The sequence below is a fragment of the Lynx rufus genome, unplaced genomic scaffold (genome assembly GCF_022079265.1).
Source record: "Lynx rufus isolate CCGP_SWC_20201006 ecotype Redwood Valley unplaced genomic scaffold, mLynRuf1.p SCAF_1, whole genome shotgun sequence".
Taxonomy (NCBI): Eukaryota; Metazoa; Chordata; class Mammalia; order Carnivora; family Felidae; genus Lynx; species Lynx rufus.
In genome coordinates, this window is record NW_025814823.1 from 101,578,261 (window position 1) to 101,722,439 (window position 144,179).

Consider the following 144,179-nt stretch of genomic DNA (forward strand, 5'->3'; position numbering starts at 1 on the left):
TTACAGTTGCTCTGATTCGGCTTGGTATAAATTACTAATTTAGGATCCCTCTTCCCTGTGTTCCTCCTTCCCTCTGTCACTCCTTTGCCAGCTGCGATGCACAGGAGTCGTTTTACTAAGAAATTCCTCAGGATGATAGTACGTGCCAGGGTCTCCTTATTTACCTCTCCTGCTACATCCTGAACAGCAGTATAAATACACAGACTTTGGAGTCAGACACACCTGTATTCAAATCCTAGCTCTGCCATTTACTAGCTGAGTGATATGAACACTTTGCTGTAATTCTCTTCGAGTCTTACCTTTCTCATCTATGAAAAGAAGAAAATGGGGTGTCTGGGCGGCTCAGTTGCTTGAGCCCCTGACTCTTGATTTCAGCTCAGGTCATGATCCCAGGGTTGTAGGATTGAACCCTGAGTCGGACTCTGTGCTTAGAGTGGAGCCTGGTTAAGATTCTCTCTCCCTGTCTCTTTCTCTCCCTCTGCCCCTCTCCCCTGCTCTCTCTCTCTCTCTCTTTAAAATAAAATTTAAGGGGCGCCTGGGTGGCTCAGTCGGTTAAGCGGCCGACTTCGGCTCAGGTCATGATCTCGCGGTCCGTGAGTTCCAGCCCCGCGTCGGGCTCTGTGCTGACAGCTCAGAGCCTGGAGCCTGTTTCGGATTCTGTGTCTCCCTCTCTCTGACCCTCCCCCGTTCATGCTCTGTCTCTCTCTGTCTCAAAAATAAATAAACGTTAAAAAAAAATTTCTTAAAATAAAATTTAAAAAAAAAGAAAAGAAGAAAACGATACTTCTCTATGACGATTAAGAGATGTTTTCTAGAAAGTGCCTAACACTTTATTTAGGCACTCAGTAGTTGTTAATTTCACTCTATCCCAGTTCCTATTACATAAGGCTTACAGGCAATAGTGATAAAATGATTCTAAGAGTGATGTTTGTAAGTATGGGGTTCTTAACAACTGGGTTAGGATTTACCTTTTTTAAAAAAAAAAAAACTCAAACTCAACAAAACAAATGAATCACCAAACAAAAAGCAGAATCAGACCTGTAAATATAGAGAGAACAAACTGATGGTTGTGAGAGGAAAGGGGGGGTGGAGGGATGGGCAAACAGGTGAGGGGGGAGTGGGAGGAACAGGTGTCCAGTTAGGGAATGAGCAGGTCACAGGAATAAAAGGCACAGCATAGGGAACAGAGTCAATAGCATTGTAACAGTATTGTCTGGTGCCAGATGGTAGCTGCACTTGTGACTAGCACAGCTACTGTATAGAGAAGCTGAATTACAACACAGTGAACGAATGTGCCATTGTGTGCCACCTATACTCAAACATTTTTGAAAAACAAATAAAATCCTCAAACCCTTCTATTTGATGTGGTGCCTCCCAGAATAACGGCCCCTGAAGATACTCACACCTTAATCCCCAGAACCTGTGACTATATTATCTGACATAGCAAATGAGGCTTTGCGTTGAGATTAAGTTAAGAATTGTGAGACAGGGAGATGATCCTGGATTATCCCCAGTGGACTCAATGCAATCATAGGAACTCTTACGAAGGAAAGAGGAAGACAGGAGAGTGAGCGGCAGAGGAGGTGTGGTGAGAGAAGCAGAATTCAGTGAGGTGATGCTGGTCTGAAAAATGAAAAGGGGCCTTGGGTTGCTCAGTTGGGTGGGTGTTTGACTTCTGCTCAGGCCACGTTCTCGTGGTTTGGGAGTTAGAGCCCTGCGTCGGGCTCTGTGCTGACAGCTCGGAGCTGGAGCCTGCTTTGGATTCTGTCTGTCTGTCTCTTTCTCTCTCTCTCTCTCTCTCTCTGCCCCTCCCCTGCTTGTGCTCTGTCTGTGTCTGTGTCTCTGTCTCTCTCAAAAATAAATACAACGTTGAGAAAATTAAAAAAAAAAAAAAAAAAAAAGAAAATACCTGTCAGTTCATGATGATTTCTTTGTGTGTGTTTATTTGAATTTCCAATTCAAATTCAGGATACAAGGCCGTTTAGTTGGTCTTCTTTAAAAAAAAAAAGTTTATTTATTTATTTTGAGAGAGAGAGAGAGAGAGAGAGAGAGAAATAGAGTGGGGGAGGGACAGAGAGAGAGGGAGAGAGAGAGAGAATCCCAAGCAGGCTCCATGCTGTCAGCACAGAGCCTAACGTGGGGCTTGCACTCACTATTAGATTATGACCTGAGCCAACGTCAGATGTCCAAATGACTGAATTGCTGTACAAGTGCTCTGTAGTTGGTCTTTTTTTTTTTCCCCCATCTGTATCAATATCAGGGATGGCAGAATTAAAACACGCCATAATTACTCATTTTGCTTTGTCCTATATCACAGTCTCAGAAAAACTACATCAATACTACTACCAACAATATCATTACTGAAAAGCCAAATCAAAACAAAACGAAACAAAAACCACATCTTTTTTTTTTTTTTTTTTTTTTTTTGGTAATTTTTTGTCCTTAGGATATATGTCATGAGGGATATATAGTCAAATTACTATATTTTAAAATCACTTGGAAATACAATCTTTTAAAACATCATTTAACTTGTGCAGGAGAGAATCATCCTCTTTTCCCTCTACTTACCAATCATCATGTCAATATCTGCCAGATAATTATTTCTGTTGCTGTGGACAATGTTGTAGTCTACTGAGTTTAATACTAACAACAACGATGATGATGATGATGAACATTTACTGTAGCAATCACGTACAATTGGGTTTTCTTTACCTGGATGTGAATGCTGAAGCCAGCTTCTATTTTCTCTTTTGCAACCTTGATCGTGACTCAGTAGCCTGTTCAACACTACTGATAGACTTCCAGTACGATATTAATGCCTTGTTTAGAGGCGCAGAGGATGAAAATGAGGACCACAGCCCAAACACTGCACACATAGATTCTCTTTAATATTTATTTTTTTAAAATTTTTTTTAATGTTTATTTATTTTTGAGACAGAGAGAGACAGAGCATGAATGGGGGGAGGGTCAGAGAGAGAGAGGGAGACACAGAATCTGAAACAGGCTCCAGGCTCTGCGTTGTCAGCACAGAGCCTGATGTGGGGCTCAAACTCACAGACCGCAATATCACGACCTGAGCCGAAGTCGGACGCTCAACCGACTGAGCCACCCAGGCGCCCCTCTCTTTAATATTTTAAGACCAGAACGAAGCTGATAAGGCAGCTTGCAAAAACAAAGACTACCCCATCACTAAGTACTGACATAACTGTAGTAACTTTAGAATGCGCAATGTGTATTTGCTCCATTGTAAAGAGACCCAGCTGATTTGTCTTTGCTGGTATGAGTCAACAAGAGTTAAAGAACACAGGTAATATATGGAAAGGAAACGAGACACAGGGTGAGACTGGCTTTGACGGTCATGACAGTGATTGACAAAAATACACTCGTAGGAGTGAGAGTAACAGTTCTAGAAAGCAGCAAGTATTGGCATTTGGTTGAGGTTTCTTCTCAGTTACATCAGGTCACCCAAGCTGGCAGAACACAAAGCATTAAGTCACAGTCCAAAGGGTTAGGTCTGCGCTTGGCAGGGTTCCAACCAGAAGCTGAGGTAGGGCTCCGGGTGACTGAAGCAGACAGCTGCACTGAAATACAAAGCTTTAGCAGGGTGTGGCCGGCTTTGTCAATTAGGAGAATATGAGCCTAAGGCCATGGATCCTCACGACAACAGTAAGGCAGAGATTATATTAGGGTGAAGCCAAGGGAGCGAAGCAGGACTGAACCACAGCTCGGAATTCAAGTGTTCATGTGGACACAGAACCGGGCCTCACGAGAAAGGATACAAGTAGGAGACAGCACTGAGCGGAACCAAAAGCCAGGGTCACAGCCTAGTGATCAAGATTCTTCAGTTGCAAACAGTAGAAATGGACTGTGGGGAATGCAGACAAAACAGAGTTGTATGAAAGTTGTATCTATGATTGGGGCCGGGGTGGGGGGGTGGGTCTTACAGAATTGTCAGGAAGCTGGAAGTCCTATTTTGGGCAGAATCCAAAATACTCCGAAGGCTAGGATGTAGAATGTAGGAGCTACGTGGTCAAGGTGCTGCTCTTGGAATGAAGTGTCATTCCAAATATTTTTAGATTCCATGTACCTCCGCTCAAGATTCAAATCTAGGGAGAGAGCATCCATTTGGCATTCTTTAGACAACGTGTTCCCCATTAAGCCTCCCTCACCTAATACCACAGAGCCCCTGGTCAGAGACTACAATGACAGGGAGAAAATTCACCAAAAGTAAATTTGGGGGCTATTTAAGAGAGGGTAAACAGGTGCTGGACAGCCACTATACCATAAATGTCCAAAGATACATGGTAAAATCAAGAGAAATGGGGCCTGAGGCAAATTTAAATAATGTTTTGACTGTAGACACAAAACCCATTGTGTATGTCTTAGACTTTTGAAGCTATGGAACTGCTTGGAGACCTGACATATTCTACTTTTTATTACCGTTCATGTTGGATTAGAAAATACAGTTTCCGGGGCGCCTGGGTGGCGCAGTCGGTTGGGCGTCCGACTTCAGCCAGGTCACGATCTCGCGGTCCGGGAGTTCGAGCCCCGCGTCGGGCTCTGGGCTGATGGCTCAGAGCCTGGAGCCTGTTTCCGATTCTGTGTCTCCCTCTCTCTCTGCCCCTCCCCCGTTCATGCTCTGTCTCTCTCTGTCCAAAAATAAATAAAAACGTTGAAAAAAAAATTAAAAAAAAAAAAGAAAATACAGTTTCCTAAGGGTCACGTGACAGCTAACAATACATATATACTTACTACTTACTCTACGCCAGACACTGTGGCAAGCGCATGACAGATACGTCATCGCATTTAATCTTCCGGTATCAGCGTGATGAAGGAAATACCGACTCACTTTACAGTTGAGCCAACTGAGGTTCAGAAGCCTTAAGTGGTTCAAGGAAGGGAAATGGGAGGAAACTGCAAAGCGGTATAGTCCTACTTATAGGAGGAGGAGAATGAGAACCAAACGGAAGTGAGGCTCTAAGTAGGGTATCCTCCCACATCGATTTTAACTTCTGTTGACCCTGCGACCATGTTCAGTCAGATACGGCAACAATAGCACAATAGGAACAGTGGGAGGATGAAGACATGTCAGGAATTTAGCAATACTGGTTGGTGAAGAGGGGGCTGAATTTAAGACCAAGCATGACAGAGACTAAAGAAACAATTAGACACAGATGCTGACCCAAACGAGGTAGTCCTCTGTTTCCTGTCCAAAGGGCGCATGAAGGTCAGACATGACTTAGACAAGCTTTAGTACCAATGTGGTCTTGTCCAGAAGAAGATTATAGTAAACCAGTAAGCCTAGTCAGTGTGTGGTATTTGGAGAAGTTCATTGGTCTGAGAGTAATCCATCCTAGCAGGACCCTGGCCAGAGACGTAGGGTGTAGTCAGAGCTGGGATTAGAGAACAATTTTCCATGTTGGATGGGGTTCTGGGAAAGTCTATAGTTTCAATTAGAAAGGGACACTAAAGGAGGCGATCAGTGCTATGGACTGGGAAAATACTGCAGGGGAAAACAGAGAGGGAAGGGGCATAGTTACCCAGAGTAGCACTCTGCTTCTTCAGCCAGAGGACTGCATGATTCTCATGGGTGAGGGCTGATGAGACACTCAGTCTTGGTCAGATTTGGCTCATGCAGTGGGATCTTGGAAAATATAGTTGTGGGGAGAAAAAGAATACCAAGGGATGGAAAATGGAGCAGGGGCCAATCATTACAACCATCTCTAAACCTTAGATTCACATATTACCCAGAGTTCAAGCTGTTCTTAAAACCAATACAAAAAAAAAAAAAAAAATCACAGCTTTAGCTAACTCTTCCATTTATCACAAAACATTCTTCAGATAGCCACAGTTGCTCACAAGCTGCCAAAATTCAGCCCTACTAATGGAAAAACACAAAAATTAAATTGCCTAGCTAGAGATTTAGCCATTCTTTTTGGCAAGACTCTTTTATACTTTTCATGGTGTTTATAGCGTTTCTCTACACACAGTTTTCTTTATTGAAGCTCTTTTTCTCAAGAATGTATTCTTTCCCTCTTTGAAGGTTTAAAATTGTTTGTCTACCAGTTGTCTTCCTTAACAAATGTCCTAACCTTCAATTTCTCTTTTATTTATAGATGGCATACTCTCTACGTAGAAAGTATTCCTTTGAGGATTGGTATGCCCTGAATTGTGTCCTCCTCCCCGAAATTCATATGTTGCTGCCCTACCCTCTAATATGATGATATTTAGAGAAGAGGTTTTTTGGAAATACCTAGGTTTAATTGAGGTCATGAAGGTGGGGGCCTCATGATGGGATTAGTGTCCTTTTAAGAAGAGCTAGAGAGAGCGTGAGAGAGAGATCCTGTGCATTGAAGAAAGTCTGTAAGAACATACAGTGAGAAGGCGGCCAGCCATCTGACAGCCAGGAAGAGAGCTTTCAGCAGAATCTGACCATGTTAGCACCCTGATATCACTCTTCTGGCCCCCAGAACTGTGAGCAAATAAATTTCCGTTGTTGAAGCCCCCCAATCTATGATATTTTGTTTTGTGAGCCTGAGCTAAAACAAGGAGTCTTAACAATGTGATTTTTATTACACATTACTTAAGATTATTATTATAAAACACAACAAAACCTTTCAGAGAAGTTTTGTGATTCTGTACCTGGTTGTTGTCTGTGACTGGCTTTCTCCCAGCATCTTTCCTTGCCCTCCCCTTGACTGCAGGCTTGACTGGGAAAAGGTTAGTTTCCTGGTCTTAGTAGAATACGTTGCTGTGCTCCAGGGCTCTGACTGTTATGACAACGTCTCATTTTGCATCCCTCTTGTTTCTACTTGAGCATTTACTTTTTCTTGATTACATCTTTCTTCCAGGTAGTTTACCTTAACGATAAAAATGAAAAGGAAAGACATAGTTTGGCAATTTCTCAAGTCCTAGCCTCTGTCAGTCAGCAAATCACCATTTTAGGTTTACCATTACAGTTAAATAAAATATTTGCCAGAAGACAATGAAGGCTTCTTGTTTTCATTTTGAAAAGTTTTCGTAAATATCTTAATCTCATGATTTTATATTTAAATATATTTACTTATTACATCATCTTGGGCAAGCTAATTAACCTCTCTGCGACCATCATTCCTCACTCCTAACAGGAAAAAATAATAGCAGCTGCTATATTACTTGACAGGGTTGTTGTCAGAATCAGACAGAATGATTACAAGGAATTTGTACAAATGTCTCCTGTTACATTGTTAGCTGGGAAATATCTGCCTGTATTTAACTCAGCCACATTGGCCACACAGTTGATACACTGCACCAGACTAGAGGGCTAGGTTCATCTTTGGTGCGCTTTTGTATTTGGGGGTTATTTCTTGATGAATTTCTGCAAAACAAGTTTGGCTGAGGAGGGCAGTTTAATAGTATGAACAAGGTGTGTAGGATGGAAATGATTATGGTACAAATCTCTACGCTAATGCTCTCATAATCCTCAATGGTGTGCTAGGAACTTGGAATTATCAAGTTTCTCTTTCGACAAAATGCTTTCTTTCCAGGTCCTACAAACGCGTTGCCTGAGAGAATGTAGGTATATTTTGCGGAGAGTAAAGCTGGCCACTTCCACTTTTTGTAAGCAGTAAGACTTCAAGTGGAAGCAAGAAGGAAATGGAATTGTTTTCCTGCTTAAAACTCTCATTGAAGACCTTATTTCGACACTCTCCACGGGTGTGTGTGTGTCAGCGGGGCTACTAGGTATGCACAGGTGTGAGAAGGGGAGAAAGAGAAGAATCAGAACATGGAAGGGAGACACTGGAATATTCACACTGTCTCAGACGTGAAATTAAAGGCCCCCAGAAAATTTCATTTTCTTTTTCTCCTTTCCTCAAACATCCACTTGATAAATCCCCCTTTTTTCCCCCTAAGAAATTCCTAAGAAATATATGGGTAAAACTTCTGTTGGCTCTTTTCTCCTGTTTTTCACAGTAATCTTTATGGTTGTTACATGTCTAAACAGTGGAACAAATATTTACTTGTATCAACAGAGGTACACATTCAAAAGGATAAAGTTCTGGGGAAAAAATGTGACACTGCTTTGGAAACACGTAAAATATTAATAGAACATAAGTATCTGAAGAGTGGCAATGCTAGGGAACATAAAAATTAATTGTCGTTGATGTATCATACAGCAGATGAAAAACTGTGATGTCTGTTTATGTTGAGACATTATGCTGCAAAACAAAGTTTTGGTAGAGATACCTGTGGTTTTTTTCTGTCATTAACATAAGCTATTTTCACACTAGCAAAATTTTGTTACAATAGAATGATATGGCCGTCTCATCGGCTTCCTACCTAGGTTACTTGCCAATTTTAATCTATAGCAACTTCTAAGCCTAACTGCAACAAAAAAGTCTTTACTGAAGGGTTAAAAAATGTAAATCTGCATTCCTATTCACATCTAGACATGTGATTTGATCATATATTCATATACCTGTATTTCCTTTTTATTTTTTTATTTAAAAAAAATTTTTTTTTCAACGTTTTTTATTTATTTTTGGGACAGAGAGAGACAGAGCATGAACAGGGGAGGGGCAGAGAGAGAGGGAGACACAGAATCGGAAACAGGCTCCAGGCTCCGAGCCATCAGCCCAGAGCCCGACACGGGGCTCGAACTCACGGACCGCGAGATCGTGACCTGGCTGAAGTCGGACGCTTAACCGACTGCGCCACCCAGGCACCCCCTGTATTTCCTTTTTAAAAAAATATTTATTTTTGGGAGAGTGCAAGTGGGGGAGGGGTAGGGAGAGGGGGACAGAGGATCCAAAGCCAGCCCTGAGCCGAGGCCAGCAAGCCAGATGTGGGGTTTGGACTCACAAACCACGAGATCATGACACTGAGCTGAAATCGGAGCTGAAGTTAGATGCTCAACCCACTGATCCACCCAGGTGCCCCCATATACATGTGTTTCTTTTCTTTCTTTCCTTTTCTTTCTTTTTTTTTTTTTTTTTAGCGTTTATTATTGAGAGACAGAGCATGAGCATGGGAGGGGCACAGATAGGAGGAGACACAGAATCTGAAGCAGGCTCCAGGCTCTGAGCTGTCAGCACAGAGCCTGATATGGGGCTCAAACCCACGGACTGTAGCTGAAGTCCACACCCAACGGACTGAGCCACCCAGGCGCCCCCATATACATGTGTTTCTTAAGCATTTCTTAGAACTTTGAGGGGTGGGTAGGAGGTATTCTTGATCTAAACTGAGCTTTTTGAGGCAGAGTAGAAAACGGTTTGTTAGTTGCCGATTACAATGTTTGGAGTTCCCTGTATTGCAGACGTTTTTTTTTTCCCCCTTTATTGGAGATAGGGTTAGGTTAACTTTTGTTTCCTGTCTGGTATTGGACCCTGGCAAAGATCAGAAACCTTGGGATATTCAATCTGATGAGGCAAATTATTCTCAAGTCTGATCATGCAAAAATCTTAGTTGCTTCTGAGTCTCTAATAAAATGATGGTGGTCTGGTAAACACAGAAGCAGGGCTCTTATCAGTACCAAGTGATAGCCAGTTCTTCACCTCCAGTTTAGGAAAGAGTGTGAGGAGAGTGGTAATAAATCAATAAAAATCGATTGTAACAGAAAACAAAAACAGCCTCTTTCCGTAGAATTACGCCTGTGAAGTTTACACATTAACCTTATCATCAGGTAGGGAGGGTATCATCAGGTAAGGTAGGGAGGGAGAATATTTTCATTATTTTAAAGCGCATTGGTTTCACTGGAGACTTTTAAGTTTTTCCTGAGAGTGTGAGACAGAGACTCAAGCGTCATGACACAGAGTGCATCAAAACATAAAACTGTTTGATACATGAATTTTTAAACAGCGCCCAGGCTATGAGTTTTCTTCATGCACACCTTAATGCTTGTCTTTTGAAAGAACTTGAAACGTAAGTAGTATTAGGTAATCGCTAACAATTAAAAAGCTGTATTTTCAGAGTCCTCTGCAAATGCCTTCACGGCGAATCCATTTCCGTAGCGGTCTTTCAAAGTGGCATTATCTTCATCCCACTTAACCAGCTGTGAGAGAGAGAGAGAGAGAGAGAGAGAGAGAGAGAGAGAATGGCATCCTCTGCGTTTTCCGTGTGGGCACATTGGACTGGGAAGTGGAGTTAGAAAACACCGGTTCCAGTCTGTGTTCGACAACTCGACGACCTGAGGGATGTTTGGCCTCCCGAAACTTCAGAAGGTTCCCTTGAGACACTGAGATGGTAAGGATCACGTTATACACGACCTGAGCCCACCAACGGAGTTCTCTACAGGCAGCAGCTGGGATGCAGACGTGAGCCACAATTCCCATCTCCAAGCAGCCGCATCCCTGCCACAGCACTGGGGTTATAACAAAGTGTATGTTGGGGGGGGGATGTCAACCCAGTGAGGTCACTCCTTTAGGCCAGGGCCCCCAAATTCTGCACCTGGAGGGCTGTGCCCTGCAAAGCCTCACCAACCCGACTTGGCACAATGGCGCCCTTAGGCTCTTTGCTCACCCAAGCCGCGGAATTTTTAGCAGCTCTCCTTAATCACGGGAGCCTTTTTCTCCCAGTTCTCCCCAGAGACCTCGTCAAGCCTCTCCTCCTCTGGCCTCGCCCAGGGAAACGTACCCGTATCCACTATTACTCCACATTCCCCCTCACGCACCGCTCGTGCGGAGGTGGGGGAATGGAGGAGTGGCTTGGCTTTTATACGCCTTGCCAGCCAATGAACGTGCCGCCGTTCTTCCGGTCGGCGAGCCGGCCAATCCGAACAGGCCGGTGTAATCTTCGGCTCTACTCGGCTCTTTTCGCTGATGCGGGAGCTTGGGGGCCACCGCCGCTAGAGAGACGCTTTCCTTTTTTTATTTTTTTTCCATGTGTTCACTTCCGGGTCCGGCGCCGATCCGGATGCCCGAGGCAGAAGGATGTTTGACCTCCGGATAACCGAGGCGCCGCTGTGCATTCATTCCCGGCTGCATCGGTGGCGACAGCAGCGACCCGGGCGGCGACTCTCCGGCCAGAGGCGGCGGTAGGAGGCACCGGCAGTAGTGCGGGGACCGAGTCCGAGCCGAGCTGCGTTCCCTCCCTCGCTCGTTCCTTCCCCCCCTACCTCGCTCGCTCCCTCCCTGCGTGGCTCGCTTTCCTCCTCCGGTCGCCGGCGGGTGTGATGTGCCGCCGCCGCTGCCCCCGCCGCCGCTGACTGACGGAGCAGGGGGCGCCGCCCGCGCCCGGGACCGACCCCGCGAGCTCGCGGCCGCGCCTCTGAGGTAAAGCCCCCTCCGCGGTGGCGCGCGGCCGGCCGGCCCCGGCCCGGCGGCAGCCTCGGCGCGGCCGCGGCTCCCTCCTTCCCGGGTGGGGCTGGGTGGGCTGGGGTCCCGGGCCGGGAGGGCTGGGGGTGCGGCGGGGGCGGCGCCGCGGGCGGGGGCCGCGGAGCAGGGGTGGGCGAGGATCTCGGCGGGCGGAGGGTGGGCGGGAGGGGCCGCGGCCGGGGGTGAGGGCGCGGAGGGCTGGGCGCGCGGGGAGGGGGCCGCGGGCGGCGGGCCGGGCGGGTGCAGAAGTTGCCGAGCGGTGCGGCGCGAGTGGGGACGCGGGGGAGGTGGGCGAGCCGGGAGGAGGCGGGGGCTTCCTCGGGGAGGGGTTTTGAGGTCGCGAGCGCAGCCCCAGCGCTCCCGATTGTGTCCAAGACAATTACCTTCGGAGTGGGGGGTTCGGGAGGGCGGCCGGGCGGGAGGCATCGGGCTGCTGGAAGGTGTCAGGGGCCAGCATTCATTCCAGGGGTAAACTTCCCGTTGGCGTGTTTGTTGGGGGCTGGGGGGGGGGTCCGGGGTTTACCTATTTCATAGAGCTTTCGACTTAGCTCAAAACTTAACCGAGGCATATGTGGGGGGTAACAAAATTTCTCTGCTGGCTGCTGTTACCGTGCTGGTTTGTTTGTTTATCCCACATGCAGGGGAAGTGACACACGGAAGCGTCCACAGCTCCCACATTTCTTTTCTGGGCGGGGGGGTGGTGGTGGTGATGGAGATGTGTGTGTGCTCGTGGGGTGAGGGCAGTTAGGCCTGTGTTAGGATCCTTCCACTTCCCCCAGGGAAGGAGGAAAAGTTAATGGGTGGGAGAGAGCCAGGGAGAGTCTGCGTGGGAGATGGCTACTGTTGCTACACTGTGCGAATTAGTTGTAACTGTTGTAATGAGGACCCAGGCTGGCCAGCAAGTGACCCCTTTTTAACCTTTTGTTTTAGAACGTCGACTTTAATTGGAAAAGTAGAAACCCACTGATTTTTAGTAAGTGAAGAAAATAAGTCAGTATTTATTTCCTGTGCAGTTGCTTCTTGTGAATGACATTTGCCCCCAGAGAGGAGAAGATGTTGAGCTCCATCTAAGGAATACTTAGGATACTTTTTAAAATGGAAAATATCTACTTTTTAAAGCCTTGTATGTATTTGTGAGGAATATTTGCTTTCCCTGTAAATAGAGAGTGGAAGAAAACGCACATTGTAAGAATAAGGCAGGATTAGAAAGATTATGAGGCCCGTTTAAGAAAACGTTTTCCACCAAAAATCAGTTACAGTTTGTGACATTCTTAATAACTTTTTTGGGGGGGGTGGGGTGGAGAGATGTGCTTAGTGTATTTCATAACTATTCCCAAACTTTGATCCAACCGTGTTCTGTATTTTGTATATATTAGCTTTTATAGTTGGACATAAAGTGAAAATTGTATTTATGGGCATTGAAAGAAAGATACCAAATAAACTGCATTGGCATAGATTCTCTGAAGTGTACAGACTCATTTGCTTACAGGGAGCTTGCATTTCTGGAAATGCATCAGGTATTAGTTTTTATTGGAATGGGGACAGAAAGGTTAATTTTAATGTTGATATATATATGAGACATTTGAGGGGAGGGGATCTTAGAAAATGATCGTCTTCAGGGATGATTTATTGTGCTCTTTGCCCTCCTCTGCTATTCATCAATGCAAAAATTAATGTATTATGTAATTATTGACATTTTCATTGTTAGATTTCCAAGCGGTAACCATTAACAAAATCTTCAACACAGGCTGTTCATTTATTCCTTCAACTAAAATGCCTGGGATTAAAATCAAGGAATAGTGAGTTCAACCTGGACCTTAACCATGTACAAAGGACCTTTACTCTGTGGTTAGAATGGAAGAGTGGGTAGACTATGAAGATGAGTCAGACCCTGGAGCTGTCTTAAAGGGAGACTCGGACATGCAGAGATAATTGCAACACAGGACACCTGTGGGATTTATTAGAGGTGCATGGAAGCATGGTGTGTGTGTGTGTGTGTGTGTATGAGAGATGAAGAGATACTAATTTTTGAGTGAGGAATTATGAATGACTTTAGAGCTGCTAACACTCCATTTGGGCATTAAAATATGTTAAGGGACAAAACGGGGGCTTCGTGTATGTGTGTGTGGTTGGGTATTATAGGGCCTGTTGGTCTGGACATGAGGCTCCTGTGCCATGAGGTCTGTGTGGGAGAGGAAGCTGTGAAAATAGGTGGATATCAGGCCATGGAAGTCCAGAATGCCTTATATTTAAAAATGAGTCAGTTTGAGATATAAAGGTCCAAATGTACAGATTTTATGCTTAGAGGAAGTAGGTCGGCAAATAAGGATGGTAAGTTGAAGGAAACAAACTATAACAGAATAATCAAGTTGTTACCATTCCTGCTGATGGGAGGAAAGCAGAAAAGTATGTAATCTAAAACACTTCATACCTGGCTTTGTCCTGTTTCTTTACTTGAACTTGAATATGGGTGTGTCTGGTAATCTGGTAATTGGTTTTATATGAAATGAATCGAGGCTGTGAAAAATGTGCCTTTGGAAGAAATGGGAAGCTCTCTGTTTATTTCTCTATCCCCTCTGTAATCCCCTGCATACTGGCAATAGACTATTATTCTAGTGTAGTTTATAGATTCAGAGATTTTCAGAATGGAACAAGTGGTTGTTTAAATTTCAGAGGGTTTCCCAAAAGGATGTATCAGACTATAGAGGGAATGCTGAAGTATTAAATTTTTTAAGTGTTTATTTTTGAGAGAGAGAGAGCGAGAAAGAGGGAGAGAGAGCGCAAGAGTGAGTGTGGGAGGGCAGAGAGAGAGGGAGAGACAGAATCCAAAGCAGGCTCCAGGCTCTGAGCTGTCGGCCCAAAGCCCAACGCTGGACTCGAACCCGTGAACCATGAGATCATGACCTGAGCTGAAGTCGGGCGCCTGACTGATTGAGCCACCCAGGTACCCCTTGGGAATGCTGAAATATCAAACAACATAGCAAAACACAGGTCATTGGAGAGTTAGATTATTGTTAATACATTCGTAGTGAGATTCATTATGAGTAAACTGAAATGTAAGGAATCTGTGTACAAAGAGAATTGACCATAACAGTGGAATGATAAAATGGGAAATGTCCACAGTTCTGGGTAATATGTATAAGGTTTTTAGTTATCTTAAATATTAAATGGCCCTAAAATAATTTAACCCCTAAATTTATCCCTATCAAAGAAGTGCTTCAAAAAATATTACCCTCACGGTAACAGTATTTAAGTCTTTGTATACTCACAAGGAAAATTGTTTGATGGGTTTTACTAACTATTACCCTCTAGGTTTCCAAAAAGGATTAACATTATAACTGAATCTGTATTGTCTTGAACGTTCCAGTGACAACACTAATACCTGTTAAAATTTATTAAGTGCCTACTTTGTAGAGGGAGTGTATAGATCATACTTTTAAGACAACTCTATTTGTTAGATGGTGTATAACCCTTGTTTTTGACATTAGGAAATGGTCATCCAGAGTTTAGGCAACCTTTTGAAGATCTAACAGAGTGCATATTTAAACCATTTTCTTTTTCTGACTTCAGAGTCTTAAACTCACCGATCTGTTGTTTTTATAATTTTCCATCCTCTTTGTGTTTTCTCGAGTGGTTGGTGCTTAGTGGTATTGATTGGTGTTGTTAGTGTATTTCTGGGTGTCAGTTCTTCAAAATGTAACTTCTTTTTTGGAAATGGCAGTTTTTGAGGTGTCTGTAGTTCTCTAATTATAGAGATTCTATAGGAACAGACAGAATGGTTCTGCCGACAAAAGCTACTTCAGAGTATACTTTAGTGACAGTCTCTAGGACAGAACTGTATTTGGGATTATTAATGTGTAGAATCAAGTGTGTATTATCCATTAATGTGAAGTGAGTTTGGAAAGGCTCTGTATTACTCAGAAAATAAGGAATGAGAGAGAGATGTGAGGACAGATAAGTTTTGCAGACACTTTGGAGCCTGCTATTAGGCATGTTTTTTCTAGCTCCTTGCTCAAAGCTGGGATTTAGAAACCATAAATGTTTGGGTTTCCTCCTATAAGGGGAGCCCAAGAAGGTGTGTGGTGATTTGTCCTTAAACTATAGTAAGTGACTGGTTATATTCTCTCCTGCCAGTCCCTGCCCATCTTTTTTTTAATGAGAAAAGAATTCTTGACAATGATCTTGAAGTGGGTATGTATTTGGTAGAAAAGACACACACTTTGGTCATTTCCTTTACTAATGATAGATGTATCATACAGTTATAACTTAATTTCGTGGAAATCCATAGCTAAGTCATGTCCACATATGCCTAAATCACATCCACATTTGTTTTTACAGCTTTCACTGGAATTAAGTAAAATCTCAGAATAGCCTTTTTCTTTTTTTTTTTTTTTTTAAATTTTTTTTCAACGTTTTAATTTATTTTTGGGACAGAGAGAGACAGAGCATGAACGGGGGAGGGGCAGAGAGAGAGGGAGACACAGAATCTGAAACAGGCTCCAGGCTCCGAGTCATCAGCCCAGAGCCTGATGCGGGGCTCGAACTCACGGACCGCGAGATCGTGACCTGGCTGAAGTCGGATGCTTAACCGACTGCGCCACCCAGGTGCCCCAGAATAGCCTTTTTCTTAAGATACAGATGAGTTGTTAGAAGGTTGATTGGTGGCTAGAATAGGCAGAGACTCTTGGGAACAGCCTACTATTGCAGGAGACTCTCTTAACCCTACCTGTTCAAACCCACTCAGAAGAATTCATTCATTTACTGCTTGATGCCCATGCTACATCGAATGGCAGTAGACTAGGCTCTAGTGTTTTTTGTTAATATTAAAAACATTTTTCTTAATGTTTATTTTTGAAAGAGAGAGGGGCAGGGTGTGAGTGGGGGAGGGGTGGAGAGAGGGAGACATAGAATTTGAAACAGGTTCCAGGCTCTGAGCTGTCAGCACAGAGCTGGATGCGGGGCTCGAACTCATGAACTGTGAGATCCTGACCTGAGCTGAAGTTGGCCGCTTAACCAACTGAGCCACCCAGGTGCCCCTTTTTAAATATGTTTTTAATGTTTTATTATTTTGACAGAGAGAGGGTGTGAGTGGAAGAAGGGGAGGACCAGAGAGAGAGAGTGAGAGAGAGAGAGAAAATGAATCCCAAGCAGGCTCCATGCTGTCAGTGCAGAGGCCTGATGCAGGGCTTGATCCCATGAACCATGAGATCATGTCCTGAGCCAGACCAAGAGCCGAATGCTCTACCAACTGAGCCACCCAGGTGCCCCTCTTTAGTTTGCTTATGAACTTTGCTTCCTTTCCTTTTTTTAAAAAAAAAATTTAATGTTTATTTTTTGAGAGAGACAGACAGACAGACAGAGTGCATGCGTTGGAGGGGCAGAGAATGAAGGAGACACAAAATTCAAAGCAGGCTCCAGGCTCCTTGCTGTCAGCACAGAGTCCAACACAGGGCTTGAACCCACGAACCATGAGATCCTGACCTGAGTCAAAGTTGGATGCTTAACTGACTAAGCCACCCAGGCACCCCTGTTTTTGAACTTTTAATCCCACTAGTTATTTTATACTTACCAAGAATTATTTGTGTTTGCACCCAACAAGTTGTTGATGGCAGTTTTACTTGATGTCTTAATTACGTAGTTTGATGAAACATTGTTCAGTGAACTTTGGAGGCAAAAGTTATAGGAGAATGTAGGTGTGGGTAAGAACTTTTTAAACAATTAGGGGAAAAAACCCTAAAAATCTCGAAAAAATTCTATAACAAGATTGCTTTTAAGCTTTGTGAGATGTCTTTCTATGTTTACAAAACAGAAACTGGAAATCACATTTATAGTAGGTGTGGTTTTCTCAAGAAAGACAAAATAGAACTGCAGTCTGTACATCCATCCATACTTGAAGGAAAGGCCTTGGCCTTCTATTAAAAGATTGTCTTGGGAATGTACATTTTTATATTTTATTTGCCATAAAATGTTTAAGATGTAGATTTTTTATGATCCCCTTTTTAACTTAGGAGCTCTTGGTTAATATATTAAGGAGGGTATCTGCTTCTATTATATCATCTAGCTTATGCTCTCTCTTAGAGATTGATTTAATAGCATCCTCTTTTTTTTTTTTTTTTTAATTTTTTTTTTTTTTCAACGTTTATTTATTTTTGGGACAGAGAGATACAGAGCATGAACGGGGGAGGGGCAGAGAGAGAGGGAGACACAGCATCGGAAACAGGCTCCAGGCTCTGAGCCATCAGCCCAGAGCCCGACGCGGGGCTCGAACTCACGGACCGCGAGATCGTGACCTGGCTGAAGTCGGACGCTTAACCGACTGCGCCACCCAGGCGCCCCTAGCATCCTCTTATAAAAAAGAAAGAAATTCTCGTATTCCTTGCTGTATTCATTCAGACCTCAGGGTAAATTGTTTAATTATGTAGTCAGGTGATCAAGCTGCAGTTCTCTCATATTTCCCTATATGGTCCCTGATCTGATTTCGTATTCTTCCTTTCTGTTTTTATGTAGAGAGGAGCCTTCTTAGAATCCCAACATCTGCTCAGCCTGTGTAGGGACTGCTGGAGTGAATTGGTAGAGGAAGTTGTCCCTTGGAAGAGGAAATGCCATACCCTTGAGGTGTAGCAGGAGCCCTTGAGCTTGTTACAAAGCATGCTGGCTGGCCTAGCAGCTTAGAATAGCTGTCCTCCTGTCTTGTCTAGCTCAGCTCAAGTAAAAAGGAAAACTTTTAGGTATAAGAAAGGAGGTCCAGGTTGGGGAGGAAAAGACAAATGGGGTAGACTGTTTATCTTGGTGTTGCCTCATTATACTGCCTGAATTGCAGTAGGTAGTTTCTGATATGGAACATTGAAATACTGAGGTAGGAGTTTTTCAGAGCTTTGGTCTGCCTCTCAGTGATTTTTTTGGCTCTGCTCTTCTCTTTGTGTTGGATTCATCCTCAGGGTGGTAGCAAGATCACATCTAGACATGCATTGGCCAGGAAATGTTTTGCACAAGCTCACCAGCATACTTTTCCTTTCATGTTTTATTGACCAGAATTAGGTCATGTGTACTTCCTCGCCAGTCATGACAAAGGGAATGGGGTTATCATGGCTGGCTTCTGCTAATCAGGATATATCCCCTGCCATAGGGAATGGGGTCACATTTTCCTGAGTTACATGGTGAGGGGCGGATGTTTATATATTTTTTAATTTTCTTTTAATGTTTATTTTTGAGAGAGAGAGAGAGAGAGAGAGAGCGCACGAGCGGGCCGGGGAGGGGCAGAGAGAAAGAGACACAGAATCTGAAGCAGGCTCCAGGCTCTGAGCTGTCAGCACAGAGCTCAACGTGGGGCTCAAACTAACAAACTGTGAGATCATGATCTGAGCTGAAGTTGGACGCTTAACCGCCTAAGCCACCCAGGTGCTCCAAAGGGTGGATATTTTTAAAAGTTGTGGGAAAGAAGAACATGGAAGCAAATGGATCTGTTAAAGAGGCAATCAATAGTGACCACTGCATCTACTTGTTTTGAGAATGAAAATAAATAATGCATATAAATGCACTTTGAACTTTAAAGGGTTGTACAAATGTAACGGATGAAAGATTAGAGAGCTGCTTCTATGTTGCTATCTTAAATATGCTCAGGTATGAATATTTTAGGAGCTAAAACACTGTTAGTTTTCATATTGACTAACTTTGAGTCAATAAAATCAGTTATCTAAGTTGTAACATTGTACCTTTTTTCCCTGGAACTCATAAAATTATTATAACTTTAAATTAAAATTTGTACCTGTGAACTTATTTAGAAATTTTTTTTCTGAGTCGCTGCCCTCTCTCCTCTCCAAAAATTGCACATTGCCCAGGCTTTTGATCTCATCGCATTTCTTTAGTCACACCTAGAGGACAGTAGGTACCTTGGGGAAATGGGAGTTTATCAGTAAGAGGAAGGGTTCGACTTGAATCATGGAATCATAGTAAGATAGGAGGAAAGGATAGTTTTTACCCATCTTGAGAAACGCAAAAAAAAAAAAAAAAAAAAAAATTGGTGGGGGCATGGGGAGGATGGGGAGGCAGGGGCAAATCACAGAATTTTGGAATTGAAATGTAATGAATCCTGGGACGGTTTGAGTGAAATGCTCAAGTCACATGCCTGGTGGGTGGACTCTTCTATGCTGCTTGCTGGTGAGGTGTTCTTTCTGACCCAAGAGGTGGGACGCCATGAAAACATTTGTCTGCTTTGCAGTTTTGTTTGGGACCATGGGCTAGTTCTGGAAAGCAGTCAGCCAGCTGCTGTTAGTACAGATATATGTTTCCAGGCTTTGGAAAATTTTAGCTAGAGGATTTTTTTTTAAATAAAGCAAACAGAGATTTTTAAATCTTCCCTGAAGCACAGCAACACAGACACACACACACAGGCACACACAGACACACACACACACACACACACACACACAGAAACACACACACACACACACACACAAGGTAACCTCCAAACTGGCCTGCTTAAATAAAAATGCAGAAGTAGAATAACTTATATATTTTTAAGTTCAAGAAAGTTGTTATCTTAAAGGTTTCTGTTTCTGTAATATATATAGAGTGTGTGTATGTGTGTATTGTACATGTATATTGAGATATGTGTATGTATATATGAAGGATTTTGACCGTTGTAATTCTGGTCATTGTAATTGTTGCAGTTATGAATATACAGAGTAAATCCATCCATTCTCTGCAAGGATATTTATGTTAATGGCAGTTATTTATGAATAGTTACATTTAGGGTGATTTTAATTTTTATACTCTTTATGTGTCTCTGTATTGTTTGGATTTTCTGCTATATATATTTTTGGATATTTCTGCTATATATTATAGCAGATGGCATTATTTTTGCCATCAGGAAAAATAGTAATTTTTTTTTTTGAGGAGGAGGTAAAAAATAGAATCCTGGGGTAGGATGTTTTCCACCAACTTAGATTTTAACATATGATTTTGCTTTTATTGTATATTATCTTGAATGAAGTGTGCCTGGAATGTACTGATACTTTGCTTTTAGAATTGTACTTATTCAAATTTTTTACCTTAAAATTATAAGTTGAATTTGGCCACGTAATACCTTTTGTGATGCAAGTGAATAGTATAAAAGCAGACTTCTGAATATTTTGTAATTATTAATTGTGTTACCTATTTTTTTAGCTTGTTTAAATTTCAGGTGGTATACTTGGCATTGATTTAGAGTATGTTGTATTAGAGTCAGAGTTGAAGTCACAGTTTCCTTTAGTAAAAAGGGAAGTGAAAATGTTTTTTTCCCCATATAGCCAGTCTATGTCATGTTTGTTTTCTATTTTTGTGAAATACTTATAGTCTAGCAATGAATATTTTCAAATGGTAGGCAAATATAGCAGGTAATGTCATAGGCTGAGAAGAGAGAAAATTCCTGGTATTCCACTAGTTTTATGGTGTGCAAATACATGCCTACAAGAGCTTTTAGCAAAATCCTCATTTGAAGAGCAGACGTTAATTAGTATTGTTTTGGAGGTGGAAGTAGTACATGTCAGTTGTTGGCGACATTTTTAAATACTGGTGTTTGTAGATGCAGATTTTTATAAGATTTTTTAATACGATTTTAATATTATTTTATGTGCTTTTATTCTAGAGATATGAAAACAATATGAATCGAAAATATACATCTTACAGATGTGGAATCTTGTAATAGCAATATTCATTTAAAAATGGTAGATTATTTACTGGGTTCTTCTTTCACGTGAGTGTCAGGGCATATTGTGGCTCATATTCCATTATACATTGGGGTTCTGAAAATATTTGTACTTAATGAAATATCAAAATGTAATCAGCTCTTCGAAATCATTCCTTTGATTTTGATTTATTTTCTGATAATCTGTTAAGGTTGGTAACTGACATGTGTACTGTATGTATGTATATTGTATGCTATGCTATTTATACACATTCCAGTTACCAGCTACTAATGGACTGACTGAAAACTAAAATCCTGATTGTTGGGAATGACAATATGAGATAAGTCGAAGTGAATTTTACTATATGCACTTGTTTAAAATTTTCCAATTGAAAATCAGTAATTTTTTTTTTTCTGTGACCGAGGAAATGAGGAGAAAAATGGATAGTTTTAAAGATAATGCTTGCAGCCTTTGCTGTAGGGAGTATTACCACTGAGTTAAAAATAAGAGAGGTGAGCCTGGGTGGCTCAAGTTGGTTAAGCATCCGATTTCTGCTCAGGTCATGATCTCACAGCTCCTGAGCCCCGTTTTGGGCTCTGGGCTGACAGCTCAGAGCCTGGACCCTGCTTCGGATTCTGTGTCTCCCTTGCTCTCTGCCCTTCCCCCACCTATGCTGTCTCTCTCTCTCTCAAAAATAAACATTATAAAAATTTTTTTTAAAAATAAGAGAAAGCATTTGTGGAAGAGGCAGTGTATACCAGTGGCTCTCAGCCCTGACTTCACATTAACATTTTCTGGGAACCTTAAAATGGTAGATACTGGGCTTTTCTCCCTGCTAATTGATATCTGAATCTGGGGAGTGGGGCCAGGACATAGTTACATTTTAGGTTACTACAGGTGATTCCAGTGTGCTGCAGGGTTTGAAAATGACTGCTTTCTCCTTGTCTTTATACATATCTCTTAGCTCTTAAATTTCAAGTTCCCTTTTTAATTGGGATAGGGGTGTGAAAGTGAGACAAGAAATGCACAGACAACATTTGCAAGAGGACCAGGTTAATAGCAACTTCTCTTTATAGTTTCATACCCAGAATCCTTAGGGATGCCATTGTATTCATTGCTTATTAGCAATTGTTGCTAAGTCCAGCAGCAAAATTAGAGGATTTTTAAAGTTTGGAAAATTTGTTAAAGGGAGATTTATCAAGAATAATTTAAGGCATCATCTCAGATGCCCCTGAAAATGTTAAGAAACCTAAGTGAGAAAAACAGTCTAATTTTTAAAGTTATGTAAAGTATAAGAAGGCAAGAACTGTTGCTCATCAAAGATGTGTTAGTTTTAGCATATATTTATAATATCATTGAGTTGTATTTTTCCTGGGGCATCAGGATGGAAGAGGTCTTAATAGTTTAGTGTAGCTGCACTTCTGCTTTACTCTCTTTCATACCCTTGTTGATGAGGAATATGTGTGTTCCCCCAAGTGGAAACAGTTTACTTCAGTAACAGTATATTGTGTATGTAGTATGTTGTCTGTATTGTATATAGTCCGTAACTGTGTACATATAAATGCACTATGATGATAGGGTTTTCTGGTTATTGTATCTTGTCATTTATGACATATCAGGGTCCTTTTTTGTGACTCATTTGCTGCAGCTTCCTAGGTGACAGACCCCTTTACCAGTTATAGCCTTTTGTGGCAAAATGAGAACAAGCCGTTTTATAATGAATTCATTATGTTAAATTCCATTCAAAGAACATGGCTTTCGTGGTGGCAAAATTGGATTTAGCAGTTCCTCTGTAAATTTAAGGGTTAGATATTTTGTAAACTGCCCTAGTAGGAGAATTTGTGATAAAGAAATTTAAGAGTGGGGGTGCCTGGGTGGCTCAGTCGCTTAAGCATGTGACTTCAGCTCAGGTCATAATCTCATAGTTTGTGAGTTTGAGCCCTGCATCGGGCTTTCTGCTGTCAACATGGAGCCCACTTCAGATCCTCTGTTATCATCTCTCTCTGCTCCTCCCCACCTTTTCTCTTTCAAAAAAAAAAAAAAAAAAAATTAGGAGTGGATAGAGTATATAGGACATGTTCTGTGTGAACCTGAAGAAGACTTGTAGAATTATTTTGTGTTCACCAAAATTCCACAAGAAAACCAGCACATGACAGTGAGGTTACCAGTAACATTTTGTATATACAGTTAGTAATTGAGTAATGGCTACCATTCTAGGGGACCGTAATTTCGTATCAACTATTCTAACATCCAGAGTGCTTTGAAAACCAAAAATATTTTCTTGTATGTTTGGCACAAATTGTGTTTTTTTCCGTGAAACTTGTTTTGAACTGTTGTGTCTCTTTTTCATGAATTTGTAGGTTTCAGTGCAGAAATAGTTAAGTGTCTGATTATAATGTTCTGTCCTGTATCATCCCGGCCTTTGCACAGAATATATGGTGCATACACATGTATCACCCTTCAGACGCCCCTAGAATTCAGAATTCCCAATCACGTTTGACTGCAAGAACTTTGGAAAAGGGCCTGTGGAACTGTATTAATTTGTTTCCACTTCTTGCTTCTTGATAGAACCTACTCAGTATTTCATTCCTCTGAAATGGACTTTCAGTAAGTTGCTAGTAAATTTCTCTCGCTCTTCTCCTCTTATAAATCTATACATACCAAGAGGCACTTTATTTTAATTCATGTTTGTTTAACGTTGTTGGAAGCTTTTCTGTTTTTTTGGCACTGAGTTATTAACCCTGGTCCTGTGGGCCCCAGTGTGGTCCCAGAAGCATTGTGTAATTAGGATGCTTGGGATGGAAAATGTTTCTGGTAACTGGCATAGCTGAGTATTCATCACACACTCTTTTTAGTCCTTGGGGTTATGTAATTTTACCTCTGCCTGGTAACTTCATGCCAAAGCACCTGCAGGCAGCCCTCTTTTTACATATCTTGGCTTCCTTTTTCATAACAGAAAGAAGCAGGGGTGTGGTTGTAATGCCTCTGTTTTAGTTTCCTTAAACTTCCTTAATTTGTTTTTAAGACCTCACTGCAAAAATCTATATACTTAACTCGGGCTTTTTGCCCCCCAGCATCTTTACTAGTTTTTTTCTTTTCTCTCCTTTTCTTTATTATTTCACCCTCCCTGCACCCTTGAAAAGAATACTTCTCAACAAGAGAAGTTCATGATTATGGTATTGTGAATTAGGGAAAGTTCCCTTCTGGTGGGAAGGTGACAGCTGTGCATATCTGGTAGTTCCCTGGAGAGGACCTTACTGTGGGGGAGTGATGACTGCACTGCTGGACGGTATTCTGTGGACATGGTCTTTGCCTGCTTTCCCTCCCTAAACATCGAGGGGTGATTGGGTAGTGACCACTCTGGTGCATGCGCTTTTAGCTGTGTTTCTGAGTTCACCAAGATAGTAGGCATTTTAAGGTGTAGATCCTAATGGGAGATACAGAACTTACAGAACTTATGTACCCTTGCTGTGTGCTCTGAAAGCACTATAATTCTCATGTTCATATCATACTTTATGTTATTATTTGTTTAAGCTGTGTGATGTGGCAGGGATTGTGATTGTCTTGGGTGCCATTTGACTTCCAGTTTTGGCACATGATAGGCCTCTTGTGATTGCTCTTTTGTTGAATGAATGGATTGGTCATTTTATCTTTTTTATTAGGGAGATTTAACATGGAAGAACCTTGATTAAATGCCTCCAGAGGCACCGTGCTCACTCCAAACCACTTTAGTCTGAATCATCAGAGTTGTATGAGGGATACATTGGTTCTCCTTTAAGTAAAGCAACAAACACAAGCATCTGACTTTGTTACTCAGGCTTAAAAGTAGAGAAATACTTTATAGAAAGGTTTTCTTTTTTTTTTTTTTAAATGGTGGAAGTTGACATTAAATGCATTTATGGGCTACTTGGAAAACTTAAAGGAAGTATTCAATTTTTTGAGCATTTCACTTAATTCTGATTTTTTCCTAAGGTATTTTTTATATTAGATACAGTTTTTTCTTTCTCTTTTTAAAAATGTTTATTTATTGGGGCTCCTCGGTGGCTCAGTCCGTTGAATGTCCAACTTCGGCTCAGGTCATGGTCTCATGGTTCATGGGTTCGAGCCCTGCGTCGGGCTCTGTGGTGACAGCTCAGAGCCGGGAGCCTGCTTCAGATTCTGTGTCTCCGTCTCTCTCTCTGCCCCTCCCTCTCTTGCACTCTGTCTCTCTCTCTCAAAAATAAATAAACATTAAAAAAATTGATAAATAAAATGTTGATTTATTATTGAGAGAGAGAGCCAGTGTGCGTGTTGGGGGGAGGGGTAGCAAGACCAGGAAACAGACTTTCAAGCAGGTTCCTCGCTGTCATTGCAGAGCCTAACGTGGGGCTCCCTCTTACAAGCCTTGAGCTCATTATCTGAGCCCAAATCTAGAGTCGGCCCTTTAACCAACTGAACCACCCAGGCACCCCTGTTTCTCCTGTTCTTAAATTTTTGCACGCTAAATTCACTGCCCCTATAATTGATGCACAAAACAATTCCATTAGCCCAAAATATTCCCTCTTGCTGCCCCACTTGTAGTCAACTCCTTTCCCCACTCCCAGCCGCTAGCAATCCCTGGTCTCTTCTTGGTGTCTTTAACTTTGACTTTGTCAGAATGGCCTGTGGTACGTAGCCTTTTGAAGCTAGCTTCTTCCACTTCGTATGGTGTATTTGAGATTCATCCGTGGTGAAGCCTGTGTCATTTTTTTTTGCTGTTGGTCAGTATTCCCTCATGTGGATGTACCTCAGCATGTTTATCCATTCACTGTGCGAAGCGTTAAGTTTCCTGATTTTGGAAGTTAGGAATAAAGCTGCCCCAAACACCCGTGTGCAGTTTTTTGTTTTTGTTTTTTTTTTTCGTTTTGGTGAATTTAAGTTTTCATTTCATTTGGTAAATTTCTAGGGTTGGAATTGTTGGGTCATAAGTGAAGTGTGTGTGTTTGTGTAACTGTATTAGAAACTGCCACAATTTTCCTAAGCAGCTGTATACCATTTTGCATTCCCACCAGAATATAGACGAGTTCTAGTAATAAGCAATTCCTAAAATAAAAAATTGCCATATTGAATTATTTTTTAGTAATTAGCTTGTGAATTCGGTTGCATACCAGAAGATCATGACAATAACATAGTTTTGAACGTGATATTTTTATTGCTGTAAACCTATCAGATAGATAGTGATTGGGGTGGGGGAGTTCAGTTTCTAGGGAATGCAGGCTTCATTATGTTTTGGAACTTTTCTTTCTTGCTCAGGTAAGAGAGCCCCGATCTCCGTAAGAAACACTAGACCTTAACCCTGGTGTTCCTATTGGGGCCTAAGTGTCTTTAAATTCTGTGTCTCTCTCTTCAGGCTTTTTCCCTTAATTTTGAGAAGGATTCTCTTGGTTGGGTCTGGGCTGAAACAAATCCTTAGTCTGGAGAAGTGGTAGTTTAAGATTTTCTATCACTTGTTGCATGTTTCATTCTAGAATTGTGTAAAAGTTGACTTGGTTGTTCATGATTTACTGTCAGTTACAACGTTAAGTTCTTGCTATGATGAAAATTGACACTATTAGCTTCCGAAATAAAATTCTCAAACGTTGATTCCCTTGAATGAACCTTTTAATTTTGTGACCTTTGCCTACATGAGGCTGTTACTTGTAATTATATTTTTCTAAATTAGGAAATTGGTGCTATAGTCAGGAAGAAAAATATAATTTCATTATGAGAACTACATATGAAACAGCTACTGACTTTTCTGAAGTACTTTCTCATTTATCTGCCATTATTAGTCACTGGCCTGTTAGACCAATTAGAAGATTGAATTTATACTAAAATGTTTTCTTTTAGTATTTTTTCAAGCGGTAACCTTTTCAAGTACACTCCTCAGTGTTTTCTAAACATACTCAGATCTTGCTGAGTCAGGGTTCTCATTTTGCACATCATCTAGTGTGCTGTTATGCATAGACTGTGAATTTATTGAGGTGTATAAAGTTGTCTTCTTGGTTCTCTGTCATGTTTTGACTAGTCACTTCAATTTTTCTTTTTATGTTTGATTTCTAATAATAAACTGATCAGGATTATTTTAAAATTAAGGTAAAATATAGTTTAGGGGCTCTTTTTGTTTAATGAGCAGAGTACACATTTTGTGACCTCCTTTAAGTAATTTTTTTTCCTCTGGTTCATAGCTCTGTTTTGGAGAGTTGAAATCACAGTATAAATGGCCTTTGATTTGTGAGGTGTTACTCTCCTTATAGTACCTCTTAGAGCTATAAATTGCCTGCCTGTCCATACCTTTTTCTTTCCTTCTCTCCTTGAAAAAGACGTGATCTTAGAAATTAACATTCGTGACCTTGCAAGAGGTAGTTTCTCTGTTCGTTCATTCATTCATTCATTCATTCACTCACTCATTTCTGCAGTAGGCCTTTAACAAATGTCTGCTCTGTATTATGTGTTATATTAGACAATGGGGAGACTGAGTTGCATAAAATCTCCTTCCGTTGAGGACATCAGATTAAAAAATGGGTTGTCTCAAAGTTGAATAGTAAAAACATTGCATCTTGTCTTTCCTTTAAATTGGTTGTAAGATGTAGAGGTTTCATCAGTTCTCTTCTTCCATCAGGAAGCTCAAAGGTTGTCTTTCTTTTTGTGAAGTTAGCAGCAATTGGTACTTTCGTACTTCCATTAGTTCATTAGGAGTTGCATAATGATGGTATTTGAATTCTGTCATTTCTTACTCTTTAGATGGGAATGTATTTAAAGAGAATATTCTCCTCATCAGTTAGGGCTGATCCTCATGATTAACAGATTCTATATTTTCAGTTTTCTGTCCTTGCTAACATTTATTTGTAACCCTCAAATCCACATTCTTGGTGCTTTTCCAGGCATTCACGGATATTCACATGCGCAGAGTGGCAAAAAATTCAAAGTACCTGATGTGCATGTTCCCACCTAAAATCGAACAAGGTGATGTTCTACCTTCTTTTGCTTTCTGGTGCATTTTTGAGGCCTTTTGATTTTGCTGCTTAAAATGGCCCCCAGTGTAGTACCGAAGTACTCTCTGGTGTTCCTGAACTCCAAAAGGTTGTCATATGCTTTATGGAGAAAAGTATGTTACATGGGCTTCATGGAGGTATGAGTTTTAGTGCTGTTGGCTCTGAGTTCAATGTTAATGACTTAATAACATGTATTAAATAAGACATCTTTAAAGAGAAACTTCTGTGAAACAGGTTGTATATTAATCATTGGATGAGAATGTTGTGACCACCGTCTTGCAGGAACTGATCTTCCCTAGGAGCAGTGGTCCAGTGTTCCCCATTGCAGGGTTTGCTGCGACTGTATAGAACATAACTCCTGGGACCAACTGTTTGTAGTTTTGCTCAGGTACAGGAGAATATCCTTTTTAATCGGAATAAAAAATATAGTTAAGGGAGGCACGGAAGTAGGTAGTCTTGAAGAGGCATGGTGAGACTTTCTCTGGGACGGGTTCACTGCTGTATCCTGAGACCCTTGCACTGTGCCTGGTACAGAGTAAATATTCAGTAAGTATTTGTTGAATGAGAGTAAGTGCTCCAAAGCAGAACAAGACTTTCCTTGATGGCTTGGAGTTGTTTTGTTTTTTTTTTTAACATTTATTTATTTTTGAGACAGAGAGAGACAGAGCATGAACGGGGGAGGGGCAGAGAGAGAGGGAGACACAGAATCCGAAGCAGGCTCCAGGCTCTGAGCCATCAGACCAGAGCCCGACGCGGGGCTCGAACCCACGGACCGCGAGATCGTGACCTGAGCTGAAGTCGGACGCTTAACCGACTGAGCCACCCAGGTGCCCCGATGGCTTGGAGTTTAATACCATTCCTGTGTTTGGGGTTTTCAGCCATGTTTACGTTTATAGGCGATGAGATGACCTCCTCATCGACATTGATATGGTGAATATTCCATTAATACAAATTTGATAAGACCTCTACTTCCCATCATGCTTAAAGGATCAGGAGATGAGGGTGATGTATGCTTCTCTGGCTGTGTATATAATAAATGTTTGGGGTGCTGGACGTGCTCAAATGAAACATTCCCTCCTGTTCCAACTATTGAGAATCTAGCTGTGATAAGGGGTATTACCAGTGAGAGTATAAATTCACCTGTGAAATTGCAAAGAGGAGGAATAAAAGATACTTTGAGGACCCATGAAATAGTCATATCCTAGTTACTAGAAAGTGGTCAGACCTGGATAGTTAGAAAATTAACTTAATTAGGGGCGCCTAGGTGGCTTAGTCAGTTAAACGTCCAACTTCGGCTCAGGTCGTGATCGCACAGTTTGTGAATTCCAGCCCCGCGTTGGGCTCTGTGCTGACAACTCAGAGCCTGGAGCCTGCTTTGGATTCTGTGTCTCCCTCTGTCTCAATCCCTCCGACTCACCCCTGTCTGTGTGTGTGTCTCTCTCTCTAAAGAATGAATAAACATTAAAAAAAAATAAAAAAAATGAACTTAATTAGATATTCAGTAATATTTATGTACATTAAGAAAATTGAGACTTCAATAAATTTTTCTCTTTAAAAATTGACTCAGTTAGGGGCCCCTGGGTGGCTCAGTCGATTAAGCGACCGACTTCAGCTCGGGTCATGATCTCACGGTTTGTGCGTCGGGCTCTGTGCTGACAGCTCAGAGCCTGGAGCCTGCTTCGGATTCTGTGTCTCCCTCTCTCTCTGCCCCTCCCCCATTTATGCTCTGTCTTTCTCTGTCTCAGAAATAAACATTTAAAAAAAAATTGACTCAGTTATAACTGGTTATAATATAGTATGTTTTGATACTCCTAGACTATATCTTTCAAACTTAGGAATACTTTTTGACCACAACTCATAGAAATATATTTGTCACTACCTATAAAAATATATTTTACATTGTGACCCAGTGATACATATGCATTGATATAAAGAACGAAAACAAAATCTCATTGAACTAAACTATTCTTTATGACATATGTGTACTCCATTTTCTTTTCTAATTAATACTATTTCATTTAAACAAGTGCTGCTTGAGACTTATTATATTAGTTTAACAACCTGCTAATTTAGGGTCATGATCTGCAGTTTGGAGAACACTGCTCTAATGGAACTGATGGCTGTTTTTAAAGACTAGAATATCCTGGATCTTGATAGGCATATACAAGGGGCATCACTGAAATCAGGTTTAAAAAATGTTAAGTGTTGTAGATGAAAGTTACTAAATATCTGTGAGACAAAATAAGTTTCTGTAGTATGTAATTAGAGAAATTAATCTCCATTTTTGACATTACAGTTAATGATTTAGCTTTTAAAAATAAGTGTTTAGTCTTTTCTTAGACAACCACAGTTGAGCTCATGCCAGAAACCAGTAACTGGGACATTTGCTGCTAATAGAAGCATGTGATATAACAGCGAGCCATCATATCACAGATATCTTTCTTCATTTAAATTTCGGACAAGCCTGGAGACATGTATTGTAATGTAATTTTTAGAGACTGAATAAAGCATTTGAAACACTGAATGGGTTATTTCATATACTAAACGTGGACTTTTTCATTTCAGATAACAAAGCAGTGAGAAATCGATGCTCTGACAAGCAACACGTGAAAAAAAGTTAATTTTATTTTTGTTATTTATTTATTCAATTTTTAAAAATGTTTGTTTATTTTTGAGAGACAGGGAGACAGTGCACAGGCAGGGGAGAAGCAGAGAGAGGTAGGGAGACACAGAATCCGAAGCAGGCTCCAGGCTCTGAGCTGTCAGCACAGAGCCCGACGTGGGCTTGAACCACAAACCTTGAGATCATGACCTGAGCCAAAGTCAGATGCTTAACCGACTGAGCCACCCAGGCACCCCAAAAAGTTAATCTTAAAATTTCTGTCACGTCTAATTTTGTGTTTGCAAAAGACATTGATTAACATGTTCAGCATGAAAAGATAACCGTAGGAAATGTTCATGCTTGATATTACAGATTCACGAAACAGTCTGTATGTACTGCAGCAATATTTGGGAAAGTAGGTGGAGTATTAATCAGCATTTAAAAAGATTTAGAGTTGCTCATTAATATTTGAAAGCCTTAGCTGGCTCTGGGAGGTTTTTTATGAGGTAGAAGATACTATACTGATAAGTTCTCAGACTACCCTGTTTCATCTAGTTGCAATCTAAGAGAAGGTCAGTTGGCTCCATAACATATTAAATTATTGGGCCATGAAGATGAGAGAATCTGATTTTCTGTTTTCTGTTTTGAAGATTCATCAGCAATCATCAAATGAGAAGTATGCCAGTGGCCTACATTTCTGTTCATCTAATCAGATTATGTCTAATGTTTTTTGTATTTAGCAGCTCTTTTTTATCTTTATTAGTGGATGTTACTACATCAAAATTGTAATTGCTTATGAAAAGCAAGGCATTTGATGAAGCTTATTTATCTCCTCTTGAGGATAATTTAAAGATACATCACTTTAATAAATTCTGTCTTTTAAATATAGGTATTGAAGTCAGTATGCGCAGAATAATGATAGAGTCAAACATAATTTGGAAATATTTTGTTAGTATTTGTGCACATTCATGTAGTTTTAAGCACATTAACTAAATCCGGGTCTGTTCATTTTGGTTTTAGAAGGTTTAGGGTTTCAGTTAAAGGGGTGGTATCTCTTATAAAAGTTAAAACATCCTTAAGCCATATAGATCATTATTTAATTCGTGTTAAAAGGAAGCGTATGCCAGCCATATTTGTATGAAACTTTCTTCTCTCAGTAGTTTTGTTATCTCTGGATGCCTCATTTTGAAGTTTTCACGCTGTGTTTTTCCATTCTCTTCCTTGTAGTTTTTGAACTTAAAACTTCTGAGAGAAATGTTCTCTTATTGCTATCGACTGCATCTATAGGTATAATACTCTACCAGGATTATGTGTGGGCTTTTAGCAACTGGGGTAGCTTTAATGGACACTCTGAATCTTGTATCTGCTTATTTTTGTTCTTGCGTGACAATTAGACATCAGAAATCAAAAAAATAAATTTGTTAAGTATGGGTAGTGAACTGCATGGTATCCGTTTTGTATTTAGTATTACATAGTTCTGTTTCTTTTGCTTTAAATTTCTTTCTTTATTATTATTTTTTTAAATTTCAGAGAGAGCATGAGCAGGGGAGAGGGGCTGGGGGGGGAGAGAAAGAGAGAGAGAGAGAGAGAGAGAGAGAGAGAGAGAGAGAGAATCTTAAGCAGTTTCCACATTCAGTACAGAACCTGATGCAGGGCTCTATCCCACGACCCCGGAATCTTGACCTGAGCTGCAGTCAAGAGTTGGACGCTCAACTGACTGAGCCACCCAGGCATCTCACATAGTTCTGTTTCTAACGTGACTTAACTTTTCGCTTGATTTCCTCACTTGAAATTTTTCTCACTTGTTTTGTGGTGTGTTTATTGAAAACTGCCCTCAATTCGATAACAAGGTTGGCTTTTTAATAAAGTACAGGTGTTATCTGGTTTTTAGGATAGATTGTTCCTAAAAATGTACCTATAAAGTAATTTAGTGAGAAAATAACAATACACTTTTCAGTGGTTCTTAACTTTTTTAGGATCATATAATGTTCTGACGATCTGTTGCAAATTGTGGACTCTGTCTTCAAATGCTCAGGAGGTCCCTGGAGTCCAGGTTAGGAATTCTACAACTGTTTCCAGTATTGGTGGACTCTGTTGTCATTCAAAGTAAACCAAACCAAAACAAAACAAAAACTATGATTTGTAGAAGCACTTAATACTTTACTTTTCAATGATTTGAAATATTCTTACCAAGTTTTGACAATATTTTTTAGTTATTTTAGGATGAGTTATGTATTTATTCACGGTAGAATTAACATTTTTATTAAGTTAATCACTATATTTGCTAAAAGCAAAGATGTATTAGTCTCTTGCCTCATATTCTACTATTTGAATTTTTCAATACCACTTTTTTTTCTTGAGGAAAAATCAAAAACCTGTCAATCGAGGTGCCTCGGTGGCTCAGTCGGTTAAGCATCTGACTCTTGATTTTGGCTGAAGTCATGATCTTACGGTTCATGGGATCGAGCCCTGAGTTAGGCTTTGCACTGGCAAGTGCGGAGCCTGCTGGGGATTCTCTCTCTCTCTCTCTCTCTCTCTCTCTCTTTCCCTGTGCCCTTCCCTTGCTCACTTGTGCTCTCTCTCAAAATAAATGAATAAACATTAAAAAAAAAAACAACAACCTGTCAATAAGTTATAAAAGGGGAAAAGAAGATTCCTTTGTACAGGGTTGTTTAATCAGGGTCATAGACTGAGCCACCCAGGCTCCCTCACCTGTTGTCTTCTGTGGCTTGTTGAATGGTGAGTTTTGTGGGGCTTGTTGAATGGTGAGTTCCCTCCTCTACCCCAGGTTGGTTCAGGTTATGATCTGGCAACATTGAGGTGCTGTAGATACTGAGAATATAGGCTGGCAAAAGGGAGCAGTCCCATGCTGCAGATCCAGATAGAAAGGTAGCGGCTATACACTAGGAGGTAAAGTGGATAATAACATGAACTCAGGAATTCTACTTTTTGTTCATCATGTTCTAGCTATACCACGCACATACAGACTTGTTGATGCTGGTTATGGTGGTACGATTTCTTTACATGTTTGTTTCCTTCTTGATAAAAGTAGGGGTTCGTTGTAATCCTACTTACAGTTTTGAGAATTGATGGGCTCATCTATTTAAAGTACTTAGCATAGTAAGTGCTCAGCAAATAGCAACGATAGAAATTTTATATAAAAATATTGGCTTCTGGGTTTTCTGGAAAAATTGGAACATCTAGCTTCCTGAATGGCAGCAGTTGTTTACAGCTGAGTAATAGCTGCCCCTTTGGAATGGGGATTCGCTTTCCAGTTTGCTCTAGTCCCCAGTATTTCTTCTTGTCTTATTCTCTGCTTGATTCACCCATGTATATTATCTGCCTTACTCATTTGGACATTTGGATTTGTGACTCATGGTCTACTGGTGTTATAGCTGAAAAAATATCTTCACTTTTCAGAACCGATTTGTCTCTGGTGCTAGGATGAGTCAGTATGGAAAGCAGAAACGCAGACAGTATTAACAGAGTACTTCAGGCGAGGGAGTGCCCTCTCATCCAGGGGATCCTTGGGAGCTCTGGTAGCGCACTGACTGGCATACGAGAATGAGGTTCACTGAGGTGTTTCAGATGAACGAAGAGCCTGATGTTAGGGAGTCTGCTGATATGTACCTGGGAGTGCTCTAAATTGGAATCGTGCAACTGAAACCTGGAAATGTTTAGAGACAGGAAGAACTCATTTATTAATCTGCACTATCTCTTGACTGTCCTACATGCCCAGTGTGTGTTAGGTTCAGAGATCACAAAGTTACATATAAGAGTACTTGTCATCAAATTCAACAGGCAGTTAAAATATTGCACATAATGTAAGAGTATCCTTAGAAGTCTCCTGGTGTAATTCAATTTTATAGTTAATAAGAGAAGCATAGATGAAGCCTTGCCCAAGCCTTCACAACTAGTCGGTGTTCCAAGACTTCTTTTTTTCTAATCCTCCGTAGGCAGGTAGCATCAAAGAGGTCTAGAAGGATATAGCAAGGATTCCCAAGACCTGGGAGAACTGGCATATTGGAGTAGGGTACAAAGATTGGGACTTAGGTATGAAGGAAGGTTATTTGACCTTACATAGAAAATTGGAGCTCAAGATTCTTTTTGGGGACTCAAAGAAGTAAGTGGCTATGTTGGAGAAACCCATGTGGCAATGAACTGTAGATAGCTTCTGGGAACTGTAGGTATACTGTGTAGGACCTGAGGGTATCCTCCATCTGGGAGCCAGCAAAAAGCACGGGCCCTTACTTATCCATGGCAAGGATGTGAATTCTGCCCGTAATCTGTAGGGGTTTGGAAGAGAAATCTTTCCTACGTCAGCCTCCAGATACAAACGCAGCCTAGCTGATACCTTGAATGAAGCCTGTGAAACCCTGAGCAAATGACTCGGTTGAGCTGTGCCCAGACTTGTGATCCACAGAAACTGTGAACTAATAAGTGTGTATTGCTGTAAGCCATTGAGTTTTTGGTAATTTGTTATAGTGCAGTAGAAAACTAGTGGTTGTGATCACGTCCAAGTGTACCGTATTCTCCAGTAGAGTGCTAAAATAAACACATTGCTTTGCCGTCTCATTTGAAATACACAGTCCTCACTCCACTGTGCTTTAGAAGCGTGACAGTCCCAGCAGTTTGTGGTTTGTGCTGCGTTGTGCAGCAGTGGGAAAGGGTAAGAGTGCCACATATGGTCTCTCATAACTACTCAGCTCTTGTAGCATGAAGCAGCCGTGGAGATATGTAAACAAATAAACATGGATTCATCCGTAACACAATTTATTTGTGAACAATACAGTTTGGATGTCATGTAATTTTCATGTGTCACAAAATATGATCATTCTTTTAATTTTTTCCCCCAGCCATGGAAAAATGTAAAGACCATTCTGAGTCTGCAGGCTGTTCAAAACAAGCAGCAGGCTACATTTAGTCCGCAGGCTGGAATTTGTGGCTCTAGCGAATAGCCACACTTGTAGGCAATTCTAACTAATTCTAATAGACAGTTGCTATAATAGGGGAGAGTACTAGCACTGTTTGAGATCCTTAGTAAGAGAATATTCTAACAAAAAATCTAATTTGTTAAAAATATTTTAAAGACTAAGAAATCTATTATTACAGGTTATGAAGTTTCTTGAATGTGGTGACCTGGATGGAGTAAAACAGGAAACAGCTTCATTTCTCACTAACCAGTATTATCATATATCTACTTCGATTATTCCCCCTTTGCCACTCATAGATGGCGTCTCAGTGAGTTTCTATTGCTTCCTTGTCACATGTTTATAAGAATAAGTTCACGTTTAGCAGTGGACTTATTTTCAGGTATTAAAAGTACCTGTTGCAATTTTGAAGTTCAATTTTAAGCTGATTGATTGCTTATTTCTACCACTGTCTCCCCACGTCCCTCTTTCAGGTTTGGCCCTTGGCTCCAGAACTTTGGGGAAGGGATTTGGGTTTGTCTCGTGACTCTTTGTTCCCCCCATTCATTATGCTGGTTTGCTCCTCCCTGGTCCATGTCTGGTAGAGGGGTACGAAGGAGAAAGGGCAATAATAGCCCTTTAATGTATGAAACACTTTCAAATGCAGGCAGGTTTGGTTCTTTAGAGGTTTCACAAGGACTTCTGTAAAACAAACAGCAGACCTAGAAATAGTGCATTTTGTGAGGCTATGCATGTATTATAAAAAAGGCATTACAAAAAAAGCATACACACCAAACTGAAGGTGATTAATGGTTATTACTTCTGGGTAGGTAAGGGAGATGAAGGACAAGGGGTATGGGTATCCCAAGGGATATTTTTACTTTATTATTTGAATTCCTGTTATACATTGAATGTGTTTTGGGTGTTTGATTAAATATAAACAAAAAGCTACATATTTAAAATAACATGAAAAATTGTAAGAGGAAAATTACTTCTAGAAGTAATAGAAGTATAGAAGGGCCCTTTAAAACTTCTAAAATAAAATACTGATATGTTCCTTAGCTTTAAAAAATTTTTTTAAGATAACTTTTATGATAATGTTATAGTAGGGAGAAAACATACTTTCAGCTAAAGCATTAATTGTTTTGGATGTAGGTTATTTCTCAAAGTCACGTTTAAAAAATAAATGAAAGCCATACTTTGAAGTGTTCCTGACATATAATATGATGCAGAGGTTTTAAGTATAGTTTGATGAGTTTAGACAAATGTATTCACCTTTGTAATCGTCTCAGTTACGGTGTACATTTCCTTTCCCCAAAAAGTTCCCTCATGTTACTTTTCAACCAGACTTCCTAACACCCTAGGCAACACTGATGTGATTTCTCTCACCACAACTCATTTTTGCCGATTCTAGAACTTCATATAACTAGAATCATCACTCGAATATCTGAGAGATTTTTCTAAATAAATTAAAAATTTAAAATATATACAGAGCTTGGGGCGCCTGGGTGGCTCAGGCAGTTGAGCATCCGACTTCGGCTCAGGCCATGATCTTGTGGTCTGTGAGTTCGAGCCCCGCGTCTGGCTCTGTGCTGACAGCTCAGAGCTTGGAGCCTGCTTAGGAGTCTGTGTCTCCCTCTCTCTCTGCCCCTCCCCCACTCATGCTCTGTCTCTCTCTCTCTCTCTCTCTCTCTCTGTCAAAAATAAACAAACATTAAAAAAAATATATATGTATATATGTGTGTATGTGCATATATATATATATATATATATACACAGAGCTGTTGATATTTTCTGTTTCATCTTGTAACCATATGTTGGGTTTTTCAAGAAATTTGTCCATTTTATTTGACTTACCAAATTAATTGGCATAAAGTCGCTCATAATTATCCTTTATCCTTTTAAAATCTATAAGTTCTTCAGTGATATTCCTTCTTTCATTCTTGTTTTTTGTTTTTTGTGGATTTTCTCTTTTTATTTTTGGTCCTTTTTTCTAGGAGGAAATTTTCTAGGTCACTTTTATTGACCATTTTCAGAGAATGAATTTTTTGGCTTTATTTACTTTCTCTATTATTTATTTTCTATTTTATTGATTTTCCTCCCTGGATAATTTCTTTGGATCTCCTTTCAGGTTCATCGACACTTGGTTCTGCTTTATGCAATTTACTCTTAAGTGCATCCATTGAAGTTAGTTTTTCATTTCAGATATGAGTCTTTGAGTTTGCATTTTTTTGTTTGATATTTTGTCATTTATCTGCTGAGAATTCCTGTGTTCATTCATTGAAACTATATTTACGTACACATCCGTGGGATATTAACAATAGCTCTATTAAAGTACTTCTTCAAGTATTTCTATTTTGCTCTTCTCTAGCTTTTTAAGAAGAAAACCTAGATCACTGCCTAAAAACTTCTTTTCTAATGTAGGCATTTAAAGCTTCTAATTTTGTTCTAAGCATTGATCTACTTGCAGCTTATAAAATTTAATGTTTCATTATTACATTTAGTTTTTTTCTGATTTCTCATGTGACTTGTTTTTCACCTTATGAATTATTTAAGTGTATTTAATTTTCAAATATTTGTGGATTTTCTAGATATATAATTTCTGACTCCTTATTTACTTCTGTTTTTTTTTAATGTTTATTTATTTATTTTGAGAGAGAGAGAGAGAGAGAACACAAGTGGGAGAGGGGCAGGGAGAGAGAGAGAGAGAGAGAGAGAGAGAGAGAGAATGAGAATGAGAATGAGAATGAGAATGAAAATGAATATCCCAAACAGGCTCTGCTCTGTCAGAGCCTGCACTGTCAGCGCAGAGCCTGACCTGGGGCTTGATCCCACGAACTGTGAGATCACGACCTGAGCCAAAACCAAGAGTTGGATGTTCAACTGCCTGAGCCACCCAGGTGCCCTAATTCTGTTTTGATGAGAGAATATGCTCTATAATATTTTAGTTATATGACACTTAAATTATGGTACTGCATATGATCTTTCTTGGTGAATGTTTAAAGGAAATAGTATTCTGCAGTTTTTGGATGTTGTATTTTGTAAATAGTACAGGGTCATTGATGGTAATATTTTGATCTACTCTATCAGTATACATCCTAATATTTTTGTCTTCTGCTTCATCATTTACTGAAACTACATTGTTAACATTTTCAACTATCATTGTCTTTTCCCTTTAGTTTTTTTAGTTTTTGTTTTGTTAATTTTAGTTTTTAGTTTAATTTGCTCATACATATTTATGACTTTTATGTCATTCTATTTAATATTTTTGTATTATGAAATGGACTTCTACGTCTTTGGAGATATTCTTTTGTTTTGATATTTACATTGTATGATAATATTATATAGCCTCTCAAGCTTTCTTATCCTTGCTGTTTGCATAGTATATCTTTCTTCTTTTACTTTCAGTTTCTTTGTGTCTTTGTATTTAAAGTTGTTTTTAGAGATGCATATAGTTGGCTGTTGCTTTTTTATATTGTCTGACTATTTTTGACTTTTGAGAAAATGGTCCATTTTCATTTTATGTATATTTTTAAGTCTAGTGTCTTGCTGTTAATTTCTCCTCTGTCTTGTTTCTCTGTTGTTTTAATGAAATGTTGTTTACTATTTTTATATTTTGTCTTAGCTTTTTGGCTATTCCTATTGTAATTTATTTTTATATGTGGTCTAAGTGTTAGAATACATATCTACTTAATATTGAACCACATTATTCCTCACCAATATTGTAATTTATTTTTATATGTGGTCTAAGTGTTAAAATACATATATATATATGTTATATGTATATGTGTTTTTTATACATATATATATATGTAGCTACTTAATATTGAACCACATTATTCTTCACCAATATAACAATCTGAAAATAATGTGATTTCATATACCATCCCCCTATGTGTGTTTCCATATATTTTACTTCCATTTTTGTTATAAATGACCCTGAGAAATTATTTATGCTTCAAACAGTATTTTTTAAGGAAATGAATATCATGCATTTCTGATTTCTAGTGCTCTTGATACCTTTTGAAATTTCCACATTTCCTCAATTTGTAGGTTAATGTTTTTCATGGAACTTCGGACAATTTCAACCATTATTTATTAAAATGTTTTTTTTTTTCTGCCCCATTCTCTCTCTTTTTTTTTTTTTAAATGTAATAGAACTTTAATGGCTATTTAGTAGTTTTGAAGACCTCTTTTCTAATTTCAGTATCAGTCATCTTGGAGTCTCATTCTTTTGACAGCTTGGTTTCCTGACTGTGCAGGAAATCTGTTTATTTGCATCTCTGGTAATTTTTAACTGTGTGCTAGACATTTGATTTCAACTTTGTTAAGAGTCTGGGTCTTTTGTCTCTTTAAGTTTGTTGAGTTTCTGGAATGGAGTTAATTTAATTGGATTATTCTTAATCCTATCTAGGCTTGGTTTTAGGCTTTAGTTGGGCCAGTCTAGGGTAGTTTTGATTCTAAGGTATGGACCTTACTCTTAAGACCTGGCCTTTGTGGTGGGTCAGCTCAGTTCCTGGGACATTACTGAGATTTCTCCATCATGACTACATAGGAACTTAAAGCTCTCCCAGCACTGTGCAGCCTTTAGTATGTCCATTATTCATTTAACCCCATAGTAGCCATGATCTACTAGATATTCCAGAATATTGCCACCCATATGTGTAGTCTAGTTTTTTGCCCTACCACTACCTACCCCCCAGCACTGTACCACTGCCTCACCTTGTTTACCATGTCCTGCAAATTTCACTTGCTTCAGCAGTGACTCTGATCTGTGATCGCTTTGTACTATCTGTGTTTCACCTGTTCGTGCTGTAGTCACAAAATTATTTCTGGCTTCAGAGCTTGGGTAAAGGTGGGACTGACGTTATGCATTTCCTTTTTCTCAGATATCACAGACCACAGTGCCTATTATCCAGTGCCTGAAAAAGATGTTTCCTAAGTTTTATCCACTTTTACAGTTATAGTTTCAGTATCAGTTATTCTATTATATTTGGAAACAGAATAAACGGTATGTGTAGAACTTATTTGGTTTTACATATACCAAACAGAGGCTTACAGTTTTATCTGCAAACTGTCAGTATGGCAAATATAATAAAATGTATAAACACATTGGGTGTTAGAACTAGTTGCATATTTGAGGGATTGTTGGAAATTGATCAGAAAATACTGTTTGTTTCAACTTCTGTTATGATTGCATTGTGTACTCAGTTTCAGAAATAGGAATAAGACATGATATTGATATTCCTCCTGGTTTTCTTATGTTTTGACGTCAAAGCTTCTTTAGTTGCAGAGTAGGAATCCACTCAAATTGGTCAAACAAAAGTAGGAGGATTGCTTACGCTTGCAGAATTGAGGCATGTTAGATGGGTGAAATTCCTAGGGGAGATGAATGGGGAAGCCTCCTCCAAAAACTTTTTTTTTTTTGACCTTTACTGTTTTCATGTATATGTTAGAAAATTAGAAAACATACCACCCTTCTCTACTTCATGAGGTTGATTCCTGCCAGTATTTCTTAATCTTGTGAAATTACATTTATATTTTAAAGTCTAGTTCAAATGTTCCATAAGAATTAATTGTTTCCTGAGGGTGAGCAATTGCTCCTGCAGTGAGTGGACTTGTGACTCTTGATCTCAGGGTTGTGAGTTCGAGCACCACTTTGGGTGTATAGATTACTTAAAAATAAAATCTTAAAATAAAATTGTTTCCTGTGATGGGTGGCAAGAATATTCTTTGTACTACCACTTCTGAAGTACATTTCTGTATATACGTAATGGGTAAGAAATATTTGAAATAATGAAGATCAAATGAGGATGTATATTCAGAAAGACCTTGAGAATTATTGTGTATGGACATGTGGAAGGACATTTTAAGTAAAGTCTTTCACTAATTTGCAAAATCTATTCTCTTTTTCTGCTTTTAAATGGAAAATCTTATATTGCCTTGCTGGTAAGAATTGAAATGATTTTAAGTTGGGAGGTCTTAAGTTAGTGAATGTATTATATTAGCTTATGAAATAGTACATTTTTATTACATTTTTAATTTTTAATACTTTTTCTTTGGTTTTGTGATCTCTTTGGTATTAAAGTATAGGACAGATAGTAATGGCCACTTTAAGTCTCCTGTGGTTTGATTTAAGTGGGAATCCATAAATTGCAATAATCCATTGCCTAAACTTAATGTTATTAATTTCCCCAGAACACATTCTTTTAATTCTCTAAGTTGACCAATTTTCCTTTCTTAATATTTTAGCTCTCTATGAATATCAGCTTACATCGTTGAAAGGATAATTTGGAAGACATGTTTTGCTGAAAGGACAACTGAGAAAAATTTTACGAATGGGATGAACACGCGCCAGTTAACAGACTACCTACTGCAATTTGAATGTTAACAATTACCCACCTGGTACAGTTAACCTAGTGATGTACCTATTCTCACAATACCCTATTTCAGTGTGCTTGTCTTGATTAAAGAATTCAAAGTGGAGTACCGCAAACTTGATATGGATAATAAAAAGAAAGACAAGGACAAATCAGATGATAGAATGGCACGACCTAGTGGTCGGTCGGGACACAATACTCGAGGAACTGGGTCTTCATCTTCTGGAGTTTTAATGGTTGGACCTAACTTTAGAGTTGGAAAAAAAATTGGATGTGGCAATTTTGGAGAATTACGATTAGGTAAGACTATTTTGTTTATTCCATTATGTTTGAAGCGTTTTTTTAAAAGCTAAAAGTACTTTCTAATGAAAATGGTTTAGTTACTATTTAGTTGTTTACCTATGGTAATTTTAAAGAACATAAATATTGGAAATTTCTTATGTACTTGTATTTTTGTTTGTAAGGAATTCCCTACTATAAGAATGTGTATTTACTTGAGATCACCCATCTGGAATATGAGTAAAAAGAAAGTAAATTTCAAGCCCCGACAAGCTGATAAAAAACACCCCATAAGGTGCCATTTGCTGTGTATTTTTAAGAATGATGTTTAGGCTACTTTTTCAGATTTGAAAACATTTAGTTAACTGATCACTTCAGGAGGATATGTATGGCTTAAAGTCAAGGTAATATACTGAAACTGCCAAAAAAACCCAAAACAGTGAAATTTACATACATCCAGAGTGGCACGCAGAAATCTATATTCTTAATAAGGCACACAAGGTGCTGATTCAGTTTATTTTTTCTAATCAGGCAGGTTTGGTAAACATTGGTCTAATTAAATCTCCTAACTCTACATTAAAGGCAATTGAAACTCGGTGAGGGAAAGTTATCTGCCAGATGTTACACAGCAATTTAATGACATAGTTGGGACTAAAATCTAGGTTTTTAACTCCTGCAACAGTAGAGATGTGGCTTTCTTGAGTGAAGAGAAATAAGAAGAGGGTAGTATGGTTATATGGGCGTCAATATTGAGGTACCCTGAGGCTGTGGTCAGTGGACCCCTGAGAATGCAAACTTGAGAAGGAAAAAGGAAAAACTTGGCTTCACAATTTTCCTTAGATGCAATTCCACTTAGAAGAAATAAATCCAATTGTATGTTTATCTATTCGATTAGTTCTCTTCATCTTGTAAAACACCTGAATTTGTAGGTCACCCTTCATTTTAATACTACTTTGTGTTGTTAAGGCACATTAAATCTTTGAATGAAGCAAGCCAGTAAAAGCCAATGACATACTTTGTAAATAGCTGTGATTGACGTGTTTGGCAGACTCTTGCATTTTAGTAGGGACTCAAATGTTTGGAAGGGTGAATGTTTCACAGTTTACTTTTTAGGAGATTGAGCTAGATATTTTAAAATTCTTGACTGTTTCTGATTTTGGAATTAGAAAATCTAGGTTATTTACTTACTAACTCTGAGCTCCATTTATCCGTCTATTCAAAGCGTGTTGCCTGTCCATCATGTATGAAGCATGACTAGGCACTGATAATACTGGAAAAATATAAAAATTGTTCTTGCTATTATGGAAAACATAAGTCACTTAACCACTTGAGGCCTCAAATTCCTCAACTTGAAAATGGAATTCTTCCTGCTTGGGATTCTCTCCTCCTCTCTCTGCCCACCCCCCCAAACATAAATAAATAAACTTAAACAAAAAGGGGCACCTGTGTGGCTTAGTCACTTAAGCATGCCACTCTTGATTTCTGCTTACGTCATGATCTCATGGTTTGTAAGATCGAGCTTGCATCCGACTTTATGCTGACAGCAAGGAGCCTGCTTGGGATTCTCTCTCTCTCCCTCTGTCTGTGCCCCTCCCCCGCTCGAGCATGCACATACATGTACTCTCTCTCTCTCAAAAATAAAGAAACTTAAAAAAATGGAATTATTGCTCCTTCTTAGTTGATTGTGAAGATAAAATTCAGACAATCATGTAAAAGGACCATCAGTATACCTGCATATTTTAGGAAAGCAGTGACCTGCATGCTTAAAAGATATTAAAATACTTGTTCTGTTTTAAAATAAAAAATATGGCCTATTGTAGTCTATTTATATATATATATATATATAGTATATATATATATATACTTCATATATATGAAGTAGTTTTACAGGTGCACATTATTTTATATGTATGTGTGTACCCTATCTCTCTTTGTGGATCTGTTATTACTGTAGTGCTTTGGCCATTTTTATTTAAAAGTGATTACATATAATTTAATTCAAAATAAATACGTATATGTTTACGAACACATCTGTGTGTATGTACGCATGTCTGTGTGTGTATAAACACACAGAACAATTCTAGCTGGCCCTTTTAACTGGGGTAATATGAGAAACTGTGTGTACCTTATATTGAAACTATATATGCTGCATATAGTGAAAAAGCAGTAAAATACCCCTTTGTGGTGTGTGAATAATTGGAAACAGGAATAGGATGATTTATTAGTCTGTCCATCCATCCATCCATTTGTCATCTACTTATCTATCTGAATCTCTGTATCTGTCTAGGGTTATTTGTTGTATATTTGTATAAATTGATTTATTTAAATGTGTTCTCTATACTCTATTTTTGTGTTTTATGCATATTTATAAAATAGATAATACCTACACTTAGCTAATTTATTAATTTTATTCCTTCTTACTGACAGGATACTAAATAAAGTGGCATTTTACTCCCTTTTTAAAGGCCCCAAATAATTTCTTTCTATAAAAACAGTTGTTGAAACATGGTTTGTATACCTGGATAAACATGCTGATGTTGAAACCTGGTTTGGATTCTTAAAGTGCTTGCTTTAAAACTACATTAAAGACACATCTTGTGTATTTGATTCCTGGCACTAAAATTTTTGTGATTAGTGTTGGGTGAGAAAGAATATAAGGTATACGTGTTATAGATAAGGAATTTTCAACACAGATGCTGTTGGCACTTTGGGCTAGGCAGTTCTTTTTACAGAGAGGACTGTCCCAGATATTCATGTTGTTTACAACTTCTGACTTCTTCAGCACTAAATAAAAGTTGTAACTCCATGCACAACCCCAAATGCCTTCCCCCAGCCATTTTTAAATTTTTTTTTTTTAAACGTTTACTTATTTTTGAGATAGAGAGAGACAGAGCATGAACGGGGGAGGGTCAGAGAGAGGGAGACACAGAATCTGAAACAGGCTCCAGGCTCTGAGCTGTCAGCACGGGGCTCGAACTCACGGACCGTGAGATCATGACCTGAGCCGAAGTCGGCCGCTTAACCGACTGAGCCACCCAGGCGCCCCACCCCCCCCCCAGCCATTTTTAAATGCCCCAGGAGGAGACAGTATTAAGCACTGTTGAAACTACTCATACAAGTAATGATTTAAAAAAAAAAAGTGGCATAAAACTTTGACCTTGAGATTTAAAAAAAAATAGGTAAACATTGCAAATCATCTAAAATCAAATTTAAGTAATTGAGAGTACATTTTTATTTGTAAGTGAAATGTTCAATGTGTTTTTGTTTTATTTTATCTTTATATGTATGGTGGTAAGGCTTGCATTCTGTGCGTTTTTGATCTGTTTCTAGCTTAGACAATCATCAAAAACCCCTAGACAGTTTTTTTTTTAAATTTTTTTAAGGCTTTTCTTTTTTTTTTTTTTTTGAGAGAGAGAGAGAGCGAGCGAGCAGGGGAGGGGCAGAGAGAGAGGGAGACACAGAATCCAAAGCAGGCTCCAGGCTCTGAGCTGTCAGCAAAGAGCCCGAAGTGGGGCTCAAACCCACGAACCGCGAGACCATGACCTGAGCCGAAGTTGGATGCTCAACTGACTGAGCCACCCAGGCGCCCCTGGAAATGTTTTAATGAGAACAAACATAGCTAGCTAAAATATAGTGTTTTATTGTATTTATTTGTTTTTTTGTGTATTATATTTTGACCTCTTAAAAAAAAATCTTTCTGACTGGAGAGAGACTACTCCCACTGGGGCTAGCCAATTCTTAGAGACAGCAAAGGATTCAGCTGGGAGCATGCCTTTGATCTGCAGAGTAACCAATCTGGAGCCATACCTCCTTTGCCTGGCCTGTATATTCCAGCAGGCTGGCTTCTACTTCATTAATCATCCCATGATGAGGTACAAGACAACAAGAGACCCCTCCTATAGCCCAAAGACCACCAGAATTACTCAAACTACTTAATCCTAAACTGTTTGCCCTGCCTTGCCTTGGCTTTCTGTAGAAACTCCAGTAAAGGCTTTGGCCTGAGCTTCTCCTCCCTTGTTTCTGTCTTCCACCACTTGACCAAAATAGGATCCTTCTCCTCTAGGACCTGTGAGCATAATAAACTTTGTTTTCCTGAGCCTCTGCTATGTCCCCTCATGAGGTTGCAACTGACTGACTGACTGTCACCTAAAAGAACACAAAAAAGGGTGCTATAAATTGCTGGATGAGATACCATGTGTGCGTGAAATAAGTGGCTCTAGTTTTTGACATCATTAGGTATATGACAGGAGTTTCAATAACTTTTCTTATTTTTGTCTTCTTTTTTATGTATAGTTCACAGTTCTTGTTGGTTTTTATTTAAGAGTTGTTTTGAAAATTTTGCAGGCCCTACATTCTATATCAAATATGCAGATTTGAGTGCATTCATCATTTTTTTATGCTTACTGATTTTTTTACTGTTACTAACTGTAGTGTATTATAAAACTTAATTGAAAAAAGTACTAATCAGTAACAGACGGTGATACTCTAAGAGATCCTAGAATATAGGGTGTTAAGCAAAATAGGTTTTTTTGCTTTTGGTTTTTGGTTTTTGTTTCACGTAACACCAGAGGGAGAGCGCTTGGGGCTTTTTTTTTTTTTTTTCTTTTAATGGTAGCACTAGGGTTTATTAAGCTGCACCTTAGTACAGGCATTGGGGCTTGCCCATGGTGCTCTTGACGTATAAAGCTGGACAATCTGCCAATTCTTCTTGAGCAATGACACCAGGAAATTGACAGTTAAGTGGATGTTGTGTACAAGCTCATCATCTGTCATGTTCATGTGGCTAACGGCCACTGCCAGACAAAGCAACTTCATCTGGAATTTGATCATAGACTTCACCTCATCCACTTCGGCCACCATGTTCTCACTGTGGGTCAGCAAGGAAGGAAACTTGCCAGCCTTATTCAGGCCAGGGCCCAGGCTTTGTGGGGTCTGCTTGATCAGAGATTTGGAAGCCAAAACGGCATCATGGCGGTCAGGGCGCCTCTGCGCCCTCAGTGTATGGATTAAGTCTCTGTGTGCAAGGTGATTGCTCCTGTCTTTGTCATCTGCCAGCCAGCCAGCTAGCAAGAGGAAGAAGAAGGATCAGAATGTCAAAAACACTCCTTTTTGGAAGTGAGGAGTGACAGACCTATGTCCCCTCATACCCAGAACTTAATCACATGGTCACACCAGGCTGAAAGAGAGGCTGGAAATGTAATCTCTAGCTGGACAGCCATTTTAAAATGGACTGGTTCTATTATTATAGAATGGAGGGCATGGATATTGGTGGGTAACTAATAGTTCCTGCTGTAAACAGATACGTAGTTTTTGTAGAACAGGGTTTTCTATGATAATTACCACCCAAATACTCAAAATTGGTAAAACCATCTTTTCAAGTTCAGTAGAGCAGAAAGCTCTCCTGGAAATGACCTTTGAAATTGGATTAAAACATCAGTTAATTGGAACCACTTTGCTTGGTGCCTTGTCATAACTGGATTCCCCTTATACATACATTCTCTCCCTGTCACACATGTAATACACACACATACCTACAAGCAGGTCATTTGTTCATGCCCGAAACAACAAACACTGATTAAAAGCCAAGTGTGTGAGCCTATGCCTATGTTAGGTTATGGGGATGTAACAAAAATGTATTGTTTAACCATTGTTCATGTCTAAAAATATAATCCTCGAAGTTCAACAAAATCTGTAATGTTCAAAAAAAGGATCATGCTTTAAGGATTAAGTGCTTTGTACCATGACCTAAAAGACATTTGAATGTAAATGCCAATAAAAGCAGTACTTTTAGATGAATTGGTATATTTTGGTTCTGTGGAATCTATATATAACTTCTTGTCCTGTGAATAATTTTCCCTGTGTACCTGTGACTAAACATCATATAGTTAGGAAAAGATAATAATGTCTTGAGGAAATACAAATTCTGTCTTTGAACTCAAAACGGAATTATTCCTTTGTGAGACACAGTTCCTCAAGATAAAGTTCCTCACCATATCATTAAATTATTCACTCTTTGCCTACTAGTGGATGCCTGAAATTTCATGTATAGTATATTCTTGAAAGTATACATGAAGGCACATCTAAATGTTGAACTAATTGACTAAAAATGTGATAGGTTTCTGGTATGATTGGTTTCATATTTACGGGATCGGCAATTTATATTCATGAGCTATTTAATACATAGATTATATTTAAATAATACATACAAATATATATAATATAATAAATATATTTATAATTTATAATACATTTATATATATGCAATATATACAAATATATTTGTATTTGTAATATATTTATATTGCTAAACGTTCACCACATTTGGCACGCCTGTTGAGTTCCATCTCTGTGCCAACTGTCATGGGTTATGAGACCTATCTATTAAGTGTTAGTACGAATGCTTGTTTTTTTTTAATCTCTCTTTTTTCCTCATTCATTTTTATAAAATAGGGACGAGATTCAAAAAAGGAATACGGTATTTGGATGAACAGACACTACTGTATAATGGCGGCGACCTATCAGAGACTGAAATTTTGCCTAGAAGTTTTACTGCCATTCATTAGCTGCTATAGAAAAGAAAGTTATGGTAGAAAATCCCATGTGTCAAAGTTGCTCATTCTGTGTTCAGCCAGTGTGACCAGGGCCAGTTACTGTCACAGTTAAAAAAAAAAAAACAAAAACACTTATCGTTTTTCTGTTTTTCTCATTATAAAAATAATGAATGCCTATTGAAAAAATACTGGAAATTCAGAAATCACATGCTATTTTTGTTCTTTTTCCTGTGCTTGTGAAGAAACACTTTAATTTAGGTATTAGATTGTCTTTGTATACTTATTGCTTCTAAATTTTCCTGTACTACTTCACTTGGGCTACAGATGCTGACTGACCCAATGGAATTTTCTAGATTATTTTCCGTTGGCAATGCCAAAGATTACTGTAGTTCATTTGAATTCTTTACATGTTATAGATACTGAGTCTTTATTTTGGTTTGTCAGTTACCTGTTCTTTGTATATGGTAAATGTTTTTCAATATACAGATAGAGACGTTTAATATATTTTATGGTTTCCAGTCTGTATAAAATCTTCTTTTTACCTTTTCCCACCTTTTAAAATGCCCATAAAGACTTTCATATATTGGGTAGTAAGCATTTTTTCTTGTTTTATGGTTTATATCTAAGTTTTTAAATGTTCAGCATTTAATATGGGTATAAGGTAGGGTGCTAATAAACCCATTTCCCCCTCAAAGTCATTAGCTAGTTTGTCAGAGCCAATTATTAAATAATATGTTTCTTACTTTATTTCATTTTTAATATATTCCAGAGTTTCCTGTGTGTATAATATATTTACTAGATGACATATGAGCTCTAATGAGATTACATACCATAATAATGAAGGATTTAAAATGAGGCAGTGATTGGGAAAGGAATTTTGTATTCCTGTTTTCATATAGGAGTTCTGGTTTTTAAATGTATTTTCAGCATGTGTTTGACTATTGATTTACTTTCTGAGTTGTGTGCAATATTGCATCAAAATAAGAATCTTCTTATTTTTGTAAGTGGGCTACCTTATTTAAGTATCACTTTCTACTCTGAATCCAGGTGAAATGCTAAATATGTCCTTGGGTGGATCAATTTAAGATTTCCTTGTCATTGCTTCGATCTCTGGAGCAAAAACCTTTGCTTCATTTAAATGTATTAGTGCTTTTTTTTTCACCCAGAGTAGAGTTTTACATAATGTACCTTTAAAAATCAATTATTGATACAATCTGACCTTTCTTCTTTCTTTTTCAAGGGAAAAATTTATATACAAATGAATATGTGGCAATTAAACTGGTAAGTTTATGTTTCTTTTTTTTTCCCTTAATTATTTTCCTGTTTTTCTTTGATGATTAGTTTACATTTTAATTACTTTTTTTGGTTTCATATCATTTATAACTTGAGTGTTTATTGGGAAAATGATATGCATAACTTTTTTTTTTTGTGTGTGATTAAGCTCTTAGCATCCACATGCCTCTCAAGTATATGACAATGTGTAAATGTCTGTATTTTCCATGCCGTGAAAACTCAATCCCTTTACTTTGATATCATAGAATTTAATTTTTGAGTTTTGGCACAATTTGTAATTTAAAGAAACTGGCCCATTGGCGTTTTTAATTAGAGAAAAACTAGAAAGCAAAATTTCTCTTAATGATTCAAGTATTTGGACAAATGTGTCCTTAGTATTCTGGATTACCCTCTTTCCTGGGGTGCCTGGGTGCTACAGTCGGTTAAGCATCCAACTTGGGCTCAGGTCGTGAGTTCGAGCCCTGCATTGGGCTCTCTGCTGAGAGAGAGGTCCCTCTCTGCTGAAGCAGGTCCCTTGTCCCCCTCTCCTGCTGCCTTTCCCCCCCCTCAAAAATAAACATAAAAAAAAAATTTGACAGTGTCCTTCCAGGTAGCTTCCAGTATCTTTTTTTCCGTTGATATTTTGAATATGGTAAAAGTGGCTATTAGTTGACCTTCAGGGTTCAGAAATTACTGATGTGTGAGGAAGCTAGTAGGGAAAGCAAACTCCCATGGAACCACTCTCAAGTCCTCAGTGTGGCATCTCTGACAGCTGTAAGGCAGCTCTGTTCTGCAAGACTGGAGATCTGGGAACTTTTAGAAGACACAACTTTGTTCAGGCACCACTTTTCTCTCCGTCTTGCCAGCCAGGTTTCCCTGAGGCTAAGCCTGGCTTGGTTTTTCCAGTCTGCCTGCCATTGTCAATCTTGCCTCTGCCAAAATAACCACTGTTACTGGGGTAATGTGAGATTAATAAATCAGGAGAGAGAATTAGAAGAAGAGGCTATAGAGAGAAACAGAAAAACTTTGGGGATGAGGTAGAAAACCGTACTACTCAATGTGAAGTGTCTCAGGGAGTGTAGACCAAGTTTCACGGTAACGAGTGCTGTGTATTTTCACTGGGAAGTAAAGATGCACAGTAGGTTGTTAGAGCCCCAGGAGAGACTGGCTGGCTGACTGACATGTAGTTTGGGGCTGGCCTTGACCTAGATGAGTTCACCTTGGTTTAAGGTCTGGCCCTTGGTTTTATGATGGCAAATCTGGTTGGGTCTCTCTTCACATTGTCCCTGTTAATTAAAGGTAGATGCACAGTAATCATTCAGTTCACACAGTAATCATTCAATTCCCCAGTAATCATTCAGTTCACACAATCAGTCAGGCTTTCAGAGATGTAAATACTTGGAAGCGTTAACTTCTAATTTCAAACGAGGTATCTTGCCATTAATGTCCACAATGCCCAACTCAGTATAAACGATATTTTTGCTTTCTGTAGGCTGATCTACGGAGAAAGCAGCTTAAAATTACAGGGTTCCCTTCCGAGCATGAAATCAGAACAAGGGGAGTTAGTCTGTATGAATCAGAATAGGGAGGCCCAGGATGCAGGGGCTGGACAGTGTTTGAAAGGGCATTGCTGACTTTCATTTCTTTGGAATTCTTCCTTTTTCCATGTTCTAGGCCACCGGTCTAGGACCTAGACAATGTGTGGTGTTGAGAGTGGGGGTGGCCCGCAAGGATAGGAATGTAGCAACGCCCAGATAACTGCTGCAGCAGCCTGTGGTGAGCCGCTCCGCTCCCTGGGGCCTGTGAACGATGCTCCCTGATGCCCTGAGACACGGAAACCATTGTGTCAAAACAGGAGCCACTGCTCTAGACTGTCCTTTCCTGGTCTGTTTCAGTCACTAATTGGTGACCCGCGGGTCCTGTTCTGTTCAGATTTGGGGCTTGTTGACGCTGTTGGCACCATTGGGGCCTTAGTAAACAATCAGTCTGTCATCTTCCAGCCTTCTTATGTATACATGCGTGTGTACAACTCTCTTTAGTTTATCTTCGTGCTGTGTCACTCTCCCCTCGTTTCTTTCCTCCTTCCTTTTTTTGTGGACAGTCATTCTCTGGTGTGATGTGCCCCCTTTTAAAGCACAGTGGTCAGCACTACATATAATAATAGTGTTTTTTTGTAAAACTGGCAATTTTGGGGGCTCTTTTTTTCGTATTTTGAGGTTGAAGTATGCTACACAGCGTCGTCTTCGCCTCCAGTTGATCCAAAAATCTATTTGGTAGAACAGAAAACGTTTCACACGAACGACTGGACCATAGTTTGGTACTTACTTCGTTAAATATTTATGTATATTAAATATGTATAAAATATCCTTCTGTGTTTTATTTGTATATATTGTATCTTTAAAACAGATCCCAGTTTTCTTCAGAAGCTGCTTTAAAAGTAATCACTTGAAAATGTTAAGTTTGGATGCTTTCAATGCTATCTGATTTCTCTAGTTTGGTAGAAATAGGGGCATTTTGATAACGGTGGTGTTGAGAGAGCATATTTCACTGATGACTTCAGCTCTGCTATCTCTTAGAAAGATTTTTACGTTCATTTAATGTTATGCTAGTTCAGATGGGTAGTTTGTTTCAGGGTAAGTTGTTAATTTGACCTCACCTGGCACCCTTATATGTTGTCATTTGCACTTCTATAATAACCTGTTGCTAATGAATCATGAAAATGTCAACGTGTGATGAGGTGACTTTTGTTATATGGTGGTATAATAAAATTTTACTGCTGGTAAAGTACTGGAATCAAGCTGAACTGACTCACCTAAATTAGATCTGAGTTTCTGTTTTTACCAGGGGAGTTTGAGTGATTGAATAAGTTATGGTGTTTAATTTCATTGGTGATTGCATACGTGGGCATCTTTCTTTACATCTTATAGTTACATACTTCTGTATAGTTAACTGAAGAATTTATAGTTATGATAGCACTCACTTTGTGGAGGGCACTGTTTTCAGTCATGTATATAAATGTGTATACATATATATATAAAATAGGAATAAATATATGCATATATGTATAATGAAAAAAGATAAAGTTTTATTCCTCTTTTATAGAGGAGGAAACTGAAAAGTACAATAAGGTTGGTAATTGGCCAAAGTCTACTCAGCTAGTAACTAGTGGATTCAGGATTCTGACTTTGGACGCTTTAGTTTTAGTGTCTGTGCTTTTTCGTGTCTGTCCTGCCTCTCAACAGCTAAGCTGTTGGTTTTCTCTTATGACAATCTTTAGGACTATAATTTTTCCCCTGGGATTTTAATCATTCCTGGTCTGAAGTGTTTGTCATGGGTCATAGTTTTCGTGACGCTATGTTTTGAGATAGCCTTGTTTTTAGTTATTCTGTTTGGGATCCATATTCCTCCTGAATCTGTGGTTTGTTGTGTTTCATTCAGTTCTTGCAGATTCACAGCAATTGTTTCTTCACTTAACTGCCTCTGCTCCCTTGTCTCTCTTCTTTCGTCCTGAGACTCTTATCAAATGTCTGTTAGACCTTTTCATTGTATTGTCCAGATCTCTCATGGTTTGTGTGTGTGTGTGTGTGTGTGTGTGTGTGTGTGTGTGTATGTGTATTTTCCATTTTTCTTCTTTCATATTGCATTCCATATGATTTACATAGATGCATTCTACATCATGTTTTAGTTCTGTAGATGTTTTTCCGTGTATCTTCGAGTTTCCTACTTCTCTCTTCTGTTGTATTAATCTGCTGGCAGACTGAGTTTATTATTTCGGTTATGGAAGCTTTAAAAATATTTTTGAGATTCTGTTGATTTTCTTCAAATCTTGTTACTTTGTTATACTTTACTATTGGGTCTGGTACAGATTTCCTGTTACTCTGCTTTGTAGTGTCCTGCAGATGTTTTCATACCTTTATTATTTATTTCTTATGTCTAAAATTTCTGTTGCTTCTGCTTACATTGTTTCTCTGTGTGTAAAGTCTCAAAAACATTATGTTGAGTGAAAAAAACCAGACACATAGAAAACATAATGTCATTTATATCAAATCCAACAACAGACAAAACTCATCCAAAGGTGACAGAAGTCCAAAAGTGATTACGTCTGAGGGAGGGATGATGGGAATGTTCTAGAGGTTTTTTGAGGTGGTGGTTGCAGGAGTATGTATAGTTAACTAAGCTCTCGGACCTAATGCTCACAAATGGTGTGTTTTATTATAAGCTATACTGTAGCTAAAAAAAATTTAAAAATATATTATCGCTCCTGTGGAAAGTTTGATATTTTCACCCTTGTTCTTTCTTACTTGTCTATAGTTCCCTTTAACCCTAGAAGCATTACGTGAGAAATACACAGTTCAGAGGTGAATTCCCGGGAACAGGAGAAAGAGTAAGGGCTACCATTTCCCTAGTCGTGAATGTTCAGAGTCTATTTTCCTTTAGGGTCAAAGAGTCAAACATAGATTTCCTTACTGCCTCATCTAATAGCCGCTTAACCTTATGTACATGTATGGCATCAATTGATTTTAATTGAATGCAAAGTTCATTTTTATTTGGTTCTAACTTTAGAAAAAGCTGCCTAGTAGAATGTTCAAGTATGTAAGAGTTGGTACCAAGATTTGGAACGTTTCGAATAGGGACTTAGTGATCTTTTAGTAACTTAAATATTTTTTTGTTATTTTTGTTGATTTTTTAATTAGGAGCCCATGAAATCCAGAGCACCACAGCTACATTTGGAATACAGATTCTACAAGCAGCTAGGATCTGGAGGTAAAGTCTTACATTAATTTTTAAATTTGTAATAAAATGAGTTGTCATGATTAATAACTCTTTGGTTTCAAAGAATAGTATTTTAAATTTGGTGAAAATGAATCACTTCTTAAGGCTATGCTTACGAGACACTTCCTTACTAGACTGTTAATGTTCTCTTGTTATTTTACTTACGACATTTTTGGAGCTGACTGTGTTGGTGCTAATATGAATAGAGAACATTGTGAAAAAAATTTAATTTGAGAATACAAGCTGCGTATAGCTAATATCCTTAGCCTTTTTGGTGACATCACACTTATTAAAATGGCTTAGCACATAGTGGTAGGCTGAAAAATGGTCCCAGAGAAGAGATCCATATCATAATCCTTGGAACCTGTAAGTTCACCTCTGCAGGAATGATGAAGTTAAGGATCTTGCGATGGGTAGATTATTCTGGATTATCTCCATGGCCCTGAACACAGTCATAAATGTCCTTGTGAACCAGAGGCAGAGGGACATTTTACATACATAGAAGAGGAAAAGGCTAAGTGGCTACAGAGGCAGAGATTAGAGTGATAGAGCCAGAAGCAGGGAATGCTGGCAGCCACGAAAACCTGGAACAGCCTTCTAGGATTCTCCCTTGAACCTCCAGCGGGGATGCGCCCCTGCTAACGCCTGGATTCAACCTGGCGAGACTGATTTCGGATTTCTGGCCTCCAGATCTGTGACCAAATAAATTTCTCTTTTAAGCCACAAGCATGCAATAATTATATTGGCTGTAGGAAATTAATACAGGTGTATTTTTATAGAAAGTCTAAAATTAGTGAGAATGGATTATTTTTTGCTGTTGGAAAAAAGTAATGAGAAATTTTCCTATAGTATGTTGCATTTCCTTTATGGAGAAGCTTCTCACAGCTATACTTTCTCTGTTCACATCTATTCTGCTAACTATAATGATTCTTGTATGTGTGGTTTCTTACCAGGTAGGGATATTTTGTTGCCCTGGATTTAGTAGAATGTGGTTTTTTCTCCCCATGTGTCTTTTTGTACGCACGTGTTTACATTTTAGTTGATAGAGTTGAGCACTTCTTAACACATTATTCATGTTGCACATTCTTTTTTTCTAAGAGCATACTTTTCAAATGAGTAGTCATTATGGGGACGATGAGTTGACATTTTGTATTAATGTTTTTATCACTATTGGCTTCTTGTAATGCATTTTTAAGTCTGATACAAATAGTCCTCCAGGAGTTATCAAAATTTTCACTGATGACTGCGGGATTTAAAGAAGAGGAAGATAAAACTAATTCGAAGTGAAGCTGTACATATTAGTTAGGACTAGCAAGTGTGATAGAAAGCCCTAAGAAGCGAAGTGGGGGGGGGGGGAAGGCTTTATTGGCTCCTATCTCGGAAATTCAGGGAAGGGACCAATACATTAAGGCCTTATTGTGTCCAGGACTTGAAATACTTTGATCAGGGACATTCGTGAGTTTGTGTCTGTGCTCTGCCTTTTTGTGTGTGTGGAAGCTTCATTTTCTGCTTGGCTCTTTTTATGAGATAGCAGAGGTGACTACCATTAGCCTAACTTAGCAATTATAATAGCATTCCTTTCCTAAGAATTCTAGCAGAAGATTTAGGACTGAATCTGTCTTATTTTGTGTCCTGTGCCTTTCTTCATTCTAATCACTATGAATTTGATTTCCCAGACTGAGATCTTATGCTCATTTCAGGAGCTACCTGAAACTCAGGGACTGAGAATGGGGTGAGGTGGTTGCCGAATGCAAAGCTGAGGTGTTAATCAGAAGGAAGATTGGATGCTGGGCCAATAAAGACAATAGATCTATCATTACTTAAGTAGTAAAACTATCATTTGGAAAAATAGGATTGAACACTTTAATTAGGTAAGAATGAATAAGTCACTTTAGAGTGCAGGGAGTCATTGAATTGAATACCAAAGGCACCCTTTTATTATTATATTCTTTGCCTTTTTTACCTTTAGAAATTATGTCAGAGTAGTAATAAAAATGAAACCTATGTCTCTACCACTTGAATGCCAAAGGACTGCAGTGTTCCACAGTGAGCAGGGGCTACCATGTTCCGGACAGTCTGTATATATCAGGGTGTCCCCTGTGCTCCATGGCGTAGCATTTACATAGGTTGAAATCTGAGTGGTATTGCATGAAGCTGACAAATAGGAATATTCTTGAGCGATTTATGTGAATCATGTGAGTTTTGGTTCCTAGGTAGTATTTTATCAGCCACGAATTTTAAAAACATCTTTGAGTGCACATGTGAGCTCTGTAGAAAAACTAAAGTTTAATTGTTTGGGGAGAGACCCATGATTTTAAAATAGTTTGATTTTGGAATTGATACTTGATTATCTTTTCAGACTCCTCTTAATCAAAAATGAGCCATTCAAAGTAATTTAACTCCCTCATGGTATTTTATTTGAGTAGTAGCTTGCTTGTTAGTGTTCTCTTTAAAAATAGGTTATTAACTCAATATCCAGACTGTTTAAAGAACTCCTAAAACTTGACCACAAGAATACAAACAATCCAGTTCAAAAGTGGGCAAAGGGCTTGAGTAGACATTTCTCCAAAGATACACAGATGGCCAATAAACAGCTGAAAAGATGCTCAGTGTCACTAGTCATTAGGGAAACGTAAATCAAAACTACAAAGATAGACCACTCCACACCCATAGAACGGCTCTTATCAAACAAATGAGAAACAAACAAAGACCGGTAAACAAGTGTTGGTGTGAATGTGGAAACATGAAATCTTCATGCGTTGCCGGTGGGAATGTAAAATGGTACAGCTGCAGACGATATGGAAAATAGTATGACTGGTCCTCAAAAAAAATTAAGGATGGAATTCCCATCTGATGCAGCAATTCTCCTTCTTGTTATATATGCCAGAGATGGCATGCTAACAGAGATTTGTACCCCTACATTCATAGCATTATTCGCGATAGCCAAAGGGCGGAAACAGCCTAAGTGTCCATCACTGGATGAATGAAATGTGGTGTGTTTGGACACATGCTACGAGATAGATGAGCCTTGAGGACATTAGGCTAAACAAAGTAAGCTCGTCACAAAAGGACAAATACCGTATGACTTCGCGTATTTGAAGTACCTAGAGAGTCAGGTTCATAGAGACAGACAGCGGAATGGTGGTTGCCAGGGACTGAGGGATGGGGGAATGGGAAAATATTATTTAATGGGTATGGAGTTTCAGTATGAGGTGATGAGAAAGTTCTGGAGATGGACAGTGATGGTGGTTCCACATTACTTGTGAATATTTACCTCACGGCCCTGAACCGTATACTTAAAAAATGGCTAAAAAGAACAAATTTTATATTATGTATGCCTTACCACAGTAAAAGCAGAAGTCAAAAGGTGGATTTACTCAGAATCACTTAGTGAGATGTGAAAACATCTATAACGTATCTAGTTCTGCCTGTCTGGATTTTGAGCCTCTGGTAAGTCTTTCTCTTTCTCTAGTTTCCCTGAAAACATCCCTCTTTTCTCTATTATTTGTTCACTGAATCTGTTCTGTACATACAGTGGGACTGTACCACTTGACTGCAGTGTGTACAGCTGACAGGTTACTACTCAGCTTTCCATGGGATTAGAATATTGTTTTATACCATTATCACTTTCTGCGGTAGCGAAAATGTAATGTATCGAATAGCCTTATTTTGTCACAGACGCTCAGCATTTATTGGGTAAAATGAGGGTTGAGATTTAGCAGTCATCAGCACGTAGGCGGTTTCTAAAGCTAAGGGAATGGATGAGGTCTCCCGCTCGGGTAGAGTGTCACGTGAGAAGAGGAACGGGGAGGAAACCATGCTGACCCCTGCATTGGGCACGAATGAATTTGACAGTCGATAACAAAAATCATGACGACAGTAGTTTAAACAAGTCAGGGGATGTTCTGTGAGGGAAAATAAACGAAGAGTTGGAGGTAGACGATTCTGAGGTTGATACAGCTTCCCAAAAGTGAGGAATCTACTCTCGTGAGCTTCCTGCTCCTGTGTTTCGTATGTGGCTTTCATCCTTACGATCCTGGAAGTTTTTGTAACAGGAGGGAGGGAGAAAAGGATGAAATTGCTTTCTAAATAAGGATAACTTCTAATTCTTTATCTCCTGCTTCCATTCTTAAAATCTACTCACACCTGTATATCCATAGTGGAATCAGATATTTTTTATACGTAGATTTTCAGTCCCTCCCTCCTTTTCTCCTTTTCCAGTGATTTTTCTCTCTTTCCAGAGAACTGTTTGCTCTTCTGGATTATCTAGTTCCGTTAGTGGCACACCCATTCCAATTGAGAATGTTAGTTGTCTTTGATTCAAGCCTTTTGGGACGATCACAGAATTCTGTTGTATCATTTAGTGTAAAGTCCGAACTTTTTTCTCTTTTCTACTAATCCACTTTTTGGTTGCACTGAACGTACTCTTCCTTGAATAGATCTTATTATTTTCATCTGCCTGTATTCTCCTTTGTGGAATGTCTTTCTTTCTCAATGAATTCCTTCTTTCTTCAGGCCCTCGCTAAATGTCACCTCTTTTGCAATGCATTTTCTGACCTCGGTTTCTCTCCAGAAATGCTTATTTTTTGACCTGAAATTATTTTGAACGTATCTTTAGTTTTGTATCGTATTATGTGATGTGATTATTTGCTTGTGTCTGTCTCTTCCACTGACCTATGAACTCTTTGAGGGCAGTGAAATGCTATATTTGCTTTTTTATCCTTGAAACTGAGCAAAATGCTTGACAATTGTAGGTCCTTGGTAAATGGTTGAAATGATAAATTCTTTTTTTTTTTTAATTTTTTTTTTCAACGTTTTTTATTTATTTTTGGGACAGAGAGAGACAGCATGAACGGGGGAGGGGCAGAGAGAGAGGGAGACACAGAATCGGAAACAGGCTCCAGGCTCCGAGCCATCAGCCCAGAGCCTGACGCGGGGCTCGAACTCACGGACCGCAAGATCGTGACCTGGCTGAAGTCGGACGCTTAACCGACTGCGCCACCCAGGCGCCCCTGAAATGATAAATTCTTAAATGAGAAAGACTTTTTTCTCATAAGATGTGAAGTTACGATATGTGATGTCCAAAATTTCCTGTAGCTTTTTTAAACTTGTATGATTGATGTTGAAAGTTTGATATTCCAATATTATAAAAGATTGTTATGTTATTAAATTTTGAGTTTCATTTCCGACATAGAAACATAGCCATACAGTTTCAAAAAAATTTTTTTAAGTTTATTTCATTTGAATTTTTCTCTAATTAGGTAATTTTAATTCCTCATTTTAGGGATGTAGAAACAGAAGGAAAAAAATCAATGATAAGTATTCTTTAAATGAATGGAAATGGTAAACCAAGGAGATATGCAGATCGTTATCTAATTAACTGAACTGTACCATTCAGCCATCTAAAAATAATCACTTTCCAGAGAAGCATAGGTTTTTAATCATTTGAATAATTTATTTTTTTATTTATTTGAGAAAAAGTTCAGTTGAATTGTTGATACTTTATGAGAATGCCTGGAGTATATTTTGAAATTGATGGAGAGATTTCCTTTGATGAACAGTGATTCTGAGTATTGCTTCTTTATGTTATTTCCTTCCGTCAGTTGGTTTTAATGAGCTATGTTGGGGGAAACGTTGCAGTTATTTGTTCCTCAGAATTTCTCTATTAACTGATACCTTTATAATGGTAAAATAACCTTATTTTGTCATAAACTGTTACTTCCCAAAAGAAGTAGAATAATCTTTTTTTCTGTTATAAATTACTGTTGTTGGCAACTCTGTAAATATAGAGATGATATTAAATATACTATTTGAGACTATGCTTATGTTAAATCATCGTTTCTAAGTTAGTGTCTTGACTTTTGATGTGCCCTGAACTGTGTAGTTCTAAACAGTAATTTGATAATGGCATCAGTGGCTGTTTCAAAATTATACCTCTTCATAATACCGCATTCTGAGAGCTGTTACTTTAAAAGGCTTGTTTTCCTGCCTTATACTGACCCCTGTGCCTTCTCTGTTTGTGCCTTGTTAAGTCAGGATTTAGATGTGCCCTCTGTGTTTTGCTCTGGTGTATAGATGCCTCCATTTGCACATCCTTTTCCAAACTATTTATAGGGTCTGTCTGCTAGCTAAAAGACTGTTGGTGATTCCATAATGTATGGACATTTGATCATAGTACTTTTATTTATTTATTTATTTTTTTAATTTTTTTTTTTTCAACGTTTATTTATTTTTGGGACAGAGAGAGACAGAGCATGAACGGGGGAGGGGCAGAGAGAGAGGGAGACACAGAATCGGAAACAGGCTCCAGGCTCCGAGCCATCAGCCCAGAGCCTGACGCGGGGCTCGAACTCACGGACCGCGAGATCGTGACCTCGCTGAAGTCGGACGCTTAACCGACTGCGCCACCCAGGTGCCCCCATAGTACTTTTAAGAAAGGTTGTATTAGGGTCAAACCTTGAAACCTGGCTATCTACATTGGTTAATATCTAAAATTCCTTTAATTCTTTAAAAGCCTGATTCTTAGAGTTTGTCTGTTTTCAAGAAATTTAAGAAATTTTCCTCTTTCTGTGTAATCTCGTGTCTGAGAAAACAAAGAGAACATTGTAAAAAACTGTGGCAGTTAAGTGAATAAACTAATGAGAACATCGCCTGTTGTATTTTGGTATTAATGAAAATCGTGAAGAACACTCTAGCGGTGGGTCAGTGGTTAGAGTAGACGTCATCTCAGCTCACGTAGGGGACAGTCGACGTAGCAGTTTCTGAGAGTTCCCTTCTCTGTCTCTGCTTGCTTGATTTCAGAAGACATCTTAAGTGCACGTAATACTTCTGTTCCCTGTAGAGGCTTCTCTGTATGGGAATTTCTGTAAGTTACGCATTGCTGAACTTTTACCGATTTGTACATGACTGCATATGTACATTGCTACTTTGCATAGAAGCGTACACAGTTTTTGTGTTAAAGTCATTATAGTTGATGGAGAAGGTCTGTTTGTAAAGAATGCTATGCATTATCAGTGTAATAAAGAAGGGTTAACTGATAGTGGTTTCAGTTTGGTTTACCTGGTGCAGGTATTAGGGTGGTTGTATGCTGTGTGGTAATTAGAGCATTTTTAGTGATAAATTAAGCACATAAGAATTTTAAATAAATCCGTACCTTGGAATAGGGTAGGACTAAATGGTGATGGGTTTAATTTTCTACGATACAGCCTCATGTTTAAATTTCTCTACGTAAGAGTAAAAGATTGACAATGCAAAGCCATTAAAAACAATAGGATGATTTTTTTATTTCCTTGTTTTAAATGTTTGCTTATGTTTGAGAGAGAGACAGAGTGTGAGAGGGGGAGGGGCAGAGAGAGGGAGACACAGAATTCGAAGCAGGCTCCAGGCTCAGAGCTGTCAGCACAGAGCCTGCATGGGGCTCAAACCCACGAACCTTGAGATTGTGACCTGAGCCAACATCGGATGCTTAACCGACTGAGCCACCCAGGTGCCCCTTCATTTTTATTTTTGATTTAAATATAAAGTAGCACATGGTGAGAAAAAAGTTGTAAACTGGAAGGTTGGAGGTGAAAATGATACAGAAATCTTATTTTTTCCTTAATTATTTAGGCCCAGAGGATAATAAGTGAATAATGAATAATAAAATATAACATAATGAATGTGATTATATTCATTATTCATATAACATTCAATATTCAATATAATGAAAAATAACTACTTGTTTATAGGTGTTATTTTTTTTAATGTTTTTTAACATTTTGAATAATGTCAGAATTTGTAAATAGAATTGTCACAGGAAGGACTATTTTTTTTTCTCTTTACAGTGCGGTGGCTTTATTTTATTTGGGGTTTATTACTAGAATTTTATTACTAAATGTGGGTGCTGGGTGCTGTGGTATTTAACGGAACCACTCTTTGCCAAGTCTGGAACTCATTGCACCTGCCGTTCAGATCAGAGCTTGGTGTTCAGTTGGGTCAGCGATTCTCAAACTTTGGGGTCTCAGGATCCTTTTTTACAATTGAAACTTCTTGAAGATCCCAGAGAACTTTAGTTGTTGTGAGTTAGAGCTATTATTTACCACATGAGAAATTAAAACAAATATAAAAACACTGGTATATTAATTCATTTTAAAATGGCACTAATGTTTTAAAATCCCAACTAACCATATTTTCCAAATCAAAAAACTGTGAGAAAAGTGCCCTTGTTTTACAAATTTGCACAATTCTTTAATATCTGGCTTATGAGAACACAGCTAGATTCTCCTATCATCATCGTTATTCAGTCTGTTGCCATATCGCATGTCATATAGTCTCTGCAAAATTAGCCTGTTCGCTTGTGGGAGAATGAGAGTGAAAAAGGTAAATGACATCTTAGTATTATTATAAAAATAATTTTGATGTCAGTGACCTGAAAGGGTTTTGTGGACCACCCATCCATTCCCCCACGTATCTCCAAACCACATGTCGAGAGCTACTGACTTGAGATAGAAGCCTTTATCTTAAAGGTTAAGAATGCCTTAAAGTAAAACTTCTTTGGAAAAAGAAGTTTTCTATGTGATAATTCTCTATAGTATTTCTGATCAGATTTTAGGTTTTCTTAGTCACCTCTGTGGGGTTGAAATTTCCCAGTCAGAGCCTGAATGCTTTTGTTCTGATCCTTCCTAGATGAACAATACGAAAATGGAAAATGGAAAGAAACGTCATGATATTCCTTCTTTTAATGACAGGCTACACTGTCACCCAACTAGAGGGAACTGAAGTACTTGACCGCGTGGCACGAAGTACTACGCAGTCTTTAAGAGTGTTTGTTAGACCTCCTAATGTTGTGACTTGAATTAATTAATATTGTTTTGTCATGGAAATAGCTGAACTATAAAATAATGAAGTGTTTAATGAAATTAGTTTTGGGAAACTGTGGGTGAGATTGTATTTTCAAATAATATGTGAATTTTGTATTCTTGCCCATTCTTCAAATTCTCTTGAAGAAAAAAAAGTATAGTTGTCTTGAAAATGAGGGCTGCCAGTAAGCATCAGTGATATTGGAAGTTATCAGAACTGACATTCATAAATTCACAGTGGATGGCCCTTTTTAGGTGGCTCTTTATGGTAGTCTCAGAAGTAATTTTAGAATTGTGTGACATATACGTTTATACTTGAAAATTCACTGGTTTTAAGACCAAGCTTGCTCTTGCCCTTCGGTTGAATTGCATTCATGCGATTCAGTCCCGAGATACTTTGATCAAGATACTTTGATACTTTGATAAAGGGGTTAGTAACTTAACCCCTTTCTTACTATTCCAGCTAAGCCTTCTTTCTGCCCTGTATGCTCTCCTTTTGCGCCCTCTTTTCCTTCACCTGTCTTTCTTCCAGAAACCCTCTTTCCTGTGGTCTTGCTTTCCATACTCATATTGGCTGTGGTGGTGGTGTTTTATTTTTGCTTAGGGTACTCCCCAGCCCCTGTTTGTTATTTGCAACGTTTCCTAACTCCTAGCGATTTAATTTGTTTGCTCAGTGTTAGAAAACTGCCCAGACTTGTCCTGGGAAATGAAATTCTAGTTTGACCTTTACCGTGTTTGCTTTATGTTGTTGATTTACAAAAAAAAAAAAATACAACTTTTGATTTTGTCCTTCAGTGACATGAGATTCATGTTGAAATACGTTATTAATACTTACCTGAGAGGTTTCTACACTCATTGGTTTATAGAACCTTATGTATCTTAAGGAGTCATTTAGAGTTGATTATCTTTTATTATTCGCCATCTATGCTGACTCATATTTGAAGGTAAAATTATGTTATGTGATAAAGCTGAGGTATTTTCATTCAAATTGAAGACTCAGTGTCTAATTTGCTCAGTGAAATGTAATACTGTGTATGGAATTTAGCCATCTTGGGTAAGTTAGAGATACATTCTTTTGAAACGCTTTGAAACTATTAAAGAAAGGAAATTTTGGAGAAACCTGAAGCAATTTTTGTCCCTTTACTGATCTTTGTCATGGTGTTATTATAGAAATACAAAGGTGTTTTATGTAAATAGCTTGATTGAATGTACATGGTTGGTATGCAGTACTTCTCCTCCCCACGGCCCAGTTGGCTTATCTGAAGCAGAGCAGAGCAGATTTACTTATGCACGCCTTTCCTCATCTGGGAGAAATTGTGTGTGAATAATTAGAAATTTCGCGTCATGCTTACTAGAGATAGTTTGGTAAGAGGAGATTGGAAGGTTGGGTCAGAAGAGAAGTTGGCAGCTTGGATGGCAGAACTAGAGTAGAAATTTTTGAGATGCAGCCTTAGAAGAGTTCAAAATGGGGCAGAGTAAATCTGAGCCTTCGAAACTGTTCTTTTTGTTAGTGAGGTGTGGTGGGAAGGCAGGGGAAGCCAAACTTAGATTACAGGGCCACAGAGTCCCAACGGGTATCCCTTGCTTTGTTTCTAGGAGCTCCAGAATGAAGCTAATGGTTGATAAGAGTAGGGGTAAACCTATGTAACTTTCAGCGTTGGGGAGACTGTTTTGAGAACTACTTCTCGCTCAGTGACAGTTCGAGGACTAAATAAATGTAGCCTAAATCTTTTAACAATTCAAGTTTTTCTTCACGGTCCCAGAAGAATCCACATCATGAGCATTTTATTCCTGGTTGCAAAAAATAGCATGTGTTCTTCTTAACAGTTTGGAAAAGTTCAAAAAAATATAAAAATGCAAGGAGAAATCAACTGTGCTTCCAGTAATCACGGTTAGCTTTGTGGTTTTTCCTAATAGTATGTTTGCATATGTGTGTTTAATGACTCGTTAAAGACATTTTATTTTAAAAGTAATGTATGGCTGTTGTAAACAACAAAATTAATTGATCACTTTAGAATCATAACAGTAGCAGAAGTTTGCCCTTCACAGTTTTCTCTAAAGGTAGTTAAAGGTTGTGTTATGTTCCACAGTATGTGTATGACATAATTGGTTTAATTCGTCGGGGGGTTGATGAATGTGTAGGTGGTTCCCAGTTGCTTTTTTTTTTTTTTTTTTTTTTTTACACTGCTAACAACCATGCAGCTTGAACATAGTTGTATGCATACATTTGCTTATTTTGAAAACGTTAGGGCACTTTTCCTCCAAAAACATCCCAATTCATGTTCTCCCCAATCAAGTTTTTAACTCACAACTTTGTAAATCTCGGTTAATTAGCTTTTAAATTATAAATACCCTTCTGATACTATACTAAAACTTGACCAGTGATAGTTTCTTAAAGTTGCAGTGTAGAGTTAGTAGACATCAAAACAAAACAAAACAACTTTTCCTACTCTTTCTTACATTAAAATCCCTTGTACTTTAACAAGATCATTTACCTGTGCATGATTTTGTAAATACATGCATTGGTGACTGGGAATATACTGGTTTACTGAAACAGATTTTCAAATATGGCCATATTTATTACCTAACAATTAGGTCATAATAATTACTGTCACTACAGTTTCATCAGAAAAAAGATACTGTGTTTTTCTCTTTTTATTTTTTAAATTAATATAAAATTTTTATCTATCTATATCTATCTATCTATCTATCTATCTATCTATCTATCTATCTATCTATTGAAGGAAAGACAGGGTCTCAAGCAGGCTCCACAGCATTGTGAGTGCATGAACCTTGAGATCGTGACTTGAGCAGAAATCAAGAGTCAATGCTTAACTGACTGAGTCACCCAGGCACCCCATGTGTTTTTCTCTTTTTAGTATTGGGAAGCTTTCAAAGGTCATCCTGGCAGAAATGAATTTAGCCAAAATACGGTTTTTACGTGAAAGCTTGAATTTTATTATTGGTAAAAAGTAAGAATGAGTAATTATTTCACTTTCTTTAAAAGAAAAATTTTTTTTTAATGTTTATTTTTGAGAGAGAGAGTCAGAGCACGAGCACAAGCAGGGGAGACATGGGAGAGAGAGGGAGACATGGAATCCGAAGCAGTCTCCAGGCTCTGAGCTGTCAGCACAGAGCCCGATGCGGGGCTCAAACCCACGGACTGTGAGATCATGACCTGAGCTGAAGTCCCATGCTCAACTGACTGAGCCACCCAGGCACCCCTATTTCACTTTTTCTTAAAATAGGAGAGACTCTGTTTCCTAGAATGTCTGTCTGTCTTTCTTTCTTTCTCTCTCTCTCTCTCTTTCTTTCTTTCCTCTTTTTTTTTTTTTAACTTCATTGCACTGTTAAATGCAAGAGGTAAAAGTGAACATCTTTGTCTTACTCTCAGTCACAAATGGAAAGCATTCAGTCTTTCACCATTAAATATGATGGTAGCTGAGAGTTTCTCTTAGATGTCCTTTACCAGGTGGAGGAAGTTACCTTCTGTTCCAGATTCGCAGATGCTTTCTCCATCTCTATTAAGATGATGACTGGTTTTTCGTATTTATTCTGTTACTCTGATGAGTTACGTTGGTGGATTTTGGAATGTCAACCTAAACTTGCGTCCCTGGGCTAAATTATCCTTGATCGTGGTGTCTTGTCCACTCTTAATCCCTAATGTTCCCCCTAGTCCCACAAGGATGTATTGGATGTTCAGTAAGCACTTGTTGAATTAAGACAGTGAGATTTCTTACATGATTTTCTATTCTTGGAAACCTTTGAACACATTTGAATAAATCAGTCATTTAATAAACCAAAATATATTGCTACCTTATTGAGCGATCATTTCACAACAACTTCAATTAGTAGGAGTGTAGGTGATGACTCAGAAGGAAGTCGAAAAGCTCTTTGACAGTCCTTTCATTGAAGAGCTTCAGAACATGTTTATTTTTACATTCCGTATATAGTCCTAACAAGCTTGATGATCTGGTTCTCTTGCCTCCTACAGATCAGAAGCAACAAGCCAGAGCGTAGGAGATACTAGAGATTGCTAAATTAAGAGTGTAAAGATTAACAACTGTCAGTGGCAGAGAGGGGAAAAAAGGCATTGTAGGAATAATTTTAAAACCTTAGTAGCTGGGAACTCTTCATGTCTTAATTGTGGTTCCAGGCTCTTAACAGCATAATAAAAGCAGCATAGAGCACAATAAAAGTAGCATTTTTGAGTTGGAATACACTTCAGTGAGCTTCTCATTGACTATTTCTGAACTTGCTTTCTGCTTTTACAACATGTGAGGGGTAGATCTGACACACGCATCCGGGAGTGGCTCTGGCAAGAGTGGCTTACGCCAAAATAGTGATTCCCAGTGGCAAAGGGAAATTTGTAAGTTGGGTGGGTGTGTGTGTGCGTCCCCCTAGTGGGACCTTCATCACCTCACCTTTGTCACATAACATAACCTGATCATGAGAGTGAAATCCGGGGTCTCACCCCCACTCACAAGGAGGGAATTAGATGGGGTGGGTGCACCCGAGGTTGAGAATCCTGGCGGGTGAGCCCAGCGTGATGCTTGCCTCAGGGTTATTAAAGAGAGCAGTCTCTTCTGTGTTAAAATAAAAATTGAATCTTTCCTATGTGACAGGCATTTCTCTAGGCCTTGGAAACATGAGGCTAAGACGCGCAGCCCCCGTGTCTGGTGCGGTGTTGGAGACCCACAGTGGAGCACTGTGTATAATGTAATGAGCTGCAGTAGAGGTGTAATCAGGCTACACAGTGAACGTCCAGGAGAAGGTGCAGTGAGGGAGAACTTTGGCTCGGGAAGAGTTAAGTGTGCGAATGGAAAAAATGAACACATTGCTGCAGTTCTTGAAGACACAGAAAATGCTTAAAACTGCTCGTTGATTTTCCAGGAAGGGCAGTTTGGGATTCAGGATGAGGAAACAATTAAAATCCTTCTTCTTTCCCCCCAGATGGTATACCTCAAGTTTACTATTTTGGCCCGTGTGGTAAATACAACGCCATGGTGCTCGAACTGCTCGGACCTAGTTTGGAAGATTTGTTTGACCTGTGTGACAGGACGTTTTCTCTGAAGACTGTTCTCATGATCGCTATCCAGCTGGTAAGGCAAGCAGGAGGCTCTGAGGCTGATCGAACCGCCGTGCGGTTCGTTTGGTCCCATGTTTATGTTGAAAGGTTAAAGTCTGTTCTCTTTACAGAACGCGTGACCTCGTGAAGTTTCTGCTTTTCCTCCCATTGTCTTTTTAGGATGCAAATAACTTAAAATAACTGAGCCAAGTGTATTTTATTTGGGTGGAAGAATTAATATGTTAACTGCTTTCAGATCAGAATGCTGAGCTTGAGAATGGTTTCCAGCCCTCTTTTCATGTCACTGATGAGTGCTTAGAAAAGAGAGCCCTCGGAAACAGGGTTTATAATGTTAGTCATAAATTCTAATGGCCTAGAAAAAGAAGAAACAATGGAAAGTCTTATAAATTATTGAAATCTCAGGGAGCCTATGGGAAAACGGCTTAAGAGGATGATTTAAGGTAGTTTTGATATCAACTCCAGTAGTATGTTCCAGAAATCTCAAAATGGTTTTTCTCCATTGACTCATTAATTTATCCTATGGAACTGTTCACATATGTACTTAAAGCTATTTATGCAACGATGTTTGTCATAAAATGGGAAACAACCCAAATGGAGAGAGATAATAGGGTTAGTTGAGTAAATTATTCATAGCCATAAAATAGTACCCAGCCATTAAAAAGTGAGTATTAAAAGAATGTCTTATAACCCGGAAAATGCTCGTAATATATCATTAATGAAAAGTGTAGGTCATAGAATATTGTATACCATGATCCAGAATTTGTTAACAATCTAAAATGGCCTAAGTGGCTATATGTTTCCATTGTGTTGTCGACCATTATTATCACTAAATGAAGCAATTTTATTTTCTTATTTATAATGTCCTATTTTGTGACAGTTTGTAGTATATTACTATATTGTGTGAATATAACATATAGTATGTATACATTCACTATATACTGTATATCGTATATAATATATACTATATTATGTGAACGTGTACTGTATAATCATTAGAGTGGTATCCCAAAGTTTTCTGGTTTCAAGATCTTTTAAAATGTTTAATACCTAAGGAAAGACATGAGTAAGTTATAAAAAAAGAAAAAGAAAGATATCCCAAAGGGTACTGTGTTGTTTTCATTTAACAGTTTAGACTCTAGGTTTCTTTAATATAACTATAAAAGTTGCTTGGTGATTGAAATAACTGATAAGAACACATTGCAACTTTATGAATATGTCTGTTTATACATCTCAGTTCAAGAGTTAGTAAAGCTTTTTGATTGTCTGAGGTGGCATCATCTGTAAGTGCTGACTGAATCAGGCTTACTAATATGAAAGGCATTCATGAAATTCAAATACTTGATTTATAAGTGAACATAGTAATACTGAAAGCAAAGATTTTTAGGCATAACAGGATATATATTTGAGAAACTGTAGACTGATACCATGTTATTTTTAAAGGGTTGAAACAATTTCTGATTTTTATGTTGTTTTCATTGTAAGAATTTCATCTTGTGTCTATCATGCTTTTTTATGCTAGTCAAAGCCTAAAATAAAACATTCTTTCTTTTTGTTGTTGTTTTTGTGAATCAAGATTTCTCGCATGGAATATGTCCATTCAAAGAACTTGATATACAGAGATGTAAAACCTGAGAACTTCTTAATAGGACGACCAGGAAACAAAACCCAGCAAGTTATTCATATTATAGATTTTGGTTTGGCAAAGGAATATATCGATCCAGAGACAAAGAAACACATACCATACAGAGAACACAAGAGCCTTACAGGAACAGCTAGATATATGAGCATAAACACACATTTAGGAAAAGGTATGTGTACCTTTTGTAAGTATGGAATTTGAATTCAGTGCCTGTGCAAACAGCGCGAGTTTTTATTTGTTATTATGGTTCAGTTTTGGGGGGCTTACGCTTGCTTCTGTTGTAATTTTTATTTATCCCATCTAGCTAGAGTTTATATTTAATAAAACTCTTTTAAAGTAAGGTGCCCTAGAGTAAATGAACGGCAAATTTCTTATTTTACTGTGTCTGTTTTTTTTTTTTTTTTTTTAAATTTTTTTTTTTCCAACGTTTATTTATTTTTGGGACAGAGAGAGACAGAGCATGAATGGGGGAGGGGCAGAGAGAGAGGGAGACACAGAATCGGAAACAGGCTCCAGGCTCTGAGCCATCAGCCCAGAGCCTGACGCGGGGCTCGAACTCACGGACCGCGAGATCGTGACCTGGCTGAAGTCGGACGCTTAACCAACTGCGCCACCCAGGCGCCCCATACTGTGTCTGTTTTTTATATGACAATTCGAAACGTTCAACTTTGATACATTTTAGGTTGATGCGTTTGATAATTTTTATTAAAGAATATGAGAGAATCCTTAATTGTGGCTGAATTTAGTGTGTGAAGATTCTTGATTGAGACTGTGGCTCTCTGATAACAGCTAGCCAGGGAGACCTGGCATCCTGCCCAGTACATTTAATGCTAGAAGTACATACCTCAGTGGTTTTCTTCACTGTAGAAACTATATGACTTTGGGCAAATTATTTAACTTTTTTTGAAGGGGGTTCCTTATTAATAGAAAGGATAAACTAAGATCAATCTCACAGAGTTCTTAAAGGCTTTTTTTTTTTTTGCCCGTCCAGAATCCAGTTCAGGACCACACATTTCATCTACTTGTCACATCTCTCTAGTCTGTTTTTATCTAGAACACTCCCTTGCTTTTCTTTACGGTTCATGGCCTTCATATTTCTGTGGAGTACATACAGGGTATTTTATAGGATGTCCTCAATTTGAGTTTGATCATTTCTTCATGACCATATTTGGATATGCATTTGTCGCACGAATACACAAGCACTGGGTTGTCAGTGCATCATGTCAGGAGGCATGTGATATCACTTGGTTGCAAGTAGTTTTGGTCACTTGCTTAGGGTACTGTCTGCTAAGTTCTTCTACCTACCAGTTTCCTATTTTCCCTTTGTAATTAAAAATAATTTGGAAGCAGATTTTTGAGATTATGTAAATACAAGTATGTTGTTCCCATTAAATTCTACCCACTGGATTTAGCATCTGTCGATGATTTTCTAATTTGTCATTCCTTGTGTGTTCATTGGTTGATAATCTAATGTAAGCAAAAGCTTTTACTTCTTTTCCCATTTATTCACGTATGTCAGTGTGGACTCATGGACTCCTAGTGTACTGACAGCAGTATAGTACCTTACTGTCAGTATTTATTTTGATACTCATACTGTCCCACATTTGGCCATTGGTTGTTCCATCTGGCTGACTGCTCTGTCTTTGTGGCTTGTTCTCACGACTCTTTGAGAACTTCTTTACTTTCTGGTGCAATGAGTTATTGTAGATTTACCTTGTAGTTTCTGTGCTCTAGCCCAGAAACAGACATTTCTCCGAGTAGCTCTGGAGCTCCTTTTATTGGGTAATGTTAGGTAGAAACCAAGATTTGGGCACTGAGTATACTCATTGCTACTGCTGTGTTATTGCTGGCCCCGTTGGTGGCGGAACTGAGAAATGCGCGTGTGTACATGAATCACATGTACACACAGATAGATACACACATGCACATGTGCCTCCACACGTATGTGCATCTATGCATGTATTAATGCCTATCTAATAAGAATCTTGAGTTTATATTGATAGTTTTAATTTCATTCCAACACCACAAAGTAGTGTCCCCCTTTTCCACATTTGTTATTCCCTTCTCTTGTCTGTATTTTTCTGTCTTCTGGGCCGACAGGGAGAAATCTGGCTACCACTTCTCTCTTTACTCATTTTTAGGAGCCTACTACATCCTCAGAATCTAGTTTCAGAAATGGTAACTGATAACAGTATGTCAAGCAAGCTTACCAAAATTAACAGTATTTGTACTTAATTTACTGAAAAGTTCATTAAAAAAAATTTTTTTAACATTTATTTATTTTTGAGAGGCACAGAGAGAGCGAGCAAGAGAGCACGAGTTGGGGAGGGGAAGAGGGAGAGAGGGAGACATAGAATCTGGAGCAGGCTCCAGGCGCTGAGCTGTCAGCGCAGAGCCTGACATGGGGCTCAAACCCACAAACTGTGAGACCATGACCTGAGCCGAAGTGGGACACTTAAGAGCCACCCAAGTGCCCCCAAAAGTTCATTTTTTAAATTGAAATAGAATTTACATTGAATTAAGTTTATAACATTTGAGTGTATGATTTGTAGTTTTTGACATATGTGCACACCTACATAAGCCCCAACTCTGTCAAGATTTAGAACATATCATCATCTCATAGACTTCATTCTTGCTCTTCCCCCACCGTCTCCCAAAGCAGCCATTGCTGTGATTTCTATCATTAATCTAGCATAGTTTTTGTTTTTTTTTAAGTTTTAGTTTTTTGGTTTTTTTAGTTTTTAGTTTTTTAGTTTATTTATTTATTTTGAGAGAGACAGAGCACAGGTGGGGGAAGGGCAGAGTGAGAGGGAGAGAATCCCAACTAGGCTCCCCACTGACAGTGCAGCGCCTTATGTAGGTTTTGAACTCACAAAACTGTGAGATCATGACATGAGCCGAAATCAAGAGTCACTGACTGAGCAACTGACTATGCGCCCCGTTCATCGATTAATTTTGCTGATTCTATTGCTTCATGTAAATGGAATTATCTGGCTTCTTTTGCTCAGTATAAGGTTAGGGTTTGTTTTTCAAGTATCAGTAATTTCTTTTTAAGGCTAAGTAGTATTCCGTTGCATTAATATACCATAAATTATTCTAATGTTGATACACATTTTGATTATTAATAGGTGTTTACTATTATGAATTTTTAAATCTTTCAGTGGACATATGTTTTCAGTTCTTTTGGGCAGATGCTAAGGTTGGAATTACTGTGTCATGTGGTGGGTATTGTTTAACTTCATAGGAAACTGCCAGTCGGTACCCCAAAGCATTCATGCCATTTTCTGTTTCCATCAGCAGTAAATGAGAGTTCTGTTTGTTTCATAGTATTGACAGCTTTTGGTGTTAGCCTTCTTTTTCCTTCTAGCCATTGGAGTAGATATGTGGTGGCATTTTGTTTTGCTTGACTTAAGATTCTGAGCACTGTTTCTTGTGCTTGCTTATTGGCCATTTGCTTATCTTCTTTTGTGATGTGTGCCATTTTATTGTTGATTTGTAGGAATTCTGTATATATTCTGGATATTCGTTCTTTCCCAAATATATGTACTGTGAATAGATTCTTCTGGTCTGTGGCTTGCCTGCTCGTTTTCTTAATGGTGTCAGTAGATGTGCACAAGTTGTGAATATTTGTGTGGTCAGTTATTTACCAGTTTTTTGTTTTAGGATTGCTACTGTTTGAATCCTAAGAAATCTTTGTCCCCGTGAGATGCAGACATTTATGTTTTCTTCTACCATTGAGAATATATTTTTGTATGATGTGAGTGAGAGGCTGAGGTTCTTTTTCTGATGTCATATTCTTTCCCATTGAGTTCCTTCTTTGCCTTTCTAAAAAAATCAGTTCTGGGTTATGTTTTTGGTGGTTTATTTTTAAGTCTTACAAACCATGGTCAGTTTTCATATCAGAGAAAGACTTAATTCTCTGTTTTTATTTTACTTATTTATTTATTTTCAAATGTTTATTTATTTCTGAGACAGAGAGAGACAGAGCATGAGTGGGGGAGGGACAGAGAGAGAGGGAGACCCAGAATTCAAAGCAGGCTCCAGGCTTGAACTGTCAGCACAGAGCCCGACAAGGGGCTCGAACTCACAAACCATGAGATCATGACCTGAGCCAGTCAGTCGCTCAACCGACTGAGCCACCCAGGTGCCCCAATTCTCTGCTTTTAGATTGCATTGCTGACATCTCACTCAGAAGGAAGAATAGACAAACGTAAACCAGTCAGTACTTACCCGGCATGACTGCCCACATGTACCCTAAAGACATACTTTTTGTACAAGACCTTAGGAGTCATCTGACCCAGCCTTCAACTCGTGGTCGTAGCTTCTTCTCTATCCATTCTTCCCAGACTTATCTGCTGTTTACTGCATGTTCCTGCTTCTTCCTCTCAGTCAGAACAAGTGGCACTTGGAATTTTCCCTGACAGCCTCCTGATAGGAGAGCCATGGTATTTTTTTGTCTTCAGGTGTCTGAAATGCCTGAAAAATGTAAATTTGTCTTTCTTTAAGAAAAGTTTCATGGATCTAAAATTATAAAGCACACGTTGCATTCAGGTGGTATTTGGGGGAGGGGTTGCCTTTCAATAGCAAACTTTTGCGATAGATTTAAAATAAGATTGAGGAGATACACAACTTTCAGGATTGTGTTTGATGTTACAGTCAGGCACACCTGTATGTATATGAGCTGTGTCTGTGAGAGATTTTCATTTTGTGGTAGTTGCTAACAGCCTATTTTATAACAACTAACAAAGGTTCACCACCATTTTATTGTGAGACATGAAGTCACAACTTCCTTATGGCCCGATGTTTTTTTATCTGAACAATGGTAAATGTAACAGCCTTCTATTTGTAGAAATGGCCAAGTGAATCTGATATGTTTGTCCTTGTTAGGAAAAGCCTTCAGAGCTTGGGAAATGGCATTTAACTATTGTAGTCATCTCTTTTTCCTCCTTTTTCAGGAAGAAAACATAAACACAATATTTCTCGGGCAGGTACTGCAAAGAACAAAAGCTTTAATCCTTACTTTATCCCATTTGTAAAAGCACTGCTTCCAGTCTCGATGTAGAACTTGGAAGTAGATGGGCAATGTTAATAGTGAGATTTGTTTGCCAGGTTATGTGAATTCCTGTTTTTTAAGAAATTAAGAGTAAGCTAAAGTCATGTGAGTTTAAGTGCTGAAGAGTTAAAGCATTTTATAAGTGAGATGGCAGTGAACACGGACTTAGTCGTGTGTGGCGTTTAGAGCACTTGGCTTTGTGAGGAGTCATGAGTAGATAAAAAAGAAAAAGTGGTGAAAATGTGACCTTTTAGTGGCGATTTTTAATTTGTGTATATATAATTGCTGTCTTTCCTACTCTGCCTGGACTTTGGTGATTACATTTAAAGCCTTCTTATTCATTGCTTTATTCTTGTGTATTTAAAGACTTTGTACACACAGGAGCGTTTCGAAATAGAGAATTTGGTCAGATGAACATTTGCGCAGATTTATAAGTATTTTTCCTTTGTGGAGATCAGTGCACTGTTCCAGGTTTAAAAAGGAAAAAGGTGGAAGAAGAGTGTAACATCACATTGTGGAATTTTAGCCTCTTTATTCCTGTGGTATAGATCTTTTGATCTTAACTGGGTGATTAATATTCGGAAGGCACAGATGTAGTGATTCTCTTGTGTACCTTCTCATACCTTCTTAAGTCCTTGTTTTGGATGCAATCTCACTAAAGCTGTGTGTGACCTGACTTTTTCTTTGGTCGCCTCTTGTGGAAGCCTTCTTTACTATTTTCATGTCGAATTGTTATTTTAAATTGTGTCTGCTCACGGTCTCCTTTTTAATATCTTTCCAAATACTTTTTTTTTTTTTTTTTTGTCAAATGCTTTGAACCTCATTTCATAATCTTCCTTTGGATCACTCTCTTTTCCCTTCATGAAAAGGCAGCTTTTGTGGAAGTCATTTGAAATTAAGTAAATACCCTGCATTTCTCTTTAGCAGGTAGCACTAGAATTGTCTTGTTTTCAAAATTATTATGGAGTATTCATTAATAAAGAGACTAGGCTTTGAGGAATAAACTTCAGTTGCTTTGCAAGTGTTAATCTGTGTTCTGTAGAAGAATTAACATTTCAAGCCACTACGTGGTAAGCTCTCTGAATAAGAGTGAAGGGATCACAGAATTTATGGTTTTACAAAAATGCCTTCTTTCTGTGTTGTCATCTTAGGATGTGATTCATTTAATTTCTAGGTTAATTGCCCAAATTCCTGAGGACAGCTCTTTTAGCCTCCCAAACAGCTTTTTCGCAGTTTAGAAACATGTATTTACGTTTTATGATTATGTTTTAACAGTTTAAAAATGTATTGCACAATCCCTTGCTTTCTGAAGCATGATGAGCATAATTTACATTCTCTGGGTGATTCAGCATCATAATTTTTGGATGATTACTATTATATAGTGATGACCTCAAGTTTAGTTGAGGAATGTTAGGACGTATACCTTGAACTAAATAAGTGTAGAGAAAATGCGTTTAAATAGTAGTGTTTTTTTTTTTTTAAACAGATGTTACTTTTTTTGAACAGTTATTTTTTTTTAAGAGCAGTTTTTGATTCATACCAAAATTAGGCAGAAGGTACACTGGTATTCCTTATATTTCCTGCCCACACACATGCAGCGCTGTCCCCACTATCAACATTCCCCACTAGAGTGGTACGTTTGTTGTAATTGTTGAACCTGCATTGACACATCCTTATCATTGAGAGTCCATAGTTTACTTTGGGATTTCCTTTTGGTATTGTATGTTCTACGAGTTTGGATAAATTACAATTTTTTTTAATGTTTGTATTTATTTTTGAGACAGAGCCTGAGCAGGGGAGAGGCAGAGAGAGAGGGAGACACAGAATCCGAAGCAGGCTCCAGGCTCTGAGCTGTCAGCACAGAGCCCAACACAGGGCTTGAACCCGTGAACTGCGAGATCATGACCTGAGCTGAAGTCGGACGCTCAACTGACTAAGTCACCCAAGCGCCCCTGGATAAATTTATAATGACATGTGTCTACCATTATAGTATTATACAGAAGAGTTCCACTTCCCTAGGCATCCTCTATACCTAATCATCCTTCCTTCCCCACCAACCCACTGGTCTTTTTATTTATTGTCTCCATGGTTTTACGTTTTCCAGATACCATACAGTTGGAGTTAAGCAATATGTAGCCATTTCAGACTGGCTTCTTTTACTTAGTAATATGCTGTGCTTTTAAGGGTTCTGCATGTTTTTCCCTGGCTTGATAGCTCATTTCCTTTTAGTGCTGAATAATATTCCATTGTCTGGATTCTCCATAGTTTATCCACTCATATACTGAAGGATATCTTGGTTGCCTGTAAGTTTGGCATTTATGAGTAAAGGTGCTGTAAACATCCATGTGCAGGTTTTTGTGGGACCTAAGCTTTCAGTTCTCTGGATAAACCCCAAGGAGCTCAATCCTGCATCATATGTCGAGAATATGTTGTAAGGCACCCCCAAACTGTCTTCCAAACTGGTCATACCGTTCTGCGCTCCTACCACCGATGAATGGGAGTTCCTGTGGGTCCACGTTCTTGCCAGCGCTTGGTATTGTTAGTGTTATACATTTCCACCATCCTAACGGGTTCCTGGGACGAGCTCCTATGTGGAAAAGGGCTTTTCCCCTCCACAATACCAAGCATTCTCAGCCACCAGTAGCATGTCTGAGAATTCAACTTAATACTGGCACTATCTATGTGGAGAAAGCATCAGATCCCAAGGTTAAGGATTCTGTCCTGTAAGACTGCTCCCCTCCCCCTCTTCTGGACTCCAGTTTCAAGCTCTGGGCTATTACTGGTGCTTCTGACTGATCAGCTACAGATTAGAGGTTCTAGCTACCTCCTCCTTAAGTTCAGTTTATTTGCTAGAATGGTTTCATAGATTCACATTTAACAGTTTATTATAGGATATGATAAAGGATACAAATGAACAGTCAGTTGAAGAGCTATGGACAGTGAAATCCCAAACAAAGGAGCTTCTGTCTTTAAGGGGCTTGGGGCCTGGCTTGGTGGCACATGGGAGTATTCTGGTTCCCCAAGTGTGGAAGCCCTCCCAAAAGGACCAAAAAGCTGCGTTCCTGGGTTTTTATGGGGGCTTCATTACATAGTCAGGATTCACTAAGTCCATGGCCATTGGTTGATTCAATCTCCAGCCTCTCCTCACTCCCTGGTGGTTGGGGGGTACAACTAAAAGTTCCAAACCTCAATAATCATATGTATGGCCTTCCTGGCAATCGGCCCCTGACCTTGGGTGGGTCCAAAATTTACCTTCATTAATAATAAGACACCCATTTCACCTTTCTGGTTCTGAAGTGTTTTCAGGAGCTATGGATGAAGACCACATATACCTGAGAAATATATTTTGGTTATCTGAGTGATGAAATATATATTTCCTGTAAATCATTACGTCAAGTAGTGTTATCTCATTGTTGTTTTAATTCGTGTTTCCTGATGACATATGATGTGTATGTACCGTCTTTTCATGTGCTTATTTGTCATCGATATATCTTCCTTGGTGAGGTGTTTTTGAAGGTCTTGGTCCATTTTTAATCAGGTTGTTTGTTTTTATTATTTTTGATTTTAAGAATTCTTTGTATATTTTGGGTAACAGTGCTTTATGAGATGTATCTTTTGCAAATATTTTCTCCCAGTCTGTAGCTTATCTTTTTATTCTCTTGAAAGTGGCTTTAGCAGAGCAGAAGTTTTAGTTTTAATGAAGTCCACTTCACCAGTTATTTCTTTCATGAACATGCCTGTGCTTTCATATCTAAAGAGTCATTTCCAAACTCACAGTCATCTAGATTTTCTCCTACATTATATTTTAGGAACTTTATAACTTTTCATTTGACAGGTCTTTGATCCAGTTGTGTTACTTTTGTGGAGGGTGTAAGATCTGTGGCTAGATTCATTTCTTTTATATATTGATATCCAGTTGTTCTAGTACTGTTTGTTGGGGAAAAAAAAACACAAACCTTTCCTCCCTTCTGTTGCCTTTGCTCAACTGTCAAAGATGAGTTGACAGTATTTACATGGGTCTGTCTTTGGACTGTCTTTTTTCTTCATTGATCTGTTTGTTCACAAATACTGCATTGTGTTGATGACTGTAGCTTTATAGTTAGTCTGAGGGTAGTGTATTTTTTAATAGGGTTTTTTTTTGGTATTCAGATGTCTTTTAGCCTAGTATTTTTTATCATGTGTCGTGCACCTATTGCTGGTGGTACTTGGCTGTTCCCTTCTTTTGATTTGCTTCTTTTGATAGCCAAACTTACTGGATTTTATCCAATTAAGAGAACTGGATTTGAAGAAGACTTCAGGAATTGCATGCGTGTGCTAGGTCCTTGCTCGGGAAACTTTGTTTTTTGCTAGATTAGGTATCTGGACTGGTGAGTTGTTACTGCAAATTGTCTTATATATTTGTGTCTTTTCTTTTCCTGAATAGGTTCGTGTTTTCATTTAACAATACAACCATTTTAATTATGTAATCTTGAAAAAACGTTAATGAGCTCCATGAATCTTGAGGAAGAAGAGTATTTATTTATTTATTTTTTGGTGGGGTGCTGGGGGAAAAGTAATTTTTAACTGTTTAGGAGGAAATATAAAGTGAAACTTTTACTTGTTTCTTTTTTTACTTGCTTTAAAAAATGTGAACAGGGTGTATATAATAAGGGCCAAATTACCTTGGGAGTTTTTTTTGTCCCCCATGAAACAGAACTGTTGAAGGTCTGAAAAGGTATTCTTCAGTTACTGTGTTTCCAAGATAAAGCCTTCCCTATGACTTATTACTCACCACTCACTATGTGGTGAAATTTACTTCCTGACTAGTCAGTGGATGAAAGAACACAAGTAAAGAATTAGGAGGAGAAGGAACATTTCAGACTGAGTTTCAGTAGTGGTTAATTTTACTAGCTTGTTTTCATGGCTTGAGTTTTTAAATACTGTGTAGGTTTTGAGACTAATACTTTTCTTTGAGACAGTCATATAGGCAAGATCTAATCATCACGGCTTGTTGACACCGGTAACTAAAACTTCCAACTTTGGATGGAATTTAGAGGGAAGTGCTTTTTATAGTGAGTTCTTCTCCTTAACAAAGAACACACTACTGTAGGGGTCAGTATTTATGTATCATTTGGTCTTTTAAACTGCATGCTATATAATATGCAGGTCTTGCCTATGTATTGATAAATTTTCCCCTACATGTTTCACATTTGTTGATGCTGCTGAAAAGGGTATTGCTTTTTAAATTTGTTTTCCAGTTGCTCATTGCATGCATAGAAATACATTTGATTTTTATATATTGACCTTGTATCCTGTAACCTTGGTAGAACTCATGCACTAGTTCTAATAGAGTTTTTTAGGGGTAGATTATTTAGCATTTTCCACATATACAATTATATGGTCTGCAGAGAAAACTGGTTTTACTTCTTCATTTCCAATCTGATTTGAATCCAGATTCAATCCAATCTGAATACCTTTTAATTTTTTTTCTAGCTTTTCTGTACCAACAAGAACTTCCAGTACAACACCGAATAGATAATGTGAGAGTGACATCCCTTGTTTTGTTCCTAATTATAAGGTTGCCTTTTCCATGTAAGAATTATGTTAGTTGTAGGTTTTTCGTGGAAGTCCGTTGTCAGAATGAAGTTTTTTTTTCTATTTCTTGTTTAACAAGTGTTCTTATCATAAATGCATGTTGTGTTTTAAGAAGTAGTCTTTCTCTATCTTTTGAGGTGATCTTATGATTTGTATCTTTTATTAATAAGGTGAATTATATCAGTTGGTTTTTGAATGTTAAACCAACCTTAACTTCATAAGATGAACCCTACTTAGTCATGATGTATTATCTTCTTAAGGATTTTGTGTCTGTGTTGAGGAACATTTCTTGTATTTTCCTTTGCTTGTATTACCTTTGACTGGTAATATCATGAAGGAAATAAGAGTTTGTGTAGAGTTGGTATTATTCCTTAACTGCTTAATATAATTCACCAGTGATGCCATCTGGACCTTTGGTTATATTTTGGGAAGATTTGAAATTATAAATTAAATTTCTTTAATTGGCATAGAGCCGTTCACGTCTTCTTTGTAACTTGTAGCTTTTACAATACTTGTCCATTTCTTCTAAGTTGTATGGAGCTGTTCACATCTGTGTAACTTGTAGCTTTTAAGGTACTTGTCCATTTCTTCTAAGTTGTTGAACTTATTGGCATAATGTTAGCTCATAATATTCTTTGATCATTTGTTTAGTGTGTGTAGGGTCTGGCCTGATGACCCCTTGTTCCTCCTGATACTAGTAATTTGTATTTTCTTTTAGGTTAGTGATAGGATCAGTTTTATTGAACGTTTCAGATAATCAGCTTTTGATTTTGATGGTTTTCTCAATTGATGGTCTGTTTTGTCATCACTGGTTTCCTCATTTATCATTATTTTTTCCTTTTTTTTTTGGTGTTATTGGCCCAGACATAGGTAAATGAGTCAGAATACAGAGTCCTGAAATGGACTCCTACATAGAGGTCAATTGATATTTGAGAAGGTGCAGAAGTAATTCAAGGGGAAAGGATAGTATTGTAAAGAAATTGTATGATAATAACTAGATATCACTATTGACAAAAAAAAAAATGAATTTAACCCCTTTTACCCCACAGTGAACAAAAAGAAGAAAAATGACTTCAAATGAATCACAGATTTAGATCCAAAACTATAAAATTTCTTTAAGAAAAAATAGGAGAAAGTCTTTGTGACCTTAGACTAGTCAGAGACTCTCAGATAGGATAGAAAAAGCTCCAACAAGAGGCACCTGTGTGGGTGGCTCAGTCGGTTAAGCGGCCGACTTTGGCTCAGGTCATGATCTCACAGTTCATGAATTCAAGCCCCACTGTCTGTGTCTCGCAAAAATAAAGGAATATTTAAACATTTTTTTAAAAGCATAAACAAACACAACAACAAAAGCTTGATAAATTGGGCTTTGTCAAAGTGTGAACTTGAAAGCAAGCTATAATTTGGGAGAAAATGTTTGCAAAACTTGTTGTATGAGAATAACTTGTATCCAGAATACACAAACAACTCTTAACTTTCTGACAAGACAAACAGTACAGTTAAAAAAAGTGAGTAAAATATTTAAATATTCACTTCACAAAAAAAGATGTATGAATAAGCAGTAACACATGAAATAGTGTTCAAAAACATTAGTCACCAGTGAAATTCAAATTAAATCACAGAGCGCTAACCCCTCATAGCCACTAGCATGGCTAAAATATAAAAGAGTGGCCATGCTAAGTGTGAGATGGGCACTTACACGACTGGAATTCTCTTAGATTGTTGGTGGAAACAGAAAATGGCACAGCCCCTTTGGAAACAGTGCATTCGTGTCTCATAACGTGAAAATTACACTTTTCCATATGAAGCAATAATCCTCCTCCTAAAAATTTACACAAGGGAAGTGGAAACAAGAATGTTCATAAAAGCTTTATTCATAAAACCCCCACCTGGAAGTTATTCATGGTCCATCGGTAGGTGACTATATACATATATTGTGATATATTACTCAGCAGTAAAAAGTAATGAACCACCAGTGCGTGCAAAACATAAAAACATGATGTTGAGTGAAAGAATTCGGGCCCAAGGGTCCATACTATATGATGCTGTTCATATGAAGTTCTATAAAGAAATCACATTTAGTGTAGGCTCCCAGAAGCAGGTTAGTGGTGGTTTGGAGACCGGGGAAGGGGAGAGTAACAGGCAGGGGGGCATAAGGGAACTTCTTAGAGTGCTGGAAATACTTCTTGATTGTGGTGGCTCGTGTGTGTGTGTGTGTGTGTGTGTGTGTGTGTGTGTGTGGTTAGCATTTTTTAAATGGATCCTTATAATGGGTGCGTTTTATTATATGGAGATTATGCTTCAATCAAGGAAGTTTCGTTTTTAGTGCTTATCAAATCTGGCTGTATTTCAGAATCACCTGCTAAGTCCTTTCAAAATGCACATATTCTTCTAGCTCCTGTCTTAGCCCAGGAATCAGACTCCATCGAGAGGCCTTGCTCACTTGAGGTTTTTAAAAGTTTCAGAGGTGATTCTGATTCTCATTGGGACTTTAGAAGTAAACTTTTTCCTTTGCATGACTCTTTATTCTTAAGGTTCCCAGGATCTAATAAGGTGAAATTGTATATAAAAAATATATTTCTGTTTTTTTTCCATGTTATTCACATCCCCACTTTTATTAAAGGCTACAAAGAGACCTTAAGTCTCTTTTACTTATTTTGAAAGTTTTCTATTTTTAATAGCTTATGCTTACATTGTTACAATAGAAAATACCAGCAAAAAAGAAAAACTAGCCATTATACCAAAATTTGAGTATATAAAAATGGAAGGTGAAATGTCCTGTGTCATCCTCCAATCTTATAACCCTGATTACTAACGATTTGATGCATATTCTTCTAGATATCTTCCTTTACTTCTAGGAGAGGGGCACATATCTAGTATTATGTCTTTTCAAATATTCATTTTTATATTTAAAAATTTTTAAGGTTTAGTTTTGAGAGAGAGAGGTGGCGGGGGGGAGGGGTAGAGAGAGAGAGGGAGACACAGAATCCGAAGCAGGCTCCAGGCTCTGAGCTGTCAGCACAGAGCCCCACGCGGGGCTCAAATCCACGAACCGCGAGCTCATGACCTGAGCTGAAGTCATATGCTTAACCGACTGAGCCATCCAGGCGCCCCTTTTCATTTGTTTATATTTAAATAGTATGCTCTGTGGCAGCCATTATACAGAGTCCTGAGGACAGTGAGCCAAAAGACATCTGCCATCCTATAACCTCCCGTTTGGTGGGAGGATGGATATTGACTAAAAAATGACACAACATACATACGCAAACTGTAGGAAGTGTCACAGAAGACAGTTATAGAATGGGATTGCATAGTAGAAATGATAACCTGTTCAGAGTCATGCTTTGAAAAGTTTTCTTTTTCAAAACCACTGCTTAGATAGTATGATGATTACTCATTTGGATAAACATCTTACCCATGAACATCCTTTTAGAATTAAACTACCGTTTTTGCCTCTTACTGTTAGAGTTTTTATATTATTTTTTTAAAGCTTATTTATTTTGAAGGAGAGAGAGAGAGCAACCATGAGCAGGGGAGGGGCAGAGAGAGGGGGAGAGATTATCTCAAGCAGGCACCGAACATTGAGCACAGAGCTAGACTCAGGGCTCAAACTCATAAACGGAGATCATCCATGACCTGAGCCCAAATCCACAGTCGGATGCTTAACCGACTGAGCCACCCAGGCACTCCTGTGTTTTTTTAAAATAGCAAGAAATCTTCATAATGTAACTTCAGTGACAAAAAATTTCACTCAGCAAATATTCCTAAGTACCGTTCTGAATCTTCATCTGTAATTGTCACTCAGTTATGTGCTGTACAACATTTTGTTGCTAAAACAACAGTAGCAATTTGAAAATGGCAGTTTGTTCAAAGCAGCACATTTTTGGTGGTGGCAGAGGGGTTATTAATGTTGATATGTGTCAAACATGGGTGCTTTAAAAAGTATATTACACAAAATCCTAATTGCACTTAATATTAATGGGAGAGTGTATAGGATGGGTGTTTTATGCTCCCATAAGTTCAGGAAGTGCAGGGTTACATTTTATCTTTAGGTTTTTCCAGACCTTTTAATATGTTACATCCTGGGTCTTTAGGATAGAGCTACAATACACAGTGACCCTGTATTTGACCATGGAACCCTTTCTGCCTTGCTATATACTTCTTGGGATAGATATCTAAGGAGAGAAATGAATGTCCAGTAGAGTCTTTAGAAAAAAAGAATTGTAGGGCCATCTTTTAAAGATGCACAGGAATTGTAATGTTAAAAACATTGTTTAACCGGACGTGATTTGTTTTTTAAAAGCACTAGATATTTTATATTTATATACTGAACTCTGGGAATTAATTTGTATGTAACAAAAGAATCAGTTCTCCATTCTTGCATCCTTAACTGGGAATAGAAAGTGAAATTGATGTTTCTCTTACATTTCAGAACAAAGTAGAAGAGATGACTTAGAAGCTTTAGGTCATATGTTCATGTATTTTCTGAGGGGCAGTCTTCCTTGGCAAGGTTTAAAGGTAATTGTTTTTGTGTTTCCTTTTGAATTTAATAAATTGGTGCTATGTTAAGCTTCTGTCCTGCAAGTGGTTAATTTTAAAATTACCACCTTGCCAAGATTTTTTTTTTCTTTGTGTTTTAGGCTGACACATTAAAAGAGAGGTATCAGAAAATTGGAGATACAAAACGAGCCACACCAATAGAAGTGCTGTGTGAAAATTTTCCAGGTAATGAATGACGCCACACTGATACATATGCTTCTATGCAGAAAACCAGAGCGGTTAATTTTATTGCTCAAGTTTATAAATACTTTTTCTTCATACTTAGATGAGTTCACAGTAGGACTTAAAAGATGTCACCATTTGATGCATAGACCACAGGGTCAATTTTTAAATTGCTTTATTAAGATGGTATTAATAATAGAAGAAAGTCCCATCTTTTAATAGTGTTGACCGGTATCAGCCAAAATATCACTGACATACTTTTACTAAGTTAAAATATTTGCTGAGAAATGCCAACTGTAAAGTTTTGGCGTACTTTGCTAGTCACTTGAGTCTCCGTGCCATGCTCAAAGGGGGGGTGTGATTTAGTTTTCGAAGTACATTAAAATCTTACCAACCTTTCTACTCTTAGGCTAATGTTACCTGGGGGGGATGGGGTTATGAAAATAGTTTTATTTTCATGTAGATTCTTGACAGTTCCGATTAAGCCAACCGAAATTCACTTGAGATTCCTAAATCAATTAAGGAATAAGAATAATGTGTTACTAATGAATTAAGCAAAATGTGACCCAAACGTGAAGATAAAAGACTGAGTTCACAGCTCGCTTCCATATTCACAGGCTCTCCTGCACAGGGCTGGCCTTTTGGTGGTAGTCGTAGCAGCCACGTAATCTCAGGTAGCCCTTCCTCAAGCTTGCTTATATCGTTCTCAGACAGCAAACTTTAATTTTGTGTTTTTCTCCTTTGCTGTAACATCTAGAACTAGTAGGTTAAAAACAAAATATGGGTTGACCCTAGCAGTATAGGTGTAAGCAGATTGGCCGTGTGTTATTGGGAATTTCTGTACAGGCTTCCGCAGGAAAAAATGGGGTGTCAAAGTAAGTTAACCTGGTGTAATTAGCTGGAAGGTGGAATGGTGAGAGTCACCCTGTGAGGACGGTCCTTGCTGGGTTCCGCTCTCACCACCCATTGGGCTGGGCGTCATCCTGTTCTTACTGGATCTGCACTGGATCAGAAAAGCACCCAGGAGTAACTTTCCATCTGTTACTACAGTGAATTTCTGTATCCTGATGGTGAAACCCTGTTTTACTAATTGCTCACCATTTTACCTCTTCACTTCCATGGCTTAAAAATACATGTCTCTAAAACATTTGGGAATTACAACGGCATGGAGAGATTTATGTATTACCAAAATAATTGTTAGATGACCAGAAATCCAAAGAAGAATTAAACTGTGTTTCTGTGTTCTATTTCTGAGATCTCTTAGCTTTATTTTGCTAGGTCAGTTGGTTAGAATTCTGTACATAGCCCAAGTTCAGAATGTGAATCCTCTCTGGGTCATTTAGTGTATGTGACTAAAAGAAATCCAGCAAGGTAGTGCAGATACTTTCATATATAAACCAATTCCTACCACTATTTTCTTTTTTCTTTTCATTTTGTTTTGTTTCTTTTCTTTTGCTTTCTTTCCCTTTCCTTTCCTTTCCTTTCCTTTCCTTTCCCTTTTCTTTTCTTTCCCTTTTCTTTTCTTTCCCTTTTCTTTTCTTTTCTTTTCTTTTTCTCTCTCTTCTCTTCTCTTCTCTTCTCTTCTCTTCTCTTCTCTTCTCTTCTCTTCTCTTCTCTTCAGCTTACTTAGTATAATTGTTTGAACTGAATGACTGAAATGCCCAAGGCTTTCTTTGCTTTGAATCCCTTCATCCAGTTGACAAGTTAAATGTTCAGTTTCTCAGAACTTACATTTTTCCGTAATATCTTTTTCCTACCAGTATTTTAAATAAATTAGCTGAGTAATGTGCTTGTGTTTAAATAATGATACGTTATTTTTAATTCAACCTTTAGTACAAGGTTTCTCTTCAAACTAACAATGTAAAATAAAAGTTTTAGCCCTTCCTAATGAAATGAAGCAAATGTATTTGTTAAATGAAACCTCTCATTTTTCTTTTGACCGTATGTTTTTCTTGCCTTCTCTTCTCCTTTTTAACTTCATTTTGATTAAATGCCTAAAATTTGAAATTGCGTTAGAATGTTGTTACTGTTTTCGTGTTTTTATAACACTGTGCTTTTAGATATGATATTTTATTACCAATAAGTACATAGACAGGTGTGATCAGAATAATTTTTATTCCTTTCCAGAAGAAATGGCAACGTATCTTCGTTATGTAAGAAGGCTAGATTTTTTTGAAAAACCAGATTATGACTACCTAAGAAAACTTTTTACTGACTTATTTGATCGAAAAGGATATATGTTTGATTATGAATATGACTGGATTGGTAAACAGTTGGTGAGTACTTTATTCCTGTATAGTGAAAGATTATTTGTAGTACTTCATTTTCCACAGTACAGCTTCTTCAGTGAAAAGAGTTGAGACAAATACCTTTTTTTTTAAAAGGTTCATTTTAATGGACATTTTAAGTAGCCCCATACTAAAATTATTCCTTGAATTTTACAAAAATCCCACATTAGGACTCCTTACTTTTTATTTTTATTTACTTATTTTTTCAAAGTTTATTTTCTGAGAGAGAGAGAGAGAGAGAGAGAGCACAAGCCGGGGAGGGGCAGAGAGAGGAGAGAGAGAGAATCCCAAGCAGCATCTGGCTGTCAGTGCAGAGCCCAGTGAGGGGCTTGAACCCACAAAATGTAGAATGACCATTTGAGGCCAAACCAAGAGCTGTACGCATAACCAACTGAGCCACCCATGAGCCCCTGGACTCCTTGCTTTTTAAAGTAATGAGTTACTTTGCACTTTTCATTCCTGATTTAGTTCTTTAAATTTTTTTTTAATGTTTGTTTATTTTTGAGAGACAGAGCATGAGTGGGGGAGGGGCAGAGAGAGAGAGAGAGAGAGAGAGAGAGAGAGAGGGAGAGGAAGGGGGGAGACACAGAATCCGAAACAGGCTCCTGGCTCCAAGCTGTCAGCACAGAGCCTGACGCGGGGCTTGAACTCACAAACTGCGAGTTCATGACCTGAAGAGAAGTCGGACGCTTAACCCTGGGCCACCCAGGCACCCTGTCATTCCTGATTTAGTTCTTAATATGAAATATATATATTTTTTGCATAATGTCCCATTATTTTAAAAGATCTGTTATACATTTTGCTTATTTCAGCCATTTCTCAAAACATTTGTAATTTAAATTTGTAAGTTCTAGCTATACTAGCAGTTTTAGGCTATGTCTTGAAATAGATACTTAAAAATTGGAGTGTGTTTTGTGTTTTTAAAACTGTTCCAAGTTTTTATAACTTAAGAAAATTTATCTTGGTTATAACTAGGATTGGTGATCACTTATAAAGGGACTTGTCATTAAATTCTTTATTTTACTTATTTGTCTTTATTTTATTATTATTATTTTTTATTTTGAAGAGAGAGTGCACGAATGGGGAGAGGGGCAGATGGAGGGGGAGAGAGAGAGCGGGTCTCAAGCAGGCTCCATGCTCCGTGTGGAGCCTGAGGCAGGGCTCGATCCTACAACCCTGGGATCATGACCTGGGCCCAAATCCAGAATTGGCCGCTCAACCGAATGAGGCACCCAGGTGCCCCTAAATGTTTTCTTTGAAGAGGCATCTTTTAAAATACTTATTCTCAACAGTTTTTTTTTTTTTTTAATAAGTATGAGTGTCGTACAAGATTTTCTTTACTTGTGGCTCACTGTTAGTGAATTTTTATCCGTATTTGGAACTACCAAACTCTCAGATTCACATGTTTTTGAACAATGGCTTATTTAAGTGTTTAATCTATATTTTTCTTTAATCCAAAGTGATTTGATTGTATGTGGTATCTATGATGTCAGCCTGAATAAACTGTGCTTAAAGTATTTATGTTAAGTTTTGAAATATATATGAAAAATAAAAATTTTTGTAAGTCTCTCCTGTGCCAGAATATTGACAGTAAGCCAGTTCATGACCTTATTTAAAAAAATCTTTTCCTCAATTTTCTAAAAATAATTTATTGTGTTTATACATTAGCTTTGAAATTGAGAGACATGCACACATATACTTTCATTTTTTTTTGATACGATAAAGTAATCTAAAAGTAAAGACAGCATTAGAAAGTCTTGTATTGATGTAAAAAAGTGAATACTTGATAAAATATCTAAATATTTTGAAAACCCTCTAAAGAGTAGCTGCGTTTCCCTTGTGTTAGCTTGTTATTTTTAATGACACAGTTCAAGGATAGTATCTTTTCTTCAGGCTTTAAGTGTCTTTAGTTTTTCCTTGATTCCCTTAAGCAGCTAAATGATTTTAAGTGAGACTTCTGAAATAGAGGGTATTGATGTTAACTATTGTATTGTAGCCTACTCCAGTGGGCGCCGTTCAGCAGGATCCTGCTCTGTCCTCAAACAGAGAAGCACATCAACACAGAGACAAGATGCAACAGTCCAAAAATCAGGTTTGCTGCCCTTTCAGATTTGAAATGTCTGGATTTCCTTCTGTACTACCTTCTGAGAGCTTGAACATATTTGGTGGTTTACCATGCCCAGATGATAGCTTTATATGTGTGTGTATATGTGTGTGTGTGAGCGTATACACACATGTAGATAGATACCGAAGGATTGAAATACCTATTTTTTCTTCAATAGACAAAAAACAGATTATATACACACCCATATTAAAGATTGAAGATACTTAGATTTGCAAGAAGTAAACCTACTCTTTACTAGTTTCCCTGTTCATTAGTTTAAAAGTCACATGAAAATGTGTAATCATAAATTTCTAATTAGCGGTATAAGTTGGTATAAACTTTGAGAATATTTGATATTCTATTAGAATGAAAGTATTTGGATATGCTGTTGGAATAAATTGTAATAGCGGTTGGTATTTCTAACTATAGTCTGATTTAGTGGAAAGTAAGGAAAGTAAGGAAAACAGTGTGACCTGTAAGAAGTTGTTGTGTAATGAGCGGTTAAGAGCTCACTCAGTCTCTGGAATTGGGTAGACCTGGATATGACTTGATCCTGGAGAAATTACTCTATCTTTCAAAGCCTCAGTTCTCTCTTCTGTGAAACAGAAATAGTGATTGTTAATTCCTAGCATAATAGTAAGCATTCAGTAAACCTCCTCTCTCAAGGCTGTTATGATTATTATAATAAACTCATAAATAACTATGTTGCCAAGCAGTGTAAGCTCGATCACATGAAACATACTAATATAGTACCATGAAGGATCACTGAGTATGTGGCATTTATAGAAATTTCATGGAGAAGGTGGCTTTTGAGATGAGCCTGAAGAATGAAGGGAATTTTTAAAGGCAGATGAGGCACAAGGCCATTTTGGGGGAGAGTAAACAGGGTAAGATATGAAGCAGAAGTTGAAAAATGTAGGAGTTTGAGGAATAGTGAGCTTTGCAGTTTGCTTGGAGCCCAGAGTAGGTTTGAGGCAAAGCGTAGAAGATAAACGGGCAGCGAAGAGTGTGTGTTTCCTGGGCAGGGTAATTGAAAGCTGTTGAAATTTTTGTGAAACGAAGCTTTATTTAACCCATCTTTGACCTGAAACATTTTGCTAATTTGGGTCTTTAGAATTTTCAGTTCTAACCCTTTCTGGGGAAGGATCATGTTAACACATGATCCTTAGCCTTTCTTCCTCTTCTGTCTTTTATCCCACTGGAGTTCCATTGAGTTAAACAAGAGATGAAAATCAAAGGAAAAAACACAACTTATTAAAAATCATAGCAAAATAAAGTGCTCCATTTAGGGGATATTTAAAACCATTATGCTTTAACGTACAGCCACTTTAAAAAGAGTAGTTTTAGAATTTTGCCTTAGAAAAATTGGGACAGGAACCGGTCTTCTATAGAAGTTACTTCATATATAAATTACTACTCGTTGATAGCTTGAATACTCTGGTAAGGTGCTGCCTATAGAAAGAAATGGCTCCAAAGTCCAAACTTAGGGTTGGTGTTTTATAAATCACAGTTAATTTCTCATTGGGATGAAGAGCAGTAATTCATGTTCTCTGGAAATCACTACTTGAGCTATTAGGTATCACAGTAAGTGAAGTTCTTATTGTCGAGTACAGTTAGATTGTAAGTATTTTCAAGTTTAAGTTCTATATGGTTTAGACTTGTCTTCCTAGCTAGATTGTGAGCTTATTGGGGGTAGGAACCATATTTTGTGTGTGCGGAGTCCTTGTTGCACTAAATGTAGGGAGTCAAGTTTTGTTTTTTGTTTTGTGTTTTTTCAGGAAACCTGTTAGGGTAGCTTATATATTAAACTTGAAACCTGGCTATGCAGACTGTCCTCATAATGGAAAACTCAAAAACGTTTCCTAAATACCTGTGAAGCAGTAGACAAATATTTCAGTCCTATGAGAAACCCAAAGTTGACAGTCTCAAGAGAACGTGAAATTGAACGGCTGAAATGTTGTAATGTCCCCAGATACACAGTTTGTAACCTGAAGTCGATGGTTGAAGTTGCGGGTTTCCTGAAATTTTAGACACAGTTCTGAGGCGAGGCTGTCGATAGAGCTTTTACTGTCTTCTGAATGCAGCCCATGACCCTCTCATGTCACCTGTTGTTCTGGGCAGCATGGAGGTATTTGTCTCTATTTCAGCAGCATTTTCCTTCTTTCTTCTTCAGATTCATTCTCATCTAATTTATCTCAATTTAAGCTACACACCTGCCAGATTTGGGTCATGAACATGGAGGGTTTAATGAAAAGGCCGAGAACTCTTGTAATTGTTTTGATAGACATACTTCATGCCATCTCACACTTCGTACATAACTTGGCCTTGTGCAGTTTGTTTGGGAAGCTTAGTGGTGGAACATTTATTCATTGTGCTCCTTGCACTTAACATCTCTTCCTGCCCAGGGTTGCTCTGGCTACTGATAGGCTCAGGCTCCCGACAGCCTAGTATACTTGGTGGATTGTGGCACGTTGTTTTTTTTTGTGGCAAGTTTTTCTTGACTTAGGTTGAAAAAGAGAGGAAGAAAGGAGGACCGAAGACTTGAGAACCTGTGTAATTGTATTAAGGAGCTAGGTAGTACTATGGGCAGAGCAGAGCAGTTGGCTCTTGAGTTTGAATCCCTGCTGTATTTTGCAATTTCTGTGATCTTAGGCAAGTATTTAAAGTCTCAATCTCTTCATCATTAAAATGAGGATAATACTCTGTATCTCAAGATGAGATAACACCTACAAAGAAGCTAATGCAGAACCAAGTTGTAAAAGAATTTTAAATATTTTATCCCTTGCCCTTCTTTTTATTAGTGTCATCCACATTTTCCTGAAACGTACACATTGACCCCTCTTAAGCAACTCCTGATTCTGCTGGTAGATTATTAGTTTGTGGTTATTGCCATGCACATTTGCCGAGTCATGTAAAAGCATCAAGAATTATCAGCCTGTCCTGGGAATGGGTTCCTTAATTTGAACCAGATAAAAAGAGGTGAAGGAAGCAAAGGGATTCATTGAATAAGTAGGAGTGTCAGTGAGCAACAACAAAAAATTGCTCGTCATATACATTTAGTGTTCTCTATAACACTGTTCCCTTTTCACAGAGCTTTTCTGTTTTCTCATATTAACCTCACAATCAGAAACATGGTACTAAGCAAGAGAGAAAGATTTTTTAGGATCTAAGTACAGCTATTTAAGGACGATCTTTTTTAACATTGCCAGAAGTAGTCCCTCATCAGAAAACCAAGGGGGACCTCTACTGTAAGAAAATAATACTGGATGGCATCGTAGTACTTCTGTGATTTATTTGGAATGCTTTCTGGGGCACATCATTTTTTACCTCCCTGGTTCTTTGTTAACTTCACTTATAAAATTTAAGGGTGGAGCCCATGGTAGCTCAAGTCCTTTCCCTTCTAAATTCTATGGTTCTGTTTTACTTCTTGTGGTTGATCAATACCTAATAGTAGCCATTTAACTAAGAACCTCTCCACATCCAGTACGCAAAGGTAACTGCAGCTGTGATTCAGAACAGTGAGGGTATTTTAAATTTCCTTTTATACATTTGTTTTCTCTATTATAAGGATGAGATGTTTAACATATTGGGTTTTTCTTCTTCCACGCATGCCACATGCATTAAATAAATGGCAGTCGGCAGACCACAGGGCAGCTTGGGACTCCCAGCAGGCAAATCCCCACCATTTGAGAGCTCACCTTGCAGCAGACAGACATGGTGGCTCGGTACAGGTATTTTCTGATTTTTGCATGAGTGATTATTTCCCAAATTTATACAACTAACCCTTTTTTGAAACTCATGGCATGACTTCATATCCTAATGAAAAACTTGTTGCTGAACTCTCCATAATCCTATTCCTTTGTATTTAACCAAAAAAGTGAAATTAACATGGCCTAGAAAGACCACCAGCGAGAGATACTACGATTTTACCTTTGTTCATTTTTGCAAGTGTAATCAACAATAGTTAGGTAAGTCATACTCACAACAGGTTAGAAAGACAAACTGTATTGTGTGAAATATGTGTTAAGCTTGATTTTCCAATAATAAGCTCAGTCTTTTTTAATGTAATAGAACACTTTCATATCTTTTTTCCCTTTTGTTGATTTTGCCTTCTTCAAACTTAAGTCAGCTAAATAGATAGGAAACTTTTCCATCCTTCATACTCAGAATGTACTTTCTGATTAACTGGTCAAATAAACATGACCTTAATTTTTATAAAGGTTTATTTTGTTTGTATTTGTAGAAACTAGCAGATGGAGAAAATAATTTCAAGGGCAAGTACTTATTGAATGCTCCCTTCAACTTTCTTTATAAAAATTTAAAGCAGTCCTTCATTTATTTATTTATTTTTGATGTGTTCATTCCCGGACCCGTTTTCTGTGCACTTAGAGATAGTTATATCTTGCCCTCTCATGCCCCCTGAATTTCCATCTTTTATGTGTATTGTAGAAAGAGAAAGGTTGCCAAGTCTTTTATTTCTTTTAAAATGCCAGCTTAAGGTAATTTAAATGCTGGTTTAAAGTAATTGAGATAATAAATGTTATCTCAGTCCATTTCAATTTAGAACTTTCTTTAAAAGTTTTGACTTTTTTCTCCACGTATTTCCACTTGAATAATTTTCCATTATGCTTTACCAAATTTGCATTTTTCTTAGTGTGTATCTATATATATTTAGTTTATTGGAGCTCTGCCCTGGATTTTAGTCTTTCTTGCTTTGAATTCTAAAAAATCCATTCTTGATTAAATCTCCTAAGTTCTCGTGTTTTTCTCACATTAAATCTTAGAGGCAATTTAAATTACGTAACCCAATATTTTTATAGAACTTTGGAGTATGTGGAACTTTCAGTCCTGCGTAACAGAGATATTTGAAGAGTTTATAAAAATTTAGACTGAGGGACTCAGAGACAAGGGTGCCTGAATTGTAACACTTTATTATGACTCCAATTCATATCCTTGGAAAAGTTAATGGAGCAAATTACATTTAGTTTCATAACACAAACTGGATTGTGTATGTGTCTGTATATGTTTACACGTTTCTAAAATGTTCTTTGTTACAATAGCAGGTGTCTTGCTCAGTGTTCAGGGATGTCACAACAGTTAAGACACTATTAGAAAGCTTTCCTACCACTTCTGTGCCATTACCACTCTTGTATTTTCTTAGTTTCTTTTTGCTCTGTGGGATTCCCAGAGGTAGCTCATGGGATCTCTGGACAATCAAAGGGTGAATGAGTTTGATTGTGGGCTCATGACTCTGGTATTTTATGTTCTCTTTTTTCATATGTTCCCAAAGAGTCGTTTCAACTCTGGTTCTTTCTCATCCCCTCTTCTTAAAGCTTCTCTTCCTACAGAGACTACTTCTGGCTTTATCCTAATATGTAATAAGTGATCAGTTTTACTTCCTAGAATTCTGTATTCATAAGTAAAACAAAAAATTTTCACTATTTTCATTGACTTCCTGAATTTATTTTACAACACTGTGTAAGCTGACATGATGGGACACTAAGCCAATTTGACTCCTGTGAAAAATTTACTGGCAGAGTAAGTAGGCTCATGCCTGAATCTTGTTCTATCCTAAAATATTGACTTCATTTATGCTCTGTGTCCTCCCCACTTAAAAAGTTGAAAAAGTTACAACAGGACACTTGTGTAATTGGACTAATAAAATTGTAATTTAAAACTAGTAATAGGAGGAAAGAAAGGTGCCTAAAATCCGAGGTAATGTGATAATTATAATAAATGAATACTATGTTTGTTTCTGAACAAAGGAATCTTGTCTGATAAAGGGAAGAGATAAAGAGAAAAACCTTTTTGTTAATACACAAGTGTGAGGATAATTTCCTTGAGATTGTTTGTGTGATGATCATTACATGACCCATTGGACAAAAGTTTCCAATGTTGACTTCTTATGGCAAGTAAAAAATTGCCTTCAACAAATATTAAGGACATGTTATCCAGTAGTTTCTTAGGAAAGACGTTACCATAATAAGTAAAGAGCTCTCTGGTGATAAGTAAATACAGTACACATTTAGGATATTTGGAAGCAGAATCAAGAGTTACCCCAAGTGAGTGATTTGGGGCCCATGGCATCCATTCTGCACCTATCACTGCACCCTTTTCCTGGAACTCCGAACTGCTCTCAGCACAGCACCTCAAAGCATTCCAGGCTGCTTCCGGTTGACATGCAAGATGAAACGTCTTGCCATTTTGACCTACAGAAGGATCCTCACTTACTCATTATTTCGCATGCACTTTTTTTTTTTTTTTAATTTTTTTTTTTCAACGTTTATTTATTTTTGGGACATAGAGAGACAGAGCATGAATGGGGGAGGGGCAGAGAGAGAGGGAGACACAGAATCGGAAACAGGCTCCAGGCTCTGAGCCATCAGCCCAGAGCCTGACGCGGGGCTCGAACTCCCGGACCGCGAGATCGTGACCTGGCTGAAGTCGGACGCTTAACTGACTGTGCCACCCAGGCGCCCCTCGCGTGCACTTTTAATAGGAGCTGAATAGTGGAGTCCAAATATGAACGCCTTGTTTTTCCAGAATTACTATATGCATTACAGATCAAACAGATAGGTTGCCAAGGTGATTTCACTGTGTTTAAGAGCGCAAGCCCTGGAGTCAAATTCGAGTTCACATTCTATGCCTTATATTATTCATCAGTAAAACGGAAACATTAATAACGCCTCTATCTCATTGTTTTGTCATGAGAACTTAAAAAGTATTTAGCATAGAAGGTGGGGCTTATGAAATACTATATACTAGAATAATCTGTTGCTTTTTCAGATTGAGAAACTTGATTAGTGTCTGGGAAGTGAAGTCTAGTGGTACAGCCCAAAGAACGCATTGTCAAAGTGGGATTTATCTAATTTTATTCAATATCTTTAGTGTAATCATATTAATTCACTGACCAGAAGGCTCCAGCTATACATTGGATAAACTTTTCCCACTTGAGAGATTAAAAATAATATTTAAGTATCTGAGGACTTTATTTTGCATCTGTTCTTGGCTTATATGTGTTTTGGGAAAGTTCCCAGGGCAGTCAGCTTGCGCCCCTTTCCGCTTCCTTTAGAATCCTTGGTAATAAATATGGCTGAGAAACTTAGACCCATTACTTCCAGTTTCTTGGCCATTACATTATTCTGCAAATTTATGTAAATGTCTACTAGGAGGTGCTAGGCACCCTGCCGGAGTCTTTGAATAAAAAGGAGGAGTAACAGATACAAGGTGCCTGTTCCCATGGACCTTTCAGTCCATGGGGAGGGTTAATTAAACAGGCGGTGTGATAAGTGGAGAAAGTACAGGGTGCTCTAAGAATGTATAGGGAAGGACCTAACTTGGATTTTGTAGGTTTAGATTTCCTGGAAAAAGCAATCTCTTTTTTACCTGAATCTGTGTTTTCACCTGTTTTTAACGTGCAGAATCAGCAGGGGTTACCGGTTGAAGAAGGGAGAAGGGTCAAGGGAAGACTGTCCCAGGCAAGAAAACAACACATGTAAGGTTGTGCAGGAGAGAGAGGCTTTACACTAAGCAAATGACTCCCGTCCATTCAAGCTGGTGTGCGTGTTGAGAAATGAGACTGAGAGGTCAGCAGGAGAAAAATCATGAAGGACCTAACAGGTCCTGTTATTAAATTTGTACTTTATTTGAGAATGTTGGGTGGCCGTGAAGAGATAAGCAGGATAACCTGATTAGTGTTTTTTCTAAAGGAGACTTTTGCTGGAGACTAAACTGGAGGGAGGAGAAGTCTAAGGCAGGTCTGGCCGAGGGAAGTGATGGGCAGCGGAGATGAAAAGACGGGAGAGGTCTGGAGAGATACTTAGCAGGTAGAATCTAGTTTCGTGTGGGGGCTGAGGGAGGAGGTAATGTCATTTAGCCCTTTTTGATCCCTTTCTGCCTGGTGAACCAGGATCTCCAAAATGAGCTTTTATTTATTTTTAAAAATTTTATTTATAGAGAGAATGCGCAAGCAGGGGAGGGGCAGAGAGAGGGAGAGAGAGAGAGAAAAATCCTAATCTTCACTGTCAACACAGAGCCCGATGCAGAACTTGATCTCACGAACCGAGAGATCATGACCTGAGCAGAAATCAAGAGTCGGATGCCTACCCCACTGAGCCACCCAGGCGCCTCCAAAATGAGGTTTTAAAATGTACCACTGGCAGCAGGCAGTGCTCATATCGCATCCCCTGGGAGCCATGCCAGTGGCTGTAGCATGACTCCCTGGACACCAGGCCACCTGAGAGCCTGGTCTGGAGAGTGGACAGGTGGTTTCTGCCAGAGGGAGGAAGACAAACGGTAAGGGGGCTCCTGGCAAAGTACGTGAGATGGCGCAGCTCCTGATGGTTTGGAAATCTCCTCTAGTTGTACAGCCTTGGGTTGCAGTTAAGGAACTCCGTGGCTCCGTCCCCCTCCACCCCCCGACCGGGGGGGAAGGCCAGAACCGCAAACAGTGCTGCTGTGTTGTGCAGCCAGGTCGCAGGGATGGCCACGAAAGCGTGACGATTGTCGTACCGGGCGCTGTGATGTTGTAGTCAGCGTGACTCGAAAAATACAAATGCAGGTGATGATAGCAGGAAAGAGACAAGCGTCTTTTGACAAGGTAACATGTATGGTTACAAGTCTCAGGAGTCAGTACCACATCGCAGTCAGTCCTCCGTTGTGCCCGTCGTGAATACTGATCTGTCTAAAACACTGCAAATAACCAGTGTCAGTTTTCTTCATCAAATCTTTGAAAATACGGAGGTACTGACAAGGGGGAGGAATGAGTGACCAGTACAGTCCTATCTTTCTGTCCTGTTTTCCAGGGCACTGAAATCTGCTAGGGGGAGGTTGTGCAGGGAGAGTCGTGTGCCTTCAGGAGATAAGTCATTTCCAGCTCAGCTCCTGCCGTTTATCTCAGGAGACTCTTTGTCCCGGTGCCACTGGGGTAAATCCGCATTACAGGTTTGCTTTCAGATTCTGCTACCGTAACATTTCCAGTAACATCTCTAGAGCCTCGAGTACTCAAAGAGTAGAGGGCTCTGCTTAGGACTTGCATCAGCGGAAGTGAGATTGAAATCCATTTTGGTGCATCTTTGCCGAAAGTCCGTGAGGATGTCCCTGTGCCTTCAGGATGTCAGTTGGAAATATCAAGAGCATCAGTTAGAACTGTCGCTCTAGGTTTTAGAATATGTAAGAATGTTGGTTCACGTGGTAGGTGTGAACCCTGACCAGGGTCCAGTGATCTCTTTGGAAATTGTTCTAAACTATGTCTTCATTTCTTAGTGTGCTTTCTTACAGATGACTTTTAGAAAAAGCTTAGGGCGTAAGTGAGATATATAACATTTCAGTATTTCTAGTATATTTACTGGCTGGATGGAGATCTGGTTAATGAAGACAGAGAGCCTGTACTATGCACCTGGCAGCATGCTTACCATAACTCAGATAGAAATTAGGAAGGTGGTAGTATAACTCATTTGTATGAGGTCACTGGATTTGGAAAGTAAATTAATTGGCCTTCTAAAGTCATTGATGACAAAGGTAGCGTGTGTTGTCTTTGTACTCAAAAGTCTATGAGAAGGACTTCTTTTGGAATCAGGTATAGTGGGCAGCCCTTAAGTGAACCATCAGTTATCTCCCACACTTAGCTGCAGGCTGTTTCCACATTCTCTCCCCTTAAACTCTGCTTCATCTGGTTGCCTTCTTATTTCTTTTATTTTTCCGTAACCTCTTAAAATAAAAATTAGACTGAGTTTCTTATCACCGTGAGACTATCAGAGAACATTCCTTTAAGAACAGCAAGAACAAAACACCCTGTAAAACACCTGAGTTATTTTTTCAAATGTCAGACTTGAAAGCAGCTGTCATCTTAGATACGCTTTTGTTACAAAAAATCAGCCATTGGATGCTAATATTTCGTGAACTTGCAGGTTCTAGTTCAAGTTATAATTCTAGAAATGTCACATAAATGAAATCATTCTTCAGAATTTGGTTGATAAAAATCATTTGTGTGTATGTGATCGATTTAGGTCTCCAGGAATATAATGACATAGCATTTATAATACTATGTCTTTGGGGTTTTTTTTTGTGGTGTTTTGTTTTTTTGTAAAATCCCCCTTTGCAAAAAGACCTTAGTTTTCTTAAGTGAAAGCAATTTTACTGCCCTGACATACTCTTATGTCACCGGTATTAAGTAGGCTGCTTTTATAGGAGAACTCTGTTACCACGTTGCTTCTCTTCTTAGCCTGGGATGTTAGCCTCTTCTTAGAGAGTTAGGGAATCTGGGAAAGCAAAGAAAAATTACATTAAAGAAGGATATAATGGAAGATGTTATTTCCTTCTGGTCTGGTTCTGGTTGACCACGTGGAATGAGATTGGAAACATTTCAGTAGAATAAAGCTTATTAGAGTCAGGTAGGACTTTGTGTGAACTGAAGTAAGTCAGATTATATAGTCAGCATGCTCTTACAGTTGCTCTTGCTGGAAATTTAGAATACGTGAGGTGTAAATTTTCAATTATGCCACTTAAAGTAAGGGAAGACATGTTCGAGGAGCTGCCTATAGGTTGAGACGGGATCCGTCCAAGTGTCTAGGGCTGTGGAACACAGAGAAGGAAGAGAAACCTGTGAGTATTACGTGGAGAGAAGAGCAGTGGAAATTGTTCAGTGAACTGTTTATCTTCTGTATGCAAAGCATCCTGAAAATTACAGATAGTGGCGAGTACAAGAGTATAAGATAAGAATCCTGCTCTCCTTTGTAATTCACTGTAGGAACTCTGACGTTGTAAAAATTAAGAATAAAGAGCTTAATTACGTTTGATAATTAGAGCAAATAGCAACTGTTAGGTGTTTTCAGAAAGAGGGAGAAATAAAGAGAAAAAATTGCCTTGGAACTCAGTAGAATGCCAGGAACGAGGAAGCTGGTGTCTCAACAGGGGGGCAGACTTAGAAACAAATGGGAGTGTTCCTCTCCTGGGGTTGGTTGTCTCTGAAGATGGGATATAGGAACCTCAGCCTCCATGATTCCTGCATTAATCTAGATTTGTAGGTTGACGCATAGTTGCTTTTCCTGGCATGTCGTGACCTCTTATTAAGAACATGTGAACTAGTGAAGTTTCAGTAAAATGGGGGCTCTGTAAATGGACCCAGTAGCCAGCTGTCAATGTGGTGTCCAGGCCCATGATACGTTAACATTATTTTTCTTATGACGAGGTCAGGTGGGGGAAGCAGCAGCCTGATTCTTCGCTTTTGAGCCTGGAGTCCAGTCTGGGAAGATGGTAGGGGTTACTGGAAATTGGAACCATAGATACAGGAAGAGAAGCACATTTAAGAGGGAGTATGAGAGGTTCGATTTTGGAAGTACTGAGTTTGAGGTACCGAACTTGGTCTGAGTGAGTGTGTGGGTCGGTGGTTGGCTCAGCAGGTGCTTTACGTAGGGGTTGTGGCTGAAGCCACGAATGCAGGCAACACTTGCAGAGTAGTGGTGGCCGCCATTCATGGAGCTCGTATTACATGCCTGTCACTGCGGTTTACATAGCGATTCCATTTCATCCCCGTATCAGTCTTGTTAAATAGATATTCCTGTTTCCCATTTCATAGTTGAGCACACTGAAGTTCAGCACGATGACATATCTTTCCTGGGTTGCACAGCTGTTAGAGCTAACTTTTGTTTCTAGACCCATCTTACTCTAAAGTACCAACTGGTGCTAAGTGATACAGGAATGTACAGGAAAATGCGGACCGAGCAAAGAGCAACTGAATCTATTTTCTAGGAATCGGTAACCTTTAAGAGCAATCTTAATAGAAATCTGATGTAGGGACAGAGTACAGATTGTAGGAAGTTAAGGAATGAGCGAATGGCAGATGAAAGTGTTAAGACTGTTGTTTTGAAGAAGTTTAGGGGAAAGCAAGAAATAGGATAGTAAGATGACTTTGTACGACCAAGAGGATTGGGGAGAATGTGGGTGTTTTGCCATGATTTTTATTTTGTTTCAGGATTTCGCTCATCCTTGCATGCATTCATTCATTCATTTATTTCAACAAATATGTATTGACTTCTTGTTCTGTGCCAGGTATAGCGGGTAGATATAGAAGGGAGCAGTACAAAATTCTTGCTGTCATGGAGCAGGAGGAGGTGGGAGTGGGTGTCAGTCCACATAATCAGAGGATCACCTCTGAGTAAATGCTCTACAAAGAGTTAGCAGTAGAGTATAACGTGACATAGCGTGTCTGAATGGAAGTCTTAGATTGTGTGACAGAAAAGGCCAGCTTTAGAAATGTTGTCTGAGAATCTGAAAGGTAGGAAAATGGCCATTCAGCAGGAAGAGAGTTCAGGCATTGAGATGATACCAAAGCCTTAAGGCAGGAATAAGTTTGACATACTGGATGGAGGCTAGTGAACAAAGGAAAAGGTAATAGGAGGTCAAGGAGTAGGCAGGGTTCAGACGTGGCGCTTTGTAAATTGGGGTAAAGAATATGGATCTTTATTTTAAGTGAAACGGGAGGTTGACCCTTGAAAAGATTCAAGTAGATAATTATACGTGATCTGATTTCCATCTTGAAATGAGCGCTCCGGTTGTCATGTGGCCCGTCCACTAATGGAGGGTAGGGACAGGTGAAAGCAGGACTAGTTAATAGGTTGTTGCTCTCATACCCACAAGAGATCATTGAGGTGGCCTGAACCACAGCCCTGGTGGTAATAGAGGTGGCCAGAACTGATTGGTCTGGGGCTGTGTTTTGGGGGAGGATTTAACAGGCCTCGCTGATGGATGAAATGTAGGGTTTCAGCCTGAGAGTGGAATCACAGTGACTCCTGGATCAGGGGCCTGACCAGCCAGGTGAAGGAGTCGGCAGGAGGCGAGGGAGACCCAAGCAGGGGGTGCAGACAGAAGCACAAGGTCTGTCGGAAGGAGCCGTATGGATGTTCACAAAGGGACCAGTTAATGCCGTAGCCAGGTGCCTAGGGAGATGGGCACACCTGGGGGAACTGATGGGACTGGAGCAGAGGAATTAGCCTTAAAAATAGAGGCAAAGAGACAAGACAGAAATTTCAAGATGAAAAGGGAGTTAGTTGGAAAAGCCAATATTGGATAGCCTTGATTTTTCATACAATATTAGACCTGTTACTTTATTCAGTTATGAACAACTCAACTACATACTAATTGTTTTGTGTTCTTCGTATTAACTTTCTAATTTGCATACTTTAATCTTAATTTTTATCATTGTATAATCTGTTACTTTGTGTATATGTAATTTTTTTTTTCTTTTCGGCAGGTTGTAAGTTCGACAAATGGAGAGTTAAACACAGATGACCCCACCGCAGGACGTTCAAATGCACCCATCACAGCCCCTACGGAAGTAGAAGTGATGGATGAAACCAAGTACGGATTTGTTTTCCTTCTTTGTTCTTAAACTGTGCATGTTTGAGAATTATAGTCATATACAAGTATTCCTGGAGACGTTTTTTTAAGGGAATAGGTGCATGCAAAACAAGTGATATTTGTAGTTATTTTAACCGCGAAGTTGAAACTAGTGCTATTTCAGTAAATAAGTTTTACAATACAAAAATAATTATTTAGGAACTGTGCTCAATTTCTTACTTAGAATTAACAGCCTGTTTTTAGCATTTTATTTTTAGGAGCGTTGATGCATGAAAATTATTTCCATAGGATAGATGCTCGTTTTTTTTCTGTAAGCATAAGAATATTAATTTTATAGTATGCTGCATGTGTTTATATTAGTTTCACAGTAGTTCTTCTACGAATGTAAATGATAAAGCTGCTTGGAAAAAAATTAAGCATGAAAAACAATGTGATGTTTTCAATGTGGGCTACTTCTGATGATCTCTTTCTCTCTCTCTCCCTCCCTCCCTCCCTCCCTCCCTCCCCCCCATTCCCTCTCCCTCCCTTTCTCTCTCTTTTTTCCTTGTATTTTTTTTCTTTTTCTTTTTCTTTTTCTTTTTCTTTTTCTTTTTCTTTTTCTTTTTCTTTTTCTTTTTCTTTTTCTTTTTCTTTTTCTTTTTCTTTTTCTTTTTCTTTTTCTTTTTCTTTTTCTTTTTCTTTTTCTTCTTTCTTTCTTTCTTTCTTTCTTTCTTTCTTTCTTTCTTTCTTTCTTTCTTTCTTTCTTTCTTTCTTTTTTTTTTTTTTTTGTGTATAGCTGCCAGAAAGTGTTGAACATGTGGTGAGTTTGCAAGTGTAGGCAGGCAGAAATAGCTCCCTTGACTGTCATTTCAAAGATTTTTGCTTTTTTAAAAAAACATACCTTTCAACATAGAAATTATAATTGGTAAAAGTTGTTCAAAAACATTTGGTGTCATTTATTTGAGGTCTGAAAAGCAAGAAATAATTGTTTGAGGAGCTCTTTTGCCTGCTGCAACTTTTTTTTTTTTTTTTTTTTTTTTTTTTTTGCTTTTTTTGCTTTAAGTGACATAGACTTGGGGGCACTTTTTAATTGAGTAGTTGATAACACCCACTCTGCTTGTGCTTGTGCATTTGTTTTGTAACACAGAGGCTTTATTTGCTGTTTAAACAGAAGGAAGTTTGAGTTTTAAGCTCTCTCTTTTCCTGTTTGTAATTTTTAATTCCCGTAGCAGATCCCCCACCCTCACCCCTGTAGTGTCACTAAAACCATATGTCATTTACTAATTGTGTTGCCATTGAATATACATGGAATACACTGATACATTTCATGATTAACTCTAGAGAGAGAGTGTTAGGGAAGTCCTCGTCTAAATACTTCCTGCTACATGCAGATATTATGAAAAAAAAATTCTGTTAGTTGAATTAATGTTGAATTTAAACTATCCTCTGCTTTTTTCTTTTTTCTAGTCCTAATGCCATGTTTAAAATGTTCCTCTTAGTCAGGGCACCTGTGTGGCTCAGTCCATTAAGCATCCGACTCTTGGTTTTGGCTCAGGTCATAGTCTCGTGGTTCATGGGTTTGAGCCCCATGTCGGGCTCTGTGCTGACAGCTCAGAGCCTGGAGCCTGCTTCGGATTCTCTGCCTCCCTCCCTCTCTGCCCCTCCCCTGCTTGTACTCACTCTCTCTCCCTCTCTCCCTCTCTCAAAAATAAATAAACATTAAAAAAATTTTTTTTAAAGTAAATAGAATGCTCCTCTTAGGGCACCTGGGTGGCTTATTCGGTTAACTCTTTGACTCTTGGTTTCTGCCCAGGTCAAGATATCACGGCTTTATGGGTTCAAGCCCCATGTCAGACTCTGCGCTGGCAGCGGGGAGACTGCTTGGGATTCTCTCTCTCTCCCCCTCTCTCTGTCCCTCCCCCCACTCACGCCGTGTCTGTCTCTCTCAAAATAGATAAATAAATTGAAAAAAAAAAAAAAAAAAGATCTTGGGGCACCTGAGTGGCTCAGTCAGTTAAGTGTCCGACTTTGGCTCAGATCATGATCTCAAGTTTTGTGAGTTTGAACCTCGCCTTGGGCTCTGTGCTGACAGCTCGGAGCCTGGAGCCTGCTTCAGGTTCTGTGTCTCCCTCTCTTTCTGCCCCTCCGTTGCTTACGTGTGTGCGCGCTGTCTCTTCCTCACACAAAAATATTAAACATTAAAAAGAAATTTTTAAATATGTTCCTCTTAGTTTTCAGGACAAATTTTGAGTCCACCTGGGAGTAAATAAAGAGAGTTCCTTAGATGTGTAAATTTTGGAACATTCTTTTCATATCCGAGAGGAACCTTACATAAATTTCAGAACAATGCTTATTTGTTGGCTGCAAGATCAGGAAACTTCTTTTGTGAATATTTCTTTTTCAAGAGCCGTAGTGATCAAGTCTCCATTTTTATCACTTGTGACTACGGCCCTTATTGACAGTCTGACTTATTTTAGTGGATTTGAGGGTATAATTAGCTACATACTTGGGTACTTTTACATCAAGAATAAAAACCGCAGTTGATGTTTGTGCAGATGTAAGCTCACTTACAAAAGTAGGGTGGCAATGTGTCACGGTGGGGAGCACGTGTCCTGTGCAGGCAAGCACAGGCTGTAGAACCCTGCTTATGTCACTTACAGTTACCTTCTTGAAGCGTACTTCTCGTTCTGCAGAACGAGCCTATGAATACCTCCTTCGTAGGCTGTTGAGGAAACGAATGGGGATAAAGCACCGCTTGTTTGTCTGGTGCGTGGAGGGGGCTCCGTAACTATCCCCACCCTATTTATTCCTCCGCTTCCGGCTGCCAGTGACCTTCCCCATCTCTGTGTTCTCAGCTGTGTGCTTCTTCCATCAGTGTCTCATATTTTCACTTCCATACCCACCCTCTTCGCTGAGACTGGCCGTTCTGTGCACACGTCGTGCCAGACACCTGCTTTTAGCCAAATCGATGACCTTTTCCCAGTTTATTTAATCACCAGTTACACTGCTTGGATTTTAGAATATCTGAAACTGCCCTTGCCCTTAAGTCGATTGCACACCAGCAGGGAGGATTGCAGTGTGTCCGCATGCATACGTAATTTGTACATGATAACTACCATGAAAAGGTATAAACCTGTAAGGGCTTACAAAGAAAAGCCTTACTTAACTGCCAGGGTGATCAGAGCACGCTTTCTGGAGGTAGCTTGGAAGAATGGCATGGTGGTTTATTTCGCTGGGATGGGTGTGGGTGTATACGTTGTAGGTTTGCGTTTCTATCTGTAGGTGTTAGAAGATGAGAAAAAAAGCAAGTGTGGTGGGAAGGTTCTTCCTGAAGGAAGGGTCCTCCGTTGCCTGGAGATTTGAGTCCAGGTTCCTTGGCACGGTTGGCCCCAGGCCCTTCATCCCCCTCCTAGTCTGGCCTCTGCTCATCCTGGCCAGCCCCATTCTCCATTTTGAACACTATTCTGTGGGTTCTTTCAGTCTGCTGTCGGTATATTGTTCTCTTGACCTCTCTCCAGCTTCTTGAAACTTCTTGAATTTCTTGAAAGCAAGACCTTTTTCATCTTCAGATCCCCAGTGCCTAAAACAGGATGATGAGTTATTACTAGATAATTGCAATTACATAATGTGGCGTATCCATACAATGGACTGACCATTGTTTGCTGGCCACGTACAACACCGAAATCAGGCACGTGATGCTAAGTGAAAGAAGCCAGGCACAAAAAATGCCCCAGGATTCCATTTTTGTGAAATGTCCAGATAGGTCGATCAAGAGAGGAATCCAGTCATTGCCCAGGGCAGGGGAGAGGGGGCGGGAGTGACTGCTGATAGGTGAGGCTATGTGGTTTCTTTTGGGGCAGTGAAAATGTTTTCAGGTTTGATTGTGGTGACGGACGCAGGGCTCTTTGAATATATTAGAAACCACTGAATTGTACGCTTTAAAAGGGTGAGCTGTATGAGATTTGAGTTGTATCTTAATAAAGCAGTTATTAAAAAAAAAAATGGATAGCAACCCATGATTTCAGTAAAGCCTTCCTGCAGATGGGCTACAGAAATCCTCTGAACTTCCCTTCCTCTTCACTGGCTGAAAACTCAACACCTCACATAGGTTTCCCTTTAATCAGGGTGACTGTTACATTCATACCTTCTTAGTCTGTAGTGAAGACACGGGAGTGTGTTTTTTCCTAAATTGCATCACCTGTCAAGAATTCACTTCCACACTGTGTTTCCAGCTTCCCCTCTTTCTTCTTCTCTGTGACTGACAGAGATCGCCCTCACCCCACCCTATTGATTATAATTTATTTTATATTGGGCATTTTATTTATTTTTGAGTGTTTATTTATTTTGAGAGAGAGAGAGACAGAGAGAGAGAGAGAACAGGGGAGGGGCAGAGAGAGAAGGAGAGAGAGAGAAAATCTCAAGCGGGCTCTGCACTGTTAGTGTGGAAGCCAACTTGGGGCTCGAACTCACAAACGCTGAGATCATGACCTGAGCCGAAATCAGGAGTCAGACGCTCAACCGACTGAGCCACCCGGTGCCTCTGGACATTTTCGCGTCTCAAGGTTTGATACGTGATTTCCCAATGATGGAAATTACACTATTGTCCAGCACATTAAATGGCTCCTTCGTTAGTGATGAGATTTCACTTTCTTCACTGTATCAGAGAGTTTTTTGTTTCTTTTTCAAGTTCGGTGATACAAATGGTAACACCCTTATCTTTCCCTCCAGGAATTTAGGAACACAAGGCTTCTTCTGGTTTAGTTACTGACTTTTTAAGTATTATGCCATTGTCTTTTTTCATCTCCCTTGCTGTCTTTCCCTTTTGCAACATTGGCCGAACAGTTACTGCATATCTGGTAATGTCACGATGAGGAGGAGAAGTCAAGGCCCTGCTGTTCCCTTAGAAAAGATAGCAAGTACCCAGTAACTGTCAGGTGGTAGTCCTCAGTCCTGGCTTCGAATCACAAGCGTCTGGGGAGTTTGCAGAATAGGCCAGCCCTCAGGCTGCGCTATCAGTTTCCGATTTCATTGGTCTGTGGTGGGGGGTCTGGCTGGCAGTACTTTTAAAATGCTTGGAAGCTGATTCTAAGGAGCAACCAGGATTGAGAATCATTGGCCTAATACCAGGTATTCCAGGATTGGCCTCTAGGATATGGTGTTACTGGATTGAAGAGACTGGAGTGTGCACTTCCAGCTGAGAGATCAGAGACATCTTCCTGGGTAAGGGCACATGGGTCCCAGTTCTCGAAGATGATTAGGTTTGGCAAAGGAGTTGGATGCAGGAGACAGGGAGAAGTGGCCGAGCAGCACGGGAGCGAGGAAAGAATGAGGCAGGTGAGAGGAGTAACCCAGGCACGTACAGAGTGTGTGAACGCATCACAGTGGGAAGTCGTCTAAGTGCCTCATCGCAAAGGACTTTTGTAGGCAAGTAAAAAAAAAAAAAAAAAAAAAAAATAGACGTGATCGGTTCTCAAGACAGAAGAGCAAGCTGTGGGTTTCAAGCCAAGAAATGGTTCCATCAGATCGAGCCTTGAGGCGTTTAGTTGGGCAGCACTTTTGAGGCTTATGTCATTTCCTGGGGCTCATTACATTCTATAAAATCCGTCCGCCCTCCCTCCTTCCCTCCCTTGTGTCGTATGGGCTGCCTGGACAGGAAGCTTGATGCAAGGTGAGACCAAGAGGGGAGTGGAAATAGATCGGAACCCCATTGTAAGAGCCGTGTGGGCTTAACATCTAGACTGTGGAGAACCATGGGTGAGATAGTAAAGGCAAAGGGCAAGGGCATCTCTAGGAGACAAGTTTGGATGATACACTGGGGAGAAGAAGAGACTTAGCCTGGACGTGTGTTAAGAGGCTCTTAGCAGTGGTGGAGGCCACCGGTCCTGGAGTAAGCTGGCACGAGAGGATGGCCCAACTTTGAAAGTCATTTCAGACTTGAGGGACCGATTGCCCGCGGATGGAGAGGAAGAAGTTGAAACTGAGGGTAGATCTGTGGTTCCCAGTTAGCGTGGTTTTGTGGATGGACTTGGGCTTCTGTCTAAACTCTTTTTGTTTAACTGGTTAGTTCGCATGTTTTCCATAAGGGATCCAGATATATGAAAGTACGTTTCATTTATAGATCTGAAGGGAGAAAATCCTTTGTCAAGGAATTAAAGATACATGTATACTCATCGACCCCGATAAGGGGAGCCTAGGCTCCAGAGTCCTAAGTGGGACGGGTCCAGCAGGTACAACACAGTCTCGCAACCGAAGGTGGAGACAGTGAGTTACTGCTGAAGGGACAGGTAGGAACTTCAGATCCAGACAGAGCAACATGGGTCATTTTCTGGGTAGATGTGAGAAGAAAGGATATGATGTGGATCTCGGAAGACAGTCACATCCTAGAGGAAGCAGAGAGGCATTGAATAAAGGGGAATTGGCGGTATAATGTCCCAAGCAATGCCTTGTCCCTTGTGTTTTCCTCATAGTTGAGGACTTTGATCCGTTATGATTTCCTGTTTACTACCTAAACAGTATTTACAGCGACAACCCTCAAGTTCATTGGAAGCAGCATCTACCATTTATTTCCAAAGAATTTAAGAGTAGAGGTGTGGCTTCAATGCTTTTAGGCTAGCTATGGAATCATGTGAGAAACATGAGCCTGACCTGGGAGAGCATATTAGCTTGCTGGAACCACATAGGCATAACCAAGAAAGAGCCAAGAAAAAAAGAAGCATTGACAAGAACATGATTTAAATGTCTGGTAAGCTTAATCCATTTCCCCAGGGTTGTCAAGAGTGGAGATCTGAAGAGACTGCAAATGAGGTGTAGACTAATAACATAAGAAAATAGAGCCCCTGAGCAGCCTGGACAAAAAATGGGCTTAAAAAATGTAAGGGTGTGGCTAATTTTCTAAGGCCAGCTAGTTGAATTTAGTGACCAAAAGAGCTCGCTCCCCACATCTGTGAGAGCTTGTGTATGTGCACATTCCTGCAGTATTGGCTGTTGTTTGCAGTTACTGTTAGCAATAACTGTTTTCCTCTTTCAGCTGTACCAAGGGTTAAAATCACATGGCCTCTTTTTACACATTTGCCTGCACTCATATAAATTGATGCCTTGGTGGCCACTCAATGTCTCCAGCCCTCAGCTCATAGATTCTGGTCCAAGGACTCACTGGAGGTGGAGGAGCTGGAGGGGGGACCTGGCAGGTGCCATGTAGACAGAGCGGTGCCACTTGGGATTAGTCTCCTTGAAGAATCTGGCGCAAACCGCTTTTCCCCAGAAAAGCTTCCACAGGCACCAAAGTCTGCATTCAGTGACATTTCACTAGGGCTTGTGGGCCCCAGGTAAGAACTCTTGCTTTAGAACATGCTTTGGAATTTTGACTGGGTTCTTAGGCTAGGAGTTGCGTCTCTGAGTCAAGTCCGCCACTTTTTATTCGATAAAGATTGTGGGGGGATTTTTGTGCCCATTTGCGGGGCGTATCTGTGAGTAACCCCTTAAGAAGCTTACATTCAATGTAAGATAATAAGAAAATAAATAAGATAAATTCAGATGAGTCCTGAGGGCGGGGGGGGGGGGGGGGGACAACGTAAAATGGTCACGTGGGAGCAGCGCTGTTTTAGATTGAAGGGAATTGACACGAGACCCACTTTCTTAATCACTAAGACTGTAAATCATCCGTTTTGGTAATGAGCTTTAAGAAACCAGCCACAGGTTAAACATCAGTTTTCTTCTCAACTTCTACAACTGTAATTCTACTTCTAGAGCATCCGGTCTATGTGGATGCATTTATCTTGCATGCAGCAATGCTGCCCTCTGGTGGTAGTGAGTTAAATAGCATGCCAGCTTCCCTGGCAAGTCTTGTTTCAACGGTGTACTCTTTACTGGTGGGATTTATTTTTAAAAAATAGATGTCTTTTTAAGATTGCTTTTTAATTTAAAAGGTCTCTACAGTTATGATTCATTTGAAAATTTTATTTAGGCTCAAGTGAATGCTTGGGCTGGTTTTCTGTGTTAAATAATACATAATTGAAGGAAAGATTACCTAAGAAATAGGAAGAACTTAGCTGTCTGGTGAATTAGAAAGAAGATTAAATGTCACTAGGAAAACAAGTCAGACATGGTGAATTGCTAATAACAGAAGTGTGAGAAATATGGAACTTGTTGATCAAAATATGTATTGCTTTAAATTCCCTGCACCAAAAGGCTCATTTGAAACAATTTTTAAACACTTCTTAGAACACCTTTTCAGCAGAAAACTTTTAAAAGATTGTAGTTTGGCATTTGAAAAGACAAATTACAGTATTTAAGAACAGTGAACATTATCAGAACTTTATACTAAATAAATTTCTATTGAAATGTGATCATGTTCTTAAATTTAATATTCTAAGTCTTTGGTCTCTTCTCACTATCAATTAAAAAAAATTTTTTTTACAAGATGAACATTTTATGACTCTTTTCTAAGTCCTTTATTAAGATATCTTTTTTTTTTGACTAATGGTTTTCATCTCTAACACTTTGACTTAAATAACTTTTTTTTCACTTTTTTATTTGAGAAAATGTATATGTATAACACCCATTTGAGAAAGTATTTAGGTAGCTGATAGTTACAAGACATTTTTATAAATCCAGGAAAAATCTATTGTACCTAGAGCCTTCTTTTCTAGAGGTAGCTCTTTTCAAGACCCTTGATGGGGTAATTTATCTCTGGTTTCTCTGGTGGTCACCTCAGAGTAAAATTCATAAAGATTGATAGCTGCACATATTTCTAGTTGGATCTTTACCCACTGATACATACAGTTTTGAATTATTCACGCTCCACGGTCTAATATTATGTGCGGTTTGAGTGGGGTTAAAAAAACACAATCGTGTAATTTGGTTTTGAATGCCCCATAGTGATTTCATAGTCACGCTGTAAATCACGATAAATGGCCTGAAATTATTTTTGACCAACGATAATGTGGGTGGAGCAATTATGTAATTTAGCCGGACAGTATGGGTTCCTGTTTACATTTCTTTCGCAGAAAGATAGAAAAGATATCCGGGAATTATTTCATCTTCCACCATATTTTGCTGGATAGGACACTTGAAGTTATATGGTCTCCATTATGCTTAGCTTGAAGCCATTCATGGAATATCCTTTTATGCAGGCGGGCTGCTAAGGATTACAGGAACATCTTTATAAGGTCACATTGTGTTCCGGCTTTGAATTGGCAGTATTGTGTTAATTGAATCACCACGCATATAAATATTTCTTTAATTACAAAATAGGACTGACCTATTTGTCTACGCACACACATTGGACTTCAGTGGAAAAGTGGAAGCCTCTCTATGCGTTGCCTGTCCCCTTGGTATTCTGATAGGTGGACTTTGTGTTCCGTGTGGCAGAGGAAAACAGCCAGACCTTTATTTGAAGGAATGCCAGGCTTTTCGAGCACACATATGCGTGTATTTTGTTGTTGTTAGTTGCTACTCGGTGTTTTTCGTTTAACTTTGACTTTGTACCACCCTCACCATTGTTCTTCACGTGTTACATGTGCTGTCTTCTCATGACGAGGAGAACTTACTGTGGGAAAAACTAGGCCTGTGAGGGGTCATCTCTAGAGTTGTTTTTTACCCAGGAATAAACATCAGCATGCTGTTCCCTCATAGTCTACGAAACTGAGTCACCTCAGTTGTGCTATTTTAAATGTTCAGCGTAATTTTTACCTTAATTTACCTACGATGAGCTTGACCTTAACCCTTACAGAATTAAAGGAGGCAAGTCTTGACATATTTTATTTTCTCACTTCCAGTTTGTAAGTGTGGTGGAAAATGTTTGTTGAAGAGTGTATTTGGGATTCCTCTTCTTCCTTTTGGAATCTAAACTAATTCTTGCTGGAAATAAAATCCTCACTCTTAGGATCATTATTGATTTTCTTTTTTTCTTTTTTTCCTTTTCTGTTTATTTATTCATTATTTATTTATTTATTTATTTATTTATTTATTTATTTAATATAATTTATTGCCAGATTGGCTACAGTGCATACCGTGTGCTCCTGGTTTTGGGGGTAGATTCCTGTGATTCATCGCTCACATACGACCCCCCAGTGCTCGTCCCCACAAGTGCCCTCCTCAATGCCCGCCAACCCCTTATTCCTTTTCTAATTCTAACTCTAGTTCTGACTCACCTTATGCATTCTGTCTCTTTCTTCCTGGTCTTAACAATCAGATATAAATATCAGGAAGAAAGGGAGAGAGTGCATAAGGTGAATTTTATAAAAGCACGCCATTGCCAGAGGTTAATGAGTATTCAGAATAGGATGCGGCGGGGTCAGTGAGGATTCACAGTCCCGTGGCTTCTCATTTAGGCTTGGTGCAAAGCCTTTTCAATTTAGTGGCTCCTTTTGATGTTGCATAGAACGTCTTGCTATGTTCCTAAAAGGCACGTTGATGACATACTAGTGATCACTCTGCCGTAGTCTCACTAATCTGTTTGCTTCCTTGGCATGTTCACCGTGTATCTTGCATTAGCGTGTTGCTTTCTATGACCATTGAAATTAATAGGCTAAATTCTGCCTTTCCTTGGCGACCTTTTAGTACTTTCATAATAAAAGAAGTGTTTCCCTCCGCCCACAGGTGCTGCTGTTTTTTCAAACGAAGGAAAAGGAAAACCATACAGCGCCACAAATGACTCTGGACACAGACAGATCATGGGGAGTTACTTACGTGTTCATCTGCTGTCTTGTGATTAAAAATCATCTCCGTAGTGACCACATACATTTTCGAGGACTCACTCGTAGAAACAGAAATGTCATACATACTTTCATACTTCATTTTGTGGTTGTCTTACATTCATATTTTTTTCTAATTTAACTTTTATGGAAGCTTTAAAGTTTTGTCGAAACACGAGTGCTTTGCCCGTCGATGAATGGAATGGACCAATGAGGTGGTGTCGATGAATACCGTTCTGAGGACATTTTTCAGAAGCTCTCCTCCTGTTGTAGAAAAAGCAGTACAGTATCTTCAGTGTCAGCCAGTTATATACCTGATCTGGTTTTTGATAACTTCTGTAAGAGCATAATCAAACAGGAATGTCCCTCCTCCCCCACCGCCCCCCCCCCCCCGCCCGGTGGATAGTGCAACAGAGAAGACACCGTTGCCCCCAAATGTAAAAGAAGTTATTTTACGGGACGTTCCTTTCTTGTGTGGCATCTGCATCGATTTCAGTATTACTGACGGTACGGCTGTGCGTGAGTCATATTAACATTCTCTCTGTGAAATCATGGTACAGTCACTGCCCAGAGGTACTGAGGAAAAACGCTCTCGGGGTGCGGCCGATGGTAGGTGGTAAAATGGAATCACGAGTCGCGTGGTAAATACGAGCTCTGCTTTTGTTGCACCACTTTGTGAAGTTCAGTGTTGCTGAAGTGGCAAAAGCGCTTTTTTTTAAAAGAAAAAAAAAAAAGCAAAATATTTGTATAATGTAACTTTATGCTTCCAGATAATAATGTATGTTAGACAGCAAGAAGCAAATACTTTGAGAAATGAAATATGTTGGAGTTTTGTTTTTGTTTTCGTTTTTTTAAATACACTAAGGAGAAGAAATAAATGTGAATCTCATCGCGATGTGTAAGGTTGAAGTCTGAGGAGATCCCACTGAAGCCTCCTGCTGAATGATTACACTCTCCCTTAAGCAGAAAACTTCGATGTGCCATGCAGTGATGTCTGTTTGTTAATTATTTGCTCTTTGATTAAAAAAAAAAAAAAGAAAGAAAGGACCCCCAGCAATAAAGACTGGGTCACTCTCTTGCCCTCTGTGCACATTAGCCTCTTGTATTCAACTTTGCCGGTTCTCTGGAATTTTCCTACCTTTTAGTATAATTTTGATGAGTGAGAACTATTTTGGAAAGGATGGGTCAGGTGCTTTGCCTCCACAGTCTGTTGAAGTGCCTGCACATGAACAAAGTTAATCGTTCTGCACAAACAGGAAGCCCAGTCTGCTCTTTTAAGTGTGCTTTGTTTGAAGCCATAAAGATACAGGTGTATTTGGTCACAGTCTGCCAGCCAGAAGTTTCAAGCAGAGTTAAAACAAAACGACTGGCCAGAAAAAGAATCATGTTTTTCAGATCGCACACTCACCTTTCATTTATGAAATTGTTACTTACTCTTCCCACGCAGCCCTTCCTTTGTCTTCGGGCAGCATGCCTTCAGGCGTGCTTATTTATTTTTCTTGTCGCAAGGTAACACTTAAAATGTGTAATGAAAGTAAATAAATTACATTTTTGACTTCCTCATTGCATTTACAGGGATTTGATTGTATCCATAATTTATTTTTCTTAGTAGCCACAAGGTCCGTGTATCGTTTTTGCTGAATTAGGTGCCCACACAGATACCGCAAATCGGGACATTGTTTATCATCGTTGCTCTGAATCCTGCGATCGTTTCAAGTTCTTGATTTGAAAGGCCCACGCTCAGCCTAGAAGGCATTTGCTGTATAGTTTGGTCAACAGTTTTCCATTCTGTCTGTCTGTATACTGTCACGATGTCTCCAACGACAGGAGTTCCATACTGAGGTTTTCTTTTCGTTTTGCCTTGAGCAACCTAGATGGATGTTTTGGCCGTTATAATGTGAAACCACTTCTTTCTTTACAGTATTTGACCAAATTTGTGTGTCTATGATATTTGTAAATACATGCGATACCTGTATTTCTTATCATAAGCCTATTTAGTTTTATTCTCAGTAGGGTTTTTGGACTGTACAGTGTTTATATGATCTGAACTCCTTATACATAAGAAGGTGTGTATATTAATCCAATTATGGACTTAAAATATTTTAAAAGTATAAATACCCTTATTTGCTGCAAAGACCAGTGTGCAGACATTTGCTTTCTAGCAATATTTTTAAGTGCTCCATTTTAACGCCAAGGAGAGAGTCTTCTGGCGACACAAACTGGTCGGTAATAGGTGATGCAGGTATGTTCAGGTTAAGCCAACAATGTTTTGCATTTTTATGCTTCTTTTCTGTCAACACTAATGAAGTCAACATTGCCTGAATGTCTGAATAATGAAACACATCCCTGTTTAAAAGTATGTAACTGAAAAAGAAATAAAAAATAAAGGTAGTTTTTTTAAACTTGCTTTTTCCCCCCTTGCTCTAATCGTGGGTATAGTGATGCTACTCCTACGAATGTAAGGTAGGGATTGAAAATCTCCCGATTTCCACTTAGTTTCGCCTGTGTGAGATGCAGAGCCGAAGGGAGGGACGGGCTCTAGGGGTTTGCGTCTCTGTTAGGATTTTGCCTTGTTGGAGCCCCATCGTAAGAAGTACATACCAGGGAGTATCTGAGCTTTGTTTAATGAGAGTTCAAGAAAAATCCTTCTACACTTCCCTGAGCCACTTGATAGAGCACTTAATTAAAACTAATGCCGCTAATAAACCAAGGAAAAGAAACAGAATCGTTTTATTCCCTTTTAAAAATGAAGTCATACTCGGGTGTTCACAGAAATGAAACATCATCCGTCCAATTTTAAGTGGATGGCTTTGTCACTGCAGAGGGAAAGCACAGACCTGTGACAGTGTCTCACAGTTTTGTCTTGTGCCTGGTGCTTTAAGGAGTCTCCCCGAACGGCTGATCGAAAGATGCTGCAGGTAAGATAAGGCAGAGCAGCACACACGAAGCACCAGCATTCGGAGGCAGTAGAAGGAGCTGGAGAAGAGAGCCGGTGGTCAGAAGGCGCTATGTAGAAAAACCCGGTTTCAGATGGGGGTTCAGTCTGAACGATCCCGCGAGCTGAATCTGCCAGCACCTGTGAATTGCCCGTGGCTTACGCAGGGGGGTGGACGTTCTCACACGTAACTGAAAAGACCATTGCGAGCCCTGGCTTCAGACGTACTTGATCCCGGCGGAGAGTCAGGAATCGGTCCCTCTCCGTCTCTCTTTGGTTTGCTCTCTGCTCTGCTGTTTTCATCGCCAGGGAGACTCTACATGAGTGATAGCAAAGCGACCCCCCAGCAGCTTCGGACTCGCGCTTTCTTGGTAACCTCAGCCAACACAAAGGGCAACTTCTCTGAGCGGTTGCGACAGGATCCTAAGACTGACCTTTATTGCTTGATTGGTTCGCAGGCCCACCCCTGAGCCAAGTCCTATGGCCAAGGGAATGCTGTTTTCCCACCGTCAGAGGACACTTTGGACTGAGAAGTGAGGTCCAAGGAGGTGTTACCCGAAGGGAATTGAGGGCACTGTTGCCAGAAGTTTAGGGTGATCAGAAGCCGCGCAGGTGAAACCCACAGATCGTCACCGTTTTGGTGAGAAAAAGGAAACTGCAGCCGGAAGTCACCTCTAATGATTTTAAGTTAGAAAAACATTTTTATTACTCTGAATGTGTTCCTAGAAATTACACGTAGTGAGTGAGTGCATTTGAAAAACGTTCTAGACTCAGGTAAAAACGGAGGTCATAAGTTCCTTAAATGGGGTGTTTCTGTTCTTGCCTCGTGTTTGAGGGTTTGTGCTAGAGCTGGATTCAAAGAGTAAAAAGCTGATTTTTCTACGAAGAGTACAAATAAGTGGAATTATAAAGTTCTGCGGACATTCAGGAGAACTAGTTTCTTCTCTGCCTGCGTCTCGGGCAGAGCCGCCTGTTACTTTCTTAGGAAATTTACTTCGTGAGAATACATGGGTCGTAACCACATATATACTTAGTTACGTGTAGAAGTATTATCCAGGAGTGTTGCTGGGATATTAAACTGCTTTTGCTACAAAGAGCAGTTGTTCACAGGGATGTTCACCATATCACAATTGTATTTAAATGTAAAAACACCCCCCGCACTGCTCTAGACTGAGGGTTGGCACATTTTTGTCAAGTTCAGGCTTTGTGGGCCAAGAGACAAAAAAGGATCTCCTATACTCCTGTAACTGGAAAGAAAACAAATTTCCACGAATTTTTCTATTGATGAAATCCAAACTATATATTAATACCCGAGAACACTTTTTTTCTTTGTAAGACAAGTTTACTAATGATAAGAGCTGGGTTATTTTGAGGGGATAATATTTCACTTAATTGGGGTTTGAAGTCGTGGCAAATGTTCATCTGTGACACCGATTCGTAATGGGATTTTACCTATTTCCTCTTTGAAAATGGCTTCACGCAGGTAGATAGCACCAAGTAATGTTATCAGTCCTCACATGTATGATTTTAATTGAGCGGATTTATCATTTGGAAGGTATCTATAGAATTCCATGAGATTCCACTTTTGACATTTGCCTTTTGGTGTATCGTTCCTTTGCATGTATAATCGCCTCCTGTTAAAGGCTAAGTAAATGTTCTTCAGTGCTACAATTAGATGGCTTTTGAAGATGGGAATATCCTTTGAACTCACATTGAGACCCAAAAGTCCGGCTGGAACTGTAGCTGAGTTTGGAAAATAGATACACTGCAGATTTGTGTGGGAATGGACCTTTGGCTCCATTTGAACTTGTGACAGCGTGTGGGAAGTTGGGTCAAGCAGGTTGACACCACTTGTCATTTACACGTTAGCCGTCCCCACATTGACTTGGCTGCGTGTGGTGTGTCCGTGTCACGGAAGTGCTATTCTGCCTTGTCACTTTCAGTTGAGTTTATTAAGAAACATGATCACATCTGCAGCACAAGCAAAATTCAGGGTCCGTGTCTAATAGGCAAAGGTGGCGCTCGCTCAGAAAATTTTGTCCTGGTCCTGAGCGGAAAACATCACCGTAAAACTTGACCACGGCCATCACAGTGCTGCATCGCTGGGCAAGTCAGGATACTCCGTTTGTATTTCTGACAGAACTTAATGGAAGTGATGATGGCTTAGACCACAGGGCTGAATTCACTCTTGTCTATACTAGTTCAATAACACGACAAACGCACATATTTTCCACAGACCACCTGCTCACGAGTAATATAAAACATATACATGGACCTTAAACATTTTACAGTTTTACAAGCTTTGTAAATGTGTGCAGGATACCTTTTCCACTCCACACATTTTTACCGCCAAGCGTTTGCGGCCACACATCTTAGCAGATTCCGTTTCATTTTGCACCGAATGGGTGTTTTCTCGAGTTCCTTAAAAATATTCGTTGATACAGTTGCTTCACAGAGGCTGTTCATAAAGGCTAGCTCTTGAGTCACTGCACGCTTAGCATTGACTTCTCTAGTAAACAAAAACTGGGCAGTGTTGAGAATGTCTGTTAACTCATCAAAGCTAAGGACAACTGCTTGAAATCATTGGCCTTGGTTTCTGGTTGACTGTCGGTGACTTCGAGGCTTTTGAGCACCTGTTCTTGCTGGAAAGCTAGCGTTGAACAAATTTATTTTCTCTGGACATACTTTCTGGCTCCTGCAATCAAACAAAGTTTAGCCCACCGTCAATAAACAGCTCTGTTTGGCTAACAGTGAGCCCCTGGGAAGTAACTTCGCTTGGCTGCACCCCTTGTCCTCATTTTTTTGTGTCTGTGAAGGAATTCTACTGTGATGAGCTATTCTGTTTTAAGTCTTCTAACTTTTCTGACCGTGGCTCTCCTGTGAGCCGGGGGATATTGCGATGAGTGCTCAGTCTGATAATGTCACGCTAAATTGTATTCCTTTCGCACAGCTAAAGTGTCATTGCATAATAAACACGATGCTTTGCCATATAATTGTATAACAGGTAATCCACATTTCACTGTGCCTTACAAGTGCTACACTTAAAGTTCACTCTACTTTTTTTTTACATGATTAATATGCATTAGTAATAAAAAATAGGACAATGTCTATGTGACAATATGTGTGGCACTTGAACTGCTGTTGAATTAATAACTGCATCTTTGAGATTTGTAGTGTGTTGAACAGCAGTGTGAAACCATGAGAATACCACATATGGTCTCTGTCACGACTATTCACCTCTGCCTTTGTAACATGAAAGCAGCCATAGACAATATGTAAATGAATGAGCATGGCTGTGTTCCAATAAAACTTTATTTGTGGACACTGAAATTTGAATTTCATATAATTCTTACGTGTCACGAAATATTCTTTGGATTTTCTTCAACCTCTTGTAAAACTAAATACCACTGTTAGCTCGTGGACCAAATCCAAGTAGGAGGTGGGCTGGATTTGACTTGCAGACCATAGTTTGCCAACCTCTGTTCTAGTCCACATTGAACAGATTTGGCCCCTTATTTTGTTATCTAATTGAATGTCCCTACTTACCAAAAGAGAACCTATCTTCCCTTTGTAAAAGGAAGGGCCATTTGGAAATAGCGTCAAGGATTACGATGATGCTAAGAGGCACCCCTGTGCATATGGGAGTTGGAAACAATGCCAGTGACATATCTGGCTCCCATATGAAGTTAGATGTTGAAGCAGGAAGGAGCATGAATTTTGAGATCAGACACATTTAATAGGATTCTCACTTCTTCACTGAACTTCTCAGAACGGTGGCGAGTTATTTGAATTCTTTGCTTCGGTGTCCTCACCTCCAACTGGAGATAATGCCTTCCTCCAGCACGGCTCTGAGGCTCAGCGGTAATATTTATAATAGCTCTTAACACAAGGTACCTTTCACCATCCCCCTTATAACAGTTTAAAACTGAGCAACACCTTGATTTCTCATGCAGGGAATGTGCTTCTGGTCTTTGAGACGGGAGTAAGGTCTGGTGTTTATCAAATTTTGTCTTGGATGGAAGCCATCATTCCTATCTCTTTAAAAAGACTTGCCACCTCATCCTGTCACATCACACAGTTGGCTCTCTTGCCTCACTTAATGGCATTGATAAATTCAAAACCGTCTACGCTATGCCTTTGTTGATAAAAATGTCAGGCTGCAGAGAGCCAGGACACAAAGCCGTGTCACGTGACTGTCATCATCGCTTAAGGTCAGTATCCGTTCACTGAACCAATAACACAATCTCTCAGCATGCCAATGTATGATACTCCTCCACCAGCTTCTTACCCATGCTTTGCGGAAATCCACGGGAAGAGTTTAGTTTATTTCTTTTGTCCCATCAAAAAAAAATAGGAACTGCATTTACTCTGTTAGGACTTTTCCTGGTCAATCCACGTGTACTGCCAATCACCATTTCTGTTTCTACTGTTATAATTTCTTTTAATGTTTATTTTTGAGAGAGAGAGAGACAGAGTGTGAGCAGGAGAGGGGCAGAGAGGGAGGGAGACCCAGAATCCGGAACGGGCTCCGGGCTCTGAGCTGTCAGCACAGAGCCCGATGTGGGGCTCCGTCCCACGAACCGCGAGATCATGACCTGAGTCAAAGTCAGACGCTTAACCAACTGAGCCACCCAAGCGCCCCTCTATTTCTAATATTATAAATTGCCTTTTTAAATAATACACTCTGAATCTTACTTAGGATCAACAGTATCAGTCTGTAACTGTATAATGCACCTTTTTCTTTTTTTTTTTTTTTAATAAAAATTTCATTTCCCGTCTCCATTCTGTCTTGCTCCGTTTACCACCTGCACGGTCTCTCGGTATGAACTCTCTCCAGGTCTGGACTTAGTTCTCCTTTTTAAACATCTGTACCTGTGATGGCCTTCATTTCCTTCTTGCCATATCTGCCCCCTTAACTTTCCTGGCTGAAGGTTATTCTTGACGCTTAAAAAAAAAAACAAAAGTAAGGGTTGTAGAAAAAAATGTAATAAGTGAGGCTTACATTCTCTTTGTCGTCCTCCTGTGGTCCTTTTTCTTCATCCAGCTCGACACACGGTTTCCAAAACCCCTTTTTGTTGTTGGCTTTAGTCTTTATTTTTTGTTTCTTTACAAATCCTCAACTAATTTCGAAAACCCCAACTGAGACGTTACCTTTTCTCATATTCATTTGCTATGCACGCTATTTTGTCACTGGTATGGATTCTTCTAAAGGCTGAGCTTGTCAGAAGAGACACTTTTTTTTTTTTTTTTTTTGGCGAGGTTATTCCTTTTCTTTCCTTATCAGGACCATTTTTAATAGCAGAACTGGAATCACAGTCTTGAGCTCCCTTCACGAGCTATCACACATCTTAACATGAGATGCTCGCATTCTCTCCAGGTGCTCGACACTTCTACTTTATCATTCGGTTCCTTCTTGCTGGTCATTTTTGGGGCCTAGAGTAGTTGCTTCGATTTTTGCTATCTCTCCTTGCTGGGAGATTAGGTTTTCGGCATATAAGAAAGTGGTCAGATGCTCTGGTTTTAGGGGACAAAAAAGATAATTGTTTGGACTTTTGGTATTCTCTGTCACTGCTAAAGGTTACGTGTCCCTATTCTCTGTTCTTTTATTGTTTAAAGTTTATTCACTTACTTTTGAGAGAGGCAGAGACAGCGTGAGTAGGAGAGGGGGCCAGAGAGACAGAGAATCCCAAGCAGGCTGTGTGCTGTCATTGTGAAGCCGGATGCGGGACTTGAACTCACCAACTGCGAGATCGTGATCTGAGCAGAGACCGAGAGTCAGACGCTTAACCGACTGAGCCACCCAGGCCCCCCTCCCTATTTCGTGTTCTTTTAATTAAAGTTTATGTATTCAATCTTTTTTTTTTTTTTTTTTTCCACACTTAGCACCTTGTCTGATTTCCTTTCTCTGTCCTGGCACTCTGCAATGAATGTTCATAACTGTATCCCTGTTTTCCCTCTCTTCTTGGCCTGGGTATTTTCCACAGTGCCTTTTATCTTGGGTGTCCTCAACTTCAGTGCCGGTGTCTATCATCCGAGAACCTTCCCCAGCCATCTCCCTTCTTATGCGAGTGTTCCAATCCGAAGCCTTGCACTCACTGGCAGTGACCTCTCGGTCATATTCATTGCGTTCTGCTTCTACCTGAGTCTTCCTGTTCGTAGCTCCTGTCTGTGCGTTACTGTTTTCAGAGTTACTGCTGAATGCTCTGCTTGAGTGAATTACTGGGCCATCTCGAGCCTGGTAATGTACGTAACAGCCCCTTGCGTGGTTTTCAGCTGCTCTTTTGGCCTTTGTCCTCGTTCAGTTTAAAACTTGCTTTCACAAGTCAAATATGCTCCTCCCAGCATCTCATGAGATAACACTCTAAGCCATCTTAAATTGTGCCTTGGAAATTAAAATCTCATTAAAAACTTTTTTAATGTGTACTTTTTTTTTTTTTGAGAGAGAGAGAGAGAGAGAGAGAGAGAGAGAGAGTATGAGTTGGGGAGGGGCAGAGAGAGAGGGAGACAGAATCCGAAGCAGGCTCCAGGCTCTGAGCTGTCAGCACAGAACCCAACACGGGGCTTGAGCTTACGAACTGCGAGATCATGACCTGAGCTGAAATCAAGAATTGAACGTTTAACCAGCTGAGCCATCCAGGCACCCCTGTAATATATTTTAATGTCAAATTAGGTAAGTTACCCACATTTTCATGCTTATTTTTTTTAATGACTGAGTAGTTTTTATTGAGGTAAAATTTATTGAGGTGTATAACATTGTGCTAGTTTTGGGTGTTCAACATAATAATTCAATATTTGTATGGGGCACCTGGGTGGCTCAGTTGGTTCAGGGTCTCAGTTTGGCCCAGGTCCTGATCTCACGGTTGGTGAGTTTGGGTGCCACATCGGGCTCTGTGCTGACAGCTCAGTTTTGGGTTCTCAGTTTTGGGTTCTGTGTCTCCCTCTCTCTCTGCCCCTTCCCTGCTTGCGCTCTGTCTCTCTCTCTCTCAAAAATAAATACGTGTTAAAAAATGTTTAAATAATTCAATATTTGTATACACTACAATGTGATTAATGCAAGAAGTCTAATTACCATTCATCGCCATGCTATTCACCCTTGCGTGTTTACCTTTTGACCTTAAAATTCATTTTTTTTTTTTTAGGGTAAAAAAATACTCCTTTATGAAGTATTTTTTTGGACTCACACTTAATCTATGGATTGCTTTATGGGGATTTAAAATCAATGAAGAGTCGTCTTATGTAATAACAGAGTATGCATATTATATTAATTTACTTGGTTGTATTATTATTTTTTATTTATTGTTTTTTGAGAGGGAGAGAGAGAGAGAGACAGAGAGCGAGAGTGAGAGAGAGAGCGAGCACACAGGAGGGGCAGAAAGAGAGGGAGACAGAATCCCAAGCAGGCTCCACACTGTCAGTGCAGAGCCTGATCTGATGCGGGGCTTGAACTCAGGAACTGTGTGATCATGACCTGAGCCAAAACCGAGAATCAGATGTTTAACCACCAGCACCACCCAGGCACCCAGTTTCCTTGGTTGTATCGCTTTTGGCATCGTCTTTAAAGCGTTTTCCTTTATATTCTAAAATATACTTATCTCCATTGCTCACTTAATCAGCTCCAAACAATTTCTCATGCTCATTTCGGAAAACTAGAAAAATCAGTGTGTTTATTATATTCCTTATACCTTATTCTTTCCTTGCTTCTTCCTCTCCGTGTTTGTTAGATTTTTTTTCACCGTGTTCATCATGTGTAGCATTTATATCCCTCTTCGTTCACCACCATGTCCACAGTTTTTTAAATTCGAGTAGAATCAATTTACTGTGCCAGTCTTCCAGCTGTCATTTTCCCGATTATTCTCAAGTCTCAAACTTATGTTATTTGACTTTATTTGTGCAAAATAGCTTGGTGGGGAGGACAATTTCTCCATCAGCCTTTTGCCCTTGGGCCTTATGGCCCTGCCTCACTGTCTTCTGTCAGTGGGAGCTCCATGGAAAGTGAACTCACTTCTCTCTGAGATAACTTGGGGGATTTTTTTTTAACCTGGTGCTCATGGTATCTTTTGAGTTCCTCTTTAAAATCTTGGGGTTGAGGGGCACCTGGGAGGCTCATTTGGTTCGGCGCCTGACTTCTGCTCAGGTCATGATCTCATAGTTCAAGAGTTCGAGCCCTCCGTTGGGCCCTGTGCTGCCAGCTCAGAGCCTGGAGCCTGCTTCGGAGTCTGTGTCTCCCTCTCTCCCTGCCCCTCCCCCACTCATGCTCTGTCTCTTTCTCTCTCTTAAAAATAAACATTAAAAAAAAAATTAAAACCTTGGGGTTGATTGTTTTTTTATCAGCTTTGGAGGAACAAAATACACCTTTTCAAACTTTATATTTCAGGAAAGTTTTTTTACCCCCTATTGTTATCTTCTCCTTTTTCTTTTTCTTTCTTTTTTTTATTTTTTTATTTTTTTAATGTCTATTTATTTTCAAGAGCCAGAGAGAGACAGAGCGCAAGCAGGGGAGGGCCAGAGAGAGAGGGAGACACAGAGTCCAAAGCAGGCTCCAGGCTCTGAGCTGGCAGCACAGAGGCCGACGTGGGGCTCAAACCCACAAACCGTGAGGTCACGACTGAGCCACCCTGGTGCCCCTCGTTTGATTTCGTTCGGTGTTATCAGCATGATTCGTCTTGTTCGTGCCTTTTCATTAGTGTCAGTGCTCTTTGTTGATGCTTCTTGTGTTTCATACATTTAAATTACAATTTTATTTTCCTATTTATTGCATTAATTTTTAAAATTTGTATATTATATATTATATTATATTATATTATATTATATTATATTATATTATATTATAATAGAGAGAGAGAGAGAGATGCAAGTGGGGGAAAGGGGCAGAGGGAGAGGGAGAGAGAGTCTTAAGCATGTTCCACACCCAACATGGAGCCCAATGTGGGGCTCGATCCCATGACCTGAGCCAAACTCAAGAGTTGGGTGCACAACTGACTGAGCCACCCACGGGCCCCTATTTCATTCATTATATATAAAAGCTCCCTACCACGTTCAACTGTTTGTTTTGTGTGTGTGTGTGTGTGTGTGTGTGTGTGTGTGTGTGTGATATATTTGGTACCATGGCGTATATATGCTTTGCGATATAGTGTTTCTGGTATAGCCCCTGGCTGTCTTTTAAATTTTCTTCTTGAAATGTTTTAAAATATATTTTAGCATTTTTTCTTGGCATATCTCTTTACATAGTTCATGTTGGCTTCTGTGTAGTAATTATCTTAGAATTAAGGCTTTTGAAAAAAAAAAAGGAGAGGGGAAAACTGAGTGGCTTGGCAAAATAAAAGAGCTCGAGCCCTTTGAAAAAGGAGCATTGAGAAGTGATGAAAAAGCCTAAAGGTGAAATGATGAAACGGCAGAAAGAGCTGGGAGAGCTCAAAAAGAAGTGGGAGAGAAAAATAAAACCCTAAGAGAAATCAAGACAACATTAGACGCTGCAAAGAATAGAGCAGACAGCCGCAAAATACAGTCAGTGATGAATAGAAAAGGCTGGGAACTCCATTTTTTTAGTGGGCCATCTATTTCTTTGAAGATAAAGTGTAGTGGAAGGGCCCCTGGAGTAAGCTGGCTTAACTAATTGTCACTGTAGATCTTACAGATGAAAGATCGTCACCCCTTGTGGGTTGGATTCTGCCGTTATCTGGTAGACCTTCTCTAGGGGTCATACTGAAAATTCCCGTGCCACGGATGTCTTGTGTCCTGATTTCGTGGGTACGTCTCGTCTCACCAGGAACTGGTGATGGTCCTCCATCAGGTAGATTTTTCTTCCAGTATGTCACGTTTTCCTTACTTACCTCCATCTCCCTCACCACAGTTGGTGGTCAGAGGGCTATAGGCATTCTCACGTGTTCTGTCACACCCCTACACCTCACCTTTGCAAATAAGGAGTTGTTGATGTCACTTCCTCATCTGTTGACCTCTCTGTAATGCTGGAGATCTGCAGAATCCTGTGGCTGCTCCCAGATTTCTCTGTCACAGAGGGCAGGCCCTCCCTGTCCTTGTCACCTTCTAGAAGGGAGCTAGTGAGTTAATGACATGATGACCCTTTAAGTCAGAAACACTAGAATCTGACTTTATTTTTTTTTTTTTTTTTTTTTTTTTTTCAAGTGGCTAAATCAATATTTATTTATTTATTTTTTTTTTTTTTTATGAAGTTTATTGACAAATTGGTTTCCATACAACACCCAGTGCTCATCCCAAAAGGTGCCCTCCTCAATACCCATCACCCACCCGCCCCTCCCTCCCACCCCCCATCAACCCTCAGTTTGTTCTCAGTTTTTAACAGTCTCTTATGCTTTGGCTCTCTCCCACTCTAACGTCTTTTTTTTTTTTCTCCCTTCCCCTCCCCCATGGGTTCCTGTTGAGTTTCTCAGGATCCACATAAGAGTGAAACCATATGGTATCTGTCTTTCTCTGTATGGCTTATTTCACTTAGCATCACACTCTCCAGTTCCATCCACGTTGCTACAAAAGGCCATATTTCATTTTTTCTCATTGCCACGTAGTATTCCATTGTGTATATAAACCACAATTTCTTTATCCATTCATCAGTTGATGGACATTTAGGCTCTTTCCATAATTTGGCTATTGTTGAGAGTGCTGCTATAGAATCTGACTTTATTTTTATTGCGTGTCGTAGGCCATGGAAAAGTGCCAGGGAAGCATGAGAGGCACCTGTCTACAGGGGAAGAAACTCAAGAGGGGAGAAGTATTGCCTGGTTGCTCCGGGCCTGGACTCTCCCAGTCAAAGACCCTGGTGTTCTCCTAATGACTCTGTGCGTCTGTGGTTCCTGACACCGTCCTGAACAAGGTGAGATGTCAACAGTTCCAGATCAATTGGTTGGTAAGACCTGGAGTTAGGAGGGCTGTCCACAGATTAAGGTAAGTCCCAGGTATTCAGGTGGTTGGCAAATCCCAGAAACACCTCTCTGTTCCCCAGCTTATCTTAAATTATTGGACCATGCCCATCAAATGTGCCCCTCCATAAAATAGCTGCTGAATGAAGGAGCACTTTGATTCCCTTCTAGGACTTGAGTCATGCTTCAAACCCGACTGATCTTCTGGGGCCCTGTGACTGTGCCTCCTGTTTCATGGCCTCCCACACCATGTTTATGTCTTCTTTTCTGTCTGTGACAACAACACTGTCACTGGATTTCGGGCCCACCTGTTTGATCAGCATGATTCCATCTTGAGACCTTTAACTACATCTGCAAAGACTCTTAATTTCAGATAAGGTCACATCCACAAGGTTTAGGCAGATATGTATTTTGGGGACCACTATTCAACCCACTGCGCTTGGAAAACACATATTGGGGAACATTCTCATATACATATGTAATAAGATGATATATAGGAAAGTTGTACGCTGGATGTGTGTGGAATTCTTGTGTGAGCGGTAACCCCGCCTCCTTCTTGGGCTCGGATCTCCAATATAACTGAATTGTTACAGTGGTGGTTGGAAGCCAGTGGAAGATTCTAAGGCCACTTAAATACTGGTCTTTGTAGATTGCCAGGATCTTACATGTTGCTGTGCCTCACATACAAACTCGGAGGCCCCTGACATTGATCCTTGCCCCAACCCCATCTAAGCTTGCTATGTTCTTTTTGCACTTTATGTTGCCAGTCCTGTGTGTGAGCACAAAACGTGACACACTGCCTGGTCCTGTAGAACTTCTCATATTCTGAGGGTCCTGATCTGATTTCATTGCCAAGTGCATATTTGCAAAAATATTTGCAAATTCTGCAGTTGTATCAAGGTTTTATTTTGCCACGGTTCCCTAAGCAAGGGGGTAATAATGATAAAACAATGGGCATTCCTTTTGTTGAATTCAGCATCTAGGAGGTTAGGCAGCCCACCTGGGTTCACCCAGCAAATAACTGACTAGAACTAAGTTTCGAATCCAGGTCTTTCGGAACCCCAACATTTAGCCGTTCTGCTGTAAGGCTCCATTGGAAAGCAGCCACTCAAACGGGCATTGGGCTTCACCTCCGCTGTGCGCAAGTTTAATTGGAAACCAATAGGAGGCAATCTGTGAGATCAGTGGACTCCTCAAAATTGAGAATGAAAGAAATTATTTTATCCAAGGGATTAATTACTTGATTAAGGAACTTTGCACAACCGTTTCATGAATGCAGTTCTTACTTTCTGGTAACAAAGGCTGTTCTCAACTTAGATTTTTGACGCTGAGCACCTTACATCATTTCCGTAGATGGTAGGGCATTAGAAGCAACCTTGTTGAGTTAAACAGGCATGGGCGAGAGGGCAGGGGGGAACAATGAGTAAAATGAAGACCAGGTTAGGGTGTTTCCGTAAACAGCAAGAAAAGAGTTGAAATTGTACTGCATAGCCTGAAGACACAAAACATTTCATTTCCCTTTGCATGAAGCTGGTCTGACCTTCACAGTTCTGAAATAACAGGAAATATTATTTTTCTGGTAGCTGTACTGCATTGTAGGCAAGTAGTTAGGCAGACTGCTCAGCGTGAATAAATACAGTTAGGAATTGTTAGGGCAGGTTTCTATGAAGAGTGCCTGTTAAGCAGTAATATAAATGTAAGAGCTTACAGCAGAATGAAATTCATAATGTAAAGGTCAAACCTGCCTAAGAGAGACTTTTAGGTAAACTATGGGGTGAAAAACCGATTCCCATTTTGTTTTAATAGTTAGCGGCGTATGGTGGATGAGGTGATGTGTTTCAGTCGAGTGGATCTTGTAGCATTATCTCGTGCTTGATTCAGCAGAAATGTGCATGACTTCTGCAGGGCTGTGAAAAATGGCTGAATTCCCTCTTCCCAAATCTGAGATTAATGACTAGAAATATTACCAACCAGGTAGGTTGTCAAAAAAATAGCATAAGCCCTTTATAAATATATAAAGATCTATTTTCCCGTAGATAAGCGCGGGGGGATTTTAGGGGATCATTTAGGAGGACCAGTTTACGTAATGCTGAAGTTAGCCATAGTTATTAGTTGAAAACAGCTGGAGATAAGGAACAGAGGTGCTTCTTTTACTGATTTGCCTTTTTATCTCCCGCCTGATTTTTGAGTTTGAAGTGTCTTGTCTAGACTTGTTCCTAAGTAACAAGAAGAACTTGTAGGAGGAGGAGAAGATCTCTAACGTCTCATCTGGAAAGGTGGATGAGTCTTGAAAGGTGCTCATCCTTTGGGGAATTTTGTAGTTACTTATTTAATCCTTAATTTTGTCATGCATTTATTAAGCCCCAACCAAATACCAGCCACTCTTCTAGGGATGTAGAAATAAATAAAGCACAGTCACTGTCTTCAAGGCTGCGTAGAGAGCGGGGGGTGGTGTGGTGAACGAGCAGGTACACCTGTTACAATGCAGAGTGCCCAGGGAAGGCTCAGGTGAGGGTTGTGCAGAGCCCAGCTGGTTCCACCCAATCCTCAGAGGGAGGAGAGGGCGTTCAGGAAAAGCTTGTCGGGGGTGAGATTTGAGGGGAATGTAGACGTTACTCAATCTCTGACCTGTTTCCTCTTCTGCAAAATATTGAGAAGCTAGCACCTATCTTTCAGGGGTCTGGTGAGCATGACGTAAGACAGGTTGTGTGAAAAAGCCTGGCGTGTGTGGAAACTCTGTGTTTTCATTACGAGCACTGTGGCTGGATTTCTGCTGTCTCTCTCTAGTCCTGAAATGCTTGAATCCCAAAGGAAAATTAAGCTCATCATTAGAGCAATTTCACTCTTAGGCCAGCCATGGAAAAGCACAATGTAAATTACCAGGCACTGTAAACTCATGATTTATTACTCTGAATGTAGAAAAGAAGAGCTATCTGTTAGTTTCTTATTGCACTTGTAATACATTACTATAAACTTGGTGACTGAAAATGACACAAATTTATTGCCTTGTTTTTCTGGAGGACAGAATTCTAGAGTCAATCTCACTGGTAAAATCAGGTTGTTGGCTTCTTCTGGAAGCTTCAGGAGAGAATCCGTTCCTTACTCTTTCTGGCTTCCCCAGGCTGCCCCGTATCCCTTGGCTGGTGGCCACATCTCTCCAATCTTTGCTTCTGTAGACACAGTAAGGTCTCTTCATATTGATTTCCTAACTCCCTTTCATTAGGACATTTATGATTACATAAGGCCCACCTGGATAACCCAGGATAACCCATGATTATCCCTCAAGTCCCTTTTGTGACACAAGATAACATTCACAGGTTCTGGAGGGCTGTCTTCAGCCTGCCACACGATAAAAAGATCAGAAGAGACCATGCTTGCTTGCAGAGCTACTGTGTTTTGTCCCGGACACGTTTTAACTCTGCCCCCAACGTATGTGTGTGGGCCATTGTACCTAGATAGGAGGTGTCTACGAGAGCTGAGCTGTTAACATCCACCATACTGATACTCAATTTTAGCAAGTCCATAGCAGTCATGGTGATTCTCCTTGAATTTAGAATTCTGTCCCGTTCCTACATACGTCTCATTTCACTGCTGTTAGATCACGGTGTTTCTCAACATTTAAATTTGTTCAACAGCCACGTCGGGGGGAAGTGTCTGAAGAGAATGATGGGGCACTAGAACCGTCGGGTAACAGTTAAATTAAATGCAGTGATGTAGGGGCACATGGGTGGCTCAGTTGGTTGAGTGTCCAACTCCTGATTTTGGCTCAGGTCATGATCCCAGGGTCATGGGATCGAGCCCTGCATCAGGCTCCATATGCTCATCATGGAGCCTGCTTAGGAGTCTCTCTCTCTCTCTCTCTCTCTCTCTCTCCTTCTGCCCCTCTCCCCTGCTCATGCTGTCTTTTTCTTTTCTTTTTTTTTTTCTTAATTTTTTTTTTTCAACGTTTATTTATTTTTGGGACAGAGAGAGACAGAGCATGAACGGGGGAGGGGCAGAGAGAGAGGGAGACACAGAATCCGAAACAGGCTCCAGGCTCTGAGCCATCAGCCCAGAGCCTGACGCGGGGCTCGAACTCCCGGACCGCGAGATCGTGACCTGGCTGAAGTCGGACGCTTAACCGACTGCGCCACCCAGGCGCCCCATGTCTTTTTCTAAAAACATATATAAACAAACAAATAAATAAATGCAGTGATATTGTTTGAGCATGATACAATTTTGCTGAGGGAGAGTTTGTGCTGACTGTGTATGACTGAGAAAACCAAACAATTGAGGCAGAGCTGTTTTTCCTCCATAATACTCAAGTGCCAGATCCTAAAATATATAAAGTTTTGTGAAAATTATATTAAGTAGAAGATAATCACATGTCATATTGCTTTATTTTTCTAAAGCCAAATTAAATCTGATCCCCTGCTTACAAAGGTCGGCAAGGTATCCACCGTCAGTCATGAGGGGAACGCCTTTCCCCACCCTGGCCTTGAACAAGTCCTTGGAAGTTTAATTGGGCCAGAAACCTGGGCTAAGAGATCTGGCTTTCTGTGAAGCAGAGCTGATCAGACACTGCCCATGGTTTCGGGCCACTTGGAACATTTAAAAATTATTTAGTGTGGGGGCGCCTGGGTGGCTTAGTTGGTTAAGCGTCCGACTTCGCTCAGAGTCTGCTAAGAGATGTAGAGTTGAGTGTGCTTTCTCTTTATGCCAACGTCCCCTCCTACTTCCCCTTCCCTTGTATCACCACAGGTAGATTGTATTTCTAAATTGCTATGGTCTATTACCTTTATGTTCTATTCTACTTTTAATTCTCACAGTCCTGACACCGATTTCTCTATTCATCTCTCAATTTATGGGAAATCATACTACAGGTGCGGTTGTAAAGAGGAGCTCAAAGGAGATACGTTCCCGATCTCTTGCCTGTTTCCCATTAGCTGTCAATGACTTTGTACTTGACTGATAACTTGTTGAGATTGAACATTCTTGGTTTCTATTTTCCTTCCCTGAGAACTTGGTAGATACCGCTCTGTTCCCTTCTACAGTGACCTTTTTGTTTTAAGTCTGAGGTCAGCCAAATTTCATTCTTTCTTACAGAAAAAATGGATTCTTTCTTGTCCCCTACAGAATACTCTAGCATTAAATTCCAGTAAGTTTCTCTGGTTATGTGCTGATGATTCTATAGCTACTGTTTTTCTGGTGCACAGCGTTCTAGCTATATGTTTGATTCTTCCTTTATTTCATGAATTTTTCTTTTATTATAGCTTTGAATATTTGTCATTATGTTTCTTATTTAGGATTGTCACTTACACATGTCGGGTCTCCTTTGGCTTCAGAACACTAATTTACTTTCAAATTCTCTAAAAAATCTATGCCCTTTTGTGTTTCTGTGCTTTTAGAAATGGCTTTTTTTCCTTTTGATGCCTTCACTGTGACCTTCATGTAGGTAATTGTTTCATTTTTCTCTTCTTCTTTTTTTTTTTTTGACTCTGACACATCACTTTTCATCACATTTATTTTGTGATCTTTTTCGTTGAGTTCTACAATACCTGTCTGAATTTTTTTGTTTGTTTGTTTTTAAGATTGTATTTTTAAGTTATCACTTCACCCAACATGGTGCTTGAACTCACAACCCTGAGATCAGGAGTCACATGCTCCATTCACCGAGCCCTCCAAGCACCCTTGTCTTGTCTGAATTCTTATTTCAGAAGGGTTGTGATTTTAATTTTTTTTAATGTTTATTTATTTTTGAGACAGAGAGAGACAGAGCATGAATGGGGGAGGGGCAGAGAGAGAGGGAGACAGAATCGGAAGCAGGCTCCACGCTCTGAGCCATCAGCCCAGAGCCTGACTCGGGGCTCGAACTCACGAACCGTGAGATCGTGACCTGAGCTGAAGTCGGACGCTCAACCGACTGAGCCACCCAGGCGCCCCAGGGTTGTGATTTTAAAAATAACTTATTTAAGGAGTACCAAGGTTTTCATTTTTGGCCTTTTGTGTTATTGTCTTGCAAATTTTTATCTGCCTTCTGCTTGCCATATTCTTTTTCTCAGGCTTTTGGTAGTACTTTTGTTTAAGCTCCAGCTGATTTTTTTTCTATTATGCATCTGTAATTCATCTGATTTTTTTTTTTTTCTATTCATCAGCACACCTGAATCTGCTATTTGATGATAGTATAGAGGATAGTATAGAGGAGGCTTAGGTAGAGTGTGGCATGACATTTGAAGTTTAAATAGACCATGGCTTTTGAACATATTCTCACTAATATTCTGCCCTACGTATTTAAATCAACTCTGAGTTAGCCACAAGTCTCTCGGCATATAGTGAAGCCACAAATGTTTTCTTTCTTCCCTTCCCCTTCCTTCCTTCCTTCCTTCCTTCCTTCCTTCCTTCCTTCCTTTCTCTTCTTTCCTCCCCCCCTCCCTCCCTTCCTTCCTTCCTTTCTTTCTTCCTCTTCTTTCCTCCTCCCTCCCTCCCTTCCTTCCTCCCTCTCTCCCTTCCTTCCTTCCTTCCTTCCTTCCTTCCTTTCTTTCTCTTCTTTCCTCCTCCCTCCCTCCCTCCCTCCCTTCCTTCCTTCCTCCCTCCCTCCCTTCCTTCCTTCCTTTCTTCCTTCCTCTTCTTTCCTCCTCCCTCCCTTCCTTCCTTCTTTCCTTCCTTCCTTCCTTCCTTCCTTCCTTCCTTCCTTCCTTTTCTTCCTTCCTTTCTCTTCTTTCCCCCTTCCTTCCTTCCTTCCTTCCTTCCTTCCTTCCTTCCTTCCTCTTCTTTCCTCCCCCCTCCCTCCCTCCCTTCCTTCCCTCCCTCCCTCTCTCTCCCTTTCTTGCTTGTTTCCTTCCTTCCTCCCTCCCTCCCTTTCATTCTCTCTCTCTCTCTCTCTTTCTTTTTTACATAGTAATTTTCCCTGCATCTCTGCAAGGCTACTTGCCCCTGATAATTTCTCTGTCACCCTGTTTAACCTACAGTAGCTCTTGAAAAGTTGGCACGTCTGTGTGCTCTCTTTTTCCACGTGATAAGATCTGCTACCCTGTCATATAAAGTAAAGTTTACTGAGGTCCCACCACTTCTTCATAAACCCATGGGCCATTCCGGTGAAGAGTGATTCTTTTTTGTCTTGGTACAGCCCACCCAGCTAGCGTGACAAACATCTCACTCTCCTTAGAGCCCGCAGTGGCTTGTGGCTCTCATGGAGCTCTCCCCCGTTTTTGCACTATTTTCACTGCACTTGGCAACAGTTGTGGTTTCTTCATAGGTTGTGGTTAAGGGCTCTGGTTGTTTCTTAGTGTTATTAATGATCTCTTGTTACGTAATAACCACCCTAAGACTTAGTGAGTTAAATCAACCGTAACTGACGGCATCTCCTGATTTCTGTTGGTGGCCTCGGCGATACTGCTTGTTGTCACCTGCATTTCAGCGAGACTGCTTGTTGTCACCTGCATTCATTTATGTGGCTGCAGTGACCCGGGGACTCGGTTGTGATGGCCTGGATAGCTGGGATGTCTGGGCCTCTCCACACGGTTTCCGTTCTGGCTATCTTCCTAGCAGGGTGACCTGTGTGTTCCGAGAGGATGAGCTGAGGATTCAAGGTGCCTCATGCTGAGCCTAGGAAGTCTCAGAGCAACACTTCGGTTGCATTACAGCGGCCAAAGCAAGTCAGACGACCAGCCCAGTGTCAAGGGCTGGCGAAGTCCCGCTGTGACTGACTTCAGGTTGTGGGCGGAATTATTGTTTCTCTCCCTGGGCCAACAGTCTAACATGCTGAGGCTCATTTTTCGATTTACGTTTCTTGACCTTGTTTTTGTTTGGTTTCACAGTAACCAAAGGAGCAGGGACCGTTTTCCACTGTTCCCTTTACAGTCACTTGTTAATAGTCTTAATGGTGGTGAATAATGAGAAAGGAAAACTCACGCTGCTGGGCCTTCTCATTAAGAATGTGGCACCTTTCAGTTTTTACTTATGAAAGACCATAAGGAATAGTTGAAGAAGCATCTCTATTTAATGTTTATTTATTTATTGAGAGAGAGAGCAAGCGAGCAGAGAGCGGCAGAGAGAGAGAGAGAGAGAGAGAGAGAGAGAGAGAGAGAATCCTAAGCAGGCTCCGAGTTTTCAGCACAGAGCCCGACGCGGGGCTCAATCCCATGAACCACGAGATCATGACCTGAGCCGAACTCCTGAGCCGGTGTCTCCACCGACTGAGCCACCCAGGTGCCCCGAGAAGTGTCTTTTCTGTATGCACTTACAGAAGCAGCCAATAGCTCCCAATCATAGTGCGGAGATTCCGAGACCTGAGATGGGAGGAAAGTATTTCCCAGTTTTGATAGTATAGGATAATGAATTTTACACTGGAGGGCAGGAAGGCTGGTTTTTTCTTTCTGATTCGAATCCTACCTTTGTGATCTTAAGAAAATCAGTTCATTTTTGTCCCTCATAAAGTAAAATGAGGAGGTTCTGAAACCTCAAGAACATGAAAGTAACCTACAGAGTTTGTTAAAAATTCAAATTCCACCCTTTTCTGCCTTGGAATTCTGACTCAGTACGTTCCAGATAAGGTCTAAGAATCCCATTGTGAATAAGCATTTTATATGATTCTTTTGCAGGTGGTCTGTTGACCACATCTTGAGAAATGCTTTACTCCATAGGTTTTATAGAACTTTGAAAACCCCAGGACCAGCTCTTGCTTCCAAAATTCTGTTAATTATGAGATGTAAGTTTAAAATGTATTTGTTCACTAAGCAGTGATGAGCTATGTAATTGCCTACATCATTTAGAAGGTCTGTGAGAATAAACATCCCCAGTGGGGCTCACTGCTTTCACACATAGCATTATGTAAACAAAAGAAAAATTAGTGTCTCACGAACATCATTAAAATCTGTCGATTAAAAAAAAAAAAAAGCACGGTTTTGTCATTCTCACTTCTCTTTCACAGTTTTCTTCCCTGCCATGCAAAATGAAAGTAACTTAACGTTACAATTAATCATAGAGATATGGGAGCCGGTCTTTAGTAAGTTAAAAATCTGTACCTCCCGTTGCCTACTATGGGAACATATCAGGCTGAGTCCCTGGGAAGCTGGTTCTCATCAGTCAGATATCCTCTCTGCTTCCAAGTTAATTATAAGCAATGGACAATGAAAGTTATTAAAACAGTGTGTCCATATTAGGTACTAAGATTTTTGAAACAATTTCTTTATTGACATCAGAAAACAGAATTCAGGGGCGCCTGGGTGGCGCAGTCGGTTAAGCGTCCGACTTCAGCCAGGTCACGATCTCATGGTCCGTGAGTTCGAGCCCCGCGTCGGGCTCTGGGCTGATGGCTCAGAGCCTGGAGCATGTTTCCGATTCTGTGTCTCCCTCTCTCTCTGCCCCTCCCCCGTTCATGCTCTGTCTCTCTCTGTCCCAAATAAATAAACGTTGAAAAAAAAAAAAAAAGAAAACAGAATTCAATGCCATTTAACATGAAATAGTTTAAGTTCAGTGCCACCAACATACAACACTGCCACAGACTGGTTTTGAGGTTTTGGCATATGATTTACTAATAAGCTACTACGATGGTAAAGAATATTCACTTGTAGAGCACGATTGTAGGGTTTTTTGTTTTGGCTTTGTGGACCACGTTTTTAGCTTGAGGGCCGTTCAGAAACAGGCCAGGGGACACATTTTCCACACAGATCCTAGTTTTAAAGCCCCTGTTTATGATAAAAATGCTCGTCAAAGGCTGAGCCAGATTGATTCCAGGTTTTAAACATTGTGTTAGTAATTTAGTTGACAACTTTATTTTTTGTTAGGGCAACTCTCTATTTGGCCACTTGATGGCAGCATTTACTACGTGCTAACATGGAATGCTGTTTTTGTTTTTTTTTTTTTCTTCCTCCGGTTGTTCAGCCTCGTTTAACATTGGTAGTGGAAAAGATTGATAGCAATGCAAATGTATTTATAACCACAAGAGATAGTCACCTTCCACCCCAATTAGCCTTTGCATTGATTTACTGAGGAAAAACATCTATTACCGAAAAAAGTCTTAGAGATTAGTGTTGCATTATTTTGTTACAGTTGAAATATGTAGGAAAAGTGATCTCAGAGAAGATACACTTTAATCTAACCAAAAACGTACTTTCCCAATAATTAAAAAAAAAAAGATACATCATTGAGAATGCAGCTGCTGTTCAGAACGCTGTACCACAATTTTCCCCCCTTAAAGCTATATACTTAGTTATTTGAATATTTTCTAATAATGAGCTTGTGTCACATTTTTAGATCTTTAAAAAGAGATTTATTCATGAGCTGTTGCTTGGATAAAGCCATTGATCTACCAAAAAAAGAAAATCCCATTTCTCAATTTCTTTGTGAGACTATAATTATGGTTGGAACTAAAGTCTTTTTTTTTTTTTTTTTATGAAAAGGCATGCTGACTCCTGAAATACATTTTCGCACCCCCTAAAGAATGGAGTTGCAGCCATGACTTTTTTTCTCTTGCAGAGAAAAACCTACCAGTAATGATTCTATATAAACATCCTGGCAAGCACTTTCCAGGGGAGGGTTTGCTAAGAGAACTCCTGTTTGAGATTTACATGGAGCACAAATTGGTAGAGATTTACAAGGCAGTTACGATTTAGGGTTATTGGCTGGAAAGAAGGGAATAGTATTTTTGTTTATTTTTGTTTGAAGCAATCTCCTCTCTTCCCTTGATCCCTTATTTCTCTGAAACAAGCAAACAAACAAACAAAAAAAATCATGGCATTTGAAAACGTTTGGTGAGGGTTTTTTTTTTTTTTTTTTTTAGCTGTTACCAGAGAAGACTCCCCATATTATAATTTACTGCCATTTGAATTTAGATGCCAGGGTAAGGTTAAGGTGCTCAATAGAGTGTTGTATATGTGCTGCCGAAGCGAGCACTGCTCAATAGAGTGTTGTAAAGAAGGTTCTGCTGGAGTGTCGAGGCTGCGTAAGTGGCAAGACAGTAACATGAGAAGTCTCGGATGATGAGCTTATATAAATATTGTCGTGGGTGTACATAAAACTATTCTGGGGGTGATTCTAGTTCTGCTATTTTCACAAGCTCAGCTCGATTTTCCTGAGCTCTGTGTTTATTTGCATACAATTGTACATTTCCTTCTGTTTATATACACTTGGCCATTCTGGGTCTGTAAGGAGACTTCCGTTCCTTGCCCACTCTTCCTGTAGCCCATCTCACGCTAGTGTAAAATTTTTCCTATTATTTTCTAACAAAAGCAGTGCAAGATTTCTATAGAAACCTTAGGAAATAGAGGCATGTGAAAAGTGCGCAAAAACGTATCTCTTACCCTGCTTTTGAGTTTCGTGGTCTTCTAATGACGTATATATAATACATACAAAAACAGCATGAAAATCGGACCAGCCAGTAGCTTTGTAAGAGTGTTCACAGCCCAGCTGAATACAACTTCTACGGCTACCTGGTTTACCTTTGAATTCTTTCCTTTTTCACACGAGCACGCCAATTCCTGTTTTCGTATTTGTCATTATGAGACACGTCACCTGGCTTGCAGCCGTGGACAAGGAGCTCTTAACTGGTTCGGCTGTCGTCAACCACCAGGTCTGCTCGTGTACACGTGGGGATTCATAAAGAAGACGCAACTCCAGATGGCCTGATGTCAACAGGGGATACTTTCAGAAGTGTATGGGAAGTGTAAGTCTGGATCTGACAGGCATAACTGCTGATAGGTTCAGTCTCAGATGAAGTCAATGTGGAAAAGAAAAAGGAAATAATAGCCCCGACAGCTTCCGGGATCTGCGGCCTGTGCTGTACGGAAAGCGTGTAAATTTCTAGCCGGCAGTTTAGAAGGGAAGGGCAAGCTTACGTGGACGCACTGGAGAGCCGGTGGTAGTTTCTTCCACCGAGGCTGCGTTTCAGCTTGCCTCTGCTCTGGAATCCCGAGTGCCCCCCGCACAGTCCTGCGTCCCTGCGTGGCGAGGACAGGTGTTGTGAGCTACGTGCCCATAGATCCCCGGTGGGAGTCAGAACCACCACCCCAAGCCTCTCACCGAGTTCCTAGGGGTGTGTGGGTACCTACGCACGTATGCTGAGTTTTCCCGTTAGCGTGGTTCCCCCAAAGCCTGGCTGCTGGCACCCGAGTCACTGTTGACGGGGTCACCACCGCAAACCGTGTGCAGTCTCTGAACACGGGAACCGGGTCGGGCTAGAGTGAGGCCTGCTCCTCTGTGCTCAGCTGTGTCTCAGCTGAAGCAGAACAAAAGGGTCTCGGGCACGAGAATGAGGCCGAAACCGTGCTGGTGGTTTAGTCTGAGGGGAGGAGTGATGCAGGGGCGCCCGCCTGTCGTAACATTCGGGAAATCTCCCTAAAGGCTGAAGCCAGCTTCCCTCTGACGCGGTTGCTCAGTGGGTTTCGTCCGCCCCGTGGCCGAAAGCTCTTTTCCGGGTTGAGAACAACTGAGGTCTGTGTCAGCTTTCTGTTTTGTTTTGTTTTGTTGTGTTGCCATTTGCAGATTGTTCAGCACCTGTGAAATGTGTGTCTGCTCAGTAAGAAATTACCCAGAGAGTTGAAATTGGCATTGATTTTTAATTTATACAGAAGTTATTACAAATATCTATCAGTGTCAATTAAAAGAGTTTCAGTGCCTGCAACATATAGGAAATCAAATCTCATAATTGCATTTACCGTGTGGGCAGCAGCACTGATTTCAGAGTTGAAAGGTCACTCATGATTAGGCTCTGAGTTTAAATTACATTGCATTACATATTTTCCTTTCCCTCCTCGATTGCAAATGTGACAGATGGGAAATACTGGCACTCATTAGCATTTTCTAGTGAAAGAAATGGGATGCCTCTTTTCTGTTTGCCTTCTTTCTTGCATCCCACCCTCCACAATCGCAAAGATAACTTGCAGGTAAAGATATCATTGTTTGAGCAATGAGAGCAGTAATACCAACTTGAGTCATAAAAAACAAATGGGACCTTTGGCTCTGATTTATGGAAGTGACAGGAAGAGAAAGGTCGGTGCTCATTTATTATCATATGGTAATTTAAGTAGTGTTCTCAGTTTCCGCGTCACTGTTAAAGTGCTCTGTAGAAATCTTCCTAGGTTCTATTTCCCCTCTTGCACTCCCCATTCTCCATTCTTTCTTTCACACTTCCAAGTCCAAAGTGTCTAGGAATTGTGTTCTTTTTCTAGCATGTTCCAGTAAGGAAAAAAACAATTCAGTTCCGTATCTGTCTGTAATCAGTGATCTAGTGAGTTCTGGTTCGCGGATATCATCTGGTGCACGGCCACTGTCCTGGCCAACACTTCTTTGACTGCAAAATGAGGGTAATGAGCTATTTGATGTCTTTGGTTACTTTTAATTTAAAAATCCTGTGGGTCTTAGTTTCCCTTCCCTATCAAAGGGTTCACGTTGCTCGCTTTCTTGCTTTCTTTCTTTCTTTCTTTCTTTCTTTCTTTCTTTTTTGGAAAGTAAGTACAGGGAGGTCTCTTCCAGCCTTTTCTTCCTTCCTCCCTCCCTTCCTCCCTTCCTTCCTCCCTTCCTTCCTTCCTTCCCTCCTTTCTTTCTCCCTCCCTCCCTCTCTTTCCCTCTTTCTCCCTTTCTTTCTTCTCTCTTTCCCTCTTCCTTCCTTCCTTCCTTCCTTCCTTCCTTCCTTCCTTCCTTCCTTCCTTCTTTTCTTGGAAAGTAAGTACAGGGAGGTCTCTCCCAGCCTTCATTTTTATCAATGGGAAGAGAAATGATGTTTTTTGTTTTTTGAGGGAACATGATTTATATTATGGAAAATGCTATTCATCATGATGTGGTAACTGCTGTAATAAAGCTGTTGTATGAACAACTCACATGCTCGGAGTGTTCTAGTGGTTTCTTTATCATAACAATGGGTAAGACATATGGCATGATTGAGGTGATTAGTAGGCATGAGAGAGGGCTAGCCCAGTGAAAATACTGGCCTTAATAGCGAAGAGACCCCATTGATCTCAAGCGCTACCTAGATTTAAATAAGTTCTTGACTTGCTTGATATTTTGAATTTATAGCTGTACAAAACATTTTTATAACAAAAATGTCTGGAAGATATTAACTTTATGATTCTGTGTCTAAAGTTCTTTAGTAAAGAACAAAATCAAGAGCTGGTTGGAAAAGATCTGTAAGAGACAAACCTCCATCAAGAGTGATCTAAACTAGATGAGAAGAGAGAGAGGATGAAGTACAGGAGAAACTTTCACATAATTACAGAGAGCACAGAATTAAAATAATTGAGAATGTTATGAAGAAACATATGCATACTGTTCAAAAAGGGGAAATGAGTGATTTTTGAAAATGGCAAAGCTGATATGAGGAAGGAGAATATGAATAGACTGATAGTCATTAAAAAACACCGACTGCATTGGAGATTTAAGACCTCCTGCTATTAAAGTTTCATATCCAAAATACTTAGTAAGAGACTTTTACCAAGAAATTGAGCGGTAGAGTCTCCATATTATGCAGATTGTTCCAGAAAATAGAAAAAGTTAAGCCACCCAACTCATTTAGAAGCTCCTGTAATCTTGGTTACAAAGCCAAATAAAATTATAAGCCTATTTCAGTTAGGAGCCTAGATGATAAATTCTAAGTAAAATGTTAATTACAAGAATTTAATAGTGTAATCAAAACAATAATATTTCACTTTCCATCTATCTTAATAGAATTAAGATGTTCATATTACAAAAAAAAATGCTGAATTGTTCGGAAGTGTATAACAAATCATCCTAAATATGTAACTGAGCTCTAAGAAAGTAAAGGTAATCATTAGGAATCCAAAACGGAGGTAGCCAATTATGAGTACACTATAATGCACCTGTACATTCTTAATGGACATAAAAATCAGTCCTAAGACAATACTACCCCTGGAGTGCTTTAGGAGAAAATGTAAAATCATGCAAACAGCATAAATCAGGTTACAGTGAGTTTCTGCCGGTAATGTGTCATTAAAGTGGAGATCACATTCTCCACACAATAAAACATACCTGGAAATAATCAGTCAGTGGCCAGTGAAATTAGACTTCCAAGAAATTCACAGATAGTTTTTTATGATACTTATATTACAAAAGCAGCACATTTTATATTCTTAAGGACTTCAGCATTCAAAAAGTGAGAAAAAGAATGGAAACAAATAAGTAAAATAGAAGACCTAAAAGCTAAGTTCAGCATCGTGGCAGGATACAAGATAAACATATGAAATCAATTATATGTCTATATACTAGCAAAGAACACATAGAGACACTGAAATTAAAATACCATCTACAATTGCTCACCAGGATCAAATGCTTTAGCAGAGATCAAACAAAACTTGTACAGGATTCGTGTGCTGAAAAGTGCACAATACTGGTGAAAGAAGTTACAGATCTACCAAAGCGGAGAAAAATCTGTGTTTCGGTATTGGAAGGCTCAACCAAATGATGATACAAGATCTCCCCAAATTGATAAACAGCTTTAATAGAAATCCTGTCTAAATGCCAATGATATATATATTTTTTTGTAGGTTGGGCCAAGAGTCTATAAAACTTTTATGGAAAGAAAAAGGAACTAGAGTATCTAGAATGCTTTTGAAAAAGAAGAGAGTGGCAGGAATCCATCGCCCCAATCTCAAGTGTTACTGTGTAGCTACGATAATCATTATTATGTGCTGTTAGGGGTAGGATAGGCATACAGATCACTGGAACAGCATAGAGTACCCAGACATGCGCACAAACATGCCTGACCGAGTCTTTACAAACATGCCAGAGCAAGTTCATAGACCTAAAACAGAATTTTCACCAAATTGTGCTGGATCAATTGCACATCCGTTAAGTTAAAAAAAAAAAAAAAAACCTTGAACCTAGACCTCACACTTGAAGAAAAAGTTAAAATGAATTACAGACTTAGACATAAACCAGAAAACTGAAACAAGTTTTAGGAGAAAATATAAGAGAAAGATTTCAAGATCCAGGGCCGGGCCAACGGTTTTAGATTTGACTCTAAGACACAGTCTATAAAAGGAAAAACTGATAAATCGGTCTTTATGAAAATTGAAAAGTTTGCTCTGTGAAAGACTGTTAGAAAGATTAAAAGAAGGTACCGAGGGGAAGAAAACCCGTGTATGTGACAAAGGACCGGTGAACCGCACATCAGACAAAAGGTTGGTTCCGGGTCTATAAAGGCGTCTCCAAACTCAACGGTATAAAAGCAAGCAGTCCAATTATCACACGGGCAAAAGGTCTAGACGTTTCACTGAAGATACACAGATGGCAAATGAAGCACATGAAAAGATATTCAACATCAGTAGACAACAGGGGAATTCAAACCAGAACCACGAGGATAATATCACTGCA

The 144,179-nt window shown here is 39.5% G+C and overlaps 1 protein-coding gene across 4 annotated transcripts; it reads left to right on the plus strand.

Moving 5' to 3' along the window:
* The first annotated feature begins 10,831 nt into the window (after nt 1-10,831).
* CSNK1G3 (casein kinase 1 gamma 3) lies at nt 10,832-116,452 on the plus strand. 4 transcript variants are annotated; one of them, XM_047083911.1, is made up of 13 exons: nt 10,832-11,249; nt 41,713-42,140; nt 49,911-49,951; nt 54,637-54,706; nt 68,506-68,654; nt 70,215-70,449; nt 85,340-85,425; nt 85,548-85,632; nt 87,757-87,905; nt 89,914-90,009; nt 103,271-103,377; nt 104,153-104,176; nt 113,956-116,452. In XM_047083911.1, the coding sequence occupies exons 2-13, from the start codon at nt 41,963-41,965 to the stop codon at nt 114,008-114,010; spliced, it is 1,275 nt and encodes a 424-aa protein (XP_046939867.1). In that variant the 5' UTR covers nt 10,832-11,249; nt 41,713-41,962; the 3' UTR covers nt 114,011-116,452. The 4 variants fall into 4 exon arrangements, with proteins under 4 accessions (XP_046939867.1, XP_046939873.1, XP_046939879.1 ...); XM_047083917.1 differs by having other exon boundaries at nt 10,832-11,011; XM_047083923.1 differs by having other exon boundaries at nt 10,834-11,249; nt 87,760-87,905.
* The last annotated feature ends 27,727 nt before the right edge of the window (nt 116,453-144,179 follow it).

What these genes read in the sequence shown, in the direction of transcription:
- CSNK1G3 (XM_047083911.1), top strand. Translation starts at nt 41,963, where the DNA reads ATGGATAATAAAAAGAAAGACAAGGACAAATCAGATGATAGAATGGCA. An exon ending in TCATGATCGCTATCCAGCTG is followed by an intron (nt 68,655 to 70,214) that starts GTAAGGCAAGCA and finishes TTGTGAATCAAG; the next exon opens with ATTTCTCGCATGGAATATGT. An exon ending in GCTGTGTGAAAATTTTCCAG is followed by an intron (nt 85,633 to 87,756) that starts GTAATGAATGAC and finishes ATTCCTTTCCAG; the next exon opens with AAGAAATGGCAACGTATCTT.